The 144179-nt window shown below is 40.3% G+C and overlaps 7 protein-coding genes across 7 annotated transcripts; 4 read left to right on the top strand and 3 right to left on the bottom strand.

The window, feature by feature from the left end:
- Positions 1-64810: 64810 nt before the first annotated feature.
- On the bottom strand, positions 64811-141594 carry LOC137272861 (uncharacterized). The gene is made up of 11 exons (XM_067805268.1): positions 141224-141594; positions 140864-140981; positions 140039-140169; positions 138816-138974; positions 73338-73384; positions 72879-72895; positions 70372-70470; positions 69049-69182; positions 68241-68490; positions 67563-67815; positions 64811-65208 (listed from the first exon to the last, which is right to left on the bottom strand). The coding sequence occupies exons 1-11, from the start codon at positions 141278-141280 to the stop codon at positions 65097-65099; spliced, it is 1377 nt and encodes a 458-aa protein (XP_067661369.1). The 5' UTR covers positions 141281-141594; the 3' UTR covers positions 64811-65096.
- On the top strand, positions 77028-79563 carry LOC137272859 (probable cyclin-dependent serine/threonine-protein kinase DDB_G0292550). The gene has a single exon (XM_067805267.1). The coding sequence runs from the start codon at positions 77028-77030 to the stop codon at positions 79104-79106; it is 2079 nt and encodes a 692-aa protein (XP_067661368.1). The 3' UTR covers positions 79107-79563.
- LOC137272858 (probable cyclin-dependent serine/threonine-protein kinase DDB_G0292550) lies at positions 85141-87213 on the top strand. Its single transcript, XM_067805266.1, has one exon. The coding sequence runs from the start codon at positions 85141-85143 to the stop codon at positions 87211-87213; it is 2073 nt and encodes a 690-aa protein (XP_067661367.1).
- On the top strand, positions 95703-97835 carry LOC137274709 (probable serine/threonine-protein kinase clkA). The gene has a single exon (XM_067808059.1). The coding sequence runs from the start codon at positions 95718-95720 to the stop codon at positions 97833-97835; it is 2118 nt and encodes a 705-aa protein (XP_067664160.1). The 5' UTR covers positions 95703-95717.
- LOC137272857 (PE-PGRS family protein PE_PGRS5-like) lies at positions 103524-105628 on the bottom strand. Its single transcript, XM_067805265.1, has one exon. The coding sequence runs from the start codon at positions 105626-105628 to the stop codon at positions 103535-103537; it is 2094 nt and encodes a 697-aa protein (XP_067661366.1). The 3' UTR covers positions 103524-103534.
- On the top strand, positions 112061-114396 carry LOC137274700 (probable cyclin-dependent serine/threonine-protein kinase DDB_G0292550). The gene is made up of 2 exons (XM_067808048.1): positions 112061-112066; positions 112321-114396. The coding sequence occupies exons 1-2, from the start codon at positions 112061-112063 to the stop codon at positions 114394-114396; spliced, it is 2082 nt and encodes a 693-aa protein (XP_067664149.1).
- Positions 121041-123748, bottom strand: LOC137274696 (probable cyclin-dependent serine/threonine-protein kinase DDB_G0292550). The gene is made up of 2 exons (XM_067808040.1): positions 123743-123748; positions 121041-123184 (listed from the first exon to the last, which is right to left on the bottom strand). The coding sequence occupies exons 1-2, from the start codon at positions 123746-123748 to the stop codon at positions 121112-121114; spliced, it is 2079 nt and encodes a 692-aa protein (XP_067664141.1). The 3' UTR covers positions 121041-121111.
- Positions 141595-144179: the final 2585 nt, after the last annotated feature.

The following is a 144179-nucleotide window of genomic DNA, read 5'->3' as shown; positions in this document are numbered from 1 at the left end:
AGCTGGATTTGCACTACCCTTCAGCCACTGGTGATTATAGTGAAATTTACCCATTATACAACAACTATTCTACGATTAAAATTTTATCAGGGATATATCCTCACAGGACAATATTTTGTCAGTACTTTAACCTCCTTTGAGGATACAGCCTTTGACCATCTAAGTTTCAACTTAAACTCTATTAAAGGTCAACTATCTACACAAAACCAACATTAATCAGTTAATTTAATTTCTTTTAAAAGTCTTGTGAAGAAAAAATCAATACAGTCAAAGAGGACATGCTTGACTGAAAGAGTTTCATCACAAGGGGTGCAGAACGGAGGATCTTCACCTTTTAACAAACATTCATGAGTCGTCGTTTGATGACCTCTTCAAATCTGGACTGACAACCCCAGTAGGTGTAATCTATGGTTGATTTAATTTGCATGTAATCTATTGATACCTAAGTAAGTGTCTGACTTCTTTTGCATCAGATCACATATGTACGGTCTAATGACAGCTTTGTAATCATCTCTCAATTTTTCATCCACGATCTTTGAAAGTACTGTACACGAAAATGGGACTTCTCAACGCTGCCGATCGAAATCAGGCAATTGGACAATTGCAAGCTGGTTAATCAAAGAGTGAGGTGGCAAGGATTTTCAACGTTCATCCCAGCATAATTATTCGCAGGTAGTAGAACTGGTCCGGTTCTATCAATCGGCTGGTCACGCCATGCCCTGCGCATGGACAACATTCTTGTTGCACCAGTTGCATATTATTGTGCATTTGTGAAATGAATGTTTGTATCAGAAATAATGTACTATTTGTTTCCCTAGTGTTCCATACCAGAACGCAGCGCCTAATGGGTCAGTCTGGTGATGTCGACCTCTTAATAATGTTAATTGGTAGCGCCCCACCTGGCTGCACCTTGTATGAATATGAAGATTGCAGTAACTCGAGAAACAGTACATGCTGTATGCCCATATTTGGTGTGGACATTTATAGCACCTCACTGTTCTATCAGATCTTGGATTTTGTTCGAGGATTTGGAGTATTTGAGCTTAGCGGATTTGTTCTCAATGACTGCTCCACAGACAATGACTTTTGTAATTTTATGTGCACTGTATTGTAACACAAGGTGAAAACATACTCATCCCATGAGCATGTCTTAGTTAATTGTTTTAAGCCCTCCAAGGTGCCATAAAGCACAGTGACAACCCCTCGATCTTTGACTTTTGTTGCGTGAAGAAAACAAAGAGGGGATGTAGAGCTGGACTAAAACACAGGAACTTAGTACAACATTATACGGAACACCAAATCAGGCTCTGTGTACTGAATGTACGATCTGTTAAGACGAATGACGTACATACAGACAAATCTCAAACAATTAGAGATTTAATTGTCGATAATAAGGTAGACGTTCTTGTATTTACAGAAACATGGCTCTGTAATGGCGACTCTGATCATTTGACTATCAGCAGGATGTTACCAGAAGGTTACAACATTTTCCACGTTACTAGAAATAAACGACAAGGTGGAGGTGTAGCTTTTACTTGCAGGGATGTCATTATGTGTTCTGTAATGACCAGACTTTTTAGGAAACAATTTCTGTGAGATTGAGTCGGACAATATACAAAGGTACTGTAAGTCCCCATGGTCCCTAGAGTGGTGATCTACCTTCTGTTGTTGGCGATCTACAGTCTGTTTTTATATTGCATTGTCTAAATAGTGCTATTAGTTTTAACTTTCCATGCTAGTTTTAATTGAAATTGTGATATTCTAGTTGTTGTACTGTCCTTCGTTGACGGGTTTTTATAATGTATATATATGCTCCTTTTCATTGTTGAATGTTCTCGTCACGATATGGCTGAGATATTGCCGATGTGACGTTAAATATTAACTCACTCACTCACCCAATATACAGTACTCACAGTCGTGTACAAGCCTCCTAGACTCCCACATGGAACTGGACAATCATGTTTTCTCAGTGCGTTAGACTAGACTCGCTTGATCATTTGACCACGCTGCCGGGTAAATTGATCATTTGTGGATTTTTAACTGTCATACCAATGATACAAATGCCAGAGAATCACAGAAGTTCATGAAGGTGCTTTGGTCACGGGACCTGATTCAGCACGTACTAGAGCCTACCCACATACGAGGTCATACTCTGGACTTGGTTATTTCACATGATGACCTACATGTTAGGACTATAAGAACAGACTTTTCCGTTTAATGCCAATGTGTCTGTCCCTAGGAGGAAGAGAAAGGAACTATTCTTCAGAAAAGTAAAAGGGTTAGACTGGACTCCCTTTAACTCTGACATTGAAGCCTCTTTCACTGGTTATCAGGACATGACAGTCGGTGAATCTGCGGTGAGTTATTTTGTTAATCAGTGGCCAGATTCCTAGATTCACAAGCTCCTGTAATCAAGCGCCTTGTAACAGTTCATCCACATGAACAATGGTACAATGACCACATCCTTGAAGCAAAGCAAAAGCGTAGGAAGCTTGAGAAGCAGATGCGACAGACTGAACTCACTCTCCACCAGCAGAGGCATTCTGCCCAGAGAATTCAAGTGAATAAGCTAATTCAGCAGTCTAAATCGAGTCATTGCAATTCTGGGTGTCAAACAGGGATATTTCACATTGCAAATCAACTTAGTTTCAAGCAAAGGAGGACATCTCTGCCAAGTGCCCAGCCACTGGATACAATTGCGAATCAATTCTCAGACTTCTTCACTGAGAAGATTAGGTCAATACAGATGTGTTGTTCAGTGGCACTTAGTTCCTTACATCCTTCTGCCCTACATCAGAAGAAGAAGTTAGACAATTGATAACGAAAAGTCCATGCAAGTCATGTACTCTCGGCCCAATACCAACTCGCATTCTCAAGGAGTGCCAAGATTCTGTGATTCCAATTCTCACTCATGTCATAAACAAATCTTTTCAGGAGTGTATGTATCCCCATACTGGTTACTGCAGTGTACGTTAGATAAATGCTTCAGTTTGCAAATGACCAATCTTTTGAAGTTGATACAAGTTCTACTTTAATAAACCGCTACCTAAAAATTGATCGCATACTAAAACATCTCATTCCAAATTTGTGTAATCCTATTTACATATTAGATAAAAACCTATCGGTAGCCGTTTGATGTGTTTGGTCATGGGTTAACTAACACAGTGATTATATACTGGACAAAAACAGTTAGGGATATTGGTATTTTTACGATTGATATTTTATCAGTATATAAATGAATAAATAGATCATTATTCAAAATTTGCAATTATCCCTAACTATTTTTGTGAAGTATATTTACTTTTACTATTACATGAGCCATTTAAGCTTAATTTATAAAATTATAATGTTCTCTGATCCATTCCATCATACAGCATTTATTTCATTCAGTGTGTGGAAGCTCATATGATAGCATGGAAAATGTTACTGTTCCAGTTTATTTTGTAGTGTGAAATTATTGTCGTTCTTCTTGTGGTCCAACCAGTATAGTCATTATGGCTACAAATGGCCTGATTTTTAATTGCTGTCAAGTTGGATATTATATCTGAGTGTATGCGCACGCACGCACGAACACACACACACAAAATATCCGTAATTAGTAATTAATGAATTTTATTTGGACGAAAAAAGTATCGGGTGATAAGAATCACTATATAAATCATCTTCCCTCACCCTGAGAGAAGCATGGCATTATTCCTTCATTTTTTAATAATTTATCTGCACAAACTGAGAGATTATCAAAAATATGAATCAAACTTCCGAGTACTACGATTGCACTAACATTGCGATACTGACCATGGAATAATGTTAAGTTCAATCATAATGTGACATCGTTGGTTCCTCATTGGTTAAAACATATTTTCATTATGAAAGAGAATCTGGATTGGTGAACAAGCATTACTACTTATGCCAACACCGCCCCATGCAACAAAATACACAACATGAAGTGGAGGATTTGACGTCATAGATATTGACTATTGCAATAATATATTACTTTAACTACGTATAAAGATATACATATAACAGTTATTCATACAATTATTCTCTAATCATTCATTAGTCATTCGTTAGAGAGTTACAGCTGTGTGTGTCTAATGATCCTCATTCACATATACATGAAAACTGACAGCTTAACGCAAAACAATATGCAATCAACTAAATTCCACACAACTTTAACCGCCTGTACCTACCACTATGTTGACGAATCTTACAGGTGTATTAGAGCAATAATCACATCGCCACATGTCGGACAAACCTGCAGCTCAGCTGATAACTAGATAACAGAGCTGTGTAATAAAGAAAACCCCAAGATTTATGTATGTCAACTTCTTTTTGTGAATAACACGACGTTTCGGAGCGTATGCTTGCTCCTTCATCAGCTGAAAATCAGGTCACAAAAAAGAAACTGACTTCCATAAATCTTGCTTTTCGTATGCATTCCACTTCTGAATACCCGTAAAAGATTTAACTTACTTGGAAAATTTGGAAATCTCATATTTCCAAAATTGGAAATATTTTGGAAACATCATGTTTCAAAAATAGTAAATCCTACAAAATCTGTGTTCCTGAGGTCCGAGTTTTACACCTTGCCCAGAGCGACATCAAGCCAACATACACACATGCTGTCATCAGCTCCAGTAGTTCCATGGCAGTGAGTATTCCGGCTCCAAGGAACAGCCCCATATCACCTCCTGCTATAGCTGCAGAAAAATACATAGCTCTTTCAACAAAATCAGCAAAGAATTAGCAATAAGAAAATAACATATCATCCCATGTATTATATACAATAGAGACGATTAAGCTCATTGGCACCAAAATTGAATTCAGGTTTGGTCTGGGGAAGGATTGTGTTGATAATCTCTCTCTCTCTCTCTCTCTCTCTCTCTTTCTCTCTCTCTCTCTCTCTCTCTCTCTCTTTCTCTCTCTCTCTCTCTCTCACACACACACACACACTTTGACCTTAACAACTCGGTAATTCAATTTCACGGTAATTTTAGCTCAATAAGCGGAAATATCCAGAAATGTAATATTTTACATTTCACTCTCACTAATACTAAAGTCATTTTAATCTCCACACCCAGGCATATGACGTTAGCGTTAGCTTCTAAACTGTCGGGATCCGACAAACCGGTGATAAACATTAAAGGCAACAACCTACGTCCCGATATATTAAGACGCATCATAAGCCTATTTTGAATGCATCCTATAGTTGGACACCCTTGTGAAGATCCGGGTTAGAATTGATCTTCAGCAACCCATGTGGCGACAAACAGGAACGGAAAGTCAGGCTGGCTGACTGGGTTGACACAAGTCATCGGTTCCCAGTTGCCTAGATCGATGTTTGTGCTGCTGTTCCCTTGGTTGTCTGGCCCAGATCCGATTATTGAAAGACTGCCGCTATATATCTGGAATATTGCTGAGTGCGGCGTAAAACCCACTCACTCACTCCTGTTGCTGGAATATTGAATAGCTTGGTTAATATACCTGCTTTAAGTAAAGAACAGCGCAAGTGGGGGAGGTTTCTTTCACACGTATTCCACATTGGGAAGTATGCATGACGACAAGTATGGTACTGACAAACGATGAGATGTGGTATCTCTCGATCTCCAGATCCTGGATCTCTCAAGGAACACAACTCACACTGAACTGCGCTTTCGTGAATCAATAGGCCACCCGTGACTTCAGAAAGAGAATAGCTTTTCTGTATGATCAGCTACCTTCAGGAAATGGTTATCAAGTTGCACCGTACATTGCTAAATTGAAGTCAGAGTTTCATTCAAAAGAGGTGAGTACCTTGACCTTTGACGTGATGAGCAAACATTTTAACCACTAGACTACCCCATCGCCCCAGTTCCATTACAGACAATATTAACGGCTTGATTGAAGCTTGACATTATACATGAAATCTTTTGTCACATTTTCTCCTATGAATGATATGGAAAATACACATGAATAAATATTCAAATTTCTTCTCAGTGTTTTTCTTCTCATAAATGGACAAAAAATACACATGAAAGGCGTGGTACAAACCAAACACTTCACTCCTTGTTACTGTTGGTACATGTTCCGTCCTGTCAACCACCATGCTGGAAAAGCCGATGTCCAGGACTAGGTGATCGTTTCTGACAATGATTAAGTGATGATGTAAACAAAAAGAACAACGTATACTGAACAGTAAAATAAACGCAACTATTTTCTGTCATTTTAAAAAATATATATATACATAGAAGACATGAACATAAACGGTCATTCTTATGGGATAAAACTTGCACTTTTTTCATATTCAGTATTGTCAGTGTTGGTGACCTTACAAAATTTACAATTGATGCACAAAAAAAGACAAAATTGGCAAAGTCAGATAAAGTTAAACCTACAAAAATTTCACAGAAAGTCAAGACTTTATTTTTCAAAAATATATCTGGCCATTGGCTACACCTTACATAGAATTGGTGATCTACAATCTGAATGCAAAATGACGCTCTCTAACACTGAAACACTTTGATAGACCTCATGATCTAAGCTACCATGGTAAATCTAATTAACGCAGCTGGTGCCAACATACCTGAGGCTCTCAGCAGAAGGAACACCAACAAGCTCATCAAGCTTGGCAATCAGAAATGTGAGGTTGTGCTGGAATGGCATGAAGGAGACCTGCATGTCGTGGGATATCTGTTCGCATTCCTGCATGCATGTGCAACTCCTCCCATTCATGGCCATCTCTGATTCCAGGTCAAAAAAGACATCTCATTAAACAGTGTTATTACTATCTCAGATAGTAAAGTTGTGTAATAACAGCATTTATCACTTTAGTTTTACAAATTAGGACTGCTGAGTTTTAAGCAAAGCTACGCATGTTTTTCAGAATTTGGGGGGAATTGGTAACAACCCCTTGTGCATAACCGTGTGCACTAAAAGGAACCCACGAATGCATTGGTACATTACCAGGTGGTGGCCACATGAATAGGTGTAAACACCCTGTTACGCCAACAGCAACGTGCACTAAACTTAGTCAAAGTACTGTGACTATGTGACTACGTGCTAAATAAATATCCCATAATAACAAAATAAGTGTTCTTACGATATGCTTTTCTGTAACACACTTCCACTTCCTTTATGGAGCAGTGTCGTAGACTGACCTCGACTGGAAATAGCAGCAGACCGTATAACCTTCTTTACTGCATCTTCTATTATTTCTATTATCAAATCATCACAAGGGATAAATATTTCAATGTCAAAACTATCATGGATCTTTTTACCACTGTTAGTGCTCATTTGATCATTGTTTTTTTAAAGGAAATCGATTTCATGGTTGAATTTGTAGCAATATGTTTCTCTGAATAGATGTATTTTAATAATTGGTAGTTTAGATTAGTAACTAGAATTGTTAGTGGCTGTATCCTCAAAGGCTATTGGAGCATTGTAAAATTATTGTCCTCCTGAGAGGGTATGTAAGTCCCTAAACGTTTGATGTAAATTTAATTCTACCAGATTTTTAATCGTAGTATTCATGTTATTTTAATTTTGGCTAGTATTTCATACACTCTCCAGCGGTTGAAGGGATGATGTAAATCCAACTTGGGTCCATGCAGGTTGCAAAGGTACTGTAAATCTCCATGGTCCGTAGTATGGTGATCTACCTTCGGTTGTTGGATATCTATAGCCTGTTTTCATATTGTTTTGTCCAGATAGTGATATTAATTTTAACTTCCCATGCTGGTTTTAATTCGGATTGTGATATTCTAGTTGTTTCACTGTCCTTCGTTGACAGATTTTGTTCAACATGCATATATTTCATTTAAATGTTAAATGTTCTCGTCACGATATGGCTGAGACATTGCCGATGTGACTTTAAATATTGACTCACTCACTCACTCTATTATCAAATGAGTGATTTTATTTTTACGCCGTTTAGCAATATTCCAGCAATATCACGGCGAAGGGACACCGGAAATGGTCTACTATCAATAGTGCCTGCGGCTGTAATTCCCTCCACAGAAGAAACACACAACAATAGACAATTGTAAAATTACACCCTGAAATGCAGTTATAAAAAAGCCGTATTTGTGTTGTATATACGATTATGAAACGTCAGAGGCAGAACTTATAGGTGCCATTATTGATTCAGAGGACGTTTACGTTATTCAGAACATGATAGGAGGATTGGTTGGTTTGTTATTTAACGCCACACGCAGCAATGTTGCTGCATGGCGTCGGTTTCCTAATAATCGAGTCTAAATAAGCAATCCAGTGATCAACGGCATGAGCATCGGGATACGATGACATGTGTCAACCAAGTCCACAGAGTCTGACCAACAGATAGTCTTAGTCGCCCCTTACGACAAGCATGGGTTACTGAAGATCAATTATGACATGGATCTTCACGGGTTCCCGGACACGAGGTATCATCACTGTTTGGTACTGATTACACGGAATCATGCTTATGATATCAAACAACTCGTTTCTGACTATGGTATGTATTTCCTAGATAGAGTCGTAATCGAGCGCTGGACCATTTATAAGATGATTATGCTAAGGGGTAGACTATGTTTTAAATTTCATCTGTCAATGCGATATGATGCTGTTAAAGGTTATTATTAGTATGCTGAACAGTAAAAGAAACGCATCTGTTTTCATCAGGTTTTGAATACATAAACGAGAACCCCTACTTTTATGAGATTTCATGTTTTCGAAACTTGCGTTTCTTTTCCTGTTCAGTATACTCTTGAAGAAGTAATTGTAATTGTAATTGTGCCTCTCAGAAACATGAAGGACTGACTACCATTATTAGGTTCCCATCCAGCCGAACAGTTACAGGCAGCTGTGGCAGCCTTTGTTCGACATTCCAGGAGACATCCGTCAAAGCTGTAGTGTTTGAACCACTCAAGGGTGTTGACAAAGTCCGAGGCTTTAGTGTCCACACAATCCGTCCCGCGGGAATTGTATGGGTGTGGAAGGTACTTCATCTAAACGTAAGAATGTAATGTAATAATATTCAAACGTACGTGTGCTTTCGGAGACTATTGATGAGGTCAAATATCGCGATATCGATAGTCTATTTGCAGCATACAGCCATAGTTTAATGCAATACTACAGCTGATTGCACCCCTGCAGGACAGTGGTTCCAGGGGGTGGACACATGGATGTATCGCCAAATGTGAAAACTGATCAGTGATGTCATTTGACGGAAATACGCGCCCTACACCGACTTAGCATCCTCACAACTACTCACAGAGATTGTTGTTGACCAACTGATCGGTGGTCACCACACAGCCAAACATGCAGACGTGCAAGGTTTCCACGATGTGGAACACATACAATCAATCCGTGTATCGTGCGAGACGTGTAAAGACAACAAATCCTACTTTTTGTGCTATTTTAAAATTCACTGAATAATTTTCATAAGATGTATTCAGGGATATTTGTAGTTCAAAATATATTAATGGAATTACACGTCATTAGTATCATCAACACCGGTGTTGTGAATTTATTTTTACGCCGTCCTAAGCGGTATTCCAGCAATTTCCTTAGGGGGACACCAGAAATGGGCTTCACACCTTGTATCCATGTAGGTAATCGAACCCGGGTGTTCGGCGTGAAGAGCGAACGCTTTAATTACCACGATACCCAAATGCCACAGTATCTGTGTTGAAGGAAGGCTAAATTCACCCCTAAGTCTGCTGGCGTCATTAGTGAAGGACCAAGCTAACAGTAACAACAGTTCTTAAAAGTTGTAAAATCTTCATTTTTGTTTCAAACAAATACAACTCTCCTTCATTTGTCTCATTTGAAGTCATTTCTCTAAATTAATGTATAGTTCATATGTGATATGAACTGACAAGAAACTTGAAACCCAGATTAAATAAACAGTAAATCATAAGGGGGGTAGATAACTCTAAATCAAAGTGAATGAATCTGGTTCATTCTGTATTTTGCGCTGTGCATTTATCAATTGTCGGACACCCTATCGATACATCGATGTTTCATTTCCCCGGCCCCATAGATTAATTGTTATTGAAGACTCAACAATTGCAATCCATCGATAGTTCAATGTATCGTTACAGCCGTAATGGCGACAGTAAACAGTGCACAGTGTGTCATGTGCAGCCCATTGGGCACCTTAATTTGGGTTTTGTAAATCAAGAATCACTTTCATTAAAAATGATGATATATATAAATAAAGATATATAACGACGAGCATCGTTCAAGAACACTGATACACGTAAAGATCGCTCACAAAATGCCTAACATGAAAATCTACGCTTGTCAAAGTCAAGTCTCCATGTCGTGCCTTGTTTCTTTGGAGCTCATCGTAAACATCTCAGAAGTCTCTTGACCTATGAATTCATGTCTTCCCATCCTATATGTTTATTTGTGTTGAAATCAGTGGGAATCATATTCGTAATTTAATGGATAGAGCGGATGGTCTCGGAATCGATCCCCGGCCGCATCATACCAAAAGACGTTACAATATAATCTTGTTGGTCCCTGCCTAATGGCTATAACAAGTCGGGACTGGTCGGCTTGGAGTCAGTATACTATGTCAGCGTGGGGTATTCATACTTCACTGCGGCCAGGTATCTCAGTGAGCTAGCCCTATAGACCCAGCTTAAATCTGGGCTAGTACAAGCAGCTACAAATACACACGCATGCGCGTCGTCATATAAGACAAGTACGACTTTAAATCCCAGTTCACCTTACCACCTCAAATCAATAGGGCTTAATATGTGTTGTTTTGAGTGTTGCTAGGTGAACATAGCATTCCAGCAATTCTCTTTAATTTTCTGATGTGTTGATGATTAATTCAAACTTGATTTGAAAAAAATCAATTCTTACCTCTTTCCTGTTCAGCTTTAGCTTTGTCGCCAGCCCCGCGGGTATAGCAACAGATGAAGGTTGACTGTAGCTCGTTTCCTCTGCTTCGTGGATATAAACCTGATGGACCCCAACACAGTCACACATTAATGTATGTTTCTTTCCACGCACCATCGATCTGTAGTTTATTGCACACCATTGCGTAAATACATAGAGTCACAAATCATCCAAATTCCAATTCGAATTGCGATCTTAACCGGCTGCTAGTCTCGATGTGAGATCGCAAAAGCATATACACTAATATTCTTTGAGAATATACTATACCACGAAAAGATGAAAATGCTTTGCTGAAAACTTCTCAAGATTAAACTTATAATTACAGACTTTCCATTACACCTTTACATTACAGTTTGACCCTGCGGGTAATGGGATCAATTTGGTGATTATTTGATAAGGTTGTTGCTGAAATGGGGCCGTCTTGTGATGACCAGATCCAGCTGATGCCCCTGTATCGGGTGACCGCACAACTCGCGAAGACATTGCCTTACCAATTACCAAGTCGATCCTTTACCCCAGATTGCACGGCTAGGATTCGTGGTCAGCTTGTACTGACGACAGCAAGCAGTAGTAGTTGTCCTTACTGGCGATTCGTTTTGATACTGCTGGAATAGTGCTAAAAGCGGAGTAAACTAAACTCACTCACTTTAATTCAGAGCAGGGAACTCGTGACAGCAAACCTGGCACAATGCTCACTGAACCAGATTGTTTCCTTATGTGTGGAAATATCTACTCACAGTCTCTGTTCATTGTTGATGAGAAATGTTTGCGTGCATTGTTAATCGCACAGACAGTCATGGTCAGGGAGCCAAACCTTCTGGAACTACCACCTTGAGTGCCTATATCTTTTTAACTTCTGCAAGTTTTACAGCCCGCCCGTCAGATTAGTCAAACCCAAAAACCTTAATATCACGCACGCACACGCACACGCACACGCACACGCACACGCACGCACATGCACACAGATGTGTGTGCGTGTGTGTGTGTGTGTGTGTGTGTGTGTGCATAATGTTTTTTAAAAGGTGACCAACGTCTGTATTATTGAACTGTTGAAGTAAAAGATTAGTAATCATGGCAATGAAATTGTTGTTCCGGCAATGTTGAAACACGTCATGCCACTTACCTCTACCCCTGCCTCGTACGTTGCTCCGTTAAGGTATGTGCCTTGCATTATGTTGATGAGCATGGTTAAACTGTTTTGCACTTCAATGTGATAGGCATTACCATCGAAAGTGAAGCAACGTCTGTTCCATCTCTTGCTGTAGATCATGGATGATGCCGGGTGGAACCGTTCAAGATGTATAAGCTTGAACATATCTTTAGCTTCATAGGACACATCATCCCAGAATTTAACATGGTCAGTCTGATCCAGTTCTCTCCCTTCTTGTCCGTTCCAGTCAACAGACTTAAACATAAATTGTGTGCTGCTTTTCTTAAGAACAAATTTCAGTTCCGTTGAGGTAAGGTTTCTTTTTGATGTATCAAAACTATTCTTGTTGCAAATAGTAATGGCAGGAAACCTGAGTCGTTGTCTGCTCTCTCTTGTAATCTTTGAGGTGAAGTTGAAGCTGTAGTACCTGTTGTATAGATTCACCAGCGCCGACAGCAACATCCCTGACATTGCCAACACCAACATGAGCCATATGACTCTGCAAAAGCAATAAATATTGTTTTGGCAAAATAAATTGTGAACCAGGGACATCTGTCCTGTATGGACACATTTGAGTGGGACTCAAGAAGATCCGAGTGTTCAATTAATCCTGCTTATTGTAAGAGGCAACTAAAGGGATTGGGTGATCCGTCTCGCTGACTTGGATGCAGTATGGCACATGCCACATGCCACATGCCACATGCCACATGCCATCATATCCCAATTGCATGGATTACATGGATGCTCTTGCTGTGTGTCACTTGATTGTCTGATTCAGACTCGATTACTTTACACATACCGTTTGACAGGTGTTTATCGTGTATTTTTAATCGTAACTTGGTTTAGTCACGATATATATGTATATCAAATATTCCCGATATGACTTAAAACCTTAACTCATTCACTAATACATACCGCCGCCATATAGATGTAATGTTGCTGAGGGCTGTGTTAAAGAACATAAAACTAACCAAAACCGTAGATCGATGTTCATTGTGTTACAGTTGACTGTCTGGCCCAGACTCGATTCTTAACAGGCCACCGCCGTAGAGCTGGAATATTGCTAAGTGCGGCGTTAAACTAGAAACAAAACAAAACCTTAACAAATAAAAAGTTTGAGGTTGCAGCGACTAATAGTGCAGCTACCATTGGTATCAACTACTCCCACCAAAGGACGATGAGAGCATAGATCAACTTCGAGGATGTTAGCAAAGCAAATTTGCATGTGCAAATGATGCAGCGATCCAGTTTGTTCCAAGTGTTCTACTGGGTTTACAGTTGGTGATCGAAACTGACACCGTGGACCAGAAAACTGTGGACGAGAATATAGTGGTTCCTTGAGGATGTAGCTGTTTTGTGTAGTTTATGGGGTCTACCATAGTCGAGCACTTGCTTTGTATTGCAATGTGAGTTGTATATTTAACTTGGAATGTAATGTTACTTCAAGTAAACATCACTATCATAATATTTCAAAGTTCTCTGTATAAAAGAAGATGTATGCGAACGTGTTCACAATGGTAAAAGATATGTAAGTTTTAGGTTAAGAAGGTTTTTCCCAATAATGCAGACAATGTAGAAAATATGAACTGTGTTAATGAATTATTACTAGCAGGGATGCCTTTTGCTTAGATCAGTGTAGGATGTACCCACATATAGAATATAATTCATGTTTAGTAGAAGGAACAGAATCTGGCTTATTTTACATACTGAATGTAGCCCAACTTCAGCAAAGTTGTACTTGTCCATAATATTATAATATTTTCTATAAACACTTCATCAACATGTAAACTCGCTAAAACACATTTGGTGATGCAGGGTTCAACGTTATGGGAATATGAAATATAACAGTCACTGCACAAGTGTCCTTTTCGCCAAAATTATTTATCAGCAAAATTAAGCTAGAAAAGTCCTATGTTTAAAAAGGAGACGAAGATCAATCGTAATGCAGCTAGTTCTTTTGCTTTTATTGCAATATTTACTCCATGATTAGACTTTTTGGACACGTCAACTACTTAAATGTAAAAACAACAACATATGTCTGGCCATAAAGCAGATATTTTGCTAAGTATATCAATAATCTTACAAGGTAAGATAAGGGTATAATGGGGTTCTTTAAACTAACATAAACATTGTAGTAATGTATGAACGCTGACTAGACACAGTCAGCAGATGCCTGCTGTGCTGGCTATGTCACATGAGTAAAGACGTCATTCACATTTTCACGGACATGTAGTTATCGTGTCAGAAAGACTTTGTATCCTGCGATTAGGTGCCTGACTCTGAGGGTGTGGGATGTTACTCAACCTAAAAAGTACTGGAATTTGTCCTTTACTAAGAAAGTGAAATCCCAAATATGACATATGTTGCAAGTCTGATCTGGTCTATTAAAAATGTAAGGAATGGTTTTACGGAAAGTGCTTAATTTGTTCCATTATTTTCTGAGAATTTACATCTTAAGAATATTTAAAAGGGATTTTTTTGTTGGTGCAGAAATATTCGTTGAAATATTTATACTTGCTACTTGTTAGACAACTAAACAGCATCACATTTCTCATATGTCCAGAACATATACCAACATCAATTTCAACAGCTTCTCTAGCAGAAGCGACAACGTTAATATAAACAACATTGCCATCTAAACCATTTTGCAAACACGGATAATTATTTCCTTTTGTTTATGTTTAACTGAAGATATTTAAAGAATCTCACCTTACAATTATATGGCGTTTCTTACAAGGAATATTTTTACAGCCTTGAAGACTGGTATCCCGCAAAAAGTCTAGCCATAACTCCTTCCACTTAATAAGAACCTCTTCTCTCAGTGTCATACCTTCCTTTACCAAACCTGCCGGTTCCACCTTCATCCTGGTAATGTTTGGAACGTTTTGTTTGGAGGCTCTGCTATTTAATATATTCGTCAACATTGCAAATATGTACATTCCATCTACACGTACGGCTTGTAATTACGTCTTTACTCTGCCAGGAGTAGATAAAAAACATTTGACCATCTGAATAGGAATACGTTGATGTGGTTATATTTGTGTCCAATAACATATGTGATATTTTGATTGTATTGCAAACAGGGTCGGAAGAAAGCTGTTCCCGTAATAGATAAAGCTGCAAGGCAAAACAGATTTCGGCTTTATGAAGAATTTTGATAACATGACAAAATGGCAGATGGCGTGCCGTCGCTTTCAAATAGCGCATTATAGCGTTGAGGACATGAAATGGTGATGCTCAATACGGGAATATCGTAAATGACTTCGTGATGGTACCGCTGTTTGAATATTGATCGACAGTGACATCTCACGTGTCAAACGAATTCTGACATAATTTTTTATTGATAGGTACTGGTTACCAACCCATCCTTCCGAGAACCGTGGCATCCTTAGACGACGCCTAAATTTGTGAACAGATTGTTCTACACGTATATCTGAAATTGTGTCAGTGTTGTTGTCTTGTACAGAATTACGTTGTGACGTCTGTGCATTGCGTCTGTGTCACGTGTTACTTTAGGTCTTGCAGTCTTTCCGTAACGTTCGATGCAATGCATTTTTGCATTGTGTAATAGAATATGTACTTTCAATGACGATTGCACTAGAGGAAATGTGGTAAGACATACTTGTCGTTATGCTTTATTCACACACGTTCCTCTTTATACAAGCAGTAATGTTTAGACCAATGTATTTCAACTACCATTTCATAACCCCTGGTAGCTCAGATTTCATGAAGTCAATAAGTTTGGCAGTTCGCCTTTAAGCAAATGTTCTATACATGAACATGGACAAAAGGACTGACATAGACATACAGACAGTGCCAGGCGTTGCCTGAAACCCGTGCTGGTACAAACTAGTGATGGATTTCGGTCACGCCTCTAGCCAATCACTTGATAAAAACCAAAAATATTCTGTCTTGACATGTTTATAAGTGCTGTATGGGGTTGGTGGAAAAACGGTTTTTTACAACAATTGTTTGTCTAAGATGACCAACTATTGCAAATGTCAAAACCAACAGAAAGAACAGTATAATTGATCTGATCAACAAATAAAAATCCGGCAAAAATTGGTCTTCAGCAACCTATTATTGTCGTGAGAGATGACTAAAGGGATAGGGTACTCAGGCTCGCCGACTTGGCTGACACATGCCATCGGGTCCCAGTAGCGTAGATCGATGCTCATAGTATTGATCAGGGATTGATTGTGTACATAATGTCCATCCTGGCAGTGCCCTTATGGAGTGGACGTGTCTTTCCTCTGTCGCCAGTGTATGTATTGAGATGCAGCATCAATGTAGTAAGTCCAACTGATCCAGAAGCATGCTGATTCAGCAACATCTCTGAAATAGTGGATGGGTGAATGAGTTTACATTTAGCAATATAAAGGCGGGAAGTCCAGAAATTGGCTTCACACTGTAATCATGTGGGGGAATGGAAGCAGGGTCGTCAGCGTGACGAGCGGACGCTGTAACCACCAGACTAACCCATCAGTACCAGTCCCATGATGGTCATGCTCTTGATCACTGGCTTCTCTTGCCCAGATTCCATTATGTTTAGTCCGCCGTCATATAGCTGGAATACCGTTGAGTGCATCGTTACACAACAAACAAACAATCTCGTGGTTATATACAGTTTGAGGTCACTTAAGGTACTAAATTCACGAAACGTACGTACAGATCGCACAGTAACCAGTGCTAACCACTTACCCTTCGTTCTTATCGACAAACACGACTTTCAGGGTCGATCCGCTCTTTGTGACCTTTGCTGGTAGATAACATGGAGATTTATCTACTTGGGTTGGTGCAAGGACATAGTCATTCTTCCGAATCGGCGTTATCGGTGTGAGAGCGCCAAAGAGATGTACGACCTCAACCTCCTCCTCTGCAGGTTTGTTGCTGCTGGCAGACTGTTGCCAGGCGACCTTGTAGTGATGTGGAGTCGCGGCAATGCCAACAACCCGAGCTGCAACAAGTGAAGCGCACTTGAAGCTATCAACCTCAATGAAAACTATTGTCCAAATGGTGTAAAGCTATGCACAGACACTCACAGTTTCTCAGCCACAACAGTAAGTCGCCATGATTTCCAGTTAGATTACATAGGTTGGGTTTAAAAAATATTTTTGGCTTATAGACAACCACTAAAAAATAAGTTCTTATTACTGGTAAACATTGGATTTTCTTTGCTATCTTTTGACAACCAGTTTACTTTACTTTCTTGACAGAGTTGTCTAGGAATGGTTTCCCGTTCCCATGAGTACAAAGGCGTCTTGAGACGTCGTAACTAGGCATATCACAACGAAACGATCCATGCATCTTTGGTGGTGGCACGTTGTCGGTGTGGGGATGCGTTACTACAAGGTCTGTTACACACAATAGTTAGCAGGAATTATCAACAGGAAGTACTGGATCCCGCCATTGTGCCATATTTTAACAGCCATCCCCTTTATGGATGACAACGCTAAACTTCTGGAGCTTTCATCAGCTAATTTGAGACCATTTCACACAAATACTGACCCGCAAGTTGCTCCAATATGAACCCCCCTCGAACATCTTGTGGACGCCCAGTTCGACCGGCATGAAAAAGGAACTGGCAGATCTAGATGCTTTTGTTTTACATTGAGAGTGAAATCAGGCACAGTTACCATTCTTAATACTCGGAATTTCTTTATCATTACAAAAGAATGGTGTTTGATTAATTCTCATGTGTATTTGTGCGGTCCTTTAACGATTGCGTTGTACCCGGAGGTAGGTCAGGTGAAATTACGAATCTCGCCATCAGAATACAATGAGGCGCAGTCTTGAACGTCACCGAGCCAATGTGTCGTCTCTTACGCCGGGCAACTAAAGGTTGTTTTACGTCGTCTATTTTGAAGCCATGGGTATTACTTAGTAGTAATACTGTCTCCCGCGTTTCCGTTTCACCTAGCTAGATGACCATGACGATCCAGGTTAGGATTGTTCCTGAGTAGCCAATGCTAGTCGTAAGAGGTGACACACAGGATCGGGTGGTCAAGTTCGCTGACTTGCCTGCCATCGTATCCTCATCGATGCTCAATTTCCAGGAACGCCGCCATGTAGCTGAGTGTACCGTTAAGCATCTGGGCCCCGTTTCACAAAGCTCTCGTAAGGCTAAGATCTCGTAAATTTTCTCGTAGCCGGTGTACCTCCTATACTGTAACACAGGAGCTACGGATGCTACGAGAAAAGTTACGAGATCTTAGGCTTACGAGAGCTTTGTGAAACGGGGCCCAGACTAATAAACCTACCTAGATGGTATTCGCCGACTTTGTTTCTTGCTAAAACTGTCTGATCCACCCACTGTTCCGCCATTGCCTTGATATCCGCTACATCCTTGTTGTGTTTGGCGGGAGCTAGTGCAACGTGGACTGTGGTAACTACTGTTCTCGTCCCATCGTACATCGTCACCGACATGCCGTCACGCCCTACAGACATCACTTTCCCAGGAGCATAACTTCGGGGGAAGTCAGGGTGCTCTGCTAATACCTGTAGTGTTCAGCATCATCATATGAAGCATTCGCTTGTCAAAGGTTAAAGCTTACAAGCCTCACGGTCAAAATGAAAAAGTAGTCTCAACATGTCTCCCACTGTAGTCACAACGATGTATCATTCACATGCGTAATTCAATTAGGCGTTCTCATTGTTTTTTTCGTAACGTCACACAAAGCGAAATTCCAAATATATGGGGTGATTTCAGAACTTTTCGAGAAGTACTTTCAATAATTTAAGTTGATTAGTTTCTGACTGACAATATTTTAAACAGCTTTTCCTCAAAAGTTGTCAGATCAAGATTAAAACATTCAAGCCATACCTGAAAATTTAAAAAGTCTTTTCGATTTTCGAAATATCATAGACAAAAAGTAATATCCCAATTTCCTATCTTTAATCTATTCATGGTCGTATTAGTAGTAAGTAGCCTTGGAAAAATGTGTTCTGTTTAGAGCAGCTTGCATAAGAAAATCTTCATGACTCAATGACTCAATTCTACTTGCGTGTGAACGTGACCCGAAACGTTTATAATGTCTTTGTGTCCTCTTACGGCCGTCTGATTCAACATGTTTCCCAAATTATTGTGTGTTTCACTGCGAAACAATAAGGATAAATTCAATACCACTTGGCCAGCTCTGATGTTTGTCTTCGGGTCCTTTTGTCTGATAATGTCCTCCCGCCATACTTCTACTTGGTGACCATTGACGTCACTGACAACGTTGAGATTGTTGTGACAGTCCTGGAGCACAGTTCCTACAACACGATGGCGTGTGCAAGACTTAGGTTCAACACTACATTGGAGTTATGCAGATAGTTGACGATTGCGAAATAAAGATGGTAAGTTGTTGTAGATGGTGATGATGATGATGATGATGGTGATGATGATGATATTTGGATACTAAGATACGACGACGTGTCAAATATATAAGAGCCACGATGCATTGTATAAATGACTAAAGAATATGCAGCCTTTGCTGCTAATCAGATGGGGGCGATGGTGGTAGTCTGATGGTTAAAGCGTTGACTCGTCACGCCGAAGACCCAGGTTTGATTCGCACCATGGGTACAATATCCCCCGTCGTGATTACTGACATATTGCTGAATGCCCATACTCACACAATCCAATCAGATGCCATCAAATACATACCAAGGTAGTACCAGCCATCATCCGGGGACTTGAATAGCACTTGTTCTCCTTTTTTCAATTTAGGTAGAAGTGATCGTAGTTTAACATAGGCAAGTGTATCTGTTCAACAACAATGTAAAAAATATCAGTCAATCTCAGGACCACTTTGATCTTTCGGTTCGGTTTGTCCGTTTGAACTAACGTCTAATATCATACTGAGATCTGCAATGAGTTATACCTTATACTCACCATATTGTGTTTGCTCGTTCAGTCCTTGTTTCATTTGGTGTTTCGGCGGTAGGTATGGAATATTGAAAAGAAGACATCAACAATACATCAGAGAGAGTAGAAAAACTATTTCATTTTACACAAATGTTGTTTCGTTCTCCACAAAATGACAGACCCTGACAATTTCTGACAAAACACAACGAAATAAAGAGATCAAACAGAAAACGGACATGCTATACGGCTCTTCAGAACCTCGTGAGGTAAAGGCCTACAAGTGTCTGTGACTGTTTCGTATGTGAAAATGCGCAGAAAATGTACGTGGATCAGCTTTTAATAATAATAAATAATAATAAGGTATTTATAGAGCGCTATTTCCACGTCACTGATGGACATCAAAGCACGTATTATGCACAGGACGAACAACAGTATTTACAGTTAGTGGCAGCGTGGGAAGAGATACGTTTTAGTCCAGATTTAAACACAGATAGCGTAGGTGCACTCTTTAGGTTAAATGGGAGAGTGTTCCATATTGCTGCGTGTGAGAATAATCGAGCCCCAAAAGATTTCAGTTTATATTTTGGTACAGTCAAGAGCAGTTAGTCAGCTGATCGGAGATTTCTAGAGGGCTGTAGTGGACAAACATCTCCTGAAGACAGACAGGGGCAACGTTATGAAAAGACTTGTAGACTAAAGAAAGGATCTTAAAGTCAATCCACTGCCAGTGCAGTGACTTTAGAACTTGGGAGGTGTGAGAATGGAGCTTAGTCCTAGTTATGATACGGGCAGCCCTGTTCTGTATCCTCTGCAGTCTATTCAACTGATCTCCTGATATTCCCACGAGTAAGCTGTTACAGTAATCTAGACGAGAACGGATGAGCGATCTAGGCAGCGTGGCTGTAGTTTCAGCTGTAAGAAGATGACGGATTGATCCTATGTTTCTCAAATAAAAATGGCATACTTTGCAGAGATGGTCCATTTGTAACAACATCAATATTTTTCACATGAGGCGAGAAAGGTATGAGATTTGCAGGTGGGTTAGCCGGGATTTGCTGTCTAGAAGGTGGAGCGATGATGATGGCCTCTGTCTTTTCATCGTTTAATAAAAGCATGTTGGTTGCCATCCAGGATTTGACCTTGTTAAGACAACTTTCCATGTTATCTAAAGATTCCATCTGACTTGCTAAGGTGGGTCTGAAACTGTCTACCAGCTGTGCGTCATCGGCATAGAACTGATGAGCTACATGCTGCTCTGATATCAAGTGTCCCAATGGTCTTGTGTACATGGTGAAAAGGATCGGACCTAGCACGGACCCTTGAGGGACACTACATGCCAGAGCTTGGACAAACTGTTTCCTATCTGTAAGGTATGATGAACACCACTCCAGGACAGTGCCGTTCAAGCCATGGTCATGTTCCAAACGACTCAGTGACATTGCGTGTCATTTTAATGTATCGCTGATTCTCCGCATAAACGCCAATGGCTGAAGGGACGGTGTAAATCCAGCTAGGGTTCGTGTAGGTAGAAAAAGTAATGTAAGTCCCCATGGTCCCTAGTGTGGTGATCTACCTTCAGTTGCTGGCAATCTATAGCCCATTTTTGTAATGTATTGTCCTCTATAGTTGAACTGTTTTAGATCTAATAACTAGTTTTGCTATTCTCTTCCCACTGAGGTTACTCCTGTCATATCTTCTTCCTACGTAACCTCGGTAATTTCCGAATGCATCGGGAAAAGTTGCCACTACCAGTTTTTGTTTCTACAAACACATCACGGCGATTGATCCCTGCACTCTCTATTGCCAGTTTCTGATTTTCAGTTAAACATGAAATACCGAATCTTTCCTTCGCATGTTGATGAACCAACTCCACGGGGGCCGCCATATTGGAGCTAAGTCTATTTAACGCGTGTTCTGATTGGATAGTAATAAGGGAGATAATTCCTGTTGAGATTTTTTGCCGCAAGGGGATTTCTCGATGAACGGGAAATATGGCCGTATTAGAACAAATTTTATGTAGGAAGATATAACAGGAGTAACCTCTGTGGGAAGAGAATGTAGTTTTACATTCTCTGTGATATTCTAGTTGCTTTACTGTCTTTCGTTGACAGATCTTTATAACGTGCCATTACTTAATATTTGGTAACGAATGGCTGAAATATTGCCGATGTGACGTTAACTCACTCACTCATTTTCCTTGAATCTTTGACATGAATGTCATGTTGGATACTGGGTGGTAGTTGCTCAAGGCCTGAGCTTCAAAAGCTGGTTTCTTCATCTGGAACTTGACAACTACCTTCTTGAAACATGATGGCACCTTGCCGGTGGACTAGCTGGTGTTTACAATCTTTGTTATCACAGAAAGAAGTACGTACACCAATCCAAGGAGGAATTTTGTGGGTCATGGATCTAGCGAGCAAGATGTTGGTTTAGAAGCTTTTGTAGATAAAATGAATTAGCTTTTGTTATTAATATATATTAGCTTTTGCTGGCAAAACACAGCCTCTGCCTCAGCCCAGGACAACCTGATTAGTTCTCGCTATAATCAAACGATCACTGCATTTGCTGACACGCTAAATTATTCTGTTAAGTTGTTGTTGTTGTTTTTGTTGTTATAGCATGGTATCATCAACACTGAAGAATTCATTCACGCTAATTCTTGTCAATCAGTCAATAGGCTGAATATTACTGCTAACCTAGTGTGTGTATTACACAGAATATTAGTGACGGTCAAACCCAGTCTGGGTTTTTTTATCTCATCCTACATACACATGGGTCTCACTCACCGGTGTTTCCGTTTCGCAAAACCACTTTGGGGTTTGACGGTTGAAGAGAACGTGAAAAAGAAATGTGAAAAAAACGAATTAGGAAGTAAAAAAGTCATGGGAATCAGATTTCACAAATGGAAACAAAGTTACTAGGAATTGTCCAATTAATGAGATTGAAACCATCCAATCATTCTATAGATCAGTGAGAAACAGCAGTGACGTAACAGCAATGACGTAACTGCCTTTCATAAGTCTGTAATCCTGACTGACACCAATGTTATACCAGTATAAATGACAATGTCAAATGTTATATACAATGACACGAGTTTATTACAATAGAAAATCATGCTTTCTTGGAATAAATGCATGTGCTGCGCACATATACTCACACTTTGGTTTATTTTGTTGAGGCAATGTTGTGTCAACGGGAATTTCTTCTGTTACTGTATACAGGAACACAGAGATGTGAAATCATCAGAAATGGAGAACTGTGAACCAGATTCGTGTACATATGTACACACTTTACTCACAGTTAATACTGCTCGGTTATCAGCGTCAACGACAATCGTAAGGACTTGTTAATGAATGTAATTAAAATATAAGTAGTTGTTTCTCCTCACAGATAGATACATCGACAGCTAGTGATTTGGGTATTCTAAAGAGTCAATGAATTGAACTTACATGGACCCAGTTCATGTGTTTGGTGTTTTCCCGCTACAGGTGTCTTTGGTACAATTTTCTGAAAGCAGCAAGGGTATGATAATTACTAATTCTGTATCTCTCGGTGGCGATTATAATTGTATTGTCGGTTACAATTGTTGTGATGGAACAATCGCTGAATAGTGAAAGAAGCGTCCATAAAATATAAACCTCTGTTGCTCCACCTACATACATTCGATGATTACGTTATTGTGGAACTAGAGCCCGCGTGAAATGTAACAGAATCATAAATATTGTGATGATATGACTTTTTATAGTGATACTTATTGTAACCGCATACAATAAGCAATGGGTCAGTTCAAATCACTCCGTTTCGTACCCCTTGTGATGAAAGAATCACAGTCAAGCATGTCTTGCTTGATTGTGTTGAATATTCCATCACAAGGGATAACTTTTTTAAATCAAGAACTATGAAGGATCATTTTAGTAATGTTAATGCTCATTTAATCATTGCGTTTTTGAAAGAATTAGACCTATTAGACTTGTAAATAGATAAATATTTAATGATTGGAAGTTAAATTAGCAACTAAGATTGTTAGTGGGTGTATCCTCGAAAGGGGTTGAAGTACCGTAAACTATTGTCCTCCTGAGAGGGTACGTAAGTCCCAAAACAGTTTAAGTCAGATTTCATCTTCCACTTTTTCAGTCGTAGAATATGCGTCATTTTAAATTGTGGCTAATCTTGCATACAGTCGCCAGCAGCTGAGGGGATGGTGTAAATCCAGCTAAGGTTCGTGTAGGTAGAAAAAGTAATGTAAGTCCCCATGGTCCCTAGTGTGGTGATCTACCTTCTGTTGTTGGCGATATATGGCCTGTTTTTATATTGTACTCTCCAAAAAGTGATAATATTAGTTTTTAAATGTCCACGCTAGTTGCAAATACTAACTGTGATAGTCTAGTTGTTTTACTGGCGACAGGTTCTTCATAATACATACATATTCCTTTCTATGTCACGTTAAATATTAACTCACTCACTCACTCAATTCAAATCAAGGTCTCATTTCACAAAGCACACGGGTGCTCGTAAGTCACTAAGGTAACCTTAGGATACTGTTAACGAATGGGAGTTGAGGTTAACCTTAGTAAAGGTTGCTTCGTGAAAGAAGCCTATGATGATTAACATGAGGGGCCAAAGAGCGAATTTCAAACTTACAATAAAGTACAGACAGACTATGACTGTTCTGCCCTACCTGGGGTAATCTATGTCTACTATTCTCCCTGGTTCTGCTTTAGCGAGTGCATCGTTTTGAACATGATTCTCGTCTTGACCAGCATTAGTTTGTCTTCGTCGTACAAGCGACGTTTATATTTAGAGTCCGTTTGACTTAAAGTGGACCAATAAAATGCAATCTATTCTGTTGTTTTCGTCATGATATTGTCGATGTGACGTTAAATGTTAGCTCACTCACACTCACTATTTTACGAGATATTATTTGATGGCATGCCATTACCAAAGAGGTACCAAATGACAGATTGGTTATCATTTTCTCTAATTTTACAGAGATATACCCTAATATCTAGTTAACCACTTCACGCACGTGAAATACATGAAATGGATATGACATTGTAATCATTTCTTCAAAATAACATGGATTCTTTTTGACCATTGGACATTCAGAATATAGTTAGACTGACTACATTTTGAACGCCCCGCATACATTAGGAAAAATCATTCTTGGAATGTATGCAAAATGACTGTAATAATTTTCAAAATTATTCCTCGTAGTGCACTCGGTATTTTGTTTTCTCGGCGTTTCAACATTTTTTTACTTCAAAATCAAACGTATGAGCCCTTTTAGCTCTGTCTTTGCATACAAATGAAGACAGCACATGGGTCTTTCACGTTGTACGAATAACCAGAATTAAACCAGTCTTTTGCATGTTGAGTCAACGCTTAAGCCACTAGACTATATCACCGCCAGAAAGATGATTGACTGAGTGAGTGATGGCTTTTACGTCGCTTTTAGCAATATTCAAGCAATATCACAACGGGGAACACCAGAAATAGGCTTCACACAATTGGTCCATGCGTAAATTCAAACCCGGATCTTCGGCGTGAAGGAAGAACGTTAAGACCACTAGTCTATGAATGATAACTCACCTTCCACTTGTAAAGATCAAACGGGAAGTAAACACTAGCTGCTTGACAGAAGTTAACCTTGTACAGGCAGGATTTGTGTCCATGATGAAAACACGGGGCCGTGCACACCAACCCACCAACTTCACGAACCTCTTCATTGTGTACGCACACATCCTGATCGCATAGACATTTCTTACGATGACCCTGATGAAGAACCTCTGCAGAAGAAATTACGTGACCTTTTCCAGGCATTCCACTTTGGCATCTGTCGTGTAATCTTGACCCTTTCCCCTTTGGGCCACGTGCAACCGCTCGCAGACTAGCTCTACTTTGTGGCCTTTTGGGATAAAGATCTATATTCAATGACCCACTCTGAGTATTGATAACTGAATTCAAGAGCGCTGGTGGCAAGGATACAGCTACGGGAGTTATTTGTGCTGGCGTCTTTGGTTTTGCATAAGCTGAAGTTCTTCTTCGTCCACCCGATCCAAGAGTCTGTAGGCGGGGTAAATATGGCACATCTGATCTTTTTGCCCTCCTCTCCTTTTGATGAGGGGATGAAAGTCGCGCACTTTGTCCATTTAACCTCTGTCTTTGCTGATAAGATGTCTTTCTGTGCTGATGAAGTGAAGGCAACCTGGTTTGGCCAACTGACATTCGTGCACGGTGATAAGGTGAAGACGGAGCATGACAGAAGTCATGGGCGTTGGAGCAGGGTTGAAACAAGCCGGATCTTCCAGACAATATCCCGCCAAGATTTGCGAGAAGTTTCTTCCGTTTTTCATCCTCCTTCCTCCTGGCTCCATGGAGGGGAATAACATTTTTGTATTGGAAAATTGGCTCAAAGTGAACCTTATCAGCAGACATGACCCAAACTATACTGCACAAGCAGTGTTACAAGTCATTGGGGTGTAGTCCGACCTCTCTTTATGTTTATTTATGTGATATCTTACTCGTATTCACCGGTTCACTAACTGCCCTTGTATCTATACGAGCCCCATATGGTATGACCCTGCTCTATGTGATCGATAAGTGTACGTGAACACACAACAACGAGTACTGGCTTCTTATCGAACTCTGCGTCGATTGAATTACACTGATAGTGGCTTCAAATGGGTTGCAATGACAATAATCACATGGACACACACCAGCTACCGTTGACAATACAATCATAGTTCTACACACAGCGAATTGAATTACATTACTTGTACGTAGGCCGTTCCACGAAACCTTTCAGTCTTTTTTGTGCACGTTTCCAGGAAATCTGAACTACGTGAATAGAAATCGTATAATAACATTGCCTGCTTCAGAAAAAAACAATATTTCAACTTGTTTGTGTGGTGTGTATACGAACTGCCGTCAGGACCTCTTTTGCGAACATTAATGCTCTGAGTATTCGGAGTGTACTATCGTTACGACAGAACATGATATGAAGTTATCCTTTTTTTTCTGATGTCCCTGATTGTCTGTCTTGTTCACGTAATTTTAACCGATTTTGCATTTGACGTCCATTAGAATGTGTTTTGTCCTGTTAATCGAGACTGGCTGCGACATCGTGTCTCAAGCAGTGCGCGAAGAAAATACCCTCTACCCTGCTAGACCGTGGCTATTACAAATCCATTCGGGCCACTACATCTCCACAGTCACTGCCACCACTGGTTAGTAAATGGGTCAGGGGGTCATATTGTTAATATATCACTCACTCATCATATTAGCAGCTTTTCCTTAGTTTCTACATTCAAATTTCGCTAGTGAATTATTTTGTGGGCTAGTAACTTTCAGGCATAGCTAGCCCCACTGGATAGCAAAATATGGAAACTACTTCGTACACTGGTCACGAGTCATTGCATGCCGTGTAACAGATGAAACATGTTTATTTCACTTAAAGATTTGTTTCTCAGGTTATAGGTTTCAATAATATTCCCTTCTGCTGCGAGTGGCGTGCTGTCGTCATTGTTCTTCAGCTGTCGACAGTCTCTCTGGTCTCGTAGGTAGAGGCCATGACAAGGTCGTGTTTTCAGTCCCCAGTCGTAACATACTCTAAAAAGTTATATCCTGGTACTTTATGTTTCCCAACCTTGTGATCGGCATTGCAGTGTGGTACAATTGCTTAAAACATCATGGTATCTCAGTGAGTTGTCTCTACTAAACCAGTATGAGCCAAGGGATGTACAAGCAGCAAAAGAAGCACAGGCACACACATGCGTGCCAAAAAAAGGTGCAAGTTTCTTGAAAACAACGTTGCACCACATTTTCATCATCTTGGCCAACTCCCGTGAGTACGTAAATACCCAAAGGTCGATTTAGCTCTACAACTTACTTAATCGTACAATAGTTGTTGTTTTATAACAGCAAAATATCTGCACAATCGCCAATGGCTGAAAGGATGGTGTAAATCCAGCTAGGGTTCATGCAGGTAGCAAAAGTACTGCAAGTCTTTAATATCCCTAGTATGGTGATCTACCTTCAGGCGATCTATATCCTTTTTTTCATTATTATGTGTTGTTCAGATCGTGCTATTAGTTTTAACTTCACATGCTGGTTTGTAAGTTCAAACTGAAAATCTAGTTGTTTTACTGTCGTTTGACGTCAGATTTCATGTTATACATTATTTGAAACCGTCAGATTTGTTCTCGTGACAATATGGCTGAAACATTACCGTTGTGACGTTACATATTTACCCACTCGTATTGCCCAATCTCTACGACTGTCATACTCTTATATAACAGTCAGACACTGATTAAAGATCTATGATCCATCATGTGATAGTTTACAACGTATAGTTCGCGCAAAGGTCATGCATGGGGCTTCTGTCTCTAAAGACTTCATTAATCATTCGGTCTATTTCCTGCAATCTCCCCGTGGCCTTCTCTCAGTCTCGCGTTGAAATACACAGCAACAGCATCGTGGTAATAAAACGGACTTAGCCAGAAGCAGTCACTCTCCTCCACATCTCTGAAATATATATACAGATGGATATGAATGATACTTTTCGGAATGTGTTGAAAAAAGACCATTAGCGTGATGGAAATGCACCTAAACTCATAAATATCATAATGGTGGTTCTGTGCTTTCGATAGTCGGAGAGATTTGGAAAGCACAGCCGACGCATTTAAAAACATGGAATATTTTTTTAGATTGGGGACGATCTCTATCAACCTCAACAACAACATAAAAAAAAGAGATCATGTCAACTCTTCACTGTCATTTTCAAATACGCTTACCTAACAGAATTCTCGACAAAAGCGACCTTCATCATGCCTTCATTTTTGACAGTCACCTTGGCTGGCAAGTAGCACGCTTCGAACGGAGCTAGGACATATCCGTCTCTCTGTATCTCTCTGTAAGGAGTTAGGGCGCCAAACATGTGCCTCACGTCTACCACACTACTGTTAGAGCGACTTTGTATTTGTGTCCAGGTGACCTTGTATTGGTGATCATCTACACACTTTGATACGGTCCCTGATGGTGAAAAGAGAGGTTTGAGTGCATGTGAGTTGTGAAAGGCAACTTCAGGTGGGAAGTGGGCAAAAGTGATACTTGAACCCCTAAGATTTGCTTCCACCTCAAAGCGGGGGTAACGACGTGTGATTGATTGTTTAACAGTTTGTTGTTTAAAGCCGCATTCAGCAATATCTCAGCTATGTGGCGGTGGCTTGCAAATACATGTAACTGAAAATGGACCAAACAATTCATCATCACCATAAGTATCGATCCAAGCAATTGGGATACGATGACATGTGCCTTCCGAGTCAGAGAGCCAGACCACCCGATTCCGTTACTCGCCTTTCACGACAAGCATGGAATGCTGAAGTATAATTCTAGCTCGGTCTCTGAACAACCATGCATGCGTTAAAGCCGACAAACGGGATGGGATGGTCAGGCTCGCTGATTTGCTTGACACATGTCCCTAGTTGCGTAGATCGATGTTTATCACTGGATTATTTACAGACAGCCGTCAAGTAGCTGGAATATTGCTTATTGCGGCGTTAAACAAGAAACCAACCAACCAAAACTGAAACCTACCCAACTCGTACGTCCCAGATAGGGTCCTTGCTAAAACCGGCTCTCCAAGCCATTGCTCCCTCATCTTGGTAATGTACGTGACAACGCTGTCATATTTCCATTGAGATAGAGGAACAAAGTCGAAAGTCCATTCCGTCTTTTTCCCGTCATACAGTTTTACCTTGACTTTGCCTTTCTCTTTCGCCACCACCTCTCCTGGGGCATAACTGAAGGCAAATCTTGGGTGTTGAGCTACAACCTTCGACAGAACAGAAGAGCACTGTATATTGAGATATTAAATACCCAATAAAGATGATAACATTCTGATACCTAATTACAAACCAAAACGTTCAAACAAAATGTATTGTTTGGCTTTACAGACAAAAACAACGGCACTCTCAATATTATCTTCACCATCATCTTTAAAAACCTCATTTTCGGAGAGATTCTAAAAATGTGTGTCACCTCTTCGTGTTTTCTAAAAGGAAGTTCGACACTTTATGTTGTGACTAAGTGTTCTTCTCTAATGGAGTGCATTATCAGCGTCATTTTGGTTTCCATGTCGAGGATTGTTTATTCAATTTGTTTAATCGTGTTTATACGAATGTAACCTCATTGTCCTTTGTTAAAAAGTAAACTGATAGATAGATATGGCCATAACAACAAGGAGACAGAAAGAGAGGGAACGAAACAGATGGGGAAACATCTCAGCCAGCCTCACCTTTTCGCCAATGGTGACTTGTGACTTCCGGTCCGAGTCGCTGATAATGTCCTCCCGCCACACAAGCTCCTGGTGACCATACCCGTCGGTAATGATGTACACGTAGTCACTGCAGTATCTGGACACTGTCCCTTGAGACGTAAGGCATTCTGATTGGCACTCAGGACAAATCGGGTGACATCGTACAGTGGTAAATGAAATATTGTGATAATACGTACTATTGTCAATGCCTTCACCTTCCCGTAATACAGCTGGCTTTGTATCATTCAGCATACTACATACTCCATGCCATGTGTAAAAATTATGAGGCATAATGAGTGTAATATAGCATTTTACTGCCATACCCTGCATACCTGCATAGTACCATCCGTCATCCGGGGACCTGAACAGAACCTGTGACCCCTCCTCCACCACCGGTAACAGCGCCCGCAGCTTCAACGTCCCCGGTGTATCTGTTAGACAAGGTGGAATAAGGAGAGATACAAGTTCTTCCTTGCGCCCCACCAAGCAATAATACCCATTGCAACGTATTCCACTAGGTACAATCAGTAAAAACAACAGACCCACTGTCTACCACTTGCACTTCGTCTATATGTGTATGAGCAACCAAGGTTGAAGTTACCGTTAAACAGTGTTAGTACATGCCACCCAAACAATATCTCCGTCGCAGTTCCCCTAAATGCTAACCAATCTCAGTTATTTTGACTTAAAACCTGTGATTAAACAACCAGGGTTGTTCATTGTGTCACTTTGTGTTTACCATATTCAGGAGGTGGTCTGAGATCTTCTCTCTGACCTTGGAGCTCGGTCGAAGTAATCGGAGCTATAACCACGTTTCTCTGGATCTGAAAGCGGTAATTACTTTGTTATACGTTGATACTATGATGGGGCGTAAAAAAAGTAACTGGTTTTTGTGTTATTCACAATTTGTTGCGTGGAATATAATCACATAAGTACATGGCCCCTAGTATGGTGTACTACCTTCAATTGTTAACAATATATAGCCTGCTTTTATATTGGATTGCCATATATAATTCAAATATTTGAATAAATATAAATTCAGTTACTATTTTTAAACCTATATTTGTGATGTATATCTATCTATATTCTATTCATTTATAAGTTTACAAATGAGAATTAAGTGTTTAATTACCTGTAACAACATAGATTGCATAAAAAAGCATTAACTACTAGGAAGTAAACCCACTACTACAACTAAATGACCTTGTATTTCAGTCGTTATCCTACATCCAGCATGTATGCCTTCTTGATATTTGCACTATTCTGTAATATTGGCAAATGGCAAACATTAGTGAAATAAAATGTCCTACTGTCTAAAACTACAACGCTCTTTGTCACGATTTTGCTGAAATACTGCCGATGAGACTTTTAGCTCACTCACTCACACACTCAAAGTCCAGAATAGATTTTAAGGAGCATAACCTACTGATAAAACATTATTACAGCTACAGTAAACATGATCTAGAAATGTCGCTACTACCGGATAATGGACCCCTACATTGACTAAACGCCAGCTCAATTACACTGAAAAACAAACAAAAAACCGCTGGACGACATGAACCAAAGGAAGCACATGCAGCATATGTGCTAAATAGTCCCTAGGCAAGTGAAAAATGGGTACCCGGAAGGATGACACAATAATGTTATCGTTACGCTTCTAGCGTCATTATATTTAGTCACGAAGAGTATAATTCGAGTACCCACTACCGATCCAGTGTTATAATGCTGGTACTAAGAGCATAGAGACTTGCGCAAGAAATGAAAGCACATTATTTTTTTCTACGATTTTAACTACTTGTACTTATCTTAAATAGACATTAGAGGAAAATAGTATTAATGCAGACACCCATTAACAGAGATATAATCCTACTTGGAACAAAATAGTTTGCATATTCAACGCATTATTTTGTCACTTAAGCAAGTTGTTTAGCACAATCATGTATCGATTTCAAAGATAACTCACTCGAACATGTTGCTGAGATCTCCGAGGGATGTATCCGTTGAAGGGAAAATAGATGTTTGCGCCAGATACGAAGTTCTGTTGGACGTTTGCGATGTTTCCTTCACTCGGTGTGATGTGACTTGCACGATGACCTTGACCCGAAGCTGTGACACAATGTCTTCCGCTTGCCAGGTCACAACGCTGACAGAAACACCGACAAATGGCTTTGTTGCAGCATCTGTTGTCTCCCACCTTCTGAAGGATCCCGTCACCGCACAATCTGCAATTATCACTGACTTCATGTATTGGCTTTGCAAAGGATACCTTATGGCCATCATTTTGGAAGACAGTGCTTCCTGACTTGCACAGAGCTACGCGCATGCGTAAAGGAGTTCTCTGTGTTAATTTTGGCATCCTTCCATCAACCGTAGCACGGTTAAGATACTTCCTGTTATCCTTTTGGGGCAGCAATTTGATGTCGACTTTACTTGCAAGACTGTTAAAGACCGACTTCATTCGTGTTGTAATCCCATGATATGAAGACTGTACTTCGGTTGTTGTGATTCCACGTCGATGGTGTTGGCGGCGTTGGCGCGGTGTACAGGTATTTGAAGAACGTATAGGTGGTAGATGTGCCACAATTCCCTGGAAGTTTGCTGTGAACTTTCGCCGATTTGCATCAGATGTCTGTTTTGCTCTACTGAGGTGAAAGGTTTTAGTGTCTAAAACAACCTGGTGATCTCTAGCCATCTTAATTTTCGTATTGGAATAGTTTCTGCCTATGAAGAAAAGTGACAAAGAGGACGGTAAGGCTTCGAATTCCAACAGGCGGCAAACGAAGGCTTCGTTTCTCAAACAAACTAGACAACAAGACCGTTTCCAAAATCATAACAAATCTCTGCTGAAAGCGGAATCCATTGTGGGATTCTGACTACAACATGGTCAAGCGTTAATGATCCACTGTCAAACTGGTACATCAAGAAGTGACCATATAAAGGTCAACATAATCCTTAGATATATAATTCATTTCCAGATAGCTTCTGTCAGTGGAAAACCAGTGCGGATCCTTCTCGTTTCGTATACGTCCTCTGTATTTGATGTCACGATAACCATGACTGTAGTCATAAACTGGAACATACTTGTATTGCGTGTGGAGACGTCCTATAGTGGTTATGAAAGGACGTCTAGTGTGACCCATTCAAACAGTTGCATTCACCCTGTTAATCTACCCGGGAGGTGACTCCTCATATGTCACATAGATGTGTTCGACATTGTGGTAGGGACATAGTGCAACAGCACTTCATCACAATTTCGTCTTAGTGAGTGAATGTGATTGTGCGCTGAATTTAGCAATATAGCAGTAAAATCGCAGCGTCGGACACCAAATATTTTCTTCACACATTGTACCGTGTGAGGAACGCTTTAACCAGCCGCATCACAAGATCTCGAGGACTTGATAAAACACAATACCAAAACAAATTATATCGTAAGGCCATTATCCAATACCCGTATTGTGCTTGCATGGGTTTGTGTGTGTGTGTGCGCGCCCGCGTGCGTCCACGTGCGCACAAGGGTGTGCGTGCCTAGTATGGTGATCTACCTTCGGTTGTTGGCAATCTATGGCCTGTTTTCATATTGTACTGTCTAAATAGTGATAATATTATTTTTCCACGCTAGTTTTAAATACTAACTGTGATAATCTAGCGATTTTACTGTCCTTCGTCGACAGGTTCTTCATGATATGCACATATGTTTGGTTTTTAATGTCACGTATGTCCTCGTCACGATATGGCTGCAATATTGCCGATGTGACGTTAAATATTAACTCACTCACTCACTCACATATGTGTGCAGTGACTGTTCCTCCGAAATTCACAGAAGAAGCCTTGGTCATGTCGGAGGGAGCATAAAATTTGCAGTCAATCCGTTATTTTGTATTCTCCATTATATACTCATGGAACGCATTCACGGGAACGCATGTTTCTTAGGGCAATTCAAAATTTCTGTTTACTAACTTCAGCGCCGTGTATTATCGTTTTCGTGAAGAGCAGTTCACTCAAACTCACCATAATGCTTTCCATGCACGTTCACTACATGCTCCTGAAGTTACATGCGCTTAGATTTACACGTTACACGTATGTGCACTGTCAAACACAACGGTTAAAAACATTGTTAACATGGCGAGACAGTACTTAACTTTGGCACAGTAATGGGAGGCAATTGGCATGGTAAATGGTGGAAGCTCATTACGACAGGTTGCAACAACTTTTCACAAGTCTGTTAGCGTGATATCCAGACTTTGTAATCTCTATAGAACTGGTGACGTCAAAATGAGGCGTGGTCGCGGACGGATAAAGAAAACCACCCCACGGGATGACCGGACCCTACGCCTTATTGCTCTACGAGACAGGTTCAAATACTCCTCCAAAATCACTACGGAATTCAGACGAAGAACAAACGTCAGCATTTGTTCACTCACAGTGCTTAATCGTCTTAAATCGGCTGGTCTAAAAAGCCGCCGTCCATTGGTTGGAATCAACATGACTGAGCAACACAAGCGCTTTAGACTGCAGTGGGCACGGAACCATGGAGGAACCGTACGTCAATGGAGAAACACCATGTTTAGTGATGAGAGCAGGTACACACTAGACCATAATGACAGTCGAATTCGAGTTTGGAGACGCGTTGGGGAACGTCACAGTGCCTGCACCATCAAACAGCATGTTAGGGTGTGAGGTGGGTTTACCTTTAACCGCAAAACAGATCTTGTGCGTGTTGATGGCAGGATAACAGGTGTACGATATCGTGACGAGATCTTGAACCCGATTGTGATCCCCTCTGCGCGCACAGCAGGTCGAATGTCGAATGGCAATCGCTCATGTTTGTCGGGACAGACTGAGGGCTGCAGGTGTCCGGGTGTTGCAATGGCCGGCTAAACGTCCTGACCTTAACCCCATCGAACATTTTTGGGATGATCTTGGCCGCAATGTTCGGGACAGACCTGTTCAAGCCAACAATTTGGATGAACCTTTCGTGGCTCTCCAGGAAGAATGGTGTAGAATTCCGATTGGTACCATCCGTACTCTCATTCGCAGCATGCCACGACGATGGCAAGCAGTTCTCCAGAGACATCGAGGACACATCCGATATTGGTTTTCATCACTTGACATAAGCCTTTTCATCTATTATATGAACTTTTCTCTTGCTGATTCAAAGATTAAAAGTCACAGCTATGTCATGCGTTCCCTTATTTTTTTTTTTCATGAGTATATATAGAAGGTCCCAATGTCTGGTAGCATATATACTATCGACTGAGACATACTTCCTGGTTGTGGCGTCGAATTGTATAACTTAGCTGATTGTATGGCTTGTGTGTGGACCTTAATCTATAACCGGGTGTTTATACCGCATATACCTCAGTGTGACGTAGATTTTGCTTTCTCCATTAAAACAGATGAGATGAAATTAACGTCGCACTTAAGAATATTTCGCTCCTATGATGATGTGGATTGCTGAACCAAATACTGAGCCATTCATGCACCTCGCGTTTGAAATATAAAGGAAGAAGAGTGAGATGTAGACATCGGATTAAAAGTTTAAGTATGGTTTGGATCCGATATGCAAGTTATATCCGCCCTCGATGTGCATTTTCCCGTTACAAAGCTATGCATGTGTGTACTTTAAATGTCCATTAAGTTTCGTTTGTGTTTGGCCATGTCGCAAGTCATTTGGCAGAGTTATGTCCCTTCTGACAGAATCATAGAAATGGTCATGTGTGTGAATCTGCTTAGGATTATGGCTTTTTAATCCAACAGCAGCTGTTTCGGAGCTGCATTATCGATGGTCAGAATTCCTGACGTGATCCTAATTGTGTATATCGATGTTCGTGATGACAAAAATATGGAATGTCTGGCTAGTCTCGATTATTTAGAAGGGGTGACCACTGAGGGGGAAACAACTATTGCGATTGTGATAGTCTATTGCAACATGTTATTGTGATTGTGATGGTCTATTGCAACATGTTATTGTGATTGTGATAGTCTGTTGCAACATGTTATTGTGATTGTGATAGTCTTTGCAACATGTTATTGTGATTGTGATAGTCTATTGCAACATGTTATTGCGATTGTGATAGTCTATTGCAACATGTTATTGCGATTGTGAGATTGTGATATTCTATTGCAAAATGTTATTGCGACCAACTATAGCAGTATCATTGCAATAGTTTGTTTCTCCTTGTTGTTTCTCTCTTTTGAGGTCATCTTCCATCTGAATTTAAGTTTATATGCCATAAAATCAAACTGAAATAGTTTCATTTTCTTATAATAACTGACAAGCGGTAACACCTAGTTGCGATTACAGCAACGTGAAGTGAACTTGGACAAAGCACTGTGACTATGTGTCCAAGTCAACCCAGCTGTGAATTTGTACCTCGTTAGGATGAGAAATCCACAAATAACTCGGTGCGCCTGGAGGGCCAAGAGTTGTATGTTCCCAAGGGACCTCAGATTGATAACGCGATAAGCCGTTGAGACTGACATCAAATCATCGAAGGAAATATATGCCAACCCCTTGAGCAAGAACTAGTTGCCTGGAAATGTGCGCTATATAAATATCCTATAATAATAAATACGTAGCAGGGGTGGATAACTCTAAATCAAAGCGAAGGAATCTGGTACTACCACTTTCTACTAGCACATGTATCTACGGAAGTCAAGTACGAGACTGTTGATAGTCAGGCACACGAGAGAGAGTTAAAAGAGACATTAAGAGAAAAACATGTCTATAACACGTCACAATTTAATTCTGGACTCACAAAAGTCCAGAAACTCTAAGCACTGTGGCCACTCTCTCACAAGGGATCTGGCAAAATTAAACATGCAGCTGTTATGTATATGTGCTAAGGATGAAAAAATGAAAAAAAGTTTTTTCGAAAACTCAAAATTTAAACTCGCTCGCCCATGGGCATTCCCATGGGCCAACAGTGGCCCATGGGCATGCCCATGGGCGAGAGGGTTTAATTTCGTCCAGAATAAATGTTTTGGAGGTTGTAAATGAATGAAAAAATGTTAATAAGTATCATGACACAAATTTCAGCTTGTTGTGACTTCACTCTGCTAACTGACAGCGATTTTAATAAATCTCGCCCATGGGCGAAAATCATATTGGCCCATGGACGAGGATAATTACATTCATTGAAAATACATGTGTTTTCCATGCTTTGCAGTTGTTAAATAAATGAACGTGTATTTATTAGTGTCGTGACACGAAATAAGCTTATTTTGACTTAATTCGGCTAATTTAGAGTGATTTTGTGAAAGGTCTCTCTCATGGGCGAAACCCATTTGGCCCATGGGTGAGAATATTTACTCTTACTCAAAATAAATCGTTTTCCATGTTTTGGAGGTTGTGAATGGATGAAAGTATGTTCATAAGTACCATGGCACAAATTTCAGCTCATTGTGAATTAATGCCGTTAATTTAGAGCGATTTAACAAAATTTTACCCATGGGCGAAAAACGATTTGGCCCATGGGCGAGAATATTTCCTTTTATCCTAAATACATCTTTTCCAATGTTTTGGAGGATGTAAATGAATGAAAGTACATCTATGAGAATCATGACAGAAATTTCAACTCATTTTGACTTAATTCCTCTAAATGAGAGCCATTTTAAAAACTCGCCCATGGGAGAAAGACATTTTGGCCCATGGGCGAGAATATTTGCCTTCACTCAAAATACATCTTTTCCTGTGTTTTGGAGGTTGTAAATGAATGAGGATATATTTATGAGTATCTTGGCACAAAATCTAACTCATTTTGACTTAATACCGCTAATTTGTAGCAAGTACAAGAATCTGGACCACACATACACACACATGCACGTCGTCAAATGAGCTACATAATCTTAGGTACGACGGCAATCCCTGTTTAACCTAACCTCTCATACTTGACAAACCGTATCGATCGTATTTAGAAAAGTAACTACTGTCAAATTAGCATGTGTTTCATGGTAAAAAGCTGTCTTTGAAACACAGAATGTATTCCGAGCTGATCTGCTTTTCAGTCACATCCTGTCCCACGCCCAGGGATGACATTGACATTGTGTGATGGAACCGTTTCTACAACATAATACATGCTAACTGTAACAGAGAATAGAGAATAGAGAACCATTGACTATTTGAATTCAGTTTGTCAACTGCTGACTGTTATTACTGTCGAACACTCACTGTTTACATGTTGTAACGATAACCAATTCAAAAACTGTCGTCCTATGTCGTCCGTGTCTGAGCATGTTGATCTTTTCTTTGTGGTTATATATGCACATGACGGGATCTCATGAATGCCTTTTATCTTATTGTGCATGGATTATTTTATATGTTGAGTCACTCGCCCACAGTGCCGGGACCGCAAAACTTCCCTGTCACCTTGATGGTGCAGTGCATAACGAACATATATAGAAACAGGTGATAGTGAGAAGTCAATTCTTAACGCCATTCGTAACGGATATTACTTCACATCTCATTCATGCACACTTACACATATAGCAAACCCTTGATGGCATTAATTCCACATGACACTAAATTATCAGTTCAGCCTTAATACGTTCTGTGAATATAAAGAAATACAGAAGATGTTTACATAAACTATTTACGACAGCTTTTGTTCGTTACCCTTGTGTTGTGTCTTTCTGGTCAAGAAAATTAGTGAGTGAGTGAGTGAGTGAGTGAGTTTAGTTTTACGCTCCACTCAGCAATATTCCAGCTATATGGCGGCGGTCTGTAAATAAACGAGTCTGGACCAGACAATCCAGTGATCAACAGCATGGGCATCGATCTGCACAATTGGGAACTGATGACATGTGTCAACCAAGTCAGCGAGCCTGACCACCCGATCCCGTTAGTCGCCTCTTACGACAAGCATAGTCGCCTTTTATGGCAAGCATGGGTTGCTGAAGCCCTCTTCTACACCTGATCTTCACGGGTCCCGAACACAGACCTTTACTTCCAGCAACATATACAGTACACTTAGAATATTAAGCCTTGAGATTCTTTTGAATTTAGGTATTCTATAAATATAACAAAATTCAAGCTATATCTATGAAGTTGAACTTATTTGTGAAAGCCCTAATCAAGAGTGACTCAACTCCACTGACATAAAGACTATGCTGGGACACATTAATAAACAGTGTTGTGAGATCTTTAAACTGTATTGAAATATGTCCTGTCAATCCCACTGACATTCGCCAAATATACTTACTAGTAGTTTTAAGTGTACCTACCCAGTTTAGCATGTTTCGTATTAATAGTGTGGTCTCCATTTTTAGTACTTCCCGTTTGCCCGTCCCGGCTTTTCTTCGTCTGAGGTTTTATGGGGTATTCTCCAATTTGTCAGATCAGAAATAATCTACAACAGGGATAGGTCACTCGCTTGTTTTCTTTACCATTTGTACTAATTAGTATGTGCCTCGTCATGCTTCAATGCACACAGTGACCTGGTTCGTTTCCATCGCAACTTCGGCTGCGTTTAACAGTACTTCAGCCAGTTTACTGTATCAGTTGAAATCTTACAATGAATGAATGAATGAATGAATGAATGAAGAGCAAGAAATATATGTGAATGAATGAAAGAAATAATAAAAGACAGAAGTGCATATGTGAATGAATGAGAAAGAAATATCAAAAGAAAGAAGTACATATGTGAATGAATGAAAGAACAAATGATACACCACGGCCACCCCTTCCAAAACATGCTAAAGAACGCAAAACTATCGTTAGATCACATGTGTTAACATCAGCTTGTTATCGTCTCCCTGGTCAGACATAACAATTGTCAGACAGGTTAAATCAACAAACTATATGGTTGACTGCACAGCTGCCTGACGTAGTATACCCACATCACCTGCTTTTCCGGCGTAACCTTCATCTACATCACCATCCTTAATATATTGAGCAGAGAGCACAGAAGGCCGTACAGCTGTAACCACTGAACCGTGGCGTCTCTCTGCTCCCAACTTCACAAGTGGGGGTGTCCTTTTCTACCTCTTCCATTAATCTTTAAAACATCTAACAAGCTCAACGCATACAACTTTTTACTAAAATGTGATGTTATACCTAATCATAAGAGTATTTTTATGTATTATTCAGTTGATAAATTATCATTTTATGATACATGTATGTATGACATGCTGGGCAGGTATAGGGCATTTTTGTGTTAATTTACCATTCCCATTTTCATAATGCTTAAAAAAGACACTCATTAATCTATCAGTTTTGTCATTCTTTCACTCCAACATGGTTGCTAAATCCCCTACGATCATAGTATATCGACTCTCCCATACCCAATTCACCTAATCCTGAGAAATCAACCAGGCATGACATACCCACATCGCCTAATTAATTTTCCGTACCGAACAGAACAGAACAGAACAGTTTATTCTCGAAAAAGACCCACCTACGGTGGTACATGAGAAAACATTGTGGATGGAAATGTATCTTCAATCAAGATGGCGGATAAAACATCTAATAAATTGAAGTGCAATAACTACAATTTGAGCATGCTAGAAAGAGTATTCAAAAACTTAGAGAGGTTTTTAATGTGTTTTGTTTTCTGTACTGAGAATAGTTTTTTTTAGTTTGAATGCATTTGGCCATTTCTAGAAGTATTCTGGGATGTACATCACCCGCTGTTGGAGAAGAGCTTCGCATTTAAAAAGATAATGGAATTCGTCCCCAACAGACGGAGAATCACAAAGTTTACAAAGTCTATTTTCTTTTGGAGTATTGGACCAGCGTCCTGTTTCGATGGGTAGATTATGGTTAGACAGCTTGAATTTAAGAATCGGTATATATATTTCTTTAGGAAGAAACAGATAGTTATCAAATAATATAGTGTCTTTAACAGTTTGATAGAATTTACCTTTGGAACTGGAGGACAGTTCAAAATGCCAATATTGTAGATACTGGTCTTTTAATGTTAATTCTATTTTAGATACCAAGTATTCAGTTGAGCAAAGAAAAGGGTTTTTGTATATTTCTGAAAGTCCACAATTATCTAAAATATCTTTAACACGTTTAAACCATTGTAATTGGTTTACAACGTTCGGTAAAGATGATGTTACAAAGTTATATAACATAGTTGACAGTTTCATATTGAGTGGGTTTATAGCTATTTTATGCCAGAGTGAGATAATTCTTTTATATATTTTAGTGTATAGAGGATATCTTCCAAATTCTCCATATACCATATAGTTGGGAGTTGAGTTTCTAAGACCACTGGCGTATTTTAGAAATTTCAAATGTGTTTTTTCAATTAACAATAGGCTTTCATAACCCCATATTTCTGAACCATACATTAATATGGGAGCTATCATTGTGTCGAAAGCTGACTACACAGTCTAAAGGTAGATTCAAATTACGTGCTCTTTTTAGAAGAGAGAACATTGCTTTAGTTGCATTTTCTAAAAGACTTTTGATTGCATTTAGAAATCGTCCATTACGGTGAAGCTTGATACCAAGGTAAGTATAGCTATCAACAATTTCGATTGGTTCGCCCCCGTAAGTAAAATGTAGTTTCTTTTCGAGTTTTTGGGAAGGGCCACTACCGAATACAACGATTTTGGTTTTAGAGAGATTTACTTTTAACCTCCACTGACTACAGTAGTCGTAAAATGAATTCAGAGACAACTGCAAATCATTGGGATTGTCATTTACCAACACAGCATCATCGGCATATAGTAAAATTATAAATTTTATCTAAACAGTGATGTTCTTTTCAGCAGATTGTTCAAAATTAATACCTGTACATCCTTGACTATAAAGGTGTGATTCGATGTCATTTATGAATAGTGAGAATAATAAAGGGGAACGATTTTCACCCTGTCGCACCCCTGTGTTGCATGGGAAGTACGAGGTTATATGGTTATCAAACATAACAGCCGATTTTATGTTATGGTACATATTTTTAACAAGGGTTAGTATTTTACCATTTATGCCATATTTTAGTAATTTATGCCACAGTCCAGCTCGCCACACTGTGTCAAAGGCTTTTGTGTAATCAATGAAAACACAATACAATTTTTTTGACAACTTAAGGATTTCAAATATCGTGTGTATTGCAAATAAATTGTCACAAGCCGAGAAACCTTTTCGAAACCCAGACTGTGATGGAGAGAGGATACTATTTATCTCAACAAAATGTGTAAGTCTCGTGTTTAAGATACTTGTGAAGAGTTTTCGAAAGCAACTTAGTACAGTTATGGGTCTGTATGAATTAGGATCCTTTGGGTCACCTTTCTTCTAATAAATAGGTTTGATTGCACCTTTAAGCCAACAGTCTGGGACGATTCCAGAATCTAAAATCAGATTAAAGAAACTAGTTAGGACGGTGGTATTAATGTTTCAGACGCATCGATTAAGAAATCATTTTCTACTAAGTCTATTCCCGAAGCTTTGTTACGCTTCAAGTTTTTAATGGCAGAGGCAATTTCATCACTTGTGATTACATAATTAAGAATATGTGTATCAAATATAGGATCATCAGTATCCTCATTATCAAGAGGGATATGATCATTACATTTCGTTTCATTAACTGTTTTAAAATACTCGTAAAGATGTTCTAAGCTAGGTGATATGTCTGTTTTTACATTTTCTCGCCTGTTTAGAATCTTCCAGTAATCTTTTGGAGAATGTTTTCTTTTACTACGAAATTGTTCAGCTGTTTCTTTAGAGAATAATTTAATATGTTTATCCATGCATTTTTGTAAGTACGGGACGATTCATAAAATCTTTCTTTATTAAATGGAGTTCTAAATTTCTTAAACACATTTTTAGCTTTATGGAATTTTCTACGCATCTTCCTACATTCAGAGTTGAACCAAGGTTTGTCTTTTCTGCCTGTTTACGTCTTAGGGGAGTTAGCATAAGTCTTCCTAATACCAAATGTTTCACGTGCCGCATCAACTAATACCAGCGCCAAGTCAGAGGCGATGTCATTTACAATATCTGGGTCAGCCCCTTCCTCACACGCCAACTCAGTGCGTCTATGTATATCTGTTAACTTTTCGGAATTCACATTGTGGCAAAAGGTATTCGACTTTTCAATATCATAATGTTTTGGCCTATTTCTTTGTGGGCTTTTCTCCGTTACTGGGTTACTGGCAGGTTTTGGTGTATTGCTACAGCTGTGAAGTGCGAAGTGAATAGGACAATGTACATCTGAGTAAAGAGGTGAGAATTCAAAAACTTCGAAATCTTTGTACAATGATAGTCAGGGAGGGGATGTAACAATATAATCAATTACAGACTTGTTTTTACATGTTGCCTTGCCTGTTTCCTTATCTTTATCTATTCGCCCATTACAAATAAACATGTTTAAATTTCTACACAATTCTATCAATCTATATCCAAAATTATTTGCTGTGCCATTGTCTTGAGTAATTCTACCATATGGGAGGTGTAAGTTATCTAGAACATTGTCTGGGTTTATGTCGTTTTTCATTTCGTCTAAGTCCATATCAAATTCATCGACAATATGTTTATCTATCGACAAATAATCCTTCATATTACTGGTCCGAGCATTAAAATCACCCATAAGGGAGGCATAATCACTAATTGAAAGGTAATATAATAGTGACTGTTCTATTTCGTTAAAAGCATCATTATTTACATATTTAGATCCTTCAGGTGGAAGATATACAATGCCAATATAGATGTCTTGATCAATGTGAAACACTTGCCTGTCAAGTTTTATCCATAAGATGAATTTAGAGTCATTTTCTAAAACTGTGACATGTTTTTCATATTTATGTTTTATAGCAACTCCTATTCCACCAGACTTTCTGGTTGCATTTAGTCTGTGTTTTAAGCATATTCTATATCCTTCTAATTTTATATCATCAAAGCAGTCTGTTTTAGATTCTTGAAACCCTATTATGTCATGATCTTCCAAGAGCTTAACAAATTCATCATACTGAAGTCTTTTTCTAAGGCCACATACATTCAAACTTAAAAAGTTCATAATAGTGTTATAATTTTCAGATTCATCAGGAGCATCATCATCATCATCATCATCAGTATCATCATTAACTACAGCAACAACCCTGTCAACATTATCTGCAGCATATGCACTATTAACAGTATTTACATCTTTGGCACCATTACAATCATCATCATCATCATCATCATCATCATCATCATCATCATCATCATCATCATCATCATCATCATCATCATCATTATTTGTTGCTTTGTTATCAATTGTTATTGTTGATCCATTGTTCATAGAGTTCTGCATATCAACAGAAATGACTGTGTGTGTATTTGGGTCATCTACATCAAAATCAACATCATAAATATATACATTTGATTTCAAAGAGGAATTTGTAACATAAGGTTTGTATATAGGTAACATTGATTTATTGAATGGAGTGTCATTGTTAGCTATACTATTACCACTTCTTGTTGTTGGTCCATTGTTCATATTAAGACTATCACACTTTTTAAATGGATTAACTAGTTGTTCATTACAGAAAGATTGGAGTGATGGTTGTATTACCTTTCTGTCACTGTGTTTATCTAAATGTACAACTTTCCTGGGATATTTATCACTTTGTTGGGAGTGATTTGTATTTGAAGTCTTACAGAATAAATCAGAAGTATTATTGTCAGAGCTGTGGTTACAGTTTTTGTTGCATGTGTCCTTGTCAGTTAATGGTTTGTAACACTTAGGGTTACATCCATGGACATTATGCGAATATTGACCACCGTGCCTGTCCTAGGGTATTCTGTTGGTAGGAGTGCCCGATGAAGTTGGGAGTCTATAAGGGGGCGGGGTTGACACATGTTGGAGCTTTCTGTCTACATAGAGTTTATCTATGACAATATACGCCTGTTTGCCTTGTCTCTTCGCGTCTCTCAGTAGAGGCATGAGTACATCCCGTCGATACTTGCCGATTTCATCCGGAAACTGCTCCATAATACTGAACGGTTTACCTTTCAATCGTCGTGCAGCTGATTTTACTGTGTCCCTCTCTCGTGTGTAAATAAACTTGGCAATCATAGCTCGCGGTCTGGTGGCACCACCTTTTTGTTTTTTCTGCCGATCCTGTATTCGTGTCAGACTCGGTCGCACTTGTCGAGGACGATGACTTCTTTTTTCTTTTGTTATCTTTTTCGGGTTTTGATGTTTTAGGCATGTTAAACGTACCTTGGTGTCACGTGATGTGTCATTTTGCGGGATAATATTGTGTAATCAAAGCCTTATAAGAGCTATAGTGATGAACACATGAAAAAGCAAACCTTCTCCCGCCATCTTGATCACGTGACCTATCGAGTAAAAAATACATAAATTGGGAGGACACCCTCTTAACTAATAGGAGTGAGCATTGTAGGGAGTACCCTCACTCTCACAAACCCACATATTGAGGAGAAGCGGCCGTGTTTGTCGGGGATTCTTCTGGCTTTGCTAAATAAATCGTACATGAACATGTAAAATATACATATGGAAATTAATTAAGCAACACCAAATTCAAAGACACATAAAAACTTAACAAAGTTTAACGAAGTAATTTTGATGATTGATTATTCAATTTTGATGTATTGACATACAGCATGAGCTTTTCATGGGTTGATATGACGCGCGTGAAGCTTGCACAGCGCACGTGCATTGCTTTAACCTCAACTTTCGAAAAATGCACTTTTTCCCTGGGGTGTTTACAAGCGCAGGTTGTCGATTGCATTCGGTTTTTCATTCATTTCAATGTCATGGCACGTAGGAAATTATCAGAGGCCACTCGTTGGCAAATAATCGGCATGAGGAATGCTGGTATGTCTCTAAGACAAATCGGGACTCAAATCGGACGACATCATTCCATAATTTCAAAACTTTTGAAAAAATACCGGGCCACTAATGAAGTTAAAGACCTGCCTAGACCAGGAAGACCCAGGAAGACCACAGTCCGGGAGGACAGAGCTTTACTGAGACTTGTACGGCGCAGGTCCTTCGACTCGAGCTCTCGGTTGAGACAGGAGTGGCTTCCAGGGAGACCCATCTCGAACAGGACTGTTCGGAATCGTCTGAAAGCTGCAGGATACCGGGCAAGGAGGCCAATCAAGCGACCCAGACTGTCTCCAGCCCATAAGGCAGCCCGACTGGCCTGGTGTAATGACCGTTTGCACTGGAACATTGCCTCTTGGAGGAAGGTCCATTTCTCAGATGAGAGCCGGTTCTTGCTGCACATGGTGGACGGTCGTACTCGGGTCTGGAGGCAGAGGAACACAGCAATGGCTCCACGGAACATCCAGGAGACTGTGGCCTTTGGGGGAGGTTCCGTTATGGTATGGGGGTGCATTTCCATGAACTGCAAGTTGGATATCATTACCATCCGTGGCAACCTTAACGGTGTTCGTTACCAACAGGAGGTTCTTGACAGGGCTGTGGTACCTCATTTTGAGAACCATCCTCTGGCAACGAGACCCATATTTATGGACGACAATGCTAGACCTCACAGGGCGCATGCTGTAAATGATTTTTTGCGGCAAAATGCAATTGACAGAATTCCATGGCCTGCCATGAGCCCTGACCTCAACCCCATTGAACATTTGTGGGACTTTATTGGCCGTCGTGTGAGGCAGAGAGACCCACCAGTCCATAATCTCAACGAATTGACGGCTGCCCTGCATGAGGAGTGGAACAGGATCCCCCAGAATCAGATCCGGAGACTCATCCAAGGAATGAGGAGGCGTCTGGAATCGGTGGTGCGTGCGCAGGGAGGACACACTAGATATTGATGAAAGTCGGTGTGCAGACTCTCAGATGACTGTTCTTTCTTTCCATGTGACATTTGTGTTAATACACCTGACAACAACGTCTGTGGATGAATAGTAAATTGTGTCCATTTTTTCATGAATTTAAGACAGTTTTAAGAATTTGGATTTCGTTGCAATAAAGCAAAGTCTTGATACTTTTTCCCTTTAAGTTGTTTGTCAGAGATCGTCTGTTGAATAAAAAAGTGTCAAACTATATCAACCCGGCATATTTTGATTGTCAGAACACTTCAAAGTTGCTCCAATAGAAAAAATTGGGGTGTTGCTTGATTAATTTCCAGGTGTATATTTTGCTTTGATTTTTTAACTACCCACATTATGACATTGAGACCATTCTGATTTATCGAGTAAAATACGATTGTATAGTTTTGAGTTTGAATCTTGGCATATTTTACCGGTTTGTCACTTTAGCACTCTATCTTTTTAAATGGGACAAATTAATTGATTTATTTGTTTTTGCTTTGTTTGGGTTTTTTTACTGCTAGTGGCCCAGCGAGTGAGTCTGCTTTGATACCTGTAAATTTATTCTGACGTTTGACGAGCGGGACGAAAACAAGAACATATATATGGAGACCCTGCATCAATACATATTTAAGACTAAAGTGTTTGAAACATTATTCTAGACCAGTATTTGTACACAACTGATGAAATGTACCTGAGAGTTCAAGGTTCATAAGAACGTACAGGGCACATTTCTCCTACCCCATTTAAGAATGTCCATTTCTGATTGGTTCACGTGGCCTTGCGGGGGAGAATAGGTCATTAAAGGGGCACTGATGCGGAGCAATTTCCGTGGACTGGTGTAAACTTTTGTTATTGTTTTTCTCCCGTGAGTACCCGGATGATATCCCAGAATTCATGACTGGTTCGTGACCTCTGCTGCGCATTCCATAATTGATAGTTTAGTTATAGACAGATCAACTTAGGTGAGGTCATTTTTACTTCATTACAAATGTATTATGAAAACAAATGAAATACTTTGAAGGTTAATCATCTGCCAGTGGTAGAAATGGTAAAAAACTATCAGGACAGAAAAATAACGAAGCCAATGTACCTCTCTATATTTTGTCTGATAAACCTAATTAGTTTATTGTATATATGATATTATTATATCATAGTTGTATGATTCTGAAAATTAATAAAAGAACACACGATCTGCTTATACTCATAGTAAATTTCTAACACAAAAGCAACATTTATACATTGTATAGATTGCCAATGTGGATCCTATTTCACACACATACGCGATCTAGTGTGTGTTTTCTGTCATACAGATTCTGCTGAATGCTACAACAAATAAATTAAAACAAAATGCAAATAATGAATGTAAAACAGACTAATTTTATAGCAACAATGTCAGGCTACTACCTTGTTCAGGAATGTATCCATCAATATCCACATAAAAGAAATCGTATTCCATTCATCTGCAGCTGGTAAATAATCATGCTCTGTGTCGCGTGTCTTACAACTGTCTAGTTTGCGAAAAAGTAACACATCGTTTCACGTCTTTCGATGGTGAAAAACAGATAAACCTCTCATTGGTCTCCCAAGATAGCACACCTGGCAACTAATTGTATGATGTCCACTATTCTAAGTAATTTAGTTAACCAATAATGAGCAATCAATCAATCAACGCAAGGGTGGTTAATTCTTTGAAGGGAGGATGTTGTTTTTGCACTCACTCTTTACGACAGGGTGTAGTCATCTACACACACTGCCTTTTGACAAATCCGCTAGAAGATACAAGTAATTAATCAATCAGTGTGTTATCGGTTAATCCTTTGATCGATGTTTGTTTTTGTAACTCAGCTGATAAACCCTCTTGCATCACTTACATGCACATATTACATAACATGCAAATACATTTGCCATTACAGACCTTAATTTATAATGCTGAGTATTTACTCCAGACAGGAGAAATGCCAAATTTGAACCTTTGTTGTGTAACCGAAGTGGTGTTACTACTAATTATACCTGTTATAAATTCACTAATTGACCGTCCAGAGAATGATGACAAATAACGCGTGTAGGTTTACACCATCAAACGCGAGTTACAGCAAGGAAGATGTAATATCTGTGTCGCACGCAGCCTGAAAATACTTATGGGACGAAACTGTTTTGAGGATACCAACGGAATTTCGTTACATAAGGAATACACACAGGCCTTTGCTGTGTACTTGGGTAAATAGGTGAAATAAGGGTTTTTTAACGTAAGAAAATTTTCAGATTTCTCTACCAAATTCAAAGTCATCGTTTTTCGTTTACGAATTCAAATAAATCAACTGTGTGTTTTTATTATCATAAATAATAAACCATTGTAGCCACCATAGCTACCAAAACTTACGTATGATATTTGCTATCACAGCTGAACCAACACTCAAAACTACCTATATATAAAGCTTTGCAATCTTCCGTGCTGAAACAAATGGCTTGCTATGTGCCTGTAGACATCATATTTTCATGTAACATGATTAAATATCGAGGTTAAAAACACAGAAATAGGATCAAATTGGATCAGTAACACTGCTGGGATATTTGGTTACGATCAGACAAGGAATACCATGGATATTTTTAAACAAATGGCATATGATGGGCATCCGGCCTCCTGACTGTTTAGGTGAAGAAATTCTGCTAATATGGACAGGAGCCCAGTTCCTTTGTCCGTCACGGTCGAAGGAGCTTGCGCTGACCAATTTGCGGTTTGGTTTCGTAATTATACCCTTGGCGAGAAACATTATTCGCTCCGCATCAGTGCCCCTTTAAGTTTTAACTCGCCACGTGGGAAAAGCATGCATCCACGGCAGTCAGTGAACTGTAAAGCAGTGGTTCGAATCGACTATAGTTTGCACCATCTTAATATAATACATGATTTCAGCTTGTTTTGATGCTCTATTTACATAAAGTGATATGTAAACATTCGTTATGGTAAATGCGGTCTAGCAATGTGATGAGTATGCGGGGTTTCTTCACCCCATTTCATCCACCGATGAGAATGGTGGTATCCTCAGATGCACAACAGGACTGTCGAAAAGCAGTGGAGTGTGACAGTGGTCAACACTGTTCTAATGACACCCGGAGCGTCGACTGACTTGGAGAACTTGTGCCCGAGAATAGCAGAAGACTCGTCTCTACTTTATTAACGAGCTAAAACACATACGCAAAGGCATCGGTGAAAGAATGAGCTGTGGAACCAATTCCTGAATGATAGTCGCCGCACGAACAGTAGCCGAGAAAGTTGGCATCATCGTGAATCGAGGATCTGTGAGCAATGTAAACTGCATATTGTAACACAGTGGCCACAATAAAGAGTAAAGGAGAACTTGACAGAAGGCTTCAGCGTCTCAACGACCAGCTTCAAAGACAAGAGATTTCCGTAATGAGCTGTGCTCATCAAACTGTCTACCTCGCTCATAGTGACCACATTACTGTACTGTATAACGTATTTTGTTTTCCTTCATGTCCGGAGCATCGAACGCCATAGTGTTGACGTCTGATTACCTCCTTACGTGATACCCGAAACATCGAATTTACAAAAATTTCAATTCAATTGTAGACAGCCCAGGCAAGTCGTTTGTTTAAGGAGTAAGAGGATTAGGCGGTATGGTCGACTAGATTTCTTTGTTTAACTAATCCCACATGGCCTTCACCAATAGAGGGAATGATTTCTGTTCAGTTATGACATTGCTGTTCTCCATATGTCTCTGTTGTCTCCACACATCTCCATGTTGTTGTATTTTTGTGTGTTTTGAAACTGTGATTGGGACTAGTGAACAAGCTTTACAGTACCTCACCCAAACAACATATAATACAAAATATATATGAAGCATATGTCGTCATCCATATGAACTATTATATAATAACATATGCATGCATATCATTACATCAAATACAACTATCATATAAGTAAACATGAAAAATAAAGTTACGGTTTGTTGTGTCTGACTAGCTCTTTGTAGAAACACTGAACATTTGTGAGAAGGTTTTTGACAAGTTAATTAGTTTCCTGTTAAAAAATTAAAAATCAAGCTTTGTGTTGTATGATAAAATCGTGGACGGATTCAACTATTTTCTGGTTTTCACAGTGAATAAGTATTTTTCCGTTCACCGAAGTCATCATAGACCACAGTGAGAAAAGGTCAAGGAAGACTATTTTAGCGTATGGAGTAGTTGTGTCTTCCTTGGCTTGGTCATCTCCTCCCTTACCCCTTCCCGTGAATCCACACCCCACCAGGGCGTGTAGGACTTGGCTCGGTGGATTAAAAGGGACTCCTATAACCCCAAATACCCCTAATCACAATGCTATAATTTGTCGTTTTTATGTATCCGGTTTTGTGAATTCTGTAAAATTGTATAGTACTGGTGAAGTGTTAATCGAAGCAATATTTTGCTTGCTAAACGAACCAGATTCTTTGAGAATCAAAATAAATATGTTTTAAGCACATTTCCAAAATTGAAATACAGCATGCACACAATAACTAAATTGGAAGGAATATCGTGTCGGACAAGGTTTTCCAGAGCACATGCACATAAATGTCAATGTCTTTCAAAGACTAATATGTGCAGGTCTTGCAAAAGGACAAAGCAGGTATGCTTGACAAAGTTCTTGCAAAGGAGGTTTATACACAACACCAAAACCAACTGGTCAGCTCGACGCCTTATAAAATAATCAATTCGAGATTTCCTTTGAATGTGAGATATTTGGCTGTGCGTCTTGCGCAATCAGTCTTATTCATCCATATACATTCACGAACACCTGTTCATTTCAAATTCGGTGTCACATAATGACCTTATGTCACCCATGGATGAATTGTGTATATGACAAGTAAAATACACTTGAAAGCGGCAGCTGTTTTACTCCAATAAACAAGACCAGCGGACGAGACACGACTTTTTCGGCGCAAATTGTCGTAGGCGCTTTGCGGAAATTACGTAAGTGAATGCGGAAGAGACAGAAAGCGTCATCGTTCCGCTCAGTTTTCGTTGTCTTTGTGAGTTATGCTGAGATACTCAACAAACTGAGATTAAAGTCAGAATGATGAAAAAGTGGAAATCAGTTTGTGGATTAGAACTTGAAAATCACTCATGAAGTCTCTGACAAAGTAATATCTGTTCAGGTCATGATAATTTGATAAAAAAAACCAGAGAAAGGTCTATGGATATACAACTTCTTATAAGGTAAGCAGCATTTCGGCGCAGCTGTTAAACATGTTATTCAGAAAGGGATGTCTACGGGGTAAATCTGTAAGTTAGGTTAAACCTTTGTTTTAGGTCAAGGTCAAAATCGTTTGGCGTAGTGACAACGGTGTTGTTTTAATCAGGGAGCCTATATAGAGAGGGGAGTGGAAACTCCTCGAAAAACCGCTGAACGTATGTCTCGCTTTGTCACGTGACCAGTGGAGACAATATGGCGGCAGCTTAGTATTAAAGATTGAGCTCGGTTCATTTTCAACAGCTGATTACATTCGCTGAGTGTTGTGACAACTCGGATCCTACACGTAGAACATAAGTCACCTGTTCTGTTACTTCAGTTCTAGTCACATATTTGTAATTAGTGTCAGTATAAGAAAATATGTTTGTAGTAAAGTTTCAAGTCGGCATCTTGTAACTCTCTGGCTTCAATTATCGGTACACAGCGAAGATAGACTGAGTTTCGTCAATAAAAGCTTCTTTCACACATTCCTTTATGTTTTAGCAGGAAATTATACCTTTAGTTGAAAGGTATCTGCAAGCAATAGTGATAGTTTTGTGACTTAAAAACATGTTGGGGTTTAATTGGGGTGTGTGAAAAATGTGGCAGATCGCCGATCTGATCTGATGCGCCATTGAAATACTACACGCCGTTGTTTGAAGTGTGTCTAGATATTGCTCAACACCGTCTTTCACATACACCTTTAATTTTTATGAGGGGAATTTACCATCAGGCGAAAGGTGTTTGCTGGTAATAGTGATAGTTTCATAATCTAAAATAAATTGTTAGGACGTACTTGAGGTGTGTGAAATATGTGCCATCTCGCCGACCTGATCCGATCCGCCACTGAAATATTGCACGGCGTTGTTTGAGTGCTTTTGTTTCAGCTTCAAAAACTTCATTCACATACACCTTTAATTTCCATTAGGGGAACATACCATCTAGTGAAAGGTGTTTGGAAGTAATAGTGCTAATTTTATAATTTAAAAAAAATCGGTAGGGTGTTTTTGAGGTGTTGAAAAATGTGCCATCTCGCGGATCTGTTCTGATCCGCCATTGAAATAGTATAACTTTGAGTGTTTCTAGTTATTGCTCCAAAACCTCTTTCACATGCACCTTAAATATTTATGAGGGGAATATACAATGACCCGAAAGGTGTTTGCAGGTAATGTTTATAATTTGATAATCTAAACATATTGTTAGGATTTATTTGAGGTGTGTGAAAAACGTGTCATCTCGCTGATCTGTTCTGATCCGCCATTGAAATACTACACAGCATTTTTTGAGTGTTTCTAGTTATTGCTCAAAAAACTTCTTTCACACACACCTTTAATTTCTGTTAGGGAAAAAAGTTCCATCTGGTGAGAGGTGTTTGGAAGTAATAGTGATGATTTTATGAATTAAAAAAATAATTGGTAGGGTGTATACATTCACAAGTATTTCATGTGTGTGAAAAATATGACATATCGTTGATCTGATCTGATCACTCATTACTACAAGCCAATGTTTGAATGTGTTTAGTCGTCCTAAAATTCATTTCTTTCAAAGACACCTCTAAGTATTGAGGGGAATATTCTATCTGGTGAAAGTATGAGGTATGACATATCTGATCTGTTCTAATCTGCCATGGATGCCTTTGATGCTTGAATGTTTTAGTTCTGAAACTATTGTTGATATTTGACAAAACTGCAAAGGACTTTTTAACGCTTTGTGATGGTTTTAAACTTTCTGTTTTTTTAGGGGGGAGTGACTGTGTCAGTTGTCATTCTGTCAGTATCCATGCAATTGCGCACATGCAGGAAGACATCTGGTCATCTTCATTAACAGCCCTCTTAAAAAAAATAATTTCGACTTTGCCACGACCGTCCATTTGTCCATTATAGACTGAGTGTCTGTAAGAATGAGAGTGACTGAATCTACAACTCATTAACATGTGCTTAACTTTCCAAACTGTATTCCTGAAGGAAAAAGAAATAAAAATGTGTTCCTCCCTCGTCACATTTTTTCTATCAAAAATTAAAAATCAAAGTCTTACTCGTCACTTTTGAAAAGAATGTGCCTGAGAAACATATTTTCATGCAGCCTAAGCATTCCACACAAACAGAAAACCACTGAAACATAATGAGACATTTTAATTGTGTAACAGGTCATTTCAAATACATATAATAACATAATAACCTTTAGTTTGCCATTTGGCCATCAAGGCTTGCTGCCACTTGCAGTCTTTAAAGTCTGCATACCCATTTTGTTGAAATCAAACCAATAAAAACAAAATAGTCTTCATTGTAGAGAGTTTCACAGTCCCTACAAAATCCATTAGTGAAGTGTATGGAGCACAGAGAAGTTTACATTAGTTATAGACTGCTGACATTCCTATGCGGCACTGAATATATAATACTATGAAGTGAAACTGGAAGTTATCCTAACATGAGGGATCAAGGATAATTCCTGAACATTAATACAAATTATGGGCACGATGCTAGTTGAAAAGAAATGAGATCTAATTGACAGAAGACCACATGGGCCTGCAGATAACTGAAACTGTTGGCCTGATACATTAACAACCGACGCTGGGCCTCTGGGCTGGCGATCGTTTCGAACGCTGTATCAAAATTGTCACATAAACAGAGAGTCTTTGAACAAGGCAATGTGTAAACACATTCTCAAGTCCTCTCATTAATCCACACATGCATCATTCGGCGACAGGAAGTGTAACCAGCTTGTTGTGACAACATTCAGGGGAGCCTACTCCAATTTACCGAGTATTACTCCGGGAGATGCCGATAGTTTCCGACAGTAAACTGGTTGAAATACTGTTCAGCGCAGCCGATTTGCGCTGAGAACAAACCAAGTTGACGTGTGCAGTGGAGCATGACGAGGCACACGTTAATTAGTACAAATGGTAAGGAAAGCTAGCGAGTGACCAATCCCTGTTATAGAGTATCCCTGTTTTAATGGATTAGACACGGGTTTTCATAAAAAAGTAAAATGTGTATCCTCCGGAAACGAAATAAGACACGTGTACCAGAATGTAAGTGAATCGATGCTAGCGAGTTCAACCAGTGACTTCAGTTAATAAATTGGACTTTCAGTTCACTCCTTCCATTAGTAATGAGTTATTTAGTTTCTTGATAAGATTGCTTGCAAAGTGAATGATGGAAATGACAGTTTTCATTATCATTTTAACAACTTCAGTTATGGCAAATGCGCTACTATACTTTACGTTTCGTCCAACTTATTTTACGGGAAGATACCTTTGTGTAAACGGTTATATGTTCACTTTGAGAAATGGTAAAAAGGGAGAATGTATCTCGTGAAAATGAATTTTGAAAGACTGCAGATCAACAGTTCCCAGCTATCTCAACAACATAATTTCTAAAATACTTAGAGACCACAATCACGAAAGCCAAAGTAAATCTTTTCGACTGTAGCCAAAATGGTGAAAATCTATTTAAAAATAGAAAAGTACGCGCAAAATCAATCTTGATTATATTACGTATTCCTCATAGCCCAATGTAAAGATTACACATTAATAGTATGGATACTTTAATCTATAGTTTAAACGAATCTCCTCAAGTAATCGTGACTGGATTGGCAAGCATAAACATGTATATCAGTGCCACGCCATACCAATAATATAATTACATAACATACATGATAACAACACTTCATGTTCCGCTCGTCAAACGTCAGAATTTTTTTACAGTTATCAAAGCAGACTAGCAGGACCACTAGCAGCGAAAAACAAAACAAAAACAAATAAATCAATAAATCCAAACGAATAGATGGAATACTAAAAACCACCAAAATATGCACGCCCCCTTTAAAAAGGTAGAGTGCAAACCGGTAAAATATGCCAAGATTCAAACTAAGAACTATACAAACATTGGTTGGAATCAACATGACTGAGCAACACAAGCGCTTTAGACTGCAGTGGGCACGGAACCATGGAGGAACAGTACGTCAATGGAGAAACACCATGTTTAGTGATGAGAGCAGGTACACACTAGACCATAATGACAGTCGAATTCGAGTTTGGAGACGCGTTGGGGAACGTCACAGTGCCTGCACCATCAAACAGCATGTTAGGGTGTGAGGTGGGTTTACCTTTAACCGCAAAACAGATCTTGTGCGTGTTGATGGCAGGATAACAAGTGTACGATATCGTGACGAGATCTTGAACCCGATTGTGATCCCCTTTGCGCGCACAGCAGGTCGAATGTCGAATGGCAATCGCTCATGTTTGTCGGGACAGACTGAGGGCTGCAGGTGTCCGGGTGTTGCAATGGCCGGCTAAACGTCCTGACCTTAACCCCATCGAACATTTTTGGGATGATCTTGGCCGCAATGTTCGGGACAGACCTGTTCAAGCCAACAATTTGGATGAACCTTTCGTGGCTCTCCAAGAAGAATGGTGTAGAATTCCGATTGGTACCATCCGTACTCTCATTCGCAGCATGCCACGACGATGGCAAGCAGTTCTCCAGAGACATCGAGGACACATCCGATATTGGTTTTCATCACTTGACATAAGCCTTTTCATCTATTATATGAACTTTTCTCTTGCTGATTCAAAGATTAAAAGTCACAGCTATGTCATGCGTTCCCTTATTTTTTTTTTCATGAGTATATATAGAAGGTCCCAATGTTTGTTAGCATATATACTATCGACTGAGACATACTTCCTGGTTGTGGCGTCGAATTGTATAACTTAGCTGATTGTATGGCTTGTGTGTGGACCTTAATCTATAACCGGGTGTTTATACCGCATATACCTCAGTGTGACGTAGATTTTGCTTTCTCCATTAAAACAGATGAGATGAAATTAACGTCGCACTAAAGACTATTTCGCTCCTATGATGATGTGGATTGCTGAACCAAATACTGAGCCATTCATGCACCTCGCGTTTGAAATATAAAGGAAGAAGAGTGAGATGTAGACATCGGATTAAAAGTTTAAGTATGGTTTGGATCCGATATGCAAGTTATATCCGCCCTCGATGTGCATTTTCCCGCTACAAAGCTATGCATGTGTGTACTGTAAATGTCCATTAAGTTTCGTTTGTGTTTGGCCATGTCGCAAGGTAAGGTAGGTAAGGTTTTAGGGCGACCTTGGGCCTTAAAAGACCTATATGCGCCCAACACTTAACAAACAGTTACATTCTTGTCCAGTTAAATTACGTCGTACTTATCCGTTTTGACGAGGAAGTCTAATACAGCTCTCTGTACGCAACCATACATTAAATTATCGCCAAGTATTGCGTTCAGCGTAAAAATAGTTTTGGTTTTATTAAGCACAATGTCTCTAAGAGCCTTGCGTGGGTTTTCATGAGCTGGACATTCAATGAGGTAGTGCTGAACTGTTTCTGGGCAGTGTAAGTTACAGCTTTCACATATAGGAGAGATGTCTTTATCTAAAATGCTTTTATATGCCTTTAATCCACAGTGTCCTAGCCTGAGGCGAGTTAAAACAACTTCATCTCTGCGGCAACGCCTACGGATTTTAAAATGTTTGTTTACTGCAGGACAAATCGAGTACATGTGTCTACCTGTAGTTTCACTGTCCCATGTATTTCGCCAAGAGGCATTTAATGACGATGAAATGACAAACCAGTAATCTCTTGAAATGGGCTTAATTGATAGAATATCTGGCTGTGGTCTGTTGCAAGCCATCTTAGCAAGTGTGTCGACTACTTCGTTCCCAGCTATACCTACATGTGCAGGGATCCAAACAATATCACAGCTGATGTACATGGAGTTTAGAACAGTATCAAGATACAAGATGTCGTATATAATGTCACTGCGTGGACCTTGGACACCTGATTGAATTGCTTGTATAGCTGATAACGAATCAGTAAGAATTATTGCTTCGTGCTCGTTATCTTTTACCCATTTTAAAGCTTGAAGTATAGCTGTCAATTCTGCTGCAAACACAGACAGATGATCAGTCAATCTAAATCTTTTAGATAAACCAAGATCAGGAATATAAAAGGCCCCACCAACATGACCGGTTCTGGGATCTTTTGAAGCATCAGTGTAAATATGAGTAAAATTACTATATTTGTTGTGGATGTAGTCTTGGGTTAGGATTTTAACAACACATGGTGACATTTGTTTGTTTACAAGCCCCGATAAATCATAAGAAATCGAAGGTTGTGTTAAAGTCCATGGAACCGTTTTAGGTAGAGATTGCGCAGCATTCAGCTGAAGATTGTTCAACTCGTACTGTGATGCAAATTGTTGAACGAGTAATCCAAATGGTGGTTTTCCATGATTCCAATCACACATGACATATTCCACACAATCACACAAAATATCAGTTGCTGGTTGATACCTAGATGACGCTTTTAAAGATAAATAGTACTTAAGGGCCACTTTAAGACGATGGTATTGCAAAGGAGGTTCTGAGCATTCCACCTGCAAGGCAGAAACTGGTGTAGTAGGAAAGGCACCAGTGCATATCCGAAGAGCTTTAGCTTGAACACGATCAAGTTTAACCAAATGACATTTTGCAGCATTCATGAAAACTTGACAACCGTATTCTAATCTAGACAAAATGAGTGCTTTGTACAAAAGAAGCAAGGACGATTTATCAGCACCCCACTTTGTGGAAGACACGCTCTTCAGTAAATTGAGAGCTTTAGTGCATTTTGATGAAATGTAATCGATGTGGCTGGACCATGTGAGTTTTTGATCAAAGATTACACCCAAGAATTTAAATTCTGAAACAAATTTTATGTCCTGACCACCAATGTGTAGCTTCAGATTTGGGGGAAGTTTACGTCTTGTGAAGAACATAGCAACTGATTTAGAAGTGGATACCTTGAACCCCCACTTTGAACACCAAAGATCGATAGAATTTAGAGCCAATTGAATAGATTTGTGAACAAACTCAATGTTTCCAAAACGTCTCCAACAAGCACCATCATCTGCAAATTGTGATGCGTCAATATTTAACGGAAGTTCAGAAAAGAAATCATTGATCATGATATTAAAGAGCAAAGGGCTTATAACACTGCCCTGTGGAGTGCCATTTACAATAATTCGCACGTCAGACACGTGTTGCCCAATACGAACTTGTATGGTTCGATCAGTTAGGAAGGACTTTATCCACTGTAGCATACGCCCCTTTACCCCTAAACTTTGCAGTTTAAATAAAAGGCCATTTCTCCATAACATATCATACGCCTTTTCAATGTCTAAAAATACACACAGCATATACTCTTGGTTTCCTAATGCTTTCTGCGCTTCATTTTGTAGTCGAACTAGGTGATCTGTGCATGAACGAGTTTTCCTAAACCCACACTGTAGCCTCGCTAATAATTCATTTGATTCTAAGTAGAAACTCAGACGATTTGTGACCATCCTTTCCATGATTTTACACAAATTAGACGTTAAGGCTATTGGTCTGTATGAAACAGGGCGAGATGGATCTTTACCAGGTTTAGGAACAGGGATAACAACAGCATGTCTCCAGCTCCTGGGTAACTTTCCAGATATCCAGCTTTGATTTATGATATTTAGTATGACTTCTAAAGATGAATCGGGCATATGTTTAAAGTGTTCGTAGCACAATTCATCCGCACCAGGAGATGTATTCTTACCTTTTGATATTGCAGATTTTAATTCTCCCAGATGGAAGTATAAATCATATTCAGGAAAAGGTTGTAATAAAGAAACTGAAATTTTAGGGATAATCTCATTCTCTAAATATGTGACTTCCTTTTTAAATTGAGTAGAAAAGTTTTCATAGCTGCTAACAGCCTCAAACTGATCTGCTAAAAGATTGGCTTTCTCTTCACGGGAAATAGCACTTTGATCCAAAACAGGAATAGCGGATCTATTGTGGTTCCCACTAATCCTTTTTACTTTGGCCCAAATAGAAGACAAGGAAGTATGCCTGTTTATTGTAGATATATAGGAACGCCAACTGTTGCGTTTTAAAGAGCGTACAAGACGCTGGAATTCAGCCCGTTTTTTGCGAAAGTCTTCTAAATCAACCGGTAAGGATGTCCTGCGAAGTCGGTTATAGGCCTTTTGTCGAGCTTTATCAGCTTTGTCACAATCCTTATTCCACCAATACTGAGTATTTCGAGTATTTGGCTTTCCAGAAGTTTTCCCAATAGCTCTTTCTGAGATTTTAGTCAAAGAGAAAGTTAGATTGTAATTTGACCTTTCAATGTCGTCTGTAAGCAAATCACACGTTATTTCATTTGAACAATGTTCAACAAATTCATGCCAATCTGCAGATTTAAATCTCCATCTAGAAATTCCTAGTCCAGGTGTTCGAAGAGGTTTAAATGATATTTCAGTGAAAACTGGAAAATGATCACTCCCCAGACTGTCATTTTGATAAACACCCCACTGACATTTGTGTGATAATATAGGCGAAACAAGGGTAAGATCCAATGCTGAGAAAGTAAAGTTACTAGTATTTATACGGGTCATTTCGCCAGAGTTTAGCACTATCAAACCTGTGTCATCCAAAAGATTTTCTACAACTTGACCAGCATGATTTGTATGCCTGCTTCCCCACAGTACATTGTGACTATTAAAATCACCACATATCAAAACTGGCGTAGCTACAGAATTTGTCAGCATTTTATAATCATCTACAGATGGCGTACCATTGCTGTATATATTAACAATGGTTAGGAATTGCTTCTCTTCTGAGACAATTTCCACAGCATTTGCCTCAAAATTAAGTTTCGGCAAGGTATGGCTATTATATGTTAAATCCGATTTAACAAAAATAGCACAACCGCCACGTTTGGGATTTCTAGTCTTAGGGTCATATTCAATGCGGTCTTTTCGCATGCAAACATAGCCATTAATTTTGAACTGACACTCAGGCCAGAGAAAGGTTTCTTGAATGCATAGTACATCCGGTTTGAATTCTAGTTTTCCAAGAAACGTTTTAAGATGAGGACCGTGTGCTACTAAACTCTGTGCATTCCACTGCAGAATAGTTAATAGTAAGATGGCGCTATCCATCATGATTTATCAGTGGAAAAAGAACGGAAGATATCTTGAGATATGTCAATGTGGAGATGAGACTTTGCAGCGGACATAATTCGATATATTTGGTCATCACGGTTTGTAGCACCAAAGCTGACTGTGATAACCTCTAGCAGGAATGCAACAAGATTTTCAGTTGAATATTCAGCTCGGGATGTGCTGCGGTCGCCAGATAGATGTGTAGACTGCAAATGATCCAACGACCTATCACCATTGATAGAACACTGACAGGAGCATTTATTTGCTCTGTTCGAACCCTGAGTGACCTTCACTGAAGGTAGACTTGTTGCAACTTGCTGAGAAGATGAAACAACTGGCTGTTTATTAGGACGACGTTTGACAACATTTGCAAATGACACAGGCATAGTAGTGTTGTTCTCTTTGACCATTTGTACAGCTTCTTTATAAGAAACTTTGTTCTCAACTTTTACACGTTGGATTTCAACCGCTTCCTTGTATTTACTACAACCTCTATAGGCAGCGCTGTGTTTTCCTCCGCAATTTGAACATTTCAAGGTATCTTTAGAGGGACAGGCATCATAGGCATGATCCCCACTGCAACGAGCACAAACCTGAACTGTACTTTTACAATTGGTCGATGTATGGCCGAAACGCTGGCATTTATAACACCTGAGGGCTGGTGGGACATATGCTCTTACCTTGAAGGACTGATAGTACATGTATACATGCTCAGGGAGTGTAGTACTTGCAAAAGTTAACAGAACTGATAATGTCTGCTCTTTTTCCTTACCTCTGGTCAAACGTTTAGCATCAGTAACTTTAAAGGGTTTCAGCTGCTCAACTATTTCATCTTCAGAAATATCCAGATCGATATTGTAAATGACACCTTTTGTTTCTCGCAGACTTTTGGGGACATAAGCTTTGATCTGTTTACAACAAATTCTCGTTAAAGAGAGAGCCATTTTGGACTGATCAGCCGATCTGCAGTGTAACACAATGTCACCCTTATCCAACCTCTTCAGGCTATGGATATCACCAACATGTTTTTGAATGTCCTTAGCTAGTGCAACGGGACTGACGGATTTCAAACTGACACTAGGGTCAACCGAGGAAAAAATAACAATGGGTTTCAAATTATGTTCATTAAAACTACATTTTGTCTGAACATCGTCATCATGTTTTCGTTTCGGACGTTTAGCCAACATAGCATTATATTTCTCAGCGAATTCAGCATGAGTGGAAGTTTCCTCAAAATCATCAGGAGCCGACCAGTCGGCTGTAAATTCCCCATCAGAATCTGAATTCATCGTCCTATCTGCGAAACAAACGCTATCACTGTTGTCGACAATCCTAATCCTCGAAGTAGGGTCTGCACGAGCCAAACGTGCCACACGCACGCACAAAGCCGAGCGTGCTCAGCCAACCGAAACACGAAAGTGAGGTTCACGAGCACAAACTTACAACTAAAGGCAGTTACAAAATATAATTACTAAATTAATTACCAAAGCAAGTTTCACCAACTATGCTTATGGTATAGTTCAAAGAACACCCCCAACTAACCACTGTAAATCTCAGCGAGAACAATCCACACAAGACCACTGACCCAGAGAGCGAGATAAACACGTCTGTCTTCGTCAGCAGACCAAGCAAAACCGCCATGTCGCAAGTCATTTGGCAGAGTTATGTCCCTTCTGACAGAATCATAGAAATGGTCATGTGTGTGAATCTGCTTAGGATTATGGCTTTTTAATCCAACAGCAGCTGTTTCGGAGCTGCATTATCGATGGTCAGAATTCCTGACGTGATCCTAATTGTGTATATCGATGTTCGTGATGACAAAAATATGGAATGTCTGGCTAGTCTCGATTATTTAGAAGGGGTGACCACTGAGGGGGAAACAACTATTGCGATTGTGATAGTCTATTGCAACATGTTATTGTGATTGTGATAGTCTATTGCAACATGTTATTGTGATTGTGATAGTCTGTTGCAACATGTTATTGCGATTGTGATAGTCTATAGCAAAATGTTATTGCAATTGTGATAGTCTATTGCAACATGTTATTGCGATTGTGATAGTCTATTGCAGCATGTTATTGTGATTGTGATAGTCTATTGCAACATGTTATTGCGATTGTGAGACTGTGATAGTCTATTGTAAAATGTTATTGCGATTGTGATAGTCTATTGCAACATGTTATTGCGATTGTGAGAGTGTGATAGTCTATTACAATATGTTATTGCGATTGTGATAGTCTATTGCAACATGTTATTGCGATTGTGATAGTCTATTGCAACATGTTATTGCGATTGTGATAGTCTTTGCAACATGTTATTGCGATTGTGATCGTCTTTGCAACATGTTATTGTGATTGTGATAGTCTATTGCAACATGTTATTGCGATTGTGATAGTCTATTGCAACATGTTATTGCGATTGTGATAGTCTTTGCAACATGTTATTGCGATTGTGATAGTCTATTGCAACATGTTATTGTGATTGTGATAGTCTGTTGCAACATGTTATTGCGATTGTGATAGTCTATAGCAAAATGTTATTGCGACCAACTATAGCAGTATCATTGCAATAGTTTGTTTCTCCTTGTTGTTTCTCTCTTTTGAGGTCATCTTCCATCTGAATTTAAGTTTATATGCCATAAAATCAAACTGAAATAGTTTCATTTTCTTATAATAACTGACAAGCGGTAACACCTAGTTGCGATTACAGCAACGTGAAGTGAACTTGGACAAAGCACTGTGACTATGTGTCCCAGTCAACCCAGCTGTGAATTTGTACCTCGTTAGGATGAGAAATCCACAAATAACTCGGTGCGCCTGGAGGGCCAAGAGTTGTATGTTCCCAAGGGACCTCAGATTGATAACGCGATAAGCCGTTGAGACTGACATCAAATCATCGAAGGAAATATATGCCAACCCCTTGAGCAAGAACTAGTTGCCTGGAAATGTGCGCTATATAAATATCCTATAATAATAAATACGTAGCAGGGGTGGATAACTCTAAATCAAAGCGAAGGAATCTGGTACTACCACTTTCTACTAGCACATGTATCTACGGAAGTCAAGTACGAGACTGTTGATAGTCAGGCACACGAGAGAGAGAGAGAGTTAAAAGAGACATTAAGAGAATAACATGTCTAATAGTATACTGAACAGCAAAAGAAACGCAATTCTGGCTTTTTATGTAAATAGAATGCATAAAGATGAACGCTCACTTTTATAACATTTCATTTTTAAAAATTTGCTGTTCTTTTGCTCTTCAGTTTATTTATCGGAAACCACATAATGCACAAAGGAGCTTTTTCAGATCAACTGTTGCTTCTCTCAAAGAAATATGTCCCTCATAATATTCCTCTACGTATTTTCCGTTCTTCCAGTGACGTGATCCCATCGGCTGGTCAACGAATGTGGAACACCTCTCTAGTACAGTTTATAAATCGTCTTACCGAATAGTCGGTATAGTTCGATTCCCGCAAGCATCAGATCAAATACGTGGTATTTATTGTAGACCTGCCTGGTTCTTGGTAATAAGGGGAAACAAGTGCTGAACGGCACAAAGTCAGTATTGTGTGTTTGTGTGAGTATCAAAGTGAAACTTATGCACAGCATTTCAGTGGGGTGGCTGTAATAAAGTGGCACATGACAGCCTTGTATCGCGGTATCGTAAATCTAATTGTAAAATCCGACGAATATGCCATTTAATCAACACATCTGTGAAAAAAATATTATCTTAACTTTGATAGTGTTTCATCAATCGTATCGAGGAAAACAATAAAATGTATGAGTAGGGCTCGTCAGATATGATAAACGTGCTGGTCACAATGTCTTTTTCTAGACGACTCTTTCCTTCTGTTTGAGGACGTCTTGAAAAGTCATCTATGTATATCAGCCACTTACAAGACGGGCAAACAAACTCAACGTACGTGAACACTACCACATACAGAATGCTGATGTTTTCAAATCATTATCTGTCGTCGGCGTGGTGGTGTTTGAGGTAGTCTGCTGCTGCTGCGATGTAGTAGAGAGGGCTGATGAAGAAGCACTCCTTCTCATCGATTGTGGTGTGGTCGTCAAGCCTGTGACACAAGGAGACTGAATTACCTCTAGGTTTTAGAATAGGTATGAAACATACTGAAATAAAAACAAATCAATTTGATTTTTCTAATCCCATTTCAAATAAGCCAAAATGACAGGGTCTTGCTGACGTCACATCTCTTGCAAACCAATGAAAAGGATTGCTATTAAATTACACATTCCGTAGTATTTCAGCTGTACGACACTGTCTGTAAATATTCTGAACTGAACCAGACAGGGGCGGTGGGTTAGCCTAATGGTCAAAGTGTTCGCTTGTCAAGCCGAAGACCCGGGTTCGATTCCACACATGGGTGAAGCTCATTACTCGTGTCGTATCCGTGATATTGCTGGGCAATGTAAACACGGCGTAACAATACATTACTCATTACGTCTACCATGTAGCTGCCATTCTGAACAGCGCCGTTATCTGATTGTTCTACCAAGTATATGGCATCATATAATGTTTCCAATCTACTGTCTATGGCCTTAAAGATAAGACAGTTAGGTGTTATTTCCATAAAATCCCAGAAACAAATAACCGCATCAGTGTGGTGTGTTCCTCCTTATCAAAGATACTGCTATGGTATAACGAAGGTATAAGTGAATTGAGATCATCCTGTGACCGCGATTCTACCCACTACCGAGAAGCATCATGCAAAACGACACACCTGTATCAATACGCCACGAGTTACCTCCCACGTTCTGTACACCACGAAAGTGATTGCTGATATCTACGGCGAATAATTAGAGAGTGGGGAAGGAGTATGTATTCGTTACGGTTTTTTTTGTTTTTTTGTTTGTTTTTTTTTGTTTTTTGTTTTTTGTTGTTTTTGTTTTTTTGGGGTTTTTTTGGGTTTTTTTTTTTTTTGGGGGGGGGGGGTCAAAACGTAGACTTACAGATGTTTGTAAATCAATAACTACCTAACGATTCATTGGCATATGATTAAACATGCAATTGTTTTTCTTGTGTAAATGTTTTCACACCTTAGCATCACGTGACCATACTGTGCGCCTAAAAAGTGTCTTGAGCGGAAGTTTCGTACTCTGTGTTCAGTTTTGGTAGTTTTTTTCTGCACGTGAACCCCACACAATACTGTTTTTTTACCACAAAGTAAAGTAGCTGTGTCATAATATTGTAATTGTTAATATTTTAGAGGTACTCTGTCCACAAAACACTTAATGTTATAATCTTGAATGTTCGCTTCGTCTAAATATCGCTGAAAATCAGGCCAATGTGTAATGATGTTTCGCAAATCATGTTGCTCTGTTACCGTTTATCATAATATATTCTGAATTAAAAGTCATTTTGACAATGTATACTTCTTGAAGAACAGTTACCGAAGGCACTGTCAAAGTCTCATCCAGATAGTGCACATAATAGTTGCGCAATCTTTCAGGAACAGGAAATATAGACATGCCTTCTAAATGACTAGTAGAATGTTTCTTGATTGGCTAATAAAAGAATTTGAGAGGCATTTGTTGTACGTACGTCGTCAATGTTCAGGGAGCCAAATAATAGACAACCAATGTCTACCAATTACTAAAAGAAGTAAGGCATAGAAACAGCACTCCCGTTCTTCAAAGAACACAATAATATTTTAATTCAAACAGGCTCACTCAGTGGGCTGTAAACAATAAGAGATAAAAACACAATAAAACAAACAAAACAAAACGAAAAAACCCAAACAACTGAAACTTAATACTAAAAGGCAATCAAGAGAGAGTGTGATGAGTCTGGACCGTGGAGTCTGTAAATAATCGAGTCTGGACCAGACAATCCAGTGATCAATAGCATGAGCATCGATCTGCGCAATTGGGAACCGATGACATGTGTCAACCAAGTCAGCGAGCCTGACCACCCGATCGCGTTAGTCGCCTCTTACGACAGGCATAGCATGCTATCCCCTGTCGAGTGTGAAGAAACGGCATGAGGTTTCCATGAACATACTGAAACCCTGGTTATCCACATTGTACTTTAAAAAGTTATCCCAGTCCAGTCTCCGATAGTCTGAGTCACAATCCGAAAATAAAGCATATGTTTTGTTCAAACCCCAAGCTGAACCGCCAAATATCAGTAGCACATGGCACAAACTTAAGTCCGGCGAGTAATGATTTGTGGAATGTGTGTGAAAAAGGATGGCCTAGCGCAAGTGAACGCGTGATCAGACTTGGTGGCTTTGTTTACTGGGTTTTTTCGTTTCGTTTTTTTTTTTTTTTTTTTGACTGCTTTGGGTTTTTTAGGTTAGTTTCACCTATTTTGTTAGATATTGCGCGATTACCTTAATTTATCATGAAAGGACACTAGAAATGAACGTATGAATGAATGAATGAGTATACGCCCACCCCCTCTGGTTACCTGTGTGAGTGGATCGTCTTGATGGTTGCAGTGACATTGCTGTTTTTCTGCACCACCACACCGGGCAGGTAACACAAAGGATTCTCTTGCCTGTCAATCGTCACTGGTGCCAGCACGTGGTCGTTGACCCGTAGATTCCGCAATGGCGTCAGGCCGCCGAACACATGGATCGAATCCACAACGCTCTCTGTTTGGTCGAGCCAGGTGATGACGTATTCAGTTAAACTCCCACTTAACAATTCTTTAACTGCACCTGGGTGACATGAAATTACTCATGTTAGCTACTGTCATATTGAGTGGGGATTGGATGGCCACTCACTGGACAGAGTTATGTCCCTTAAGTGTGCCAGAAACCTATGATTGTAGGTGGCCCTGTTTCTGTTAAATTCTTGTAATTAAATATCACATTATAGTTTCATCTCATGCTCTACGGGTACCATCTGGTTCTCAAACAATTGAAAACACCGTGCCTTGGCACTACCGAGTCTTGCCGACACAATCCCGTGACAGCAGACCAGATTATCTGCCTATACGGCAGTCTGTTTCCAAATTTAGTTGAGACTAAAAAAGACAAGCGCTTTCGATAATGTCGGAGAACATGTTTTAATCTGCACATGAACATTTTATAATACGATATTGTTAGAATTCCATTTTCATAATCATGGTTAACAGCTTCACCTATGTGATATTCTCCTTTCTTGTGTTTTGCCAGAACTGTCATCGTTTCCCATTTCTTTGCTAAAACTTTGATTATCTTTTCATCGTAGGCACCCTTTTCCAAAACTAAACAAGCGATGTAGTCTTCTTCCTGGTACACAGTTTTGAACTTGGTCAAACCGGGCAGGTGTACTTTCCATGCTTTGTCCTGCACCTCAATCACAGTGGCGGGGCAGTAACTGTTGGGGTACAACGGATGCATCACCAGCACCTGTGCAGGGTAAGTGGTAATATATTATCATGTAGGTGAAACAGGAGTGATGGTATGAAATGACTTTCTTGTTCTGTTCTGGTGCGGAATTTGGCAATAACGCCACCTATAAAACCACAACATGGTCTTAGCACAGCAAGCATCAGCCACCAGGGCTCAGGTGTACCTAACGAGGTCTCAGTATATCAGATATGAGTGGTACACCGCATGGTGCTCCTTTGGACACCGTCAGCACCAGGAGCTATACCACGTGATCATTCTTCGGACGACAATAGCGCCTGGAGCTACACCACCATGATCATTTCTTTGGACATCATCAGCGGATAAAGCTATACCGTGTAGCCCTTGTTTGTACACTGCCAGTGCCTTAAGGTGCCCTCACCAAAGTAAACAAGCTCGTCACATTATTAACACTTGGCAACATCGTTATATGATCATCAGCAGTACCTACGGTAGCATCACCCAAAACACGTTTTCACCGCTAAATATTCAGAGAAACTAAAATACATCGCATCTGGTCTTGGCCGCGTTATAACGAGATAGACACTTCTTGCTCACCTTGCTGCGCTTCTTGATTGCATCAACATGTCGGTCTGATTCACAGATTATGTCTTCCCGCCAGACCTTCTCTCGGGAGTCGTTACAGTCGGTAACGATGTAGCTGAAGTCACAGCAGTCGTAGGACACCTTGCCTAGGACAATATTCAGAATTACATGATGGTTATGTGAGGATTAAGGAGGGTACAGATGAGATATACGTGGCCGTGCCAAATAAAGATATCATCCAGTTGTATATCAGCTTACAGTTGTGTGTGACGAAGGGGTTGATGATCCAGGTACGCACGCTAGATTGATCGTATGAAGTGACGTACGAAATAGGTGGTCAGGCTCCACGACATGGTTGATAGTGAGCTAACCCAACACCGCAGACCGTCGTTCATTAATTATAATGAATTCTTAGACCAAAATAACCTGCTCTCTTGTAAAAGTGCTTCATTCAGCAATAATTTAGATTCATGACGGCGAGTTGTAAATAATCAGTTGATAACCGGTGATCGACATTGTAAGAGAATAAATTAAGTTAATGTAATTGTGGTAGGTGCTCTAAAATGTTAAGGTGTTAGCGTAACTGTGCCACTCATTAAGTGGATAAGATGTGAATGTACCTCTGCTACCCGTCGTTAGTGGGATAAGATGTTAATGTACCTGTGCTACATGTTGTGGGAGGGATAAGTTTTAATGTACCTGTGCCACCTGCTGTGAGAACAGAAGATGTTAACGTACCAGTGTCATCTGTTATGGGAGGGATAAGATGTTGACGTACCTGTGTCATCTGTTATGGGAGGGATAAGATGTGAACGTACCTGTGTCATCTGTTGTGAGAGGGATAAGATGGTAACGAAGCTGAGCTGCTTGTTGTGAGGGGGATAATATACTATACCGAGAAAAGAAACGCATACGCCAGAAATCTGTTGCGAAAATGTATTTTCAAACATACATAACTCGCCCACAAATAGATTTTAGTGCATGAATTTTTAGACCAGTTTAGAATAAGGTAATGTATGTACAGCCAAGTGGATACATTTAGATAACGGATAAGTGCGATGGTGACGACGTAGCACGGGTCTGACGGCAATCGAGGAAATCAGGGCACCCTGACTGCTGTGCTCTTACCCGTGGCAGTACGATCACGTACATGTAGTTCCCGGATGTACCATCTTAGGTAACTGCAGTGGTAACTCGAGGTCTGTCCGTACGGGGACGGCCATTTGTTATACCTGTTTGGTTGCAACCAGCTGCAAGCCGTGATATCTTGCTCAATCTAACATTCAGACGCCTGGCAACAGAAGACTGGTAATCTCCTGGGAGATGTCAACGTACCTAAATAGTACCATCCATCATCCGGGCTTTTGAAGAGAACGTCTTCGCCAATCTTCGCAGGGGGTAAGAGCTTCCTCAGTCGTATCAACAACAGATCATCTAAAAACGTGCAACATAGATTATACACAGTGGCATAAATGCAGGGCTTCCACCTCTTCATGCGCTTTGATCAAAACAATACCAGATCTTAAGTACAGGTTACATTTCATGATATCTATTGCACAGCGTCTTTCAGCGTCGGCATAAAAGATCACAGCCGAGACGAAACAAATTGTATCAAATCGCCATCAATGAAATTCTTCATATATGTTATTTGTTGCTAGTGGTATCGTAGAGAGGTACTTTACACGTGGTCATGGACTTCAGTATCAGCTGGACGGGTCAAGCTAATGAATATCATTTCCACATTTATATGAAATGTATATATTTAATAAATAGCATACTCCTAGGAACTATTTGAGTGAGTGAGTTTGGTTTTACGCCGCACTCAGCAATATTCCACGTATATGGCGGCGGTCTGTAAATCGGGTCTGCACCAGACAATCCAGTGGTCAACAACATGAGCATGGATCTGCGCAATTGGGGACCGATGACATGTGTCAACCAAGTCAGCAAGCCTGATCACCCGTTCCCGTTAGTCGCTTCTTACGACAAGCACAATCGAGGAACTATTTGATAATCCTAATTTTTTTCCAAATATGACAAACTATACTGTGAGTTCACCATTTTGGATTTACAATGAGTGAGTGGGTGAGTGAGTATGGTTTTGCGCCGCTTTTCGCAATATTCCAGCAATATTACGGCGGCTGACAAGTTTGATCCATGTTGGGACTCGAATCCGTGTCTTCCGAGTGACGAGCAGAATAAGCTATCCCATCTCCCATTTGGTTTGAAGAGAAAATATACTCATATCTTGTGACAAGTTGTTTCAGATTTCACTGGATCGATTTTCGTTTCTCCATATGAGTACAATGTTTGAAGCCTATTTGATGTCCTCAGCCATGATAGTTCTAAAAGCGGTATAAAACCACATTGTAAACCAAAAGTTACTGTGTTGTGTAATCTGATTGGTTGAAAAACATGATTAAATGGTATTAGATTCCCGGAAACTGAAAGACTATTCACCGCGTATTGACACGTAAACAATTGTTTTGTTGTGTCATCAACAGTGGTGACGTCATTCAAATCATATTGTGACGTAAAGTTAGAATGACGTCACAAATGAGCAGCTCCAGATACTACCATGGGAACCAGCTGAAACGGCCAGCTGATGACACTTCACTGCTGTATTCGTATTCGATGTAAACGAGTGCAGACAACTAAAACCCTTTGGTTTACTTTTGTGTTTACAATGTCGATAAACATCATGTGTTGGCCAATTTCCGGGTGTTATTGAGTATTTGAAGCACGGGAATATTTCATTTGAAACCTCCAGCTGACGCCGTCGGTTCCAAATGCATTCCCGTGCTTCAAATACTCAATAACACCCGGAAATTGGCCAACACATGATGTTTATCTCCTAATTCATTCACTCACTCTATCACTCTATAATTATTATCAACACGTTATAGTAAATGCAAAAGCGATGAACATGGAACATTGTCCATGACGTGTTTAACTCTCACAAGGTCTTTGAGAGGCATTTTTAAAGTTTGGACGTACAAATATTAGACTTGAAAACCTTTACGAATATAAACTTAGAATATTATGTATGTATCATCTAATAGTTATCTGTGTTATGGTCCAGAAAGTATACAACTATGAATGGTTTATAACCCGTAAGTTATAGAGGTAACAGAAGTCCCACTTTTCAGGTTGGTAATACGTATTTGAATCAAAATATTTCCAAATATATTTTCAATATAGACAAACTTTATGAATACCAACTTCTTCGTTCGTGAGTGCAAGGCTTCGATACAGATTCTTCTGTCGTTTGTTCAATATTATGTCAGAAAGCGTATTCTAGTGGGTGACAAACCTTGAATCATGATCAATTTAGTGTTTAAGACTCTACAGTCAACTACCACAGAGCATATTCTAGTGGGTGACAAACCTTGAATCATGTTTAATATTGTGTTCATGACTCTGCAGTCAAACTATCAAAGAGCATATTCTAGTAGGTGACAAGCCATGAATCATGATCAACATTGTGTTTAAGACTCTACAGTCAAACTACCACAGAGCGTATTCTAGTGGGTGACAAACCTTGAATCATGTTTAATATTGTGTTCATGACTCTGCAGTCAAACTATCAAAGAGCATATTCTAGTAGGTGACAAGCCATGAATCATGATCAACATTGTGTTTAAGACTCTACGGTCAAACTACCACAGAGCGTATTCTAGTGGGTGACAAACCTTGAATCATGTTTAATATTGTGTTCATGACTCCACAGTCAAACTATCAAAGAGCATATTCTAGTAGGTGACAAGCCTTGAATGGCGAATGCCACCTTCAGGAACTTGAATCTTACTATGTTATTCGTAATGGTAAACATAGTGACCTACCTGTCGAGAATTCTTTCCTGAAATTGAATTACGCTGAACTATTAATTTAAAGGTACTTTCAGCTAGGAATACTTCAAATTGATTCAAGCTGATTTCAGCTTACCATTTGGTTTCGATTTGTTTAAGTAAGCATCGAGAATAGGACATATGTTTCTCAAGTGATAATCAGCTGAAACAGATCTTTCGTGACGTCGAACGATAATTCGGCGTATCAAGTCATGTTAGTTTATTTATGATAACGTTTATCTTTTCAGTTAAAACAAATGAGCACGAACATCGTTTGTTATTTGTAAAATGCAGTGTTAAACAACTGCAAGACGACAGTCTGTACATGCTTCTTTCTTTCGAGTCTTGCGCAGTAAAGTGCAGCGACTTAATTTGCTCAGCCCTTGTCAATGTATAAACAAAATAATATGATAAAAGGACCACTTAGCTACCGGCATTGCTTTAGATACATACTCTTCGCGGCTTCGTCTTGGATACACGTCAATCCGTTTGACCTCTCTCTGAAACATAAAAACGCAGACATAAAAACACAGACTAGTACAGACTATAATTTGAACAATTACGTCATATCCTGACAAATATTTTTTGTTGAAAACCACACAATCCAATTGCTGACACTGCATTTTCTCTCAATCAGATGCTCTGAATTTCGACTTTAAAATACCAAAAGTCCCATCACAAATAACAGACAAGATAGTTCATACTGTGAAAATTGGCCCAATCTTATAAAACGCCAATTACGATGGACAGTTTATATGCATCTGTTCACGGCTGATTAAGCTTCAATGGGCTTCCTTATCAAGGACGGTGAATTCAAACTTTTACAACTTCATATGCCAAATGTTAGCTTAACGCAAGTGAGCCGTGGCGAGTGTGGAGAACCCTCATATCTTCTCCCTAGCATTAGAAGGTTCTGGCTGTTTCATGAGCGCCCTAGGGCTCGAGGCAGGCACGCGTATAAAATATACACATTAAACTGCTTTTGTTGACTTAATTTTGCCACGGTAACTGGATGGGAAATTATCTGCACATAATTCAGCTTCCTTTAGTTATGCCCCTATTATAAAGTATTTAAAATGGCTTTATACATGGTAGCACTGGAAAAGTGTTGTTATGCAAAGAAGAATGCATATGTGCGATTCATTAAAGATCATATTAGCTCTTGCTCACACATGGACAATGTAATTACATACAATGCCTATTCGGATAGTTGGGATGTGCGTGTGTGTTTTTTTTCTTCCATTAAAATGGTGTTTGGTGCACGTCACGTTCTACAGTTTTCAAGATACTAAGTTGAAATATCAAGGTTTGAAAGATGAAAGCACATCTTACTACGTTTGAATTTCAGGATTCAACACAGTTTAAATATCACTCAATGTAGCTCATTTCAAGCTAGTATATTTTTATAAAACACTGGATAATGATGGAAGATTTTAATGCAGATTTTAATCAATTTGTAGCTAAATATTATTGTAATGTCAAGTTCTTATCTCATCAAAGTATGATCAGTTGTGTGAAACACCTACTAAAATATATATGCTTGCCACCCTTAACTCCCATGAACTCTTATGAGAATTACGTCTAGATCCTTGCTACATTCATAAACTGTTACATTCTGATAAGGGTAGCAAGCGGTTTCATATCTCCCTTCTCCCGTCAAAATTCAAGAAATCAGCCTCAAATTTAAAATGAGGAAACAACATTATTCCATTTAGATGAACACAGAGTACAGACTTAAGACACTCTATTAGGCACAAATTAGTAATAACAATTAATAAAAACTAGTGACGCATCCCTGTGACGTTTTGTAAAGTTGTAATTTGATAAATAGACTTTGGAAGAAAATTGAAGAGTGACTCATGTCGGATGTTGGAATAAGCTTTAGCTTTACAGAATTTTAGTCATCACTACGTACTTAATTTGGTTCCGGTTGGATATAGTTCGTATTTAACATTGAACATAAGCAAAGACAGAAAAGCAACATACATGTATGCATACGGCTGTATAGACTCCGATATTAGCACCTTTACATAGAGACATATTTTCTTGAAAGTGTTCAGAGCATGTAATTGTTAACCTGATTTGTGGATTATAACATGTGACCTGTGACCTGTGACCTGTACTTTGAAAAGGTGTGCAAATAAGAAAAGTTTTGGATTCTATTTTGTTTTGAGGGAATTATATTTTTAGATTACTTGACGACGTGTGCCATATCATCACAAGAATTTACAAAAATAGGTTAAGGAAACTCCCGAAAGAAGGACACAAAATAGCTTATATTAAGTAGTTTATTTATACACATGTTGAACCATCTTGTCCAGAAAGACATGCAGTTCCTTTTCGTCACCCCGATGTATATATCGAACAGTTGATATATATGTATATTACCAGGTCGAATGATACACAATACTTTGTAATGGTGAAATAAGGGCAAGAATGTGGCAAAATTCTTGGAAGCAATGTTTAAAACCATTAAGGTACAACTCTTACGTAGAAAATCTATGTTTCTTGGTTTTACATCTGAACAAAACTCAAATATGTCCACCATTTCTTATCTACTGAGGCAAATAGTTTAATATATAACTTTTGAGAGTGGGACACTCATTTACTGCACAGCAAATTCTTCTTGGACAAGGTTCTAAGCCCCGTATTTTCAAATATTAATGTTCTTACTTTACCAACCTTTACCAAATACAAAGCACATATAAAAGCTATTTACATGAAAACTTTGAAATAGTGTTTGCCATCTGAAATTGCTATGTGTATGTGAACGAACTACATATATATTTGTAACTTTTCTTTAGTGTCACACTGAAGGTATTAACCGTGTTTTCTTTCAACATATTCAGTGTCTGACTGCTCAGTAATGCTTTGCTCCTTCAACCGTAAACATAATTTGATGCCAGCGCTAAGGAATTTACATGCCTGTGATCCGCTAACGTACCCCCCTGGCGTGAGTGAGGTAACACTTTTATCTGACTCAACACCTTTCATGGAAACTGATTTCATGACGTAGCAGGCATTGTCTCTTCGTCGACACCGGTGGGGACGTGACCCCTCATTAAGATACAGTTAAACTTTACGACGTTGACTGGCCATGTATATAAGCTTGGGAAGGTAGAGGCTTGGCACATCATCTGGGCCACCATGAAGGTAAGAGTAAACATCGTTAATTAATTTAATGAAATGTTTTACTCTTTTCCTTCTGTATACTCCGGTTATTATCCTTATATATGGGCTGATTTCAGAACATGTATCTCAGTCTTGTCTCATACGTTTATTCCTATCTGCATTCAATTGTAACATGTGCATATTCCTTGTTTTTGAGAGAAAAATTGATCTCTTACAAGCATTTATTGTCCGCCTAGTAGATACAGCGTTGGCCTATCGGTACGAGTTCGACTCCCCACAAGGGTACCATGTGTGTGAAGCCTATATCCGGTGTCCTTCGCCGTGATATTGCTGGAATACTGCTAAGTATGGCGCCATTTAAACTCACTGTCACTCAGATTAGAAGTTTTGGATATATGAGAGCCTACGAATACAGACACAACTGCAAATCACGGCGTAACGGAGTAACTCTCTCGGCCAGTGATTTCGTGTGTGGTGTGAACCTTATTGAATAGAAATATTACTTAAACCACGATTGATGAAGATCGATTCCGTCTAGTAAGCATTTGTGTTGAATGAGCTTGTTTCAGTATATGTGATATTCATGATACCACAACATATTTTTTTCTAAACAATTTTAAAGAGAAAAATCTTTTGACTTTTGAATTCCAGTAAAGACAATTCATTCTGCATGTTTGATAAGTCCATAAAAACACTTTTTTCTGCATTTAACTCAATAACATTTTTAAACGTTTGTTACTTTCACACTTTTATGCATAATACGTGTGAATTTCAATAAGTGCACACCACTGTCAAGTAGCTTGAATGTTGGTGGCATCGAGAATCACTGTTCACTTATTCCAGATTGAGGATTAATACTTCATTATAACAAGTAATACAGTTCTTCAACTGTCTGATTTAGAAACTTCAGTGGGGCAATAGCCTACGAATATGCATGACTGAAACGTGTAACCTTTTTTTCAGTGTCTCTTCGTTGCCGTCGTCGCTCTGTGCGGCGTTGTCGTATCCAGCATGTCCTACAACAACAACTTTGGCGCTGCCGAGCAGGTCGGGCACATATCCTCGGGTCTCAATGATTACGGCAAGGGACAATATGGAGGAGCCGAGGGTCTTCGTCAATACGGAAGCCTCAACAAAGCCGCTAATGCCTACAACAAAGCCGCCAACAACTACGCCGCCCGCGGTAACAACTACCACAAGGCTGCTGACGAGGCTCTCGCCAAAGGAGATGCCGCCTCCAACTACTACGGCCACAAGAACGCCGCTCACGCTGACAAAGCTTCCGGTGCTGCCGCTCTGAGCAACAAAGCCAACTACCACGATGCTGCTGCCACAAAGTACGCAAGGAAGGACGATGCCTCCAAAGCTGCTGCCAACAACGACTATGCCAACAACAACTATTACAGAAAGGGGAACGTCTACAACACCGGAGTAAACTACGGCTTCGACAAGAAGTATAACAAGAACGCCGATGAGGGCGGTGACTACGAAATTCTTGATGACAGCTCTTCCCACAACCTGGACGAATACCGTGATAAGAACGCGGCCTACAGTGCTGCCAACCGCGACCACGCCGCCAACAAATATGCTGCTGATCGTTCCCATGCTCTGAAAGACAGCAAGTACGGTAAGGACGCCAGCAAGGCTCAATACGGAGACGGCAAATACGGTTCTTCTGCTAGTCACGCTGCCAAGAACGGTGCTGCCAACCACGGCTACGACAGTAAACATAACGAAGCTGCCGGAAGTGACAAATACTATGTCAACGCCCACGATGCTGCCGTCAACAAACATGACGAATTCGCCGGCAAGAACGCCTACTACAACAGAAGGAACGCTGCTAATGCAGCTGCACAGGCTGCCAAAAACATTGCCGGATATGGAGGTATCGCCCATGGCGTCGCTGGTGGTGCTGGTGTTCTTGGTGTATCTGGAGGTCTTCTCGGCAAAGGGGTTGGATATGGTAAGGGCTACGGTAACCAGTACGGCCATGGATACAACAAAGGCTACCTCGGACATGACGCACACAACAACAAGTACTACGATGCCGCCGCCCACGGTCAACATGCTAACTACTATGATGGTGCTGCCAATGCCGCCGTCGCCAAGAATGGAGGATACGGATCTAAACTGGGTGACTCCAGCCGAAGCAAAGCCGGTGCCGCCTATCACAGAGACGGCTACAACAACGCTCAGGCCAACGACTACTACAAGTCTGGAGCTGCTGCCGACAACGAGAACGCCTACAGATACAATAAGGACGGTGCCGCTGCCAACAACCATGGATTCAGTCACGCCGGTGCTGACGCTGCCAATCTCTATGACAACAAGGCTGCCGCACATGACAATGCTAAATCTGCCTACGCCAAGGACGACTACAGACGGAAGTACAACGAGGGTGCCAAGAAACACCATCTGGTCAAGAAGTTCCACCACCATTCTAAGGCCGGCGGAAACAACTACGAGCGTCTCAACTACGACAAGAAGGACTACAGGGACAACTTCGGACAGAACGCCAATGCCGCACATGCCAACGCCAAGAAATATTCTCAGAACCTGTACAAGAACGCTGCCAATGCCGCCGCCCATAATAACGACAAATATGCTGCCAACCACGCCAACAAAGCCTCCAACTACTATGATGCTGCTGATGCAGCCAACGGAAACGCCGCAAAGAAATCCAACTACTACAACAAAAACACCGCTGCCTCTGCTGGTGCTGACAACGCTGCTGGCAAATCATATTATGACAACCACAACAACGCCGCTGCTGCCAGCGTCAAGAATCTCAACGACTACGCCCACAACCAGTACGGCAACAACGGTCACGCTTTCAACGTCGCCCACGGAGCTGCTGCCAACCATGCCGGTGCCGCCCACAACACCCCCAGCTACGTTTACGGCGTCGGACACGGACTTAGAGGAGCTGGACATGGAGTTGTCGGCCTTAGTACCGACATCAGTGGATACGGAAATGGTTTCGGCAGAGGAGTTCTCGGCCTTGGAAATGGCGTTGGTGGATTTGGTAACGGAGCTGCCGGCTTTGGTAAAGTTTATGGAGATTATAACCAGTACCCTTACTACGGGTAAACGGTGATGTGTGGTCGACACCATCCTTACTGCACAAGCCCTGTGCCTTTGATATGAATGAGGAAGTGAGAATGCTTTTTTACCTCTCGTTTTATGTGTCTTGAACGGTGTGTTTCACAAGTATGGTTTGTTGTTCGTTTTGTAAATTGAAGGGTACTTCCTGCTAATCTGATCAGAAAAATACCGTTTTCACTTGATACTGTTTGATGCTGGTAAGAATAAATGTAATTCAAAACCTAGTTCAGTTATAGACATTGATTGCAGTTCAGAGAAATGCCTCCAGAGCACAATTATGTTCAAACATGGTTGTATCGGAAAACAAAATTCAGAAAACGTAATCCATTTCTTTGTATAAACTTCCCTTGTAATATGTTATTTTGCACCTTGTGTTTCTGTTGTGTTTCTGTTGTGTGATGTATGTCTTACTATTACCCAATCGTAAGAATAAATGTTGTCGGATAAATTTGTCTTTGTCTACATTATATACAACAATAGCAGCTGGAACATAATACTTCGACTGAACGAAGTCCTAAATCGCCTTCAGCGTATATGTTGGTCCAAAGGGAGGCATGAAGCAGCTTATGAACTGTCGTTAAGCCGCGGTTGTCAAACTGTCATGTACGACTTGATGTGTAAGCTGGGATACACCTGGGAGGGTTCTGTCTGGGTGAACATTCTGTTCCAAGGCACCTATCATTAAGGCATCGATAAAAATCAACAGATCGATTATCGCTAAATGAATATCGACCAATTATCGATAAATATCGGAGAAGTAACTCTGAGCTAAAATAACAATAATTATGAGAACATGTTTCACTTCGGAAATGGGCGATGTTGGCTTAGATTACCAGCAAAACGACATCGTGAACATTGTTTGGAACAGCACATGAATAAAGACAAAAGATAATTCCCATCGCCGATTTTCGATTATTGATCATTTTTGTCATACCTAGCTTTCACCTTATCTGTATGACGATACGAGGTCCAATAATATACTCTTAGATTCATGAGACGGTGTATGTATGTATGTATGTATGTATGTATGTATGTATGTATGTATGTATGTATGTATGTATGTATGTATGTATGTATGTATGTATGTATGTATTTACGTTTATCCATTCGTGCCATACGGTTGCATTCATTAGCCATTAGTTAACTTGCACAATTTTCATCACCACACGCCATCATCAATATATTTTAACGACAACACATTTTGATCCAAACATCTTCATGGGGCTAAATCCCTTCCGAAATACTCAATGACATTTAGATGCGCATCTGAACACTGTTCACGTCTAAACACATAGCAGGCGTTATAGGCTCACGACCTAGACACAACACCGCCATAATATAACATATTACAATGTTGGAAATTTGAGATGCAATTAAGAATGAAGGCGTTCGAATAGATGCATTATATCCATTGAAATTAAATTAAATACCAAAAGTGAAGTGTATTTCGGCATCGGCGCGTAACTTTTATTTGTGCGCGTAACAATTTGTATTGCCATTAAAAATAATATTTGACTTGGCCGTGTCCCGATCATCCATTTGTCCACTATAGCAATGAGTGTCTGTAAGAACAAATGTGACTGAATTTACAACTCATTGATGCGTGCAAATTGTCTTTCTGAAAAATGTGGTCCTCCCTCGTCACATTTTTTTCTATCAAAAGTTTAAAAAGTTCTACCGCCCTCGTCACTTTAGAAAGAGATGTGCCCGAGGAGCATTTAATTTTTTAGGCAGCCTTACGCACGTACACCAGGACTTATCTACTGAGTACAATATTAAGTACAAAATTAAAATGAAAAATAATAATTAATTGTACAAATAAATACTCACATGAATACATTTCAGTTCGACCAGAGCAAAATCAAAATCTGAATTCTGCCTATCGTCTACTTGTAAGTGACAATCACACACTTTGCGGGAACATGAAGTTAGAAACGGATTTTGGATTGGGGATTCTAATCCCGAATCTGAATATTTCCATGGAACAACAGGTGTCTAATACGTGGAATGGTATGACTAGTGCCGGGGCTTCATGTGCTATCAGCCCCACATGGAATGTGTCCCCTGAGTCATGTGCTTCAATCGAAATGTTTCCCAATCATCTAAACGTAATAAAGCATAAAGGCAGATATGGTTTACAAGCACGGAAACGCATTTTGTTCCCTTGTTTCACGTATTTATCCTTTCTTTCACTTACATACTAGATCAATTAAAACAGTTGACGCAAATGTTCAGACTAGTTTGTACATCTGAAGAATGTGAGATTCAAGTGTTGATGCTAGGTGATTGCTTACATTCATTCAGCTGTGATAGAGGGGTTTTCCTTACATTGCCCCACCATCATAATGACTCTGTGCAATATGTATTCAATTAATCGCATAATACTAGGTTTGATCAAAATATGTTCAAGAAGGTATTTTAATGTTTTAACAGAACATGGTGACTGCTTATCTGTATATGTTTAATGTCATGAAATGAACTTGTGTCTCACAATCCAAATACAACCTGGCCGCAAATTCCTTCTACTACAGACATTTTCATGCTTGAAATACGCAAAGTGAGCACATGAGCATGAAGACACTTTGGGGTTTAATGCATAATATTCATTTAAATCTAATGAATAAATCAGATTCACGGATTCTTGTATTACGTATTTTCCACCATAACGTGCAACAAACACTGTACAAAATAACAACAATATAACTATAAAAAACTAAAACGCTTTATTAGGAGTAACCAGGTAAACTGAAACTGTGGCGACAACACCCTGTTTAGGGCAAGTGCTAACGTGAAGGACAACAAACAAAAGGTTGCAGTTGCTGATCCCGAATGCCAATTTCAGCAATATTCCCGCAGTATCTAGGTGGTGGACATCAGAATTGGACTTCACACAATGTACCCATGTGGGGAATCGAACCCGGATCTTCGGCGTGACTAGCAAACGGTATAGCAACGAGGCTTTAATAGATCAAACGGAAGCTGGCAATGATAGAATTTCTGATAACTACGACGTACGTATATTCAAATCTGAACTCGTCTTTGAAAAACATTTGATATATATACCCCTTCTCCTTGGATCTTAAAGTTTTGTTGGTTTTTCTCTTTTTTGTGGTAGTGGTGGGGGTTGTTAAGAATTCCTTGGCATTAATTTTAAGAACTCCCTTGCGTCGTTTTAACTAAAGAAACAGGAATGTGAACGGTTTTTCCCAAAAAGAAAAATGTGTAACCTCGGCGACACGCCATGTTAGTGATTGAAAACGTTATCGAAAATTATATATCCCAAACCATTATCTTGCAAACACAAATGAGTTAAAATTTAAACAATTGTTCAACTGTAAACAAATAAGTGCGTTTATATTCATTCTGTAATACCATACTGAAAACTGTATAAACGCTTCCATATAAACTATCCCGTCTAGATCTGCTTATGTATTAATCAGTACTGCAAGACAAATCTTATGGAAAACAACTTCTTCACTTGTATCTCTCGACGTTTCCTTCCCTTATATTAGGTAACCCTCACCACTACATCTGATCATGATATTTCCACGTTACCGAGACAACTAACACCTCAGATGACTGTAATATGAATCTCACATCTGCCACGTGCTCCTTTCCAATTTAAAAGACATCATTTATTTCTACATATTCAAAGACTGAGGCAGTGTTTCTTCCTATAAAAACTAATTATGTATACATATATAAAGACTAAGGCATATATTTCTATCATAATTTTATATACTCAAAGGCTAAGGCATTATCGTTTCTAACATAATAATATAAATATTCAAAGACTAAAGCGTAATTTGTTTCTATCATAATTATTTAGGTCCAAGACTAAGACGTTATATTTTTCCGTCATGATTATATATGTTCAAAGAGTAAGACATTATTTATTTCTATCAAAATTATGTATATATTCAAATACTAAACACACCGATACCGTATTTTCTAAAGAGCGATGTTGTCAGAGTTCATGATTATTGATCATACATTTATATATCCCATATGGCTGTGCTATTGTCTGTTGAATATTTGATATGGGTTTTGCTCCTCGAGGTAATTGATATAGGGCTATACACAAACTATATGTTTAACTTTTCTTAAGTGTGACATTTCACGTACAAAGAGCGTTTCGTCTATTGTATTCAGTATCACGCTGTTCAGTAAGGCTTTGGTCCTTTAATCATAAATATTTACTCATTGAGAGTCAGTATGGAGAAATATACAGACCCGCACTCTGCCGACGTTCAACCCCTGCCGAGAGTGAGGTAACTCTTTTATCTGACTCAACACCCTTCACGGAAGCTGATTTCATAACGAGACGCTTATTGTCTCTTCAACGACACCGGTGGCGACGTGACCCCTCGTTAAGCGTAAGTTAATCTTTACGACGTTGACTGGTCAGGTATATAAGCCTGGCAAGATTCAGGCTTGCCACATCATCTCAGCCACCATGAAGGTAAGAGTAAACACCTTTTCACCATTGTGATGAATACATTCCGGGTTACATTATATACGGGTTATTCTGGCGATACACATAGGTTGTTGTAGAAAATTTCTTAAATTTTGTTTCACACTGCCCGTTCTAGTTGCATGAAGTTGTTTGATATCTTTCCGTTCGATAAATGCATCTTCACTTATATTACAACTTAAAAGCGATGCTTTATTGCTCGTAAAACTATAATTACATGTTGTCTAAGCATGCCTAAACAATGTACCTTTCAGTTCAAATTAAAGGTGTCCAATACACAAGGCCTTATGAAATCAAACACGACATCAGTTTGCACTGTACACTTGACAAAGCAGTTACCACGGACATTCCATTTGTGCGCAGTTTCTGGTGACGATAGTGAATGAAAATATGACTTAAATATCGATTAAAACATTACATCAGATTTTTTCCCTCACTTGATTCCTTATTGTGACAGTACATTACCCGACCCCGACCCAGAGCACACTCGACAAATAGTCTACACTTATCTGCTAAAGACATGGGAGACTAAATGACAACTAAATATTTTGATGATATATTAAATGAACAATAGAACAGGGTTTTCTATAAAAGTTGCTTCATTTCAGTAGTTTATATACGTTTGCAACACAAACAGTACTTGCTGTATATTTCCTAGTAAGGCTAACGACACAGATTGTGTTGACGAAATTATGATGCATGTGTTTAACTCATCTGTTTTATGGCAAGAAATGTTTCAAAGCTCTTTTATTTGCACTCTCTTCGCTTTGCATTCGCATAAGGCAATCATGTCTTAGGACATGCAAATATGAACGGGTGACATATAATGTATTTTTGGTAAAGTAGATAAGTGTCATTGTGTACATATATCTGAGAGGTTTGACGGTGATCTATGACAGTGCAATGATATTTGGACATAGAGCAAGGATGCAAGGATGGAAAACGTTCTTCCCAATCACGCTTGATTGCTAATTATGAGATAATGAGGATCTTACGACACTCTGTCTCGAATCAGTTATATCTAAAATCATCGTCACGTCCTTGAAGCAAGGTAAATGTAAGATCGTGAAATGAAAAACACTTTCTAGTAATTATCTCTAAGACGTTTCGGTATTTTCATAAAGTGAAAGTGGAATTAGAAGTGATACATGTGTCTTTACTGGACATCAACATCACACATTGAAGGATAATGGAATAGGTAAATGGTTTAAGCGTTGGCACGTTCAATATACGAATGGGTTAGAATCTGTGCTATTAGTGAAGCTCAATGCATTATAACAAAATACGTCTTACATACACTGTTCATTAATAAGTAGAAAATTCTATGGAGCAATACGGAGATGTGTCTTTGAACGAAGAAGCAAACAATGCAAACAGCAATGGATAAGAGAAAAACGTGTAAAGCTGCAATGATGGTTTCCAAACAATTTTCTTCAAACCCTCATCATCTTACCAACAGGCAACAAGGTAATTATCACTATGTTGTTGTGTTTTCAGTGTCTCCTCGTCGCCGTCGTCGCTGTGTGCGGCGTTGCCGTATCCAGCATGTCCTACAACAACTTTGGAGCTGTCGCACAGCTTGGCCACGTTGCCTCGGGTCTCAACGATTACGGCAAGGGACAATATGGAGGCGCTGAGGGTCTTCGTCAACACGGAAGCTACAACAAAGCCGCTAATGCCTATAATAAAGCCGCCGACAACTACGCCGCCCGTGGTAACAACTACCACAAGGCTGCTGATCACGCCAGTGCAAAGGGAGATGCCGCCTCCAACTACTACGGCCACAAGAACGCCGCTCACGCTAACAAAGCTTCTAGTGCTGCCGCACTGGCCAACAAAGCCAACTACCACGATGCTGCTGCCACAAAGTACGCAAGGAAGGACGATGCCTCCAAAGCTGCTGCCAACAACGACTATGCCAACAACAACTACTACAGAAAGGGGAACGTCTACAACACCGGAGTAAACTACGGCTTCGACAAGAAGTATAACAAAAACGCCGATGAGGGCGGTGACTACGAAATTCTTGATGACAGCTCTTCCCACAACCTGGACGAATACCGTGATAAGAACGCGGCCTACAGTGCTGCCAACCGCGACCACGCCGCCAACAAATATGCTGCTGATCGCTCTCACGCTCTGAAAGACAGCAAGTACGGTAAGGACGCCAGCAAGGCTCAATACGGAGACGGCAAATATGGCTCTGCTGCTAGTCACGCTGCCAAGAACGGTGGTGCCAAACACGGCTATGACAGTAAACGTAACGAAGCTGCCGGAAGTGACAAATACTACGCCAACGCCCACGATGCTGCCGTCAACAAACATGACGAATTCGCCGGCAAGAACGCCTACTACAACAGGAGGAACGCTGCTAATGCAGCTGCACAGGCTGCCAAAAACATCGCCGGATATGGAGGTCTCGCCCATGGCATCGCTGGTGGTGCTGGTGTTCTTGGTGTATCTGGAGGTCTTCTCGGCAAAGGAGTTGGATACGGTAAGGGCTACGGTAACCAGTACGGCCATGGGTACAACAATGGCTACCTCGGACATGACGCACACAACAGCAAGTACTACGATGCTGCCGCCCACGGTCAACATGCTAACTACTATGATGGTGCTGCCAATGCCGCCGTCGCCAAGAATGGAGGATACGGATCTAAACTGGGTGACTCCAACCGAAGCAAGGCCGGTGCCGCCTATCACAGAGACGGCTACAACAACGCTCAGGCCAACGACTACTACAAGTCTGGAGCTGCTGCCGACAACAAGAACGCCTACAGATACAATAAGGACGGTGCCGCTGCCAACAACCATGGATTCAGTCACGCCGGTGCTGACGCTGCCAGTCTCTATGACAACAAGGCTGCCGCACATGACAATGCTAAATCTGCCTACGCCAAGGACGACTACAGACGGAAGTACAACGAGGGTGCCAAGAAACACCATCTGGTCAAGAAGTTCCACCACCATTCTAAGGCCGGCGGAAACAACTACGAGCGTCTCAACTACGACAAGAAGGACTACAGGGACAACTTCGGACAGAACGCCAATGCTGCACATGCCAACGCCAAGAAATTCTCTCAGAACCTGTACAAGAACGCTGCCAATGCCGCCGCCCATAATAACGACAAATATGCTGCCAACCACGCCAACAAAGCCTCCAACTACTATGATGCTGCTGATGCAGCCAACGGAAACGCCGCAAAGAAATCCAACTACTACAACAAAAACACCGCTGCCTCTGCTGGTGCTGCCAACGCTGCTGCCAGGTCTCATTATGACAACCACAACAACGCCGCTGCTGCCAGCGCCAAGAACCTCAACGACTACGCCCACAACCAGTACGGCAACAACGGTCACGCCTACAACGCCGCTCACGGGGCTGCTGCCAACCATGCCGGTGCCGCCCACAACACCCCGAACTACATTTACGGCGTCGGTCACGGACTTAGAGGAGCTGGACTTGGAGTTGTCGGCCTTGGTCATGGCGTCAGTGGATACGGAAATGGTTTCGTTAGAGGAGTTAACCTTGGAAACGGCGTCGGTGGATTCGGTAGCGGAGTTGCCGGCCTTGGTAGAGGCTATGGAAGTTATAACCAGTATCCTTACTACGGGTAAACGGTGATGTGTCGTCGACACCATCCTTACTGCACAAGCCTTGTGCCTTTGATATGAATGAGGAAGTGTGAATGCCTTTTTACCTTTCGTTGTGAATGTTTTTTTACCTCTCGTTTGTTTGTGTGTTCCATAAGAAATGTTTGTTTTGCTAAATTGTAAATTATACTCTGGAACAAATAAGTGTAGTTCAAAACTTGGATAAATGTTTGCTTGCTGTTCAGAGAAATGTTGAAATATTTATGTTAAAAAAGTGGTTCTGAAACGAATATTTCAGAGTACATCAACAGTTTTCCTGCATACACTGTCTTTCTAATTGATTACTTTGTATGTTGTACCTTTTGTGTCAGTTCTGGGATTTATGACTTACTTTTACCCAACTGTAACAATAAAATTTGTTTTTGTCTGCATTATACAACACTGTACCGAGTGGAACACAATACTTTGACTTAATTTAGTCTTATACTGCCTTCAGCATATATAAACTCAGCAAAATTAAAAACTTGACACTCATTATTTTTCAAATAGTGTTTTGAAACTTTTCTTGAAATAGTTCTTGTTGTGATTATGGTTAAATGTTTGTCAAGGGCATTACGTCACACATTCATTCCACTGGTCAGGCCTATGTAGCAAGGGGGGAGAGCACTGCATGCTAAAATCACGGTTCCACGTGAAACAAGTCACGTGACCTATTGATACACGTTCAACTGATCTCACGGTAGAAGAGTAGAGTGTCATCTCAGAAGAACATGGTTTTATGGTTATTTATTCGCTAATTTGCAATGCCACGACTGTCAAACATTCCATTGGCATGCTGAATACGGGAACGTCCGTCACTGGTGTTGCTAGGGTTATGGGATGCATTCGACAGACCATCCATAATCTCCGGACACGTGTCCATCAAATTGGCACTACAGCTGACCGCCCTCGTCCTGGTCGACCACGTGTGACGTCACACGCAAAAGACCGACAGATTGTCTGACGTCATTTGCGTAATCTGTTTGTCACTGCCACATTGGTACAAATATGGCGGCGCATTCCCAAAGCTGTGTTCAGCCGCATCATCCAATCCATGAGGAGACGTTGTATCGCAGTTGTGAACGCCCATGCAGAACACACCCGGTATTGACATGATTTCATTAAGTTGTTTGATCATGGATATTGTAGTCGCATTTCCGGTGGAACCGATTCCATGATAAACATGATCTGTATGCTATAGCATCTTAAATGACAAGAGAATTTAATACAATCCCTATTTCAAACCCATTTTCCAAAATGTTCAAATTATTGACTTTAAAACGAGTGTCAAGTTTTTATTTTTGTTGAGTTTAGTACCAATCACAAATCTCACTGGTGTATTGTAAAACAAATTCGTAACTTTGAAAAATTATTGTCATGAGTTCAATAACTGATGAAACGCAGCGAATTCGTAATAAAACTTCACACCAAAACAAAGCTGTTTAAATGCACGATGTGTGCACATGCTTTTCAGCAAATGGATGCATGATCCACGTGCAGTTCACTATTGGTTCCTCCGGCGCTATGTAGCATCTCAACAACATAATGACGCAATAGATTATGCCAGCAATCGCACGTACAAATGTGTCGCTTGACCAAGTCGGAAACTCGCCTAATCCTTTAATGTTTCTCAGTAGTTTAAACGGTGCCAGTAATGAGGACTATTGTGAGCAAACATGGTCCACATCAAGCATGTGTCTCCTTCCTGCATATATTTGAAATAGGATATTTGTCTTTTACTTGCGACACACGTGTTCCATCACATTACGTCATCATCATCATAACACAGTTTTAACAAGAACACATTTTGATCAAAGAATTACCTCTTTAAAGGACAGAACTACTATATACCTATGGGCTTATCACTCAGTGCAGCCTTGGAGCAAGACTTAATTATGTTTAATTCCTGATCGAAATACACATTCCGGTGTACACCTGTACACTTAAACAGTGACATGACCCATCGCATCACAGCCTGAACATCACTCGAACACAACATCCCCATAATATTACCATTTCGAGAACTAAAATGTCGAATATTTAAGTATGAAGTCAAGTTTGGTTTAGTAGTATAACATTCACTGAAATATAATGTGCAAATATATTCACAGGCACTTGTATACGTACCACTAGGACTGAAAATGAAATACAATGTTGAAATGAAAATACACAAATAAACCAAACTGAATAATAGGTGATAAGAAATATAAAGGTCGACTACAACACTCCCCCGCAGGTCCCTGTTGGTCTTCCGGGTCTCCCCAGGGCTCCACAACACGACTGGTATCATGAAGGACCATAAAATAAATGGCTGCAGGTTCTGATTCCATCCAGTTTTTAAGTTAAGTGTTGAGTGTTGAGTGTTGAGTGTTTTTTGCTTTCTACTTTTCTGAAGTTGGCAAAATGATATGTCTGATACTTAAGATACTTAAGACTATCTATAATTTACGTCATTCCCCCTCATTCGTCCCATGATACAGGAGTTTGATCCACAAATCGTTTACTGCATTATGCCATCAATTCGTAAGCCACAGATAAAGTACAGAGTTACATATTTCACTTCTCAATCAGTAATTTTCACACATGTGAAGATTTCTATCGCAATATGGAAAAGTCATTGTTGAACGTACTTTCAAAATAGTCGCGAAACTGGGGATTTTCTAAACATTAATAATACATATACCCTACTACAGAATGGTCAGAGGTGATGTATGCGACACACTGACACACTGGTTTCGGCTCAACTTGTTGTTGAGTTGTTCAATGCGCTCAACTAAATACACACTACTCAGATGTTTACATCCGAGACGTTTCTATGTAAAGCTGAGTTTTGTTCTGCTGATGTTACAGATACCTTATTATTGAAAGGCTGAGTTAATACGTTGCTTGGTTTGTTGCTTAACGCTGCACACAGCAATATTGAAGCTATATGGCGGCGGTCTGTAAATAATCGAGTCTGGACCAGACAATCCAGTGATCAACATTATGAGTATCAACCCATGCTCATGATGTTGATCACTGGATTGTATACATTTGGAGCACGAATACATGTGTCAATCAAATCAGCGTGCCTGACCACCCGGTTTCGTCAGTCGCCTCTTACGACAAGCATGGGTTGCTGAAGACCAATTCTAACCCGTCTCTTCACGGGTCCATAATTTACTTATCATGCCTAGGTTACTAGAACATATCTTCAACTAAAGACACACAACCTTCACCGTCGCTTCACGGACGGTCTATTAACTGCATATATTGAGGGCTGTTTAAACTGAACACGGTTAAACTGTGTGGGCCTCAGTGCAACCACATTCGGGTATGCATTAATGGTTTTATTACAACTGAAGCTATCCTCATGAAAAGTCAGCAGGAAGAGTCTACGATTTTGCAGACCGACTTAACACGCGAAGACTCTCACTGAACTGTGTGCGAGAGCAGAATGGGGAACGTGTCAGAAGACAGAACCAGAGCACCAGAACCGAATAACGACAAACAAAAGTATATGAGCATATGTAAATTCAAATTGCAGAAATTACCTCACTCATTAAATATTCATAATTCAATGAGAATATACTAGGAGTATTGTTGTTCAAATGTTTTCAAGCTTTTACAAATTATCTGAAAACACTCAATACAAATTGAGAAAACTATTAGTCCTCTGATAGTTTTAAAAACCAGTAAATATACCAATGGCATGCATTAATTCACAGGGGAAACAGAACTAGTGATGTGATATTGATGGCTATAATAAAAATAGGCATTATCCCCCCATGATAAATACAATATTTTCCGACGGCCATTCTATAAAACGTCTGTGTGCACGTGAGACAACGAGGGTAATAGCAGGTTAAAATACATGAAATTAATTGTTTTTATTAACATTTTGTCCGTATTTGACAAAAATATTGTTATATTGTTAGCTGTGTTATATTTTAAATCCCTAAGTTCATTTTTATTTGGGAAACTCATGTCACAGTAATACAAGGAAGACTGAGAATAGTTATCCATGTGGTACCTACAGTGCTCTGTAGAGAAATTAAACGTATACGTGGCAAAAGTAATTGTGAAACTATTAAATATCTTTTACATCCAAGCGTTTTCTTCAAAATGTTTCCATGTTACCTGAACATTCTGAATGGCTGTATCCATTTTACATTTTCTTTTCAAAGACATAACAAGTTAAATCCGCATTTGTAACACATGCAGATCTCATTTACTACGGGATAGATTAGGTCAACCTTGTGTCTTAGTCACAGCCCAGCGCTTTGTTATGACTCACCTGATCTTACACGGATAGCAAGCGACAAAGTCAGTTTGGGGGCAAAGATATGCTGCAAAGATATTGCATGAGTTTTTTATCTAGAAAATTAGTTTTTTTATCTGGTATATTAGTTTGTATACAGTGTATATACGGTGGCAGCATATCTACACGTGTATAATTAAGCAAGCGCCCTAAAAAGCCGGCAGTCAGAGTGAGTTTAGTTTTACGCCGCATTTAGAAATATCCAATATCGCGTGGGACACTAGATATGGGCTTCAGACATGGTAGTCATGAGGAGAATCGAACCCATGTCTTCGGCATAACAAGTGACCGATTAAACCGCCGCCCCTGTCTGTGTGAAGACGGGATGTTCGGGTTCAGTGCTCAGAATACTAGTGTTTGTATACAGCAACAAGAGAAGTCCAGTTAGGTTATTCATCTATTGATACAATCATTACACTGCACTCAATATGAGTCATACAAGGAGAAAAACTTACGTTTATGTCCAGCCATAGTGGTCTGAACACAACCTAAGGCTGTCCTCCCAAAACGCAGAACCCATAAAACAGCACAATTAATGGTTGGATGCACCTAGTTTGTCAATACTGTGTACTTATATTGCTATTGTCTAAGAAATGAGACCAGGGACTCCACTTATTGAGTTGGTTCTACGAAACATGGACATTTCATTGAATAATAAAACTGTTACATAAAAATCAAATATGTTATTTTGATTAGATAACATAGTATGCAATAGCTATCCATCCAGAAACCAGATGTACATCTTTCTGAATTACTTTTAAATATCACAGCAATAATTAAATATATTAGACAAAGTTATGAATAAATCATAAACACGCACACAGCTTGAATGACTAAAGTTCTTAGTTCGTCATCATGAGAGGTCTAATTGCATCAAGATGCCTCAATCACGTTTTCTCTCCGTTGTTGTACTAGTCCTTTGTTTATTAGATCATATCTTGACGTGAGGTTTGAGATGTTTATACCAAAAACAGTTTGACATTACTCAGATTAAGGGCAGCAATATCTGTAACTCACTGTATACTTGCGTTAATAATTTATGCTTGGAAACTTGGTGGTGCTCCTCACGAAGCGCAGGAGAAAATCGTGTCTGTTTCATATAGTCTATAACAATGACACATCCATACCTCAAAGATATCACCTCATTCTGTCGGGACAAACGCAACACACAACCTTAGAACTTGGTCATGCGTATATTGTATGCATGTACAAGGAGGTGTTTATTCCTAAACCATCCTTAACTGTGAAATCCATTACCCATTTAACAAAGAAATACGTATTAAACATTCCAGATTAATGCGTAGTCATAACTGATAAATGCACAACACATCATACTGAATAAAATTGAATTACAACATTATTTATTTGGAAAAGGTACCGAAAATCCATGTAAATCGTTCATTGCATAATACTATTCATTTATTCAATATCTCTAAACGAACTATCCCACTAAAATATATACAGCCAGTATGATGAAATTTCTTCACCAACACCTTATTCTGTTTGACCTGATCAAGTGTATACTAATGCATTGTGTGACCGTGTCACAGCTGGTTGTGTCTATTATTGTGTAGGGGTGCACCTTTGTCTGTTGATTATTAACGTGTCAGAACAGCCGAGATAACGTTGCATCTGAGTGACGAGAAATCGTCAGCAATGTCCTAAATTTCTTTTAAAAAGAAGCTACAGATAGTTCATGTTTCCGATGTATGTATGTCTCGCACGAACGCAACACAAAAACATTCCCTGCTCCCCTTTTTAATGACGTTCACTCGACCTGCAGTTTATGCCATTTGACTTCCCGGGTCATGCATTTGTGAAATAGCTCAGGTCAAGCTGAACTAGCTGTAATCATATGAACGAAATATGCATGAGAACGAAGAAAGCAAAACGATTTCTACATTTCTCTCCATCTCGTCATCTGTCATTTGATGTACAAATTGTAAATATATGCATGTATATAAATATGTCTGAGGGAGCGCCTGATTGTGATTGGGTGTACCATGTTTGTGATATGTAGTCGGAATAATGCAAAAGATTTCAAGTGATTATATAAAGTTTATTACACACACTTTACTGAACCCCGATCACAAATAATGTACAGACAAATGAATTCTGGGCATACATGGATTTGACCTCACGATCAAAAGGCGAAATTTTATGTCACAGTGTAAAAATACGGTGCCAACAACGACCGGCCATGCAGTTTACCCGTATACAGATATATGTGAGTGAGGGAAAATAACATATGCGCACATTATTTCCCGAAAGAATAACTTCATATTTACTTGAGAGTTCACTTTCCTGTATCTAGATTTGACACTTGATCGAGAAAGCTGTGATGTGTATTTTCTTCAGATTTGATCACTGAAACACAACACAACTCTGTCTTTCCATTTACACGTCTTCATCCCAGTCAGATTCACAGAGACATATTAATCTGACTTAAGCAATCAGAAAAACATATATGGTTGACTAGTAATTATTATAAACCTATTGGCTTATATTAAATGTTATTCACGGTGAATTTGAAACAAAGAACCGTCAGCAAGATGTAACAAAAATATCACACATCAGCGTATAAAGGTACGGCTAAAGGATTAAGTGATTTTCTCACTCATGACTAATTGCAACGACCAGGCTTAAAGTGAGGACTAGTGTTTATTCGTAAATTGTTTACGACGAACATTTACTCATTTACTACAATGATCAATTATGGTACTTGTTGGTCAAAGGGTGTTTATATAACGACACTTTCTGCAGTTGGTAACATGTATCCAACACTCCATCAAAGGCTGAAGTTAATAAGTTTAGCATCTCGAGAAGCATATCTGACTAAAGCCATTTCAAGTTGAATTCAACAAACCTGTAATATATTCAATACTTTTGTGCTTCATAACCACATTCCGACTTTCTCGACCTGATGAAATAAAGTTTTCATCAGATCTGCTCTCGCTAATGCCCCTCCCCCGCTGCGTGTGAGGTAACACTATTGTCTGACTCAAACCCCTTTCATTGAAGTTGATTTCATGACGGGACTGCCATTGTCTCTTTAACGACGATATGACCCCTCGTTAAACTACAGTTAAACTTTACGACTTTGACTACGAAGGATATAAGTCTGGCAGCACAGAGTCCAGGCACAACACTTGCTCCATCAGCATGAAGGTACGAGTTCCTGGTTACAAGCTGTTCTACTGCTATTGATCTTGTATCTTCTCTTATGCGATTCCTATAAAGTTAATACCTTGAAAGATTGTAAGAATACTAAATATGCTATGAGACTATAACTTTTCTGCTCCTTTATGTGTCAATGCAATATTATTCTGGTAATACCTTCGTGTAAATAGTTTGTAAGGAAAGAGTTATGATGTATTTTTCAGTGCCATCTGTGTGAATAGAATATTTTTCACGTAATAACTTTGCATACTGTAAGGAGTTAGACACGATTCACCAAAAATACATTCTGGTTTCACCTGTCTCGTGCATAGGCTTTTAGTTGACACCTTCCTATAATGTAAGGGTTGAGTCAGGAATCGATCTCTGTCGTTCATTGTGGTTGATGATTCAAGTGCAAACCAAGGGTGGGTAACTCTGACCCATTCGCTTTGTTTTTCTTTTCGTTTCCGTATTTAAAAAGTGTGCAGTTAATTCTGATTTGAAAATGACTGGTGTGTTCCATTAATGGATAGTTTTTAGGTATATCATAGACACACTTCAAACTTCCACACTCGAAAGAGAACAATATTTCTGGTATATCTCTTGTGGGTGAACAGGCTTGTGGGCACGGCATATATATTAGCCACTGAATAGCTATCGTATTTAATTCCTGACATGTGTGATTGATATATGCATGTTGATAACTGCCATTCATCTTCAGCTTCTATAATTTGTGAAAATAGACATACTCTATGCCCGTACATGCCCGTTCTACATATAAGCTTGCAATTGGTTATATCCTTTACAAGAAATCAACAACCTGAAGTTGGGGACATCTATGAAGGGCCTCACACGTGTGTCATATCGAAATTTGGAATCGAATAAGTTTCAAGCTTCTGAAGATGAAACTTTCTGTCGTTGAAGGTATTGAAAATACAACATTGTTAGATCTGCAGTGATCAACATATTGTGTCTTTTTCAGTGTCTCCTCGTCGCCGTCGTCGCTGTGTGCGGCGTTGCCGTATCCAGCATGTCCTACAACAACTTTGGAGCTGTCGCACAGCTTGGCCACGTTGCCTCGGGTCTCAACGATTACGGCAAAGGACAATATGGAGGCGCTGAGGGTCTTCGTCAATACGGAAGCTACAACAAAGCCGCTAATGCCTACAACAAAGCCGCCGACAACTACGCCGCCCGTGGTAACAACTACCACAAGGCTGCTGATCATACCATCGCAAAGGGAGACACCGCCTCCAACTACTACGGCCACAAGAACGCCGCTCACGCTGACAAAGCCTCCGGTGCTGCCGCTCTGGCCAACAAAGCCAACTACCATGATGCTGCTGCCACAAAGTACACAAGGAAGGACGATGCCTCAAAAGCTGCTGCCAACAACGACTACGCCAACAACAACTATTACAGAAAGGGGAACGTCTACAACACCGGTGTGCACTACGGCTTCGACAAGAAGTATAACAAAAACGCCGATGAGGGCGGTGACTACGAAATTCTTGATGACAGCTCTTCCCACAACCTGGACGAATACCGTGATAAGAACGCGGCCTACAGTGCTGCCAACCGCGACCACGCCGCCAACAAATATGCTGCTGATCGCTCTCACGCTCTGAAAGACAGCAAGTACGGTAAGGACGCCAGCAAGGCTCAATACGGAGACGGTAAATATGGCTCTGCTGCTAGTCACGCTGCCAAGAACGGTGGTGCCAAACACGGCTATGACAGTAAACTTAACGAAGCTGCTGGAAGCGACAAATACTATGCCAACGCCCACGATGCTGCCGCCAACAAACATGACGAATTCGCCGGCAAGAACGCCTACTACAACAGAAGGAACGCTGCTAATGCAGCTGCACAGGCTGCCAAAAACATCGCCGGATATGGAGGTCTCGCCCATGGCGTCGCTGGTGGTGCTGGTGTTCTTGGTGTATCTGGAGGTCTTCTCGGCAAAGGAGTTGGATACGGTAAGGGCTACGGTAACCAGTACGGCCATGGATACAACAATGGCTACCTCGGACATGACGCACACAACAACAAGTACTACGATGCCGCCGCCCACGGTCAACACGCTAACTACTATGATGGTGCTGCCAATGCCGCCGTCGCCAAGAATGGAGGATACGGATCTAAACTGGGTGACTCCAGCCGAAGCAAGGCCGGTGCCGCCTATCACAGAGACGGCTACAACAACGCTCAGGCCAACGACTACTACAAGTCTGGAGCTGCTGCCGACAACAAGAACGCCTACAGATACAATAAGGACGGTGCCGCTGCTAACAACCATGGATTCAGTCACGCCGGTGCCGATGCTGCCAGTCTCTATGACACCAAAGCCGCTGCTCACGACAATGCCAAATCTGCCTACGCCAAGGACAACTACAGACGGAACTACAACGAGGGTGCCAAGAAACACCATCTGGTCAAGAAGTTCCACCATCATTCTAAGGCCGGCGGAAACAACTACGAGCGTCTCAACTACGACAAGAAGGACTACAGGGACAACTTCGGACAGAACGCCAATGCCGCACATGCCAACGCCAAGAAATTCTCTCAGAACCTGTACAAGAACGCTGCCAATGCCGCCGCCCATAATAACGACAAATATGCTGCCAACCACGCCAACAAAGCCTCCAACTACTATGATGCTGCTGATGCAGCCAACGGAAACGCCGCAAAGAAATCCAATTACTACAACAAAAACGCCGCTGCCTCTGCTGGTGCTGCCAACGCTGCTGGCAAATCATATTATGACAACCACAACAACGCCGCTGCTGCATATGCCAAGAATCTCAACGACTACGCCCACAACCAGTACGGCAACAACGGCCGCGCCTACAACGCCGCTCACGGTAGTGCTGCCCACCATGCCGATGCTACCCACGACACCCCCAACTACGTTTACGGCGTCGGACACGGACTCGGAGGAGCTGGACATGGAATTGTCGGCCTTCGTCACAGCGTTCGTGGCTTCGGTAATGGGATCGGTGTGGGTAAAGGAGTTCTCGGCCTTGGAAACCGCGTCGGTAGCTCCAACAAAGGCGTTATAAAGGCAGTTTCTAGTCTGGGAAAGGGATTTGGTGCTGTAGGGGGGTTTGGTGTGAACATTGGTATGGGACACTACCCCTATTACTAGAAACATGGCGACAATGTGCAGTGTGCAAGGTTTTTACGTTTGAATGATTTCTACCTGATATATGTGTGTGTGTGTTCCGTATGTCGTATCCGTATGTGTTATGTGTTATGACGAGTGCAACTAAATCCGCTGGACAAGTGGCCATATGTAACATGCAAGTATTGTCACTTGCCCTAATTAAAACGTATGTGGCAAAAGCCTTAATCTAAGAAGAGCATATTACATAACTGATTATATATTCATAACGAAAAAAGAGAATACTGATATGACTCAACAATCTGTTTTAAAATATCAAATTCAAGAAATTGTTTATGTGGACATTCTAACATATATTCGTTTTCTCTGTAAAGAATACATTGTTGTCTTGCTATGATTCTGACCTTTGTCCTAAACAAATAAACAACCTTGTGTGGAAAATGTTCTCTTGTGTTTTATCTAACGGATTGGCATAAACACAACATAACAGGAAACTAGGCCATTAACGTCCTCAGGTAGCATTTCGAGCAGTTGGAGAGTCAGGTAAGGACGAACTATATTGGATGAACAAATTCTGTATTCAAGAATCCGAATCGAAACATCGCGTCACCTGAATAAAGACGTTCATCCATAAAGTTTGTCCTTATGACGTTAGGCGAAATGTGCGCAGTTATGATATACGTCAGTGCCTTGGTCAACACGATCCTGGTGCTACAATAGTCAACATTAGTAGGTTAAGGAACAGAAGACCATCGCTTTATAGAACGGATCCGGTGCTACGTATATCAAGCCAGTTAGAGTGAGTGAGTGAGCGAGTTTAGTTTTCCGCCGCACTCAGCAATACTCCAGCTATATGGCGGAGGTCTGTAAATAATCAAGTCTGGACCAGACAGTCCAGTGACCAACAACACGAGCATCGATCTGCGCAATTGGGAACCGATGACATGTGTCAACCAAGTCAGCGAGCCTGACCACCCGATCCCGTCAGTCGCCTCTTACGACAAGCAAAGTCGTCTTTTATGGCAAGCATGGGTTGCTGAAGGCCTATTCTACCCCGGGACCTTCACGGGTGAAGTCAGTTAGACTTAACCCGATATGTCGATATATTATCCATAGGAATTGTTATCAGTTTCTCGACAATTATCATTTATTCCTAGTGATCGATGGACTTTCTTAAAGTTGAACACGTGACGCGATTTGTTATGGATTCCAACTTTTTTATCATTTTTAACGACGTTTCAAAGCTACTCATTGCTCCATTAATCAGGTGACCAGTGTTCGAAACAGTTTCCGAATTTTGCTAGCCAGTCGGACTAGCTATGCCTGAAAGGTACCAGCTCATAAAAGAATTCACGGGCCCCAAATCTGAATGTTGACACTAAGCAAAATATTACCCCAGAAAATGAGAATAAGACATTGTCTGCATGACACAGGTCTCATCATTAAGGTGCTAACATGGTGAACATTTTTAACTGATCATAATCTTGCATGATTTAAAGTGCATTACAACTTAACAAGTCGGAAGCAGTGATATATCCTACAAACAAACCATGTGGCAACACCCTAACATTTGATAGTCATATGTAAACCTAAACATTTGACAGTCATATGTAAACTAAACATTTGATAGCCATATGTAAACCTAAACATTTGATAGCCATATGTAAACCTAAGCATTTGATAGTCATGTGTAAACCTAAACATTTGATAGTCATATGTAAACCTAAACATTTGACAGTCATATGTAAACCTAAACATGGTGAGGTCATTTATACTCTAAGGTAAAAGCAACTTTTTGTGTCCCTTTACGAGCCCTCGGCACTTTAGATGACATGTTAGAATGAACTGATTCAATATTCGTTGAGTTTGAGTGAAATGAAACATTGTCAAACACAGCGAAAGACAAAGGTGTTGAAACACACCACACCATGTCCGATTCAAACTCCCAAACACAACAGCCAGTTGCATGTGGAAGAAAGACTTCCTAAAATATAAAATTATTCCTGTTCTGCATTTTGAGTCAAAGTGAACGAGAATGTGAAAATTTGTTTAGTGCAACCGTTGGCGTTGAATCATACTGTATATTACTTCTAACTGTCATAACAGCAACTGTACCAAGTATATTACACATACACAGCAAACGTAGCTTCTTCTAAAAAAACAACCTCTGTCCACGAGTTAAAGAGCCCATTTGTGATGATTGGTCACAAATGATCTACACGATCAGTCGTAAAAAGGAGAGGAAAACTTTGATCGTTTGAAAGTCAACTGCTGGACGAACGTAAGGAAAATATGGGGTTATGAAAATGCAAACAATAATTTTTCGATGTTCTGTTTTGAAAAGTAATTTTAAGTTAAGAGTATAGTCTGTTTGCAGTGAACACGTATCGGTGAATTACACTTTAAGCAAACAAGTAAACCAAATAAAGTGAGGCTAAGATTGCGCAATTCTCATAATTTAACCTTGCCAATAGAAAATTTAAGTCTAGGAATTATATTCACCTTAGGTTAGAACTTGTTTAGCAAACGATCATGGATTCAAATCGTTCTTTAACGGTTCGTGTTACAAGGGAGTAAGCGCTGTAGTTGGAACAGTGAAACTAATGCCTCTGGGGATTATGATGAACGTTAACTTAAACCAACCCTACTTGTCCTCGTTGTTTCATTTACTGTGCATACCCCCTTGTAATACAAACAAATAAAGCGAACTGAAACAATAATCGTTTGTTAAACAACTTTTTTCCTAAGCTGAATAGAATTCTTAGATTTAAATGTTCAAGTGGCAAAATAAAATCATCAGGTTTCTCTATATTACTTGTACTTTATTCGATTTACTCTTCTGTTTAAATGAAATTCATCGGTACGTTTAAACATGTGGCAAGTTTTTAGTGCCAGGTCAAATATGAAGAAGCATACCATAATCCATACCATTCTAATGAAATAATGTAACAGTAAAATGTTTAAATATTAAACAAAAAATTGCACGCTTCAGGAGACCAAACATTCCCAGATTGTGAACCTGAAATGTAAAACCATCTCAAAATATCGATGAAGCAGAAACTAAGTTATAGTAAATGAGTATAGTTTTGTGCCGCTTTTGGAAGCATTCCAGCAGGGGATAAGTTGATTGAAATGGGGTTAAACTCGCATTCAAGTCTATTTCATTTATGGACGGACTACATGTGATCGTGTGTGTGTGTGTGTGTGTGTGTGTGTGTGTGTGTGTGTGTGTGTGTGTGTGTGTGTGTGTGTGTGTGTGTGTGTGTGTGTGTGTGTGTGTGTGTGTGTGTGTGTGTGTGTGTGTGTGTGTGTGTGTGTGTGTGTGTGTCTTTTGCTGATAGAGATAACAAGGCCATACGTTAGTTTAGCATATATTCAACGCTCAGACACATTATTCTGACTGGCTCTTTTTTGCCACCCAAGTTCCAAACTTTTGATAGAGTAACAGTAAGTACAATCACTTTACATCCTTCTTTTAGTGTCAGAAAACCAAGGATCGAAACAAGCACTCTAATCTCTCTGGGTAAGTGCCCAATCCCCTAGACCAAGGAAACGTATGGTTGACATCACATACAGTACCTATTGTGGCCAGGCAACCCCTTAACCACCCCGTCACCATGTTTGAGATACTGGTCATCTACGCATAGAACCGTTTCATATTACGTAAATGTCAAACCATTAAACGTTATTTTTTTCTTATTAATGCTGTCTGATCTAGGGTGTATTGCGAGAGAGTGGAATCGCGATGACAACAAGGAATTAACACTGCAACAGAATTCCAATGTTAACAAAATCTCGCTGATATCATGCACCGATCTAAGGATCGCACGCGATTCAAACGCATGTATCCTAACTACAACGTTCAAGGAATCATTGCAACTGTCCACACGTTGAGGGGACTAACTTGCAGACCACAATACCAATTTAGACCAAAATTATGCCTGATACTATTCCTTATCTGTCCTTTACAATATGGTCCTACTCTGTGTTTCTGAATGATACCACCGGTAAGGCAGAATATGATCACAATTTCATAAACACCTGGCATCATCAATAAAACAAACTCGTGAAGCCAACATTGGACTACGTTGCTAACAAACACTTCATATCAAGATAGTTCTGTTTTTGTGAATGATTAAAGCACTTTAGGATTTCAAGGTTTTTGCATGTTGATTTTGATGAGTGCTTCTAATGAAGCATTATACTCTCACTTTTTGAAACATACTTGATGTCAATGTTTGATGATGATTTATGAAAAAGCTTACTTTGATAAATATTTGAAATCGTGCTACGCAGCTGCTTTGGTGTAGATTTCTAATAGTTATGTAATTATGGTTCCTCGCCTATAGGGGGTTTCGTGTAAGTCATGTTTCTTCTGTTGTATCCATATGAGCAACCGATCTAAACCGATGTAACTATGTAACCAAGCATGTGCTCAGAAAACTGTTATAAAACAATCGGTACAATAACTCAGTATGTATTCGTAATCTGATCACATGGAATACATCGTAGTCTGATCATATGGAATACATCGAAATCTGATCACATGCAATACATAGATGTATCATTTAATTTCCAGAAATTCGTTAAAAGTATTCGGAAAAATTGCGACATTTAGCTATCCTTCAACCCTCAGTATCTGAGAAAACAGTTCCTCAAATCCCAATTAGTCGTACACTGTATGAGTAAATGAAGTGCATATAACAATATCAATATAAATAAAAAAATAATAACAAAGTTACAAACCCCTTTCCATAATAAATAACAAATCCGCCAAAAAAAAGTGCCGAATGTACATTTCCAACTACTTCTTAACAGGTCTTCTCTATTCCTCCTTGCTTTGTCAGTTCTAAGTCGTTTCATGCACAAAATAATTCACGGAACTGAAACCATAATGCCAGACGGTTGTTATGTGACAGTTCAGTGGATAACACGAGTGATTCCTGGTTTTCAAATTTCGGTCGACGGATCCGTAAATCAGTTATGTATAGAAGAATAATGCTTTTACACATTCGGTTATAACTCAGATTTATAAATGTTTTTTTTTCAGAAATAAGCCGTACTGTTGTGAATATGCAACGCAATAGTCGGTCTTGAGTAACCACCCACCTTCATCACACAAGTAATTGAATGTAATAACCCTGTGACACCATAGTAGTTTTACTTATTGTGTCGAAACTAATAACTACAATATGTTATGTAACATGTTTTTCCAGTAAAAATAACAAAGCATTCATTTTTACTGGTAAGAAAGTATTTATTGGAGAAGGGTAAAAAATGAAAACATACACCTTACACAAAGTAATGTACAAGAACCTGTAGTTGTCATCAAAGTATGGATATTAACCTTAGCTAAGAGCATGCATTATCTTCTGAATTATCATAAACATCAATGGAAAAGGAAAGGAAACTATTTCACTCACAGAAATCACCGAATAAAGACTCCTCCCATACGATCCTTAAGTAACGCATCTTACCCAAAGATTTAAAGTCTACAATTGACTGTGTTTGATTAATACGCCTAAACTGGATCTAGTAAAACATCGCTTGTTAGACGATAAAATTATTAAAGTACGTTTCAACAACTGCCTCAAGCACACGTTTAAGAAGTACTTAATGACAACTTCATGATCTGATACAGATGACATATTGACAACACAAAACGCCGATCATTTACGCTTTCAAGAGCGAAGTCTTTCACACTGAAATCCGAGTACGACCGTTTACCCGTAGTAAGGATATTGGTTATAAACTCCATAGCTTTGACCAACGCTAAAACCTTTACCAAGGCCGGCAACTCCGTTACGGAATCCACCAACGCCATTTCCAAGGCCGAGAACTCCTCTGCCGAAACCATTTCCGTATCCACTGACGCCGGTACCAAGGCCGACAACTCCACGTCCAGCTCCTCCGAGTCCGTGTCCGACGCCGTAACCGTAGCTGGGGGTGTTGTGGGCAACACCAGCATGGTTGGCAGCAGCATGGTGGGCGTTGTAGGCGCGACCGTTGTTGCCGTACTGGTCGTGGGCGTAGTCGTTGAGATTCTTGGCATATGCAGCAGCGGCGTTGTTGTGGTTGTCATAATATGATTTGCCAGCAGCGTTGGCAGCACCGGCAGAGGCAGCGGCGTTTTTGTTGTAGTAGTTGGATTTCTTTGCGGCGTTACCGTTGGCAGCATCAGCAGCATCGTAGTAGTTGGAGGCTTTGTTGGCGTGGTTGGCAGCATATTTGTCGTTATTATGGGCGGCGGCATTGGCAGCGTTCTTGTACAGGTTCTGAGAGAATTTCTTGGCGTTGGCATGTGCGGCATTGGCGTTCTGTCCGAAGTTGTCCCTGTAGTCCTTCTTGTCGTAGTTGAGACGCTCGTAGTTGTTTCCGCCGGCCTTAGAATGATGGTGGAACTTCTTGACCAGATGGTGTTTCTTGGCACCCTCGTTGTAGTTCCGTCTGTAGTTGTCCTTGGCGTAGGCAGATTTGGCATTGTCGTGAGCAGCGGCTTTGGTGTCATAGAGACTGGCAGCATCGGCACCGGCGTGACTGAATCCATGGTTGTTAGCAGCGGCACCGTCCTTATTGTATCTGTAGGCGTTCTTGTTGTCGGCAGCAGCTCCAGACTTGTAGTAGTCGTTGGCCTGAGCGTTGTTGTAGCCGTCTCTGTGATAGGCGGCACCGGCCTTGCTTCGGCTGGAGTCACCCAGTTTAGATCCGTATCCTCCATTCTTGGCGACGGCGGCATTGGCAGCACCATCATAGTAGTTAGCGTGTTGACCGTGGGCGGCGGCATCGTAGTACTTGTTGTTGTGTGCGTCATGTCCGAGGTAGCCATTGTTGTATCCATGGCCGTACTGGTTACCGTAGCCCTTACCGTATCCAACTCCTTTGCCGAGAAGACCTCCAGATACACCAAGAACACCAGCACCACCAGCGACGCCATGGGCGAGACCTCCATATCCGGCGATGTTTTTGGCAGCCTGTGCAGCTGCATTAGCAGCGTTCCTTCTGTTGTAGTAGGCGTTCTTGCCGGCGAATTCGTCATGTTTGTTGACGGCAGCATCGTGGGCGTTGGCATAGTATTTGTCACTTCCAGCAGCTTCGTTAAGTTTACTGTCGTAGCCGTGGTTGGCACCACCGTTCTTGGCAGCGTGACTTGCAGCAGAGCCATATTTGCCGTCACCGTATTGAGCCTTGCTGGCGTCCTTACCGTACTTGCTGTCTTTCAGAGCGTGAGAGCGATCAGCAGCATATTTGTTGGCGGCGTGGTCGCGGTTGGCAGCACTGTAGGCCGCGTTCTTGTCACGGTATTCGTCCAGGTTGTGGGAAGAGCTGTCATCAAGAATTTCGTAGTCACCGCCCTCATCGGCGTTCTTGTTATACTTCTTGTCGAAGCCGTAGTGGACTCCGGTGTTGTAGACGTTCCCCTTTCTGTAATAGTTGTTGTTGGCATAGTCGTTGTTGGCAGCAGCTTTGGAGGCATCGTCCTTCCTTGCGTACTTTGTGGCAGCAGCATCGTGGTAGTTGGCTTTGTTGGCCAGAGCGGCAGCACCGGAGGCTTTGTCAGCGTGAGCGGCGTTCTTGTGGCCGTAGTAGTTGGAGGCGGTGTCTCCCTTTGCACTGGCGTGATCAGCAGCCTTGTGGTAGTTGTTACCACGGGCGGCGTAGTTGTTGGCGGCTTTGTTGTAGGCATTAGCGGCTTTGTTGTAGCTTCCGTATTGACGAAGACCCTCAGCGTCTCCATATTGTCCCTTGCCGTAATCGTTGAGACCCGAGGCAACGTGGCCAAGCTGTCTGGCAACGCCAAAGTTGTTGTTGTAGGACATGCTGGATACGACAACGCCGCACACAGCAACGACGGCGACGAGGAGACACTGAAAAACACATGATTGAACGTTTGTAACAGTGGTTGATCAAATTATGCGGCTGTTTATTTACATTTTGCTTGACCCTCAAGCTTCGGTTTTGAAAATGCGTTGCGGATATATGTCACTTGTCTGGCGCGAACATGACCGACCTATTCTGACTATTAGTCCAGTAAGCGCTAGCATATACAAGGACTGGTTTGTTCGCGTATCTTATAGATTACGGCTTTTATTTTGAGTTTTTATTTTTAAGAATTGCAATGCTGAATAACATTTGTCTATCATATTTCGCTTCCCACTACAATACACCATTATCAATGTATAATGAATTTCCGTTTCTTATTTTGAAGTTTCAAGTCATTTTTCGTTTCTGGCACTGAAGCTTATCGACATCAAATCATCTCTTTGTAAGTCCTAACCAAGGCATGCACTGCAAACGTTTTTGACAAAATATCTTTCATTTCCTGATACAAACACAAAGCAAACAAACGTATTTTAATCCGGCCATGTCCTGATATTTACTTCAAGGTGTAAATGTATCTCACCTGCATTCTGACTGTTGCCTGATTGAGTCTGTGCCTGTGTCTGCTGAAGGGCCGACTGATCTGCCGTATCCCTGTGTCAGCACACCTTATAAACCGTCGTCTTCATCGTCGTAAAGTTTTACTGGACCATAATGAGGGATCACATCACCGCCACCGTCTTTAATCAAACAGTGGCAGCTCCGTCATTAAACCAAGGCCTTAGAGAGACGGGTGGGGGCAGATGGCCGCGTTACCTCACTCACCCCGGGGGTAGGGGCATCATAGAGGGACACGGTATACATATTCATATACAGCGGCCTTTAATGACAGATTACTAATGAATATTAACAGTTTCCGTTTGTCTTCGTATATCATTACTGTCGATATGGTAGAGTACACCGTATTATCTAGATCTCATGTCACTAATGTTTTGGTACTCTTTTTGAATTTATGTTATTAATATACTTCTAATTCTGTATTCTGGTTATTTGTGACTAAATTCATTTTACAGGTATTCAACGAAATGTTCACGACTCTACCCAAACATATATGACATTGTCACATTTCCGTACACATTTGTTTTGAATTGTCTGTTATGACTTTTTATTATGTTCGGTTTAGGTACTTTCTATGAAATAATTTTGTAAATATTAAAGGAAAGTCACTTTACCCTTCCCATATTCTTCGGATATAAAGAGATACATATACTCATGATAAAGTCGGATTGTACAATAGCCAGTATTCCCTGCATGAAGAAATTAATCCCAGTTATGACCCTTTTTATAAAAGAAAACTAAAACAAACTAATATCTAGTTGTATCCACACATCTTATATGCCACTCTTCAAAAACAGACTGTAAACATACAACTTTTTATAACACACTTCTTTCAACGCTACGTTTCATAAATCCATGTATTTCCTTGTATATGTGAACTTTGATTTGTCAGCGCTCTGAGCATTGACCATGTGTGTCTGAACTCAGCGCCGAATAAATACTCTTATTATATTGCTTCCTGACAAATATGTCTTCATCCATAAGATGTGAGATGAGAATAACTGTTTAACTCAAAATGGGATTTTGTGTGTCGAAGATTATCATGAGCAGCATCGACTTACGTGATGCAACTAGTCTAACAGTGGTACGTGTCATATACCCAGTTCCAAAAGAAACGCACTTATCTAAAACGGATACAGTGTCAATAAACGGATACAGTGTCAATAAACGGATACAGTGTCAATAAACGGATACAGCAGCCACGCCGGTATTATCCGAATATACAGTCGATGAGGATAATTATCTGAGCATCGAACATACCACTTCACACTGTTTCATGTTTTATTCCAAACATTTTTTTATCTCAAACGTGTAATATTCTGCGTTTCCTTTTGAATTCAGTATTTAAGTCAGAAATACTTAAAATTACCTAAATTACCATTGTGACATTAACCAAAAGATACACTCTCTGTACTAACTCATGTAAATAAAATTTAGTGAACTGACCACATCATGTTTGTAAGAATTTTCTGAATTCTGTCACAATATACAGAATGATGTGTAGTCAACAAACCATACAGTGCAATACTACTACTCACTGACATTAACACGTGCACACACAGGCACACAGACACACAGACACAGAGAGAGAGAGACATACACACACACACAAATATAGAGTTTTCTCAAAGCAAATTGGGGAATCACACAAATCACCAAAAAGTGGTAACCATTTAAAAGTCAGCATCGTGTGTATAGCAAAAATATACAATCACAACAAAAACACCACCTTGTAACAAAAACCCGTTGCATTTGGTTTTGAAAGGTGACGATTCGTTTTAGCGGTTCAGCATGTGAGTGTGTGTGCGTGCGTGTGTGCGTGCTTGCGTGCATGCATAGGGTGTGGAGTGTGGAAGGGTGGGTGTGCGTGCGTCTTTGTGTACTGATGCCCAACGATATAGCTCACGGATGAATTTCTTGTGTTTCGTTGCATTACAATTGCCTGACACAGACGGATTGACCTATGTGAAATCTTCGGATTACACCATCGATATATTGACAAATGGTGCAGGTTTATGTTCGTTCATGTCCAGGAGTATGGGTTTCTGATTTATAGAGTTCGAACAGTAGGGTTTCATCCGAGGAAGGTACTCGTATAACTCAAGTCACTGATGTTCAAGGTTACTATCAGAACTTATATGTTACATATTTCATCTGTAACCAGCCCTCGGTTCGTTTGTTTTTCGTGACATTGGGTAACCTAGCAATTAAAACATCTGTTCGTCAAGCTGAAGATCCGGGTTCGATACCCCAAATGGGTTCAGTGTGTGAAGCCCATTTCTGATATCGCTGGAATATTGCTAAAACGGCGAAAACCTCACTCACTCATTCAGTCACTAATTCCTGATGCAAACTCGGTCAAATCATATACCACGAACATACTTAACCATATGCTAACATATACATGCAATTCTTCATCAAATAGTTTGACTGAGAACAAATAAACCCAGTTTGGCCTTTTTTATCCTATACCTCTAAAGTGCTAGGTTTTAATTCTCGTATTACTTCTAAAATATAAGAGTGTCATTATTATACACCGTATAAAAGATCTAAAAGTCTCACCAAATTCTTTACTCAATCGTATATTATTAATTAGTAAAATCACTTGGCGTACCCTCGTGAGTTAGACTTTTGCGTCGAGCTGAAATCCTTTGATGTTTGATGTTGTTGCAAGGCAGTGAATATGCATGAATCGGGCCGTAACCCACCAATTGTACACCGTTTTCATTATTTCTACATAAGATCAATAACAAGTGACCTTACACCGATACGTTCGCCTGTGTTACAGCTGAACATTTCATTTAAGCCTTGAGACAATAAACCTGAACCCTCCTTAACATATTTCACCCAGCAGCTGAGAGCAACAGACATGATGGTGTCATCCCAATCGGTGGAATATCTAATTGAGAATAAATCAATGCATGACCGGTCGGCAATGTGTATTCAGCAAACCTGAAGTGTCAGTGATTCCAATATCCACTTAAAGCATCTCAATAGGTATGGTTACACAATGCCATGTAGAAAGGGTCAAATGCAACACATGTCATATTTGGGATTTCATTTTGTCAGTAAAGTACAAATTCTAGTACTTTCTTGGGTTGAGTCCCATCCGGGATTCGAACCCGTACCCTCAGGGTCAGGCACCTAATCGCCTTGTGATGTATGTACTCAACAGTGGCACTGTAACAACGTATATAGTGTTTGTATGTCAACACTGTTTTATTCATGGCACAACATGATGAGCTCTTCGTCAAAAAGAGTCTTCCTGTTGAAATCCCTGCAGGCCTTTAGAAGTTGGACGAACAAGTATACATGATATATTTAATGGACAACAACTTCTTTTGTTCGTTTCTTATCGTTGTTCTTTGAAAATAAATAATTCAAAATATATAAAAGAATGAATTACCAACAAGAAGTTGTTAAACATAAAACGTGCCATGCATTCATCTTCGCCATGAAAGAAAGGATAATTCAGTGACAGTTCTTTTGTGTTAAGCCAATAACGGCTATGCCGACCTAAATTATGCAGCTGGGGTACTTGGGCGAAATGAGACAATTTATTCGTTCGAGTTTATTTTACAAACATCGATGTTGGTATGCGATAGGGAGGCACATTATTATGCAAGACTATATTTAGCAGCTAACGTTTGACCGGTACGTGTTAACAAAAATTTAATGTCGACTGGTGAAATGACCTGTCAGAATGTGATAAACATAAACATTGAAACATCTTTGATTTGCACTCCTTGAGTTTGGAAACCACCTTGTCCGTTAGATTTGTATGGCAGCGCAATGCAGCACATAGTGAACTCACAAATGTTCTTTATTCGTAACTGGACCTGTTTTGTGAATAATGTAAATAAGACTATGTTAGACTGCGCCATTTGGTAACGTCACTTCAGAGCCATGGGAAATGACGTTTCAGTAGCAGGCATTAGCAGTCACTATGTTATTGTCCGAACACACAAACCGATGAGGGTAATCATCTGAGCATCGAACACCCCACTTCACCCATTTTTTTGTTTTATTCAGTGTACTTCCAAACATTTGTGATGTTGACGTTTCTTTTGAAATTCAGTATTTAAGTCAGGATGCTTCAATTTACCAATGTGTGTGTGTGTGCGTATGCGTGTGCGTATGTGTGTGTGTGTATCGGGATATTGTGTATGCATAACTACTTCGTTAATACAGTTTACAAGAATAACCATTTTAATTGAGTGAGTGAAAGAGCAATGATGGAAGCTAAAAATGGGCTTCACACGTTGTACCCATGTTGGGATCGAACCCGGGTCTTCTGCGTGACGAACCAAGCTTGAGCACTAGGCTACCCCTTCGGCCCTCTGTATATACTTTAAGTAGACACTTTTGCACGGACAGATGTCTTGAATCAGGGTTTTGACGATAACATTAATTGAGTTTATTCAGTCCTGCGGGTGTGCATGCATCAGATTTGCCTTCAAAGCGAAAGGCATTCATCATCCAAAGCAGTTGTGTACCCTGAATGCACCAAAGGGAAATAAACATAACAATAGCCAGTTGAACAACCGCTGAGATAAACCGTCCAGAAATATGTAGGCAAATACACCAATTATAACCGACTCTAGTAACAGTAAAAGTTGTTTAAATCATAATACAAAGTACCTCAGGAAAAGCATACAAAACACCAGAATACACTTCGCCCACGATTTTATTATACGCCCGGGCTCCCTAATTAGTTACGATACCACAAACCCCTCTGAGGAAAAACTCAAGCCGAAAACACAAGCCGAATCAACATTGATGTACTACAGCCACTGGTTATAAAACTGCATGTTTGCACAGATAGTTACACTCGTATTTGGCCTATGTCTGCTTGGTTGTACAGGGAGAAGTGATATACACAACACATTACATCAGACATCAGACATCAGACATGTTACTGTCTTAATTGTACCTATTCCGGTTGTAACACAAAGCATACAGTGGAAGTTGTCTAAACCGGCACTCATTGGGACTGAAGAAATAATCCGGTTTTGTCAATGTGCCGGATGGTAGAGATGATGATAAATGTACAAATCACAGACGGGACTGAGATTTTACACCAGTGTAGACAACATGCCGGATTGGAAAGATGCCGGTTTTGACAGCTTCCATTGTATCAAATCTGAATCGTTTCTTTCTACTAACGCCTACCAAATGAAACACAAGGAAAAATGCAATCTGGTTTAAACAGGAGAATCAGAGACGTTGGGGGATGAGGTAGAAGTAAATGAGGTTTAGAGTTAGAGGAAGAAGTAGAGTTTAGAGTTAGAGGAAGAAGTAGAAGAGAAGTTGAGGGACAGCGACAGAATTAGAGGTAGACGTAAGTGTAGAAACAGATATTGGGGTCGGAGTAGAGGAAGTAGTGAGGGACGGGTAGTGAGGAGTTAATGATTTTTATAATTTTTATTTGCATTTTATTTATTTCTATAGTGTGTTTCGTTTTAATACTTATTTATTTATTTATTTATTTTTTATTTTTTTAATTTTTATTTTATTTTATTTTTTTTTTTTTCCCGGCGAGGAGTATTTTTGGTGTCAATATTTATATTTCATTAGGAAATGGGTCATCCGCTATTCCAAAGCTCATATTCAAAGGCATGTGATGTTGTTGCTGAATAATTAGAACTTTACGAGGACAGCCTTGAGTGTCCCGCGTAGCGGATCGCATAGGTATCGCATAGGCTTCTCATGAAGTTTAATGGGAATTCGTTTGTGCTTTAAAAGACAGACACAGCCGGTGAGTCTCCACACTCGGATCTCAACTCCAGACAGAAACACCTGTGGGAGTCAAGATGAAGGTAAGTTGCAGTTGAAACACCCTGCATCCTATTTCGACAGTTCAATCAGTGTCAAAATACATATCAAAGGTATCTCTCTCCAAACTATAAACGTTGATTATTTTGAACGAAGGCGAAATACGCATGAGCGGCTTTTGTAAGGTGATGCCTGAAAATAGAAATTTGAAATAAATCCTTGCAGATTCTGAGAACCACTCAAACAAATATTCAAAGTTAAAGCAACTGTGTTTATACCGATGATTTGCTGTTTTCAGTGTTTATCCATTGCCGTCATCGCCATCTGTGTGGTTGCTGCCACATGCGACTACTTCGACAATTATGGCGCTGCCGCCAACAACGGCCACCTGTCAGCCGGTGTGAACAACTACGGGAAGGGACAATACGCTACCCACAACACTGACCAGAAATACAACACATACGACAACGCCGCCAACAACTACAACAAAGCCGCCAACAACTACGCCAGCCACGGCAACAACTACTACAAAGCAGCTGATCAAGCCGGCGCCAAGGGAGACGCTGCCTCCAACTACTACGGAAACAAGGCCGCCGCCCACGCCAATAACGTTTACGGTGACGCAGGACACGCCAACAAAGCCGGTTACCACGACGCCGCCGCCAACCACTACGCCAGGAAAGACAACGCCGCAAGAGCTGCTGCTTACAATAACCACGCCAACAACAACTACTACAACAAGGGTGATGTTTTCAACACCGACGTCAAGTACGGCTTCGATAAGAAATACAACAAGAACTCCAACGAGGGTGGCGACTATGAAATACTTGACACAAGCAGCGCTCACAACCTCGCCGACTACCGTGATCACAGTGGAGCCTCCAACTACGCCAGCCGCGACCACGCCAACAAGAAATACGCCGCCGATGCCGCACACGCTCAGAAGGGCAATGGGTACGGATATGGAGCTGCAACAAAGCAATACGGAAACGGTAAATACGGTGCCGCAAACAGCCACGCTGCCAACAACGGTGCTTCCAACCACGCCGCTGCTGCCAAGCTGAGCGAAGCTGCTGGAAGCAACAAATACTACGACAACGCTCATGATGCTTCCAAAGATCAGTACGACAACTTCGCCAAGAAGAACGCCGTCTACGACAGAAACAGCGTCGCTAACGCCGCTGCACAAGCCGCACGCGATCTCGCTGGCCACGGCAACCACGGCGTCTACGGAACACGCGGATACTCTGGCGTCGTAGGCATTGGAAACGGTTACGGGAACAACTACGGTAACGGTAACGGTTACGGCAAAGGTCAGCAATATGGTCAACAGTACGGTCAGAACGGACATGGTCTGTACGACATTGCCGCCCGTGGTCAACACGCCAACCATTATGATTCCGCTGCCAATGCTGCCAATGTCAGGAATGGTAAATATGGATCTCACCTGAATGACTACCAGAGAAACAATGCCGGCGCTGCCTACCACAGGAACGGTTACAACAACGCTCAAGGCAACGACTACTACAAATCCGGTGCTGCTGCTGACAAGAACAACGCCTACAGATCCAACGTTGATGCTGCTGCATCCGACAGACACGGATACGACCGTGCCGGTGCCGATGCTGCCAACCTATACAATGCCCAAGCTGCTGCCACCGACAATGCCAACTCTGCCTATGCCAAGGACAACTACAGACGCAATTACAATGATGCTGCCAAGAAACATCATCTGGTCAAGAAGTTCCACCACCAGAACAACGCCGGCGGTAGCAACTACGAACGCCTCAACTTCAACAGGAAGGACTACAAGGATAACTTTGCCCAGAACGCTAACGCTGCCCACTCTAATGCCAACAACTACGCTCAGAGGTATTACAACGACGCCGCCAAAGCAGCAGCCAACAACAACGACAGGTACGCCGCCAACAACGCCGATAATGCTTACAAATACAATGACGTCGCTCAGGCTGCCAACGGCAACGCTGCTAAGAAATCTAACTACTACAGTCAGGACGGAGCTAAAGCTGCCGGAGATAGCAATAATGCCGCTGCTTCGAAATACAACGACTACAACAACGCTGCTGCTGCCCGCGCCAACGTCCTCAACAACTACGCCCACAACAACTATGGCTCCAACGCCCGTGCACATTCTAACGGTCACGGCGCTGCTACCAGCCACGCCGCCGCCGTCCAACACGGTACCCCCTACAACAACGGCTTTGGTGTCGGTCATGGAGTTGGTGTCGGTCATGGAGTCGGTGTCGGAAAGGGAGTCGGAGGGTTCGGAGTCGGAAATGGCGTCGTCGGCGTTGGATTTGGCCGTGGTCTTGCTGGTGGTTTCGGCGCTAAGAGCGGCTACCAGTATTACTAAACATAAACATAAGCCATAGATTTATTGGGATCACCGGGTTAATGGATGCTTTTTTACTATTTTATACGGTTTACTTACTTCTCCATAAACACGTGCGCTGTTTATCGTTCCTTTTGTAAATATATTTTCCATGAAACCTTAAAGAAATATTTTCATAAGAACTACAATCTCGAGGTGACCAAATCAAGCTATTTTTCTTCTGCAGTTTGCCAGTTAAGGTGTTTCGACCCTTTAGTCTCTGGTGGTACATCTTTTATGATGAGAGACATTCACTATTTTCAGGGAGTGAGTGTAGATCTCCCAGCCATGTGTTGCCCTGCTTATCTGAATAAATAATTCTTTAAAATGCTATTTTCTGTTTTACTCAGCTTACATAAAGAGGTATATTTATAGATACATTACTGGGCAAAAATTACCACACATGTTATATCATAAACCCACGGGGTTCCACACGTCTAATAACCCATGTCATACACAGACAATAGTTCCACACTCGGTTCTCAGACAGCTGAATAGTTGCTACTGAGAGACTTCTAATGAGAGTGGTGTGTTGCAATCATAGTACAGGTTACACAATAACAAATATTTTCCCCATTACTATACTAACCTTACATGTTTTTGAAAATTAACCATGTCACCAAGAGCTATTAAGTAATTATGTGTGCATACAAAGGCCTGAAAAGTATCGATAAAAAATATAAATGACAACCACAACCAGCCAAATTTCCGAACACAGAAATCTAAACAGACCATCCCCAGTTCCGCACAAAATTTCAGGCGCTAGAAAATACCGGTGATCATAGTCAGCATAAAACTCCTCTTTAAGAAGGACAGCACAAAATGTTAAAAGATATAAATAGTTGTAATTATTACAAGGATGTGTATTCAAAAACTAAAAATCTCATACAAAATCATCCAATCACAGCTGTCCGACGAATTCTGATTTTCGTGTATGAACAGACATCGAATCACATTGCCGTTTCATATGGTTTCATATTTTAGCGATGTTCTGTATCGTACATATTTGGGCAAAGCCTTTGAACCATAGGGGGCGGTTAGTGCATTATTTGTATCGATTTGCATGTTCAAACTTTAAAGTTACAAGACGCTACATGACAGATGGGACAATATATCTGAGAGAAGGTTGGAACAGTTCTTGGAAATACTCCAATCCAAACTTCTCTGGACTTTGACAAACGGGATCAAAATAAGTAAAAGGACCTAACGCTTGAGCTGCACTACGAAACAACACAAGAATCAAAGACTAAAGTACCAACGTCTCCACGAAAACTGAACTGAAGTACTTGGACACCCACTGGATTAACGCACAAACTAAGCGTTTTATGGCCCCTTCATGTTTTAATGTTTCTACATCATGCAACATTGGAGAGACCTCATTTGATGCTTCACATGGTCCTAAGTGTCCACTGCCTACCGTTAGAATCACACTTCGTTCTGGTCGACTGATTTTCAATAACTGTTTCCTCCCCCATGCGTATAATTGGCTGGGCACGATGTGCATTTAAACGTTTTGATGGATGTTTTATTATTTCAATTAATAGTGTTCCTTTCATTCTAATAAACCGCTTCGCATTCATCTAAGCTATAGGTAATTATATCGTAAAATGTAGTGTGTCAGTGCTTGGGGCTTCTCGTCAGAGGGAGGAAGGGGGAGACAGAGAGAGAGAGAGAGAGAGAGAGAGAGAGAGAGAGACCAAAGGCCCTGTGTTATTTGTCTCTAATAGTGATAGAGAGTAGTAGTAGTAGTAGGAGGAGGAGGAGGAGGAGGAGGAGCTAGAGCAGGAGCAGGAGCAGGAGCAGCAGCAGTAGTAGTAGTGAGTGAGTGAGTGAGTGAGGTATGTTTTATGCCCGCACTCAGCAATATTCCAGCTATATGGCGGCGGTCTGGACCAGACACCCCAGTGTTCAACAGTATGTGCTTCGATCTGCACAGTTGGGAACCGATGACTTGTGTCAAACCACCCGACCACCATACCACCCGACCCCGCCAGTTACCTCTTAGGACAAGCATAGTCGCTTTTTATGGCAAGATTGGGCTACTGAAGGCTTATTTTACCCTGGACCTTCACGGGTCAGTAGTAGTCGTAGTAGTAGTAGTAGCAGCAGCAGCAGCAGCAGTAGTAGTAGTAGTAAGAGTAGTAGCAGCAGCAGCAGTAATAGTAGCAGCAGCAGCAGTAGTGATAGTGGTGGAGGTGGCGGCGGCAGCAGCAGCAGTAGTAGTAGTAGTAGTAGTAGTAGTAGTAGTAGTAGCAGCAGCAGCAGTAGTGATAGTGGTGGAGGTGGCGGCGGCAGCAGCAGCAGTAGTAGTAGTAGTAGGAGGAGGAGGAGTAGTAGTAGTAGGAGGAGTAGTAGTAGTAGTAGCAGCAGCAGTAGTAGTAGCAGCAGCAGCAGCAGCAGTGGTAGTGGTGGAGGTGGCGGCGGCAGCAGCAGCAGTAGTAGTAATATATACCTACTCAAGTGTAATGGATAATTACACATCATTTCAGACAAAATTCTCCACCTGAAAATCTGGTGAGTGAATGAGTTTAGTTTTACACCGCTTTTAGCAGTATTACAGCAATATCAAGGCGGACACCAGAAACGGACTTCACACATTGTACCCATGATGGGAATCGCATGACGAGCGAACGCTTTTATCATTACTCTGTCCCGCCGCCCTTACTATAGAATGTATTCCCACACCTTAACAGGATTGACGTGCATGAAGATAGATATCGCATTTCTTACAGTTGTTTATTTAAGATGAAGCAAAGATTGGTTCGTAGATGAGTGACATGTAAAATTGTGAAAATTCATGACAATCCTACAATCCTAAAAGGAGAAAATATTGTCAGGTTAATATAAAAACAGAAGACGAATACCATGTTCTACTAATTTGTTATCAGTATAGTACTGTTATAAGCTAAAAAAAACATGCCCAGTTATTTCACGAAATTCAAATAACAAATTTAACCAGCTATTGTCAACTGTTAGCAGTAGATTGATTGAAAATACTGTTGTTTTTTCAATCACCGTGTTCTTATGAAAAGAAATACTCTGTTATGACCCCTGTTCTTTTGACTGAGTGACATATACACGTAAATAAAGTGTGTCGACACATAGCTGGAATATTAAAAGTTTTCCAGGTAGCGCCATCTAACTCCTAATGAGACGTCCATGTACCAGATCATAACCAGTAGCATAAGACTGCATACACCAAGCACAGCTACTTCGATTTTACTGAGACATATCGCTGAAATTCTGAGAGGGATACACAAGATATGACGTAAATGAAATGTGCGTTGGTGTGTATTTATCACCTCAGATCGCGTCCCATGCTAATTCAGAATCTTACCTGGCCTCCTTGGTTGCACCTATGATGATATGGAGTCGCCCAAACACTTTATAATCGTGTCAAACATACATTGTTTCATGCTCCGACTGCGGCCCCTTTGATCTTAGTCATGATGTTTGTATGTATAGGGGAAAACACGCCTCCGAGGTTTTGCTAGACAATGTAAAACCGGAGAGGGAGGGATTTCCAAAACCGATGAGGAGTGTTTTCTCTAACATACATACCGTCAATCATGGGTAATTACAGTGTAGATTATCATTTGATGAAGCTACATAACAATAACTGAAGCGCGCGTAAAATCAATTTAATCACAGTAACTATAAGTAGATAATTTAACCTTCGTCGGCCCAGTGGCCGTGCGGTAGAATGTCTGCCTACGAGTCAGAAACTTGGGATTCCAATCTCTCTTGGGAAAACATTTGTATTTTGAGTTTAATTATGAACGATATTTTTCAATTGATTTCAAACACTCATGTATCATTTGAATGTCGATATTCATATAAAGTTAAGAAAAGTAAAACCTGATAAGCGGTCTTATTAACGAAAAGTAAAACCTGGGAAGAGATCTTTCTAGCGAAAAGTACAAAATGTCCCTCCAAAACAGAAACTCAAATGTGGTTATTCTGGGAAAACAAGAGATGACCTAACATATAGTGAGAAGCACACTTCAGGTTTATGTAGTTACATTATGGTTTGTGCTGTCTTCGATATCAACTCTCTGATTTGCTGTTTGCAAGTTTAGCCACGCTTACGTTTGACAAATATTACTGTGTTGCCTCAAATGGATGTAAACCTTCTACAAAGACACCCAATATTTGTTTTATTCTTTTAATGAAAATAATGACAGCTTTGTCGGAAACACTGTGACAAGTACATCATTAAACGTTTGAATCAGTCATAAAATAATATTCAACTTTTTAAAGTAGGCTACTTTTAACATTTTCTTGGAACAGTCGATGATTATTATAAAATACAGTTCTGGTAAATCTTGCACATTCCACACGAATAACTGGGTCAATCCCTCTAACACGGTAGACTTAGTTTCCATTACACTGGCAGCCTATGAGAGCGTGAATTCATCGATTGTATCATCCCAGAATTTAGCACATTCAACTTCGTCAAGTATTTGTGACAGTGTAATGTCGTTTAAAGTATTATCCAACTCGCGACTGGACATGGCGGCAATCTCAAACATAATGATTTTATATTTTTACAACTCCCGCGCAGATCTCGAAATTTGAATGCAGGATGTAGGGTATGGTACAAAGCAATTACTTCATTCAGTCATCCTGGCTTGCTCCAAGTACATCACGACCTGGTCGCTACTCCCTCGACAAGTCATCGTTCAATCACAACCGACCAGGCCGTGGTGTGTTTGAACAAAACTCTCATATTAGAATGAAGGAACTACTACTTGGAACATTTTTTAAATATTTTTTGTGCTTTATCTGTACTCAGCTGAACTAATTTGCACCTGACTAACTTGGAGATTGGTCTGGTCCATTTGCTAAATTCATCAGTCTTCTCCAAATCACAACTCCTAATTTATTGTATAAGACAGACTCAATGCATAGGTTTTTTCGTTTCGTTTCATCAGGATTTGTCGACTGAAACGTTTCGACATATTATTGTTATTACATCCTGTGCGGAAGCCCGCGTATAGACATGCACGTGTACTGGTGGTGCATGTCTTCTCAAGACACTATGTGCGCTCGAACGAACGGTGACAAGTAACTCTAGAAGTTCACGTGCACTAATATCCCTTGGTCATTGTCACTTTTATGGCAATTAAACAATCGAACCTTAACATCCGTGAAATAAAATCTACATACTTAAGGTTCTAACTAGAGGTCGCTGTTACCGGTGAGTTTAGAGCATGTCATTAAAATCCCATAGTGAAGTATGAATAATGAAGGCGGTAAAACTTACAATTATAGAAGTATGTCAGGCGAAATGAATCGAATGATGAAAAGAAACTCAAACAGACTTTTGATAGAAAAGAAATATGCCAAAATACAATTATCCTTTCTTTTTCAGCATGCAATTGTGAAAAAATCACATAATGTATATTAGTGCCCGGATTCTGCATGCTTTCATGTGAGGTTTCGGTGATTAGAAATATGATTGTGTCACTGCATGTTGAGCCGTTTGTAAGATTCCAAAGATATCACAAGCTTACATGCGTCACAGCTAGCTTGTTCAGACTGACCTGAACTACTCTACATAGGCATGTCCCGGTAGATCAACTGCCACAAACGGCAGGTCGAGTTAACTTCGATTGAAAGGGCACCAGAGAATGTAAAACATGTCGTGTTGACAATCAGCTGACAAATGTACACCCCTTCACAATAATAGAACCAACCAAATGAGACACGGTCACACAACGCATTAGTATTGACTTGACGAGGCCAAGCTGAACAAACTATAGATATGTAATATTATGTTAATTTTCCAAAGTAGGTCTGTTTGGTATATTTCCAGTACAGATTAGCGGACACAATGACAAAAGCCACTCATCCCAAAAATGTGTTGAAACTGTCTGACAAAACACAATGCGTTTGGCATAAGAGACAAAATAGCGGAGAAAAAAATGTTTCCGATTTCCATGATTAATTCAAACTCAACAACAAGTTGACAATGGTGATGTCACGTTTGTATATAAACAATGCACCCGAATGATGTTCGTTATTTGCATATTCATAGGTACGGTCCCCAACAGATATATGGGTTCGCTTTTATTCTGCCGAGAATCCTACCCATCAAAATATGATCATTGCCAGCATTTGACCGTTACTTTCTCCTTTCAGTAAAGGATTTCACAAAATAGCCTCGTACTAAATCACAGTGGAGGCAGATGGTCGAATAAAAAATCAACATTTCCAGTATGTCAGAATGTACGGTAAATGTTCAATGAATCTGCTTATTGAGTCTAAATAAATTAGGTATATTTTGGTATGATCCAAGTTTAACCAACAAACCTCAATCGACATCTAGGTACATGACAGAAAACAGACGGCACGATCATGTTCAAGAATTATTTATTCAGACAAGCAGGACAACACATGACAGAGAGATCTGCATCACTCCTTGAAATGAGCCAATTTCAACAAACACGAAAGATGTGACACCACAGTTGAAAAGGTCGAAAAGTGTTATTGGCAAACTGTCGGAGAAAAGGTGCTGGATTTGGTCACAACGAAATAGAAATCCTTAGCACGAAACTTCACGAAAGTATATTTACAAAAGGAAAGGACAACACACGTTTTCGGAGAAGTACGTAAAGGTATCAAACAGTATAAAATGGTGAAAAAGCATCCATCAACCCGGTGATCCCAATAAATCTATGGCTTATGTTTATGTTTAGTAATACTGGTAGCCGCTCTTAGCGCTTCCGAAACCACCAGCAAGACCACGGCCAAATCCAACGCCGACGACGCCATTTCCGACTCCGAACCCTCCGACTCCCTTTCCGACACCGACTCCATGACCGACACCAACTCCATGACCGACACCAAAGCCGTTGTTGTAGGGGGTACCGTGTTGGACGGCGGCGGCGTGGCTGGTAGCAGCGCCGTGACCGTTAGAATGTGCACGGGCGTTGGAGCCATAGTTGTTGTGGGCGTAGTTGTTGAGGACGTTGGCGCGGGCAGCAGCAGCGTTGTTGTAGTCGTTGTATTTCGAAGCAGCGGCATTATTGCTATCTCCGGCAGCTTTAGCTCTGTCCTGGCTGTAGTAGTTAGATTTCTTAGCAGCGTTGCCGTTGGCAGCCTGAGCGACGTCATTGTATTTGTAAGCATTATCGGCGTTGTTGGCGGCGTACCTGTCGTTGTTGTTGGCTGCTGCTTTGGCGGCGTCGTTGTAATACCTCTGAGCGTAGTTGTTGGCATTAGAGTGGGCAGCGTTAGCGTTCTGGGCAAAGTTATCCTTGTAGTCCTTCCTGTTGAAGTTGAGGCGTTCGTAGTTGCTACCGCCGGCGTTGTTCTGGTGGTGGAACTTCTTGACCAGATGATGTTTCTTGGCAGCATCATTGTAATTGCGTCTGTAGTTGTCCTTGGCATAGGCAGAGTTGGCATTGTCGGTGGCAGCAGCTTGGGCATTGTATAGGTTGGCAGCATCGGCACCGGCACGGTCGTATCCGTGTCTGTCAGATGCAGCAGCATCAGTGTTGGATCTGTAGGCGTTGTTCTTGTCAGCAGCAGCACCGGATTTGTAGTAGTCGTTGCCTTGAGCGTTGTTGTAACCGTTCCTGTGGTAGGCAGCGCCGGCATTGTTTCTCTGGTAGTCATTCAGGTGAGATCCATATTTACCATTCCTGACATTGGCAGCATTGGCAGCGGAATCATAATGGTTGGCGTGTTGACCACGGGCGGCAATGTCGTACAGACCATGTCCGTTCTGACCGTACTGTTGACCATATTGCTGACCTTTGCCGTAACCGTTACCGTAGTTGTTCCCGTAACCGTTTCCAATGCCTACGACGCCAGAGTATCCGCGTGTTCCGTAGACGCCGTGGTTGCCGTGGCCAGCGAGATCGCGTGCGGCTTGTGCAGCGGCGTTAGCGACGCTGTTTCTGTCGTAGACGGCGTTCTTCTTGGCGAAGTTGTCGTACTGATCTTTGGAAGCATCATGAGCGTTGTCGTAGTATTTGTTGCTTCCAGCAGCTTCGCTCAACTTGGCAGCAGCGGCGTGGTTGGAAGCACCGTTGTTGGCAGCGTGGCTGTTTGCGGCACCGTATTTACCGTTTCCGTATTGCTTTGTTGCAGCTCCATATCCGTACCCATTGCCCTTCTGAGCGTGTGCGGCATCGGCGGCGTATTTCTTGTTGGCGTGGTCGCGGCTGGCGTAGTTGGAGGCTCCACTGTGATCACGGTAGTCGGCGAGGTTGTGAGCGCTGCTTGTGTCAAGTATTTCATAGTCGCCACCCTCGTTGGAGTTCTTGTTGTATTTCTTATCGAAGCCGTACTTGACGTCGGTGTTGAAAACATCACCCTTGTTGTAGTAGTTGTTGTTGGCGTGGTTATTGTAAGCAGCAGCTCTTGCGGCGTTGTCTTTCCTGGCGTAGTGGTTGGCGGCGGCGTCGTGGTAACCGGCTTTGTTGGCGTGTCCTGCGTCACCGTGAACGTTATTGGCGTGGGCGGCGGCCTTGTTTCCGTAGTAGTTGGAGGCAGCGTCTCCCTTGGCGCCGGCTTGATCAGCTGCTTTGTAGTAGTTGTTGCCGTGGCTGGCGTAGTTGTTGGCGGCTTTGTTGTAGTTGTTGGCGGCGTTGTCGTATGTGTTGTATTTCTGGTCAGTGTTGTGGGTAGCGTATTGTCCCTTCCCGTAGTTGTTCACACCGGCTGACAGGTGGCCGTTGTTGGCGGCAGCGCCATAATTGTCGAAGTAGTCGCATGTGGCAGCAACCACACAGATGGCGATGACGGCAATGGATAAACACTGAAAACAGAATATACACACTTGCTGTATCTGTAAATATCTGTTTGAGGGGCTTGTCAACAATTGAAAGTATAAAACTACGATTTCCACATTCAAGTATTACTTTAACAATACGTATGATTATTTCGCTTCACACATTGTATCCATGTAGGAAATAGAACAAGGGGTCTTTGGTGTGACGAAGAAACGCTTGAACCTCTGGGCTATCCAACCATCCCTCATGTTAAGAAATACGCTAATGTATTACGATTATGAATATTGAAGTTGCATTAAGTTGTATGTAACATTCGAACACTGGTTTCAGATAAATAATGGGTTTTAGACATTTCAAAACTACGACATCTCTCACCCTCTCTCTCTGTCTGTCTCTCTCTTTGTCTGTCTGTCTCTCTCTCTCTTTTTTTCTCTCTCTCCCTCTCACACACACAGAGAGAGAGGCACACACACTCACACACAGTTGTCGTAACAGTTCTATGTGTATCTGAAAACCCTGGCCCTAACACATTAGAAACCGGAGTACTGAGAGCACTATTGAAATAGGAAGCAACTGCAGCTTACCTTCATCTTGGCTCCAACAGGTGGTTCAGTTTGGAGATGAGATCCGAGTGTGGAGAATCACCGACAGTGTCCGTCTTATAAAGCATAAACCGAATAGCGTTATCTCGTATAATTTTAAAGAGCTACTAACTTACGGTTACCGTGCGATACGCTGCACTGGATATATGAGACTATTCTCTTTAAATATATAATTATTCAACAGCAACAATAGAAATCTCAGGTTGGCCAGAATAAGGAGGGTCAAAAGGCCCAGCTCAAAAGGCCATTTCACTATTAATGAGAGATTGTCTCTATCGATTACCTGGAGCATCGAGATGACTCCGATACGAAATATGCGTAAATTGTATTCGGTTGTTTGATTTAATGGAACCATAAACGCCCCCTTTAAGATGCAGAATGAGACTGAACTATCTTGGACTCCTTCAAACTCTGGTCACGGGGAGCCTCCCCGATGTAAATCGAGGTAAATTCTATTAAAGCATAGAAAGTGGACATGCTTATCAAAACCTGACGAAATACTAATGCTAAAACGATTAATATAAAATGTATGTTTGTCGTCAGTGTATTTTATTCCTCAACACACGCAGGCACGCAGGCACGCAAGCAAGCAAGCACACACACATACACACACACACACACACACACACACACACACACACACACACACACAAACAAACAAACAAACACATATTCCCGTTCTTGCACTAAAGAGTATGAACTATGAAAATAGCAAACATGGTGGTAAATGAATGCAGACATGACTGATAATAATAACGTAAACTACTCTAACGAAATAGGTCTTCACCTTGACATAGTATGGAGGAGTGCGGCAAGGGGCTTTATACTTACTGATTATTTGTAAGTAAGAATACCATTTTGCCTACTGCTGATATGGATGGGAATAAAGGATGGACGCTGGTTAGTTCTTTCCCAAGATAAGATCTGAGATCACAGTTAAGCACAAAATGTTAATTCGTCATCAACAATATTGCTACAATATGAGTACAAACCATTTCACCAAGAGGTGACTTCGGACGGGGATATCTACCCAGTTCGACCTCTAATGGCCAAGTACAACAGCGGAATTTACTAGATACGATGTGATCTATGTAGAATTATTTGAAAATAATATCCAACCTGTGAAAAATGTTTCAAAAGACGATAAGTACATTCTTTTTTTCCATTGCCCTGCACTATAAATATTGCAAAGCCAATAAAAACAATCTAACTCCTTAAGATCATTTTCAACAACAACAAACTCTACCTTTGCAATACTAAAACGATTAATTATTATATATATATAGCGTATGTAGGTTTGTACAAGCTACAAAACATTAACGGCGATGTTGTTGATATAGATTCACACCTTCACACCCTTAACACAACACAATATATTGGTATCAAGATATATACTGTCACTGAAGGGGTCCTAACACTACACAAGAGAAAAGGGGTGCTGTTTCCGATGTATAAATGTACGTAGACTCATCATGACAGTTAGGTGCAAGTGTCTCCGAAGGAATGGCGACTGGTGCACTGACAGGTGCCATCAATTCAACATGCTTTGGCGCAAATCGTTTCAGTATACGATGAAATAAACAAGAAAATATTTACGTTAACGGTACAAATTCTGAGCAAGGATTTTGGTCGGAAAGGAGAAATCGCGATTTGTAGATTTCAAAGACCAGTTGAAAATACGACTTCGGTTTTTATGCATGTCTCATTTTGTAGGTAAATAAATCTACTGGTTGGAAATGCATGCATAATTGTAATGTGGTATATACACTAAGTATTGTTGAATTCGCCCTGAAACAAGCATCGGTAACCCGGGAGAACAAACTCCAATGAGCTTTCCTGTTGGTGTAGCGTAGTCTGTCTCAGAGTCCCTGAACTGCAATACTTCCCATTCTGCCTAATCCTTTCTTTCTAAAGCCCTAAATGAAGCAAGTCTAGATTTCTTCAGGTTCAGTATAAAGGGAATTGCTTGTTTCCATCGAGAAAAACACATGTAACCAGACAAAAGCGTTGGTCTTGGACAAGTCAATTGTTTGGTAGTTCCTAAAATGTGATTCAACTCCCAAAAAGAGCATTAAAACAAGTTAACAGTTTTCAAAAGTTAACATTTTCGGATGAAATGTAATGCACCAGTCAATAATTATTGTATTTAACACGTCACAATTTAATTCTAGACTCACAAAAGTCCAGAAACTCTCAGCACTGTGGCCACTCTCTCACAAGGGATTTCGCAAAATTAAACAGGCTGCTGTTATGTATGTGTGCTAAGGATGAAAAAATGAAAAAAAAATTTTTCGAAAACTCAAAATTTAAACTCGCTCGCCCATGGGCACGCCCATGGGCGAACAGTGGCCAATGGGTAGGCCCATGGGCAGGCCCATGGGCGAAAGTGTTTCATTTCATCCAGAATAAATGTTTTGGAGGTTGTAAATGAATGAAAAAATGTTAATAAGTATCATGACACAAATTTCAGCTTGTTGTGACTTGACTCTGCTAACTGACAGCGATTTTCAAAAATCTCGCCCATGGGTGAAAAACATATTGGCCCATGGACGAGAATAATTAATTTCATTGAAACTACGTGTTTTTTTCCAGGCTTTGCAGTTTTTCAATAAATGAACGTGTATTTATTAGTGTCTTGACACGAAATTAAGCTTATTTTGACTTAATTCAGCTTATTAAGAGTGATTTTTCAAAACGCCTCGCCCATGGGCGAAAACCATTTGGCCCATGGATGAGAATAGTTACTTTTACTCAAAATACACCTTTTCCCATGTTTTGGAGGATGTGAATGGATGAAAGTATGTTAATAAGTATCATGTCACAAAATGCAACTCATTTTGAATTCATTCCGTTAATTTAGAGCTATTTAACAAAATCTCACCCATGGGCGAAAAACATTTTGGCCCATGGGCGAGAATATTTCCTTTTACCCCAAACACATCTTTTCCAATATTTGGAGGATGTAAATGAATGAAAGTACATTTATGAGTATCATGACAGAAATTTCAACTCATTTTGACTTAATTCCTCTAAATGAGAGCAATTTTGAAAACTCTCGCTCATGGGAGAAAGACATTTTGGCCCATGGGCGAGAATATTTGCCTTCACTAAAAATACATCTTTTCCTGTGGTTTGGAGGTTGTAAATGAATGAGGATATATATATATGAGTATCATGGCACAAAATCGAACTCATTATGACTTAATTCTGCTAATTGAGACCGATTTTCAAAAACATCTCGCCCATGGGCGAAAAACATTGGGCCCATGAGCGAAAATATTTCCTTTTCACTCCAAATACATCTTTTTAATGTTTTGGAGGATGTAAATGTATGAAAGTGCCATTATGAGTATCATGACACAAAATTCAACTGATTTTGACTTACTTTTGCGAGTTCAGGAAGATTTTTAAAAAAATATGCCAGAATAATCACTTTTACTCAAAATACATCTTTTCCTGTGGTTTGGATTTTGTAAATGAATGAGGATATATTTGTAAGTATCATGGCACAAAATCCAACTCATTTTGACTTAATTCTGCTAATTTGTAACAAATACAAGAATCTTGATTTCCACTTAAATTTTCATAGTTTTTTTATTGTCTTGGGGGTTGAAAATTTATGAATGAAAGTGTGTTTATAAGTATCACGACAAAACAAATGAAATCATTCCGGTCTTAATTCGACTAATCTCTCTCGTGGACGAAAATATTTTCGTTTGCTCGTTTTCTTTATTTTGCAAACATATGGTTTAAAAATAGATGAAATTCTAATGAAAATTCAGTTTAATTTCGTGAGTTTAGTTTTATGTCGCACTCAGCAATATCCCAGCAATATGGCGGCGGTTTGTAGATAATCGAGTTTGGATCAGACAATCCAGTGATCAACAGCATGAGCATCGACCTGCACAATTGGGAACTGATGACATGTGTCAGCAAAAGTCAGCGAGCCTGACCACCCGATCCCGTTAGTCGCCTCTTACGACACGCATAGTCGCCTTTTATGGCAAGCATGGGTTGTTGAAGCCCTCTTCTACTCCAGATCTTCACGGGTCCCGAACACAGAGCTTTACTTCCAGCAACATATACAATACACTTAGAATACTAAGCCTTGAGATTCTTTTGAATTTAGGTATTCTATAAATATAACAAAATTCAACCTATATCTATGAAGTTCAAGTTATTTGTGAAAGCCCTAATCAAGAGTGACCAAACTCCAGTGACTATGCTGGGACACATTAATAAACGGTGTTGTGAGATCTTTAAACTGTATTGAAATATGTCTTGTCAATTCCGCTGACATTCGCCAAATGTACCTACCTAGTAGTTTTAAGTGTACCTACCCAGTTTAGCATGTTTCGTTTTAATAGTGTGGTCTCCATTTTTAGTAATTCCTGTTTGCCCGTCCCGGCTTTTCTTCGTCCGAGGTTTTATGGGGTATTCTCCTATTTGTCAGACCAGAAATAATCTACAACAGGGGTAGGTCACTCGCTTGTTTTCTTTACCATTTGTACTAATTAGTATGCGCCTTCTCATGCTCCAATGCACACAGTGACCTGATTCGTCTCCATCGCAACTTAGGCTGCGTTTAACAGTACTTCAGCCAGTTTACTGTATCAGTCGAAATCTTACAATGAATGAATGAATGAATGAATGAATGAAGAGCAAGAAGTATATGTGAATGAATGAAAGAAATGATAAAAGAAAGAAGTACATATGTGAATGAATGAAAGAATAAATGATACACCACGGCATGATACACCACGGCCACCCCTTCCAAAACATGCTAAAGAACGCAAAACTATCGTTAGATCACATGTGTTAACATCAGCTTGTTATTGTCTCCCTGGTCAGACGTAACAATTGTCAGACAGGTTAAAACAACAAACTAACTGGTTGACTGCACAGCTGCCTGTTGACGTAGTCTACCCACATCACCTACTTTACCTGCGTAACCTTCATCTACATCACCACCCTTAATATATTGAGCAGAGAGCACAGAAGGCCCTATAGCTGTAACCACTGAACCGTGGCGTCTCTCTGCTCCCAAGTTCCCAAGTGGGGGTGTGCTTTTCTACCTATTCCATTAATCTTTAAAACATCTAACAAGCTCAACGCATGCATTTTTTTACTCAAATGTGATGTTATACATATCATAAGAGTATTTTTTATGTGTTATTCAGTTGACAAATTATTATTTCATGATACATATATGTACAATATTTTGCTTCGATTCTGTAACTACCCACATTATGACAATGAGACCATTCTGATTTATCGAGTAAAATACGATTGTATAGTTTTGAGTTTGAATCTTGACATATTTTACCGGTTTGCCACTATTGCACTCTACCTTTTTAAAGGGGGTGTGCATATTTTGGTGGTTTTTAGTATTCCATCTATTCATTTGGATTTATGAATTTATTTGTTTTTGTTTTATTTTGTTTTTTACTGCTAGTGGGCCTGTTAGTCTGCTTTGATAACTGTAAATTTATTCTGACGTTTGACGAGCGGAACATGAAGTGTTGTTATCATGTATGTTATGTAATTATATTATTGGTATGGAGCGGCATTGATATGTATGTTTATGCTTGCCAATCCAGTCCCGATTACTTGAGGAGATTAGTTTAAACTATGGATTAACGTATCCATACTATTAATGTGTAATCATTATATCGGGCTATGAGGAATACGTAATGTAATCAAGATTGACTTTGCGTTTACTTTTCTATTTTTTAAATAAATTTTCACTATTTTTGCTACACTCGAACAGATTTACTTTGGCTTTCGTGATTGTGGTCTCTAAGTATTTTAGAAATTATGTTGTTGAGACAACTGGAACTGTTGATCTGCAGTCTTTCAAAATTCATTTTCACGAGATATATTCTCCCTTTTTACCAGTTCTCAAAATGAACATATAGCTGTTTACACAACGGTATCTTCCCGTCAAATAAGTAGGACGAAACGTGAAGCATAGCAGCGTTACTGAAGCCATAACTGATTGCCATAACTGAAGTTGTTAAAATGATCCTGAAAACATTCATTTTCAACATTCACCTTGCAAGCAATTTTACCAAGAAACTAAATAACTCATTACTAATGGAAGGAGTGAACTGAAAGCCCATTTTATTAACTGAAGGCACTGATTGAACTCTCTAAGACACGTGTCTTATTTCGTTTCCTGAGGACACACATTTTACTTTTTTAAAGAAAATCCGTGTCTAATCCCATAAAACAACACCGTTGTCACTACACCAAACGATTTTGACCTCGACCCAAAACAAAGGTTTAACTTACAGGACTACCTGTAAGATATCCCTTTCTTGATAACGAGTTTAACAGCTACGCCGAAATGCTGCTTACCTTATAAGAAGTTGTATATCCATAGAACTTTCGTATTTTTTTCCAAATGATCATGACCTGAACAGATTACTTTGTCAGAGACTTCATGAGTGATTTTCAAGTTCTAATCCACACACTGATTTCCACCTTTTCATCATTTTGACTTTTATCTCAGTTTGTTGAGTATCTCAGCATAACTCGCAAAGACAATGGAAACTGAGCGGAACGATGACGCTTTCTGTTTCTTCCGCCTACGACAATTTGCGCCGAAAAAGTCATGTCTCGTCCGCTGGTCTTGTTTATTGGAGTATAACAGCTGCCACTTTCAAGTATATTTTACTTGTCATATACAAAATTCATCCATGGATCACATTAGGTCCTTAGGGGACGCCAACTTTGAAATGAACAGGTGTTCGTGAGTGTATATGGATGAAAAAGACTGATTGCGCAAGACGCGCAGCCAAATATCTCACATTCAAAGGAAATCTCGAATTGATTGTTTTATAAGGCGTCGAGCTGACCGGTTGGTTTTGGTGTTGTGTATAAACCTCCTTTGCAAGAACTTTGTTAAGCATACCTGCTTTGTCCTTTTGTAAGACCTGCACATATTAGTCTTTGAAAGACATTGACATTTAGGAGCAGGTGCTCTGGAAAACCTTGTCCGACACGATATTCCTTCCAATTTAGTTATTGTGTGCATGTTGCATTTCAATTTTCCAAAATGTGCTTAAAACATATTTTGATTCTCAAAGAATGTGGTTCGTTTAGCAAGCAAAATATTGCTTTGATTAACACTTCACCAGTACTATACAATATTACAGAATACACAAAACCGGATACACAAAAACGACAAATTATAGCATTGTGATTAGGGGTATATGGGGTTATAGGAGTCCCTTTTTATCCACCGAGACAAGTCCTACACGCCCTGGTGGGGTGTGGATTCGGGGAGGGGGTAACGGAGATGACCAAGACACGCGTACTCCATACGCTATCATGGTCTTCTTTACTGCTTGAAGATCGACCTTAACTCACTGTGGTCTTTGATGACTTCGGTGAACGGAAAAGAACTTATTCACTGTGAAAACCAGAAAATAGTTGAATCCGTCCACGATTTTATCATAAAACACAAAGCTTCATTTTTAATTTTTTAACAGGAAACTAATTAACTTGTCAAAAACCTTCTCACAAATGTTCAGTGTTTCTACAAAGAGCTAGTCAGACACAACAAACCATAATTCTATTTTTCATGTTTACTTATATGATAGATGTATTTGATGTGATGATATGTATGCATATGTTATTATATGACGGTTCATATGGATGACGACACATGCTTCATTTATATTTTGTATTATATGCTGTATGGGTGATGTACTGTAAAGCTTGTTCACCAGTCCCAATCAGAGTTACAAAACACACAAAAATACAACAACATGGAGATGTGTGGAGAAAATAGAGACATATGGAGAACAGCAATGTCATACCTGAACAGAAATCATTCCCTCTATTGGTGAAGGCCGCGTGGGATTAGTTAAACAAAGAAATTTAGTCGACCATGCCTCCTAATCCTCTTACTCCTTAAACAAACGACTTGCCTGGGCTGTCTAAAATTGAATTGAATTTTTTGTAAATTCGATGTTTCGGGTATTACGTAAGGAGGTAATCAGGTGTCAACACTATGGCGTTCGACGCTCCGGACATGAAGGAAAACCAAATACGTTATAAAGTACAGTAATGTGGTCACCATGACCGAGGCAGACAGTCTGATGAGCACAGCTCATTACGGAAATCTCTTGTCTTTGGAGCTGCTCGTTGAGACGCTGAAGCCTTCTGTCAAGTTCTTCTTTATTCTTTATTGTGGCCACTGTGTCACAATATGCAGTTTACATTGCTCACAGACCCTCGATTCACGATGACGCCAACTTTCTCGACTACTGTTCGTGCGACGACTATCATTCAGGAATTGGTTCCACAGCTCATTCTTTCACCGAAGTCTTTGTGTATGTGTTTTAGCTCGTTAATTAGCGTAGAGACGAGTCTTCTGCTATTCTCAGGCATTCTCGGGCACAAGTTCTCCAAGGTAGTCGACGCTCCGGGTATCATTAGAACAGTGTTGGGCACTGTCACACTCCACTGCTTTTCGACAGTCCTGTTGTGTATTTGATAAATCTGGATTTGAACCAAAAGAGGATACCACCATTCTCATCGATGGATGAAATGGGATGAAGAAAACCCTCATACTCTTCATCACATTGTTACACCGTATTTACCATAACGAATGTTTAAATATCACTTTATGTAAATAGAGCATCAAAACAAGCTGAAACCATGTATTATATTAACATGGTACTAACTATAGTCGATTCGAACCACTGCTTTACAGTTCACTGACTGGATGCAGGCTTTTCCCACGTGGCGGGGTAAAACTTCTATTCTCCCTCGCAAGGCCACGTGAACCAATCAGAAATGGACATTCTTAAATGGGGTAGGAGAAATGTGCCCTGTACGTTCTTATGAACCTTGATCTTTCAGGTACATTTCATCAGTTGTGTACAAATAATGGTCTAGAATAATGCTTCAAACACTTTAATACGTATTGATGCAGGGGCTCCATATATGTTCTTGTTTACGTCCCGCTCGTCAAACGTCAGAATAAATTTACAGGTATCAAAGCAGACTCACTCGCTGGGCCACTTGCAATAAAAAACCCAAACAAAGCAAAAACAGGTAAATCAGTTAATTTAAACAAATAGATGGAATACTAAAAAACACCTAAATATTAGTATGCACGCCCCGTTTAAAAAGATAGAGCGCTAAAGTGGCAAGATTCAAACTCAAAACTATTCAATCGTATTTTACTCGATAAATCAAAATGGTCTCAATGTCATAATGTGGGTAGTTACAGAATCAAAGCAAAATATTTTACATGTTTATGTACGATTTATTTAGCAAAGCCAGAAAAATCCCCGACAAACACGGCCGCTTCTCCTCAATACGTGGGTTTGTGAGAGTGAAGGTACTCCCTACAAGGCTCACTCCCATTAGTCAACAAGGCGTCCTCCCATTTTATGTATTTTTTACTCGATAGGTACGGAAAATTAATTAGGCGATGTTGGTATGTCATGACTGGTTGATTTCTCATGATTAGGTGAATTGGGTATGGCAGAGTCGATATACCATGATCATAGGGGATTTAGCAACCATGTTGGAGTGAAGGAATGACAAAATTCTGTGATAGATTAATGAGAGTCTTTTTTAAACATTATGAAAATGGGAATGGTAAATTAACACAAAATGCCCTAGTCCTGTCCAGCGTGTCATACATATATATATATATCATAAAATAATAATTTATCAACTGAATAATACATAAAAGTACTCTTATGATTATGTATAACATCACATTTTAATAAAAAGATGCATGCGTTGAGCTTGTTAGATGTTTTAAGATTAATGGAAGAGGTAGAGAAGGACATTCCCACTTGGGAACTTGGGAGCAGAGAGACGCCACGGTTCAGTGGTTACAGCTATAGGGCCTTCTGTGCTCTCTGCTCAATATATTAAGGGTGGTGATGTAGATGAAGGTTACGCAGGAAAAGTAGGTGATGTGCGTATACTACGTCAACAGGCAGCTGTGCAGTCAACCAGTTAGTTTGTTGTTTTAACCTGTCTGACAATTGTTACGTCTGACCAGGGAGACAATAACAAGCTGATGTTAACACATGTGATCTAACGATAGTTTTGCGTTCTTTAGCATGTTTTGGAAGGGATGGCCGTGGTGTATCATTTATTCTTTCATTCATTCACATATGTACTTCTTTCTTTTATTATATCTTTCTCATTCATTCACATATGCACTTCTTTCTTTTATCATTTCTTTCATTCATTCACATATACTTCTTGCTCTTCATTTACATATACTTCTTGCTCTTCATTCATTCATTCATTCATTCATTCATTCATTCATTGTAAGATTTCGACTGATACAGTAAACTGGCTGAAGTACTGTTAAACGCAGCCTAAGTTGCGATGAAGACGAATCAGGTCACTGTGTGCATTGGGGCATGAGAAGGCGCATACTAATTAGTACAAATGGTAAAGAAAACAAGCGAGTGACCTACCCCTGTTGTAGATTATTTCTGGTCTGACAAATAGGAGAATACCCCATAAAACCTCGGACGAAGAAAAGCCGGGACGGGCAAACGGGAATTACTAAAAATGGAGACCACACTATTAAAACGAAACATGCTAAACTGGGTAGGTACACTTAAAACTACTAGGTAGGTACATTTGGCGAATGTCAGCGGAATTGGCAAGACATATTTCAATACAGTTTAAAGATCTCACAACATCGTTTATTAATGTGTCCCAGCATAGTCACTGGAGTTTGGTCACTCTTGATTAGGGCTTTCACAAATAACTTGAACTTCATAGATATAGGTTGAATTTTGTTATATTTATAGAACACCTAAATTCAAAAGAATCTCAAGGCTTAGTATTCTAAGTGTACTGTATATGTTGCTGGAAGTAAAGGGCTTCAACAACCCATGCTTGCAGTAAAAGGCGACTATGCGTGTCGTAAGAGGCGACTAACGGGATCGGGTGGTCAGACTCGCTGACTTGGTTGACACATGTCATCAGTTCTCAATTGTGCAGGTCGATGCTCATGCTGTTGATCACTGGATTGTCTGATCCAAACTCGATTATCTACAAACCGCCGCCATATTGCTGGGATATTACTGAATGCGACATAAAACTAAACTCACGAAATTAAACTGAATTGTCATTAGAATTTCATCTATTTTTAAGCCATATGTTTGCAAAATAAAGAAAACGAGGAAACGAAAATATTTTCGTCCATGAGAGAGATTAGTCGAATTAAGACCGGAATGATTTCATTTTTTTTTGTCGTGATACTTATAAACACACTTTCATTCATATATTTACAACCTCCAAGACAATAAAAAAGCTATGAAAATTTAAGTGGAAATCCAGATTCTTGTACTTGTTACAAATTAGCAGAATTAAGTCAAAATGAGTTGGATTTTGTGCCATGATACTTACAAATATATCCTCATTCATTTACAAAATCCAAAACACAGGAAAAGATGTATTTTGAGTAAAAGTGATTATTCTGGCATATTTTTTTAAAAATCTTCCTGAACTCGCAAAAGTAAGTCAAAATCAGTGGAATTTTGTGTCATGATACTCATAATGGCACTTTCATTCATTTACATCCTCCAAAACATTAAAAAGATGTATTTGGAGTGAAAAGGAAATATTTTCGCTCATGGGCCCAATGTTTTTCGCCCATGGGCGAGATGTTTTTGAAAATCGGTCTCAATTAGCAGAATTAAGTCATAATGAGTTAGATTTTGTGCCATGATACATACAAATATATCCTCATTCATTTACAAAATCCAAACCACAGGAAAAGATGTATTTTGAGTAAAAGTGATTATTCTGGCATATTTTTTTGAAAATCTTCCTGAACTCGCAAAAGTAAGTCAAAATCAGTTGAATTTTGTGTCATGATACTCATAATGGCACTTTCATACATTTACATCCTCCAAAACATTAGAAAAGATGTATTTGGAGTGAAAAGGAAATATTTTCGCTCATGGGCCCAATGTTTTTCGCCCATGGGCGAGATGTTTTTGAAAATCGGTCTCAATTAGCAGAATTAAGTCATAATGAGTTAGATTTTGTGCCATGATACTCATATATATATCCTCATTCATTTACAACCTCCAAACCACAGGAAAAGATGTATTTTTAGTGAAGGCAAATATTCTCGCCCATGGGCCAAAATGTCTTTCTCCCATGAGCGAGAGTTTTCAAAATTGCTCTCATTTAGAGGAATTAAGTCAAAATGAGTTGAAATTTCTGTCATGATACTCATAAATGTACTTTCATTCATTTACATCCTCCAAATATTGGAAAAGATGTGTTTGGGGTAAAAGGAAATATTCTCGCCCATGGGCCAAAATGTTTTTCGCCCATGGGTGAGATTTTGTTAAATAGCTCTAAATTAACGGAATGAATTCAAAATGAGTTGCATTTTGTGACATGATACTTATTAACATACTTTCATCCATTCACAACCTCCAAAACATGGGAAAAGGTGTATTTTGAGTAAAAGTAACTATTCTCACCCATGGGCCAAATGGTTTTCGCCCATGGGCGAGGCGTTTTGAAAAATCACTCTTAATAAGCTGAATTAAGTCAAAATAAGCTTAATTTCGTGTCAAGACACTAATAAATACACGTTCATTTATTGAAAAACTGCAAAGCCTGGAAAAAAAACCATGTAGTTTCAATGAAATTAATTATTCTCGTCTATGGACCAATATGTTTTTCACCCATGGGCGAGATTTTTGAAAATCGCTGTCAGTTAGCAGAGTCAAGTCACAACAAGCTGAAATTTGTGTCATGATACTTATTAACATTTTTCATTCATTTACAACCTCCAAAACATTTATTCTGGATGAAATGAAACACTTTCGCCCATGGGCGTGCCCATGGGCGAGCGAGTTTAAATTTTGAGTTTTCGAAAAAATTTTTTTTCATTTTTTCATCCTTAGCACACATACATAACAGCTGCCTGTTTAATTTTGCGAAATCCCTTGTGCGAGAGTGGCCACAGTGCTGAGAGTTTCTGGACTTTTGTGAGTCCAGAATTAAATTGTGACGTGTTATTTGTACATAGACAATATCTCAGTTACACGCGTAATCTCTCGGACAAAACAATGTGGACACATAAAATGTGGATTTGATCATACAGTTACAAACGTTTTGATAAACCTACTACTCAGAAAGCAGTCGCCCAAACACAGCAACCCTAAGGCCCCAAATAATAGTATGATGCCCGTTTAAACTTCGGGTGGTGAGGTAGCCTTGTGGTTAAAGCTCGTTCGCTCGTCACGCCGGTGTGGATTAGTCACACGGGTACATTGTTTGAAGCCTATTTCTGGTGTCCTCTGCCGTGTAATTGTTGGAATATTGCTAAAACGGCATAAAAGTAAACTTTCACTCACTAGCAGAAAATTCCCTATTTACAATGGGTGCCAGTGGATATGTCTTAGCTGCACTAGCTTACGACTGTGATAGCGCAACGATCGCTCTGCGGAACATTGCTCAGGACAACAGCCATACCACAGGTTGCCTAGCAACCGGTATTTCATTAAATCACTATATCTTGATATCAAACATGTTACTATCTGATCGCTAGGGTGCGACAACTCGTGGTGATGTAATGCAACAACCAGTGCATATCAACTCGCTTTTTATCAACTTTATGTTATCGATGATTTGTGATGATCAAACCAAGGTGACACTCCCTTCTCATTTTGCAAGATGCAAAAAGCTTCGAGACATGTGAACTGGCTCCCTACTCTTTTGAGAGACATTTGCTCAACTCCCAACATTGTGAATGCGCGATTGAGTTTCCTCATATTAAACACTGCGCTACCCAGAACAGTAAGTGTGTATGGTTGTTACGCCCATTTACAATATTTCAGCAATATCACTTCGAGGTACACCAGCAATGAGCTTCACACACTGTACCCTTGTGAGGCATCGAATCAGGGTCTTCCGCGTGACGAGTGAACGCTTTAACCGCTAGGTTACCCTATCGCCCCCAAATCACACAGTAAAGTCGACGTTTTACGCTTTTTAAACCATATTCCAGCAATATCAGAAACATATTAAACGCATCTCCATGTACGGATTCAATCCTGGTATTTCGACGTGACGAGCCAAGGTTAAAATATCGGATTTGATCCACCATCCAAAAAATAGTAAACGGACATAGGTCATAACCTTGAGCCATGCTGGTTTGGTTTGGTTGTTGCTCAACGCCGCAAACAGCAATATTCCAGCTATCCTTCGGCGGTCTGACATTATCGACCCTGGATCAAACAACCCAGTGATCATCATCTTGAGCATCGGTCTACACATTTGGAATGCAATGACATGTGTCAGCCAAGTCAGCGAGTCGAACCTGTTAGTCGCCGCTTACGACAAGCGTGGCTTGCTGAAGATCAGTTCTAGCCCGAATCTTCACGGGTCTCTGTCCATGTGCTTGGATAAATTATTGTCCACAGGTTAAGATCTGTTAAAGTTGGCCCTTTCAGTCTGCTGACTGTTCCCCTGTAGGAAACTGTGTAAGCTAGAATACGGCTTGACGTATTGACCATTTGTGAAGTCTTAATTTTGAGCGTACGTTAGGTTTGAAACTCAGGATAATAACGCTCTGCAGTTCGCTGTATAGAGTTAAGCCCCTTGAGTGTAGCTGGGGCTTATGCTTGTGGATACAACGGTCAGGTTTGTGCTTGTAGTATTCCTAGTTTTGTCATCAGTGGGTTTCATCAGAGATCCCAAATGCATTTCTTTCTTATGTAATGAGTAAGGGAGTTGGGTTCCCCACCCCTCTACAATATGTAGGCAGTATCATAGGGGCACCAGAAATGGGCTTCACATATTGTACCCATGTGGGAAAAAGATCCCGGGTCTTTAGCGTTCCGGGCGAACGCTTTAACCACTAGGCTACCCCACCGTCCCTTTTACTGAAGTAAGTTGACATGTTATGAAATAATAATTTTCGACGTGACATTTATCATTCACTAACTACAACTTGCCAACCTTACAAACATCAACGGCGCTGAGGCTTAACGGATGTAGACAGTTCATAACTAGATGTAGATATCCTTACCTCTAAATAAGCTTCCTCTAAGTTGAGAATGACGGTATAAAACCCATGTCGTGACGTTGGTCGCTCCGGAAGAGCCTTCACTGTCGCTGGCAGAAACACCTCCTGGCGATCATCCTTACCTGTTCCTTGAAACTGGCGCACTGTCACCTTGTCGCCGACCTGAAACGAGTGAGTTTAGTTTTAAGCCGCTTTTAGCAATCTTCCAACAGTACAGTGACCTGGGACACGAGAAGGGAATCACGAATGTGTCCATATAGGTAATCGAACCCGGGTCTTCGGAATGGCAAGCAAACGTAAACGCTACACAACCGCCCAACCTGAAACGAACACACCAAACGTATGTAGTGTTTCCCTGTTAGACCTGTGGAGATCCGGGTTAGAACCCAGTAACTCATGCTTGTCGTAATAGGCGACTGACAGGATCGGGTGTCAGGCTGACTGACTCAGTTGACACATCGTATACCAACTGCGTGGATCGATGCTCATGTTGTTGATCACTTGATTGTCTGGTGAAGACTCGATAACTTACAGACCGCCGCCACATATATGGAATATTGCTGTTTGCGGTGTTAACCAAACCAATCCAAACATTATTAGATCACCTGTACTTTGTTTCCGTGTTTTCCCTAGTTGTTATTCTAAAGTTTCGTTACATTTTAAAACTTGAAAAATACGAGTCTTGTAGCAATCCATTCTCATCCCAGGTTACTACACAATAACCACTTCACTATTTCATAGAAAAGTAGTGGCTCAAATAAATGATCAAAGAAAGAAAGTTAACTTGAAGGGTAAAAATTATTTCTACCCTAAAGCCCTTCAGTTTATTTCATCAACACGCAAGCGCTGTACGGTTTGGTAAATGTTTGAGAGAAACAAGAAGAGAATGACAGGAAAGTTCAACCGTTCCTTTATTATTTTCAAGTGTTCATCACCACAGCACCAGTAAAAGTTGGTGATGAAAATTGGAAAACATTAAAGGAACGCTTGAATTTTCCTGTGATCCTTTACTTGTTTCTCTCAGTATATTATAGTAGGCCCAAAAGTCATTATCTTTTATTGGTGTGTGTTATCGATCTGGAATTGACGTCGGGTAAATTCAAATTGTGATCGCTTTTTATGTTTTGAGGATGTGTTTTCTGTTGATGTTATTGATTGATGTTTCAGAAACACACGTTTTTAAAGTGTGTGGCATTACTGGCGAAAGCACAGACTGGGGTACATACATGGAGCGCTGGGTAGGGAATGGCCCCGTTTAGTGGTAGGTGGTCTTGCCCCATAACCTGCAGAAGACGCCCATCCGACACATGGCCCTGGACTATTTCAACAGGATCCTTTCTGTAGCTATGGGCGCATCCTGAAATAACACATCAACATGTAACAGTCATGAGTGAGAGGGGAGAGAGAAATAACATATCAACACAACCATTCAAGGGAGCCTAGGAACAGAGAGAGAGGGAGAGAAAGAGGGGAGGAAGTTGGCGAGGCAAGGGATAGAGGGTCGTGAGAGGATGAGAAAGGGGGAGCGGAGACGTGGAAGGGAGTAAGAGGGAAAGATAAAGAGTGTGTTGGAGAGGGTGGACTAGAGATAAAGGGATAAAGGGGATGGGCAAGGCTGAAAGACAGATGGGATACGAGGCGGAGGGTGAGAGAGAGCACTCTGTCTACACCTCTATGTGTCTGTCTTTCTGTCTGCACGTCTGTCTGTTCATCTGCACGTCTGTCTTTCTGTCATTATTTGAAAATAATATCCAACCTGTGAAAAATGTTTCAAAAGACGATAAGTACATTCTTTTTTTTCCCATTGCCCTGCACTATAAATATTGCAAAGCCAATAAAAACAATCTAACTCCTTAAGATCATTTTCAACAACAACAAACTCTACCTTTGCAATACGCCTGTCGCTCTGCACGTCTGCCTCTTTGTGCGTAACTCGCTGATTGTTTCTCGTCACAACACCTCAGTCTACAAGTCTACACGATACCTTCCCATCTATCCCCAAGACTCCACAATCACTCGTACTTATACGTTCATCATGTCCTTCTTCTTACCTCTTACAGAAATACCTTCATCCTGGACACGCAAAAGGACCTGCTGACCTCGAGAGGACTTTGTGAAGGTATCTTCAGGTTCACATTTCTCTGGGTGACCAATGTACAGACCATGCCTCTACAATGTCGTGTATAGATACGGTATAGAAGCAGCGATACAACAATTAACGACTATATCTTCTATAAGTCTGCAACCTACAAAACCTGAACAGTTACAAAACTGGAGACAAAATGTTTCGTACAAACAGAGGCAACAAAACGTTTTCAACATCCATAAGAAATGAGAAATTGAGATTAGAACTTAATGTAATCTTTCTACGGATTCTATTTGTGTCAAGAACAACATATATGAACATTTACCCTTGGGGATGTAAACGGCACGGTTGCGGGATTTGGAGGTTGTTTTCTGGACGACATGGTTGGTTGCTTCAATGCTTGTGAGCTGATTACGTCTATCTCTCTTGTGGCGAGAGATCGATCACGCGAACAGACCTCCACTCAGATGTGAGCGGTGTGTCTTGACAGTGTGGATCCGAATTACATATTTCCAGCTTGAATACACATATCTACAAGAAGGGGTTGTCCCACTTCGGTCGCATGTCTTGTTATCGCCTATATAACGATGGCATTCATTAAACAACAGTGCACACAAAAGAGCTGGTTTTGGATAACAAGAACGCTTATGACAGGCAATGTTACGTGATATATTACACTACCGTCTTACCTCTAATAGTGCGGTGTCTCCAAAACGTGTTATTTCAAAACCCGTGTGCACTGTGATGAATACTGAGTATGTTGTTATATTGTAACAGCGTGCTGAATAGAACCCGAACCTTCAGCGAGACGAGCAAACACTAAACCAGTTGGCTACCTCGTCGTTCATGTTCACCTCATGTGACTTCACTTTCTAAACGAACTGCGTCTTAGGTCTCAAGTGGCTTTTAGGGTAGCCTAGTGTTTAACGCGTGCGGTCGTTTCACTGAAGACCCGGGTTCGATGGGTACAATGTGTGAAGCACGTTTCTGGTGTCCCTGGGGGTGCTATGGCAGGAATAAAGAGGGATGTAAGACCACTCACTCACTCACTCTGATGTCTCAAAGCGAAATAGTTTCATGTCACGAAAATCTCAAGTAGATAAACTTACCGGAGACTTTACAAGCGAACCATAAATCTCTTTACTAATATTGGCTTCCTTCATGCACTCCAAGATGACTACAGAGAATCCTAACAGCATATCCACGCATTCAAGTGGTATCGATTTATTACACACTGACTGAGTAAAACACACAGAAGACTTATTTTCACATGTTAAGGATGTATAAAGTCTCTTCAAAATGTCGTTGCTTTGATGGGGTAACCTAATTGTTAAAGCGCCGTTACTCATCACGCCGAAGATCTGCTGTCGATTCCCCACACGGGTACAATGACGCCCATTTCCAGTGTACCCAGGCGTTTGATTACTGGAATATTGCTAAAAAAAACTCACTCACTCACTCACTCACCTGACACAGAGAACTAGAGGACTATGGAAAATGCATAAAAAGGCACTTTTAAGCAGTCTTATGACGGCCAGTTATTAATTCACATGAACTAATTCAATGTAACATCGTTTGTTGAAGTTATAGTTGAATTACACAACTCGCTGTGCGAGTTACACAACTCGCATGATCCAAACATCCATAAATCCAAAATTTGACCCGATTAATCATTTTGGTTTCTGACTGCATACACATGAACGTGAGCTTAACCTATTTAGTCAGCTGGACAAAGATCTGAGATTTCCGTTCACGTTATTCTGATCTGACTCTGGTGTGACTGAACTATTGCTCAAGGCGATTTAGGATGGAGGAGTAGCCTAGTGGTTAAAGTGTTCGCTCGTCACTCCAAACATCCGGGTTCGATTCCCCACGTGGATACAACGTGTGAAGACCATTTCTGGTGAGTCCTGTTGTGATGTTGCTGGAATATTGCTAAAAGCGGCGTAAAATTAAACTCACTCACTCACTCACTCACTCAACGCGATATCAAATTCCAACTGACTCCGCCAAATTTGTGTGGTCAGAACTTCGTTTACGTTCCTGTTATGTTTCTGTTTGCAGTGTTGAACAGCGTTTATACACGCGCTCACTGTATTATTGTGTTCTATTTCAGGCCATAAACCGGAGTGCCTTTTACGAATCATGTTATTATGTCATTTACGGCAACAACAATGTCGGGGCAAAGCCAGTTCAAGGAAATCAAATTGTGTCGCGTGGTGTTTATAAATAAAACCTGTCTTGCAGGTGATCAGCCAATGGCAGTCTTCTGATAGAATATACAGGACAATAGCTATCTGCACGTACCAGCATGTAGGGTGGACATTTGACACCCAGATACGTGAAAGCTTTCACACGATTATTTGCCAGTTCTATTGTTGAATTATGAGTTGCTTTCGCTGAAATATGTAAATAGGGTGTCGGGGTATATGTAACAGTTGGGTATACAGGGTGCCGGGGTACTTGTCACAGTGGGATATACAGCGGTATTTGTCACAGAAGGGTAAGGTGTTGAGGTATTTGTTACACTGGGGTATACAGAGTATTTGACACACTGGGGTACACAGGGTGTCTGGGTATATGTAACCGTGGGCTACGCAGGGTGTTGGGCAATATATAACCGAGAGGTACACAGTGTGTTGGGGTAATATGTAACTATGGGGTACACGGGGTTTTCGGGAATATGTAACAGTGGGGTACACCTTGTGTTGGGGAATATGTAACCATGGGGTACACCTTGTGTTGGGGAATATGTAACCATGGGGTACACAGGGTGTTGAGGAATATGTAACAGTGGGGTACACAGGGTGTTAGGGAACATGTAACAGTTGGGTACACAGGGTGTTGGGGAACATGTAACCGTGGGGTACACAGGGTTTTGGGGAACATGTAACCGTGGGGTACAAGAGTAAAGGGGAACATGTAACAGTGGGGTACACAGGGCTTTCGGGAATATGTAATAGTGGGGTACACAGGGTGTTGGGAATATGTAACAGTGGGGTACACTGGGTGTTGGGGAACATGTAACCGTTGGGTACACAGGGTGTTGGGGAACATGTAACCGTGGGGTACACAGGGTGTTGGGGAACATGTAACCGTGGGGTACACGGGGTGTTTGGTGTCCGGTTCTCCCGCTGGTTAGTTAGTTAGTTAGTTAGTTAGTTAGTTAGTTAGTTAGTTAGTTAGTTAGTTAGTTGTGTGTGTGTCTGTCTGCCTTTTGCTGTATGTATTAGCCTATACTTATGTCGGGTTTGCTTTAATGCAGTCACAAAGATACAAAG

Source organism: Haliotis asinina, chromosome 2, assembly GCF_037392515.1.
Source record: "Haliotis asinina isolate JCU_RB_2024 chromosome 2, JCU_Hal_asi_v2, whole genome shotgun sequence".
Classification (NCBI taxonomy): Eukaryota; Metazoa; Mollusca; class Gastropoda; order Lepetellida; family Haliotidae; genus Haliotis; species Haliotis asinina.
Note: the sequence above shows the minus strand (reverse complement) of the source record. Positions and strands in the feature narration are given on the sequence as shown.

Bases quoted from the DNA above. Each gene is read 5' to 3' on its own strand.
- LOC137272858 (XM_067805266.1), top strand. From the start codon at position 85,141: ATGTCCTACAACAACTTTGGAGCTGTCGCACAGCTTGGCCACGTTGCC.
- LOC137272861 (XM_067805268.1), bottom strand. From the start codon at position 141,280: ATGTCGTCCAGAAAACAACCTCCAAATCCCGCAACCGTGCCGTTTACA. The intron at 69,183-70,371 runs GTACGTTGACAT...ATATTGTCCTAG, and splicing joins TGATGGATGGTACTATTTAG to GCAAGGTGTCCTACGACTGC. The intron at 67,816-68,240 runs GTGAAGCTGTTA...CATGTCACCCAG, and splicing joins GAAAGGAGAATATCACATAG to GTGCAGTTAAAGAATTGTTA.
- LOC137274709 (XM_067808059.1), top strand. From the start codon at position 95,718: ATGTCCTACAACAACTTTGGAGCTGTCGCACAGCTTGGCCACGTTGCC.
- LOC137272857 (XM_067805265.1), bottom strand. From the start codon at position 105,628: ATGTCCTACAACAACAACTTTGGCGTTGCCAGACAGCTTGGCCACGTT.
- LOC137272859 (XM_067805267.1), top strand. From the start codon at position 77,028: ATGTCCTACAACAACAACTTTGGCGCTGCCGAGCAGGTCGGGCACATA.